The 121,365-nt window shown below is 37.8% G+C and overlaps 7 protein-coding genes across 7 annotated transcripts; 4 read left to right on the forward strand and 3 right to left on the reverse strand.

Annotated features, from left to right (window-relative positions):
• Window positions 1-22,919: 22,919 nt before the first annotated feature.
• On the forward strand, window positions 22,920-24,324 carry LOC147539055 (uncharacterized). Its single transcript, XM_086641654.1, has 3 exons — window positions 22,920-23,184; window positions 23,278-23,407; window positions 23,527-24,324. The coding sequence occupies exons 1-3, from the start codon at window positions 23,034-23,036 to the stop codon at window positions 24,050-24,052; spliced, it is 807 nt and encodes a 268-aa protein (XP_086497780.1). The 5' UTR covers window positions 22,920-23,033; the 3' UTR covers window positions 24,053-24,324.
• Window positions 24,325-34,848: 10,524 nt separating this feature from the next.
• LOC147539056 (transcription factor WER-like) lies at window positions 34,849-36,340 on the reverse strand. Its single transcript, XM_086643235.1, has 3 exons — window positions 36,031-36,340; window positions 35,795-35,924; window positions 34,849-35,630 (listed from the first exon to the last, which is right to left on the reverse strand). The coding sequence occupies exons 1-3, from the start codon at window positions 36,182-36,184 to the stop codon at window positions 35,090-35,092; spliced, it is 825 nt and encodes a 274-aa protein (XP_086499361.1). The 5' UTR covers window positions 36,185-36,340; the 3' UTR covers window positions 34,849-35,089.
• Window positions 36,341-38,634: 2,294 nt separating this feature from the next.
• Window positions 38,635-40,693, forward strand: LOC147539057 (seed dormancy control protein). Its single transcript, XM_086644512.1, has 4 exons — window positions 38,635-38,754; window positions 38,850-38,962; window positions 39,078-39,642; window positions 40,353-40,693. The coding sequence occupies exons 1-4, from the start codon at window positions 38,726-38,728 to the stop codon at window positions 40,516-40,518; spliced, it is 873 nt and encodes a 290-aa protein (XP_086500638.1). The 5' UTR covers window positions 38,635-38,725; the 3' UTR covers window positions 40,519-40,693.
• On the reverse strand, window positions 40,629-57,321 carry LOC147539058 (beta-glucosidase 12-like). The gene is made up of 13 exons (XM_086644508.1): window positions 56,936-57,321; window positions 53,825-53,894; window positions 52,040-52,098; window positions 51,688-51,763; window positions 48,178-48,255; window positions 46,163-46,250; window positions 43,344-43,596; window positions 42,619-42,737; window positions 42,303-42,523; window positions 41,848-41,879; window positions 41,655-41,757; window positions 41,291-41,399; window positions 40,629-41,013 (listed from the first exon to the last, which is right to left on the reverse strand). Exons 1-13 carry the CDS (start codon window positions 57,134-57,136, stop codon window positions 40,845-40,847), a joined length of 1,578 nt encoding a protein of 525 aa, XP_086500634.1. The 5' UTR covers window positions 57,137-57,321; the 3' UTR covers window positions 40,629-40,844.
• A 1,648-nt stretch (window positions 57,322-58,969) lies between these two features.
• LOC147539059 (uncharacterized) lies at window positions 58,970-70,341 on the forward strand. Its single transcript, XM_086644510.1, has 2 exons — window positions 58,970-60,166; window positions 68,006-70,341. The coding sequence occupies exons 1-2, from the start codon at window positions 59,488-59,490 to the stop codon at window positions 68,509-68,511; spliced, it is 1,185 nt and encodes a 394-aa protein (XP_086500636.1). The 5' UTR covers window positions 58,970-59,487; the 3' UTR covers window positions 68,512-70,341.
• Window positions 70,342-81,727: 11,386 nt separating this feature from the next.
• On the forward strand, window positions 81,728-83,459 carry LOC147539060 (bet1-like SNARE 1-1). The gene is made up of 5 exons (XM_086644513.1): window positions 81,728-81,898; window positions 82,534-82,681; window positions 82,880-82,936; window positions 83,032-83,091; window positions 83,186-83,459. The coding sequence occupies exons 1-5, from the start codon at window positions 81,888-81,890 to the stop codon at window positions 83,273-83,275; spliced, it is 366 nt and encodes a 121-aa protein (XP_086500639.1). The 5' UTR covers window positions 81,728-81,887; the 3' UTR covers window positions 83,276-83,459.
• Window positions 83,460-84,026: 567 nt separating this feature from the next.
• LOC147539061 (beta-glucosidase 12-like) lies at window positions 84,027-100,137 on the reverse strand. Its single transcript, XM_086644509.1, has 13 exons — window positions 99,938-100,137; window positions 96,849-96,918; window positions 96,628-96,686; window positions 96,460-96,535; window positions 88,775-88,852; window positions 88,596-88,683; window positions 86,326-86,572; window positions 85,864-85,979; window positions 85,300-85,520; window positions 85,087-85,118; window positions 84,801-84,903; window positions 84,538-84,646; window positions 84,027-84,358 (listed from the first exon to the last, which is right to left on the reverse strand). The coding sequence occupies exons 1-13, from the start codon at window positions 100,043-100,045 to the stop codon at window positions 84,190-84,192; spliced, it is 1,476 nt and encodes a 491-aa protein (XP_086500635.1). The 5' UTR covers window positions 100,046-100,137; the 3' UTR covers window positions 84,027-84,189.
• Between the last annotated feature and the right edge of the window lie 21,228 nt (window positions 100,138-121,365).

Consider the following 121,365-nt stretch of genomic DNA (forward strand, 5'->3'; position numbering starts at 1 on the left):
TAAATTAGTTTAAGGAGAATGTTATACCGTTCATTTAATAAATAACTTTGAAATATAAGGACTTGAGAAAAAGTCAAAAGAAATTTAATTCATTATTAATTCTTGTAGTTTTATCTAACATAAACAACTCAACTCTAATATCGATCACTACTACCAACATCACCATTAACATAACAAACACTGCGATATACATATGTTTACTATCATTACCTGTCTTAGTCACAAGTTCTGAATAATGACAAGATCTTTTGTTGAAGAACCACCACTAATGAAGAATGAGGCAACCAACACTTAGAAAGAAGAGTCTTTCGACTTAAATGATGACATCGACTTAAACGAAGATATCGACTAAAATGAAGACATCAATTAAAACGGAGACATATATAATGAAGATGATATGTCACAGGTAAAGAACATTTTTGCGTTTGTCTTTCGTTGTGGTTGAACAAATATTTTTAGCGTTTAGGTCGTTTTTTGTTCTAACCTGTAAATGAGTTTTGAATGGGAAGAAGGAAAAATATAAAAAATTTCCACCGAAGCGGATGAAATTGATTTATTTTTTCAACCAAAGCGGATGAGATTAATTTTTTTTCAACCACAATTGATTAAGAAGATGAAGAATTGTAATGAAGAATTATAACAAAAAGAAATAGATAAAACGAAATTGTGATTTTGGATTGCAGAGATTTTTCGGTCTAATAAACATTATTACAAAGATTTAATAAAGGTTGCAACCGAAATTTACCAAAAAAAGATCTGAGGAATGAAACTCTTACTCTTCTTTGCTCATACTCTTCATTGCAAAATTGACAATTGTCAATAGAGTTGCAATTTTCAAATTACTCTTACTTGAGTTAATTCTCTTGAAACCTATGGATTTTAGTTCAGAAAAAGATAAGGAAATCGATGAAAATATCAAGAGGTATGAAACCCTTCTATCTTTAACGGTGATGGTGATACTGTTAATTAATATAGGGTTTAGAGTTTTCCATCTTCTTTTTAGTTGAGTATAGCTTTAGGATTTAGGAGGGAATATATTTTTTATCGTAATAAATTTTAATGCTATTCCTATTATAAAGACCTATAATTAAGATGAAAGGACGCTTTTGCTCAAGATGACCTTACAGAAAGAAGTTCTTTACTGGCGAAATGATTTCGGGCCCGAAGAGGTCGATGACCTTGAACATTGGTAGACAATGACTTCTCTCTTGGCTTCTTGAGCTTGAAACACTATTAAACCAGAAACACGCCAATAAGTCGGCGGTAGACCGACGGATCCTTTAAAGGAATACCGTCGGTGGGACTGAGACGAAGCTTTTGATCCATGGGAAATTCAGAGGGACGTTCCGCGGTTAGGCCAGAATCTTTTAGAATGTCAAGAGCATATTTCCGTTGACATAAGAAAATGCCTTGCGATGAGCGAGATACTTCGATATCGAGGAAGTACTGTAGACGGCCTAAGTCTTATAGTGAAAAAGACTTGTTAAGAAATAATTTTAACTTGGAAATAGCATTATCATTATTTCCCGTAATGATTATGTCGTCTACGTAGACGAGAACAAATATCTGAGTGGAGTGCGAACGGAAAGTGAAAAGAGAATAGTCGCTTTTTGATTGCGAAAAACCTCGTTCAATAAGGACGGAGGAGAATTTTGAAAGCCATTGACGGGAGACCTGTTTAAGACCGTATAAAGATTTATGAAGACGACATACTTTAGACTCCCCCTGAGATGAGAATCCGGGTGGAAGTTTCATGTAGACTTCTTCATGGAGATCGCCTTGGAGAAAGGCGTTATTAACATCCAACTGGTGGAGAGACCAGCCTTTAACGGCGGCAATAGATAGGAGAACACGGACAGTAACAAGTTTGGCGACTTGAACAAAAGTGTCGTTATAGTCGAGTCCTTCGATTTGGGTGTAACCTTTAGCTACTAAACGAGCTTTATAGCGCTCGATGGAACCATCGGAATTAAATTTAATTTTGTATACCCATTTGCAACCAATAGGTCGCTTGCCGGGTGGAAGAGTAGTGATGGACCACGTCTTGTTTTCTTCCAAAGCGGAGATTTCTTTAGCCATAGCTTCCTTCCAATGAGAAGATTTCATTGCTTGAGTGAAGGAGCTAGGCTCAGTAGTATTTAACACCGAAGATAGGAATTGTTGATGAGATGTGGAGAATGAATTGATGGAGAAGTAGTTTTCAAGTGGGTACTTGACGGAATTGGTGTTAGAACACACATAATCATCCAAGTGGGGCGGTGGTCGGCGAGACCGTGTTGGACGGCCGGAAACTTCAACCATCTGGTCGGAAATTGCCTCGGCAGTTGGTGAGTCCGACGTAGAGTTATCGGGGACATGTCTGTCCGCAGCTGCTGGAGACGCTCTTGAATGGGGAGTGTCATCAGCAACTGCTGAAGGCACCTCGAGTAGTGGTGATGTGGGTAACGGACCGGGATCAGAACCCGGTCCAGCAGGGGTGTCTGGAGGCACCCCTGAATCGGTGATATGCCGGGAAGCGTCAGGAACAACAGCTCCATCGGTGATGGTGCTGTTGTTCGGGGCCGAGACGGTGGGATGTTTGCTGGTCGCCGGAAAGACGAAAGAATCATCGTCTTCGATGGAGAGGAATGGTTCCGGATCGGAGCGAATCGGTGTAGCCGAAGAGTAGGAAGGGGACATGGGAAACTTGTTTTCAACGAATGTGACGTCTCTTGAGACAAAAATTCGTCGTGTGGAGATATCGTAAATATGATAACCCTTTTGTCCATTGGGATATCCAAGGAATATACCGGCGGAAGAGCGGGCATCCATCTTGGTTTTCACCAAAGGAATTCGAGCATAACAAAGACATCCGAAGACACGTAGATGTGAAAGATTGGGAGCAACACCCATGAGGATTTCATGGGGAGCTTTACCATTAAGAATGGGTGTCGGTAATTTATTGATTAAATAAACCGCGGTGAGAACACACTCTCCCCAAAAAGAGAGAGGAAGGTGAGCTTGGAGTCGTAAGGAACGTGCCACTTCAAGAATGTGGCGATGTTTACGTTCAACTATCCCGTTTTGTTGAGGTGTATAAGTACAACTACGTTGGTGGGTAACCCCTTTTTCAATAAACCAACATTGTAGGGATGAATTGATAAATTCAGTTCCATTGTCCGATCGAAAAGTCTTTATTTTACAATTAAATTGTGTTGAGACATAGGTAAAGAAATTCATAATTATTCTATTTGATTCGGACTTGGAATCCATAAGAAATATCCAAGTACAAGGTGAATAGTCGTCGACAAGGGTGAGAAAATATCGACACCCGGAGGTGGAAGGAACTGGAAAAGGTCCCCATAAATCCGCATGTATCAACTCAAATATGTGAGAAGAAGAAGTGGTACTCGTTGGAAAAGGTAAACGACATTGCTTGGAAAGTGGACAAACATCGCACGGTACTTTATTTGATAAAAATTTAAAATTCAAACATGGAAGTTTGGAATGAAAATATTGAAAACGACTAAAAGATGGATGGCCTAAACGCCAATGCCATAAAATAAAAGACTCATTACTAGAACTATCTTTATCTAGACTAGAAATCAAAAGGATGGGACGCTCCGTGCGAAGGAAATAAAGGTCGCCATGAAGACTACCATGCCCAATCTTCGTCCTCGTTGTTCGGTCCTGAAAAAGACACAAATTCCGGTCAAATAAGACGGTACAACGAAGTGATTTTGAAATTTGAGAAATAGAGATGAGATTAAATTGAAAAGATGGAATATGAAAAACATCTTCAAGATAGAATCTATTGGAAAAATAGACGGTACCAATATGTTCAACCTTTACCCGTGAACCGTCCGGTAAACGGACGTATAAATCCGGTGGTGCAAGGGAATAAGAGGAGAATCGAGATATATTTGAACAAATATGCTTGGCGGCTCCCGAGTCAATGACCCAAGGAGGATGAAAAGAAGAGTAGTACTTACCGGTAAGGTTGATTAGAGGATCCTTGTTGGTGTTGCCGTGGGAATTGGTTGCGGTCGGTTGCATATTGCGGCCAAGGAGTGCCAATATACCTTGATATTGCTCGTTAGTGAAAGAAGTTGCTAGAGGCACCCCCTGACCGGTTTGGTCTGAAACCGAGAGGTTGATGGGTTCCTGTCGGGTACAGTTTCGTCCTCTTTGACCATAGTTGGGTGGATACCCATGTATCTTGTAGCAAGAGGTAACATCGTGACCATGAATCTTGCAATTGTCACAAAAAGGACGAGGGCATTTTGTACGTTGTCTCTCGGATCCGTAAGAACGAGTTTGATTATACTCGTTGTTTCCAACGGCAAGTGCCGCATTGTTGGAGTCAATACTCATAGGAGTGACTAAGTTTTGTTGAACCTCTTCTTGTTTAATAAGTGAATGGATTCGAAGAATCGAAGGAAAGGGTTCAATAGTGGGCCGTTTGATGTCCACCATTCGGATTCCCCCACTACTATTCTTATCACACTGCTCCTAACCGGTGATAACTATCCCTCATGGTCACGAGGAATGACTAAAGCCTTAAGAGCTAAAGCTAAGTTAGGATTCGTTGATGGAAGCATCGAAAAACCAACCGATCCTAATGAACTAGAACAATGGGGACGATGTAATGATCTCGTTTCTAGTTGGCTCATCAATTCCGTTGATCCACCTCTTCGATCCTCCATCTTATATGATGAAACGGCCTCCGACATATGGCACAATCTCTATGATCGTTTTCATTAACGTAATGCTCCTAAAATTTTCCAATTAAAGAGAGCGATTTCTTGTCTTAGACAAGACAACTCCGATGTTTCTACGTATTTCACCAACCTCAAGGCTCTTCAAGACGAACTCAATTCCTTGATTATCACCGAGCCTTGTACATGTGGACATGGTCGTTCCTTACTTGAAAGAACAAATCAAGATAGGGCCATGGAATTTCTTCAAGGACTTAACGATAGATTTTCATCTATTCGGAGTCAAATTTTATTGATTGAACCCTTTCCTTCGATTCTTCGAATCCATTCACTTATTAAACAAGAAGAGGTTCAACAAAACTTAGTCACTCCTATGAGTATTGACTCCAACAATGCGGCATTTGCCGTTGGAAACAATGAGTATAATCAAACTCGTTTTAATGGAATCGAGAGACAACGTACAAAACGCCCTCGTCCTTTTTGTGAAAATTGCAAGATCCATGGTCACGATGTTTCCTCTTGCTACAAGATACATGGGTATCCACCCAACTATGGTCAAAGAGGACGAAACCGTACCCGACAAGAGCCCATCAACCTCTCGGTTTCAGATCAAACCGGTCAGGGGGTGCCTCCAGCAACCTCCTTCACTAATGAGCAATACCAAGGTATATTGGCACTCCTTGACCGCAATAGGCAACCGACCACAACCAATTCTCACGGCAACACCAACAAGGATCCTCTAATCAACCTTACCGGTAAGTACTACTCTTCTTTTCATCCTCCTTGGGTCATTGACTCGGGAGCCGCCAAGCATATTTGTTCAAATATATCTCAATTCTCCTCTTATTCCCTTGCACCACCGGATTTATACGTCCGTTTACCGGACGGTTCACGGGTAAAGGTTGAAAATATTGGTACCGTCTATTTTTCCAATAGATTCTATCTTGAAGATGTTTTTCATATTCCATCTTTTCAATTTAATCTCATCTCTATTTCTCAAATTTCTAAATCACTTCGTTGTACCGTCTTATTTGACCGGAATTTGTGTCTTTTTCAGGACCGAACAACGAGGACGAAGATTGCGCATGGTAGTCTTCATGACGACCTTTATTTCCTTCGCACGGAGCATCTCATCCTTTCGATTTCTAGTCTAGATAAAGATAGTTCTAGTAATGAGTCTTTTATTTTATGGCATTGGCGTTTAGGCCATCCATCTTTTAGTCGTTTTCAATATTTTCATTCCAAACTTCCATGTTTGAATTTTAATTTTTTATCAAATAAAGTACCGTACGATGTTTGTCCACTTTCTAAACAATGTCGTTTACCTTTTCCAACTAGTACCACTTCTTCCTCTCACATATTTGAGTTGGTACATGCGGATTTATGGGGACCTTTTCCGGTCCCTTCCACCTCCGGGTGTCGATATTTTCTCACCCTTGTCGACGATTATTCACGTTGTACTTGGATATTTCTTTTGGATTCTAAGTCCGAATCAAATAGAACAATTATGAATTTTTTTACCTATGTCTCAACACAATTTAATTGTGAAATAAAGACCTTTCGATCGGACAATGGAACCGAATTTATCAATTCCTCTCTACAAAGTTGGTTTATCGAAAAAGGGGTTACCCACCAACGTAGTTGTACTTATACACCTCAACAAAACAAGGTAGTTGAACGTAAACATCGCCACATCCTTGAAGTGGCACGTTCCTTACGACTCCAAGCTCACCTTCCTCTCTCCTTTTGGGGAGAGTGTGTTCTCACCGCGGTTTATTTAATCAATAAATTACCGACACCCATTCTCGATGGAAAATCTCCCCATGAAATCCTCATGGGTGTTGCTCCCAATCTTTCACATCTACGTGTCTTCGGATGTCTTTGTTATGCTCGAATTTCTTTGGTTAAAACCAAGATGGACGCCCGCTCTTCCGCCGGTATATTCCTTGGATATCCCAATGGACAAAAAGGTTATCGTGTTTACGATATCTCCACACGACGAATTTTTGTCTCAAGAGACGTCACATTCGTTGAAAACAAGTTTTCCATGTCTCCCTCCTACTCTTCGGCTACACCGAACCACTCCGATCCGGAACCGTTCCTCTCCATCGAAGACGATGACACTTTCATATTTCCATCGACCGCCACAAACCCCACTGTTTCGGCACCAAACAGCAGCACCATCACCGATGGAGCTGCTGTTCCTGACGCCTTTCAGCAGGTCACCGATTCAGGGGTGCCTTCAGACACCCCTGCTGGACCGGGTTCTGTTCCCGGTCCGTTACCAACAGCACCATCACTCGAGGTGCCGTCAGCAGCTGCTAACGACACTCCCCAATCAGGAGCGTCTCCAGCAGCCGTGGACAGTCATATACCCGACGACTCCCCGTCGGCCTCACCACCGTCCAAGGCTAGTTCCGACCAGTTGGTTGAAATTTTCGGTTCTCCAACGCGGTCTCGCCGACCACCGTCCCACTTGGATGATTATGTGTGTTCTAACACAAGTTCCGTCAAGTACCCACTTGAAAACTACTTCTCCATCAATTCATTCTCCACATCTCATCAACAATTTCTCTCTTCCGTATTGACTACTACCGAGCCTAGCTCCTTCACTCAAGCAATGAAATCGTCTCATTGGAAGGAAGCTATGGCCAAAGAATCTCCGCTTTGGAAGAAAACAAGACATGGTCCATCACTGATCTTCCACCCGGCAAACGACCTATTGGTTGCAAATGGGTATACAAAATTAAGTTTAATTCTGATGGTTCCATCGAACGCTATAAAGCTCGTTTAGTAGCTAAAGGTTACACCCAAATCGAGGGATTCGACTATAACGACACTTTTGCCCCAGTCGCAAAACTCGTTACTGTCCGTGTTCTCCTATCTATTGCCGCCGTTAAAGGCTGGTCCCTCCACCAATTGGATGTCAATAACGCCTTTCTCCAGGGCGATCTCCATGAAGAAGTCTACATGAAACTTCCTCCCGGGTTTTCATCTCACGGGGAGTCTAAAGTATGTCGTCTTCATAAATCCTTATACGGTCTTAAACAAGCCTCCCGTCAATGGTTTTCAAAATTCTTCTCCGTTCTTATTGAACGAGGTTTTTCGCAGTCTAAAAGTGACTATTCTCTCTTCACTTTCCGTTCGCACTCCACTCAAATATTTGTTCTCGTCTACGTAAATGACATAATCATCACAGGAAATAATGATAATGCTATTTCCAAGTTAAAGTTATTTCTTAACAAATCTTTTTCACTAAAAGATTTAGGCCGTCTACAGTACTTCCTCGGTATCGAAGTATCTCGCTCATCGCAAGGCATTTTCCTATGTCAACGGAAATATGCTCTTGACATTCTAAAAGATTCTGGCCTAACTGCGGCACGTCCCTCTGAATTTCCCATGGATCAAAAGCTCCGTCTCAGTCCTACCGACGGTATTCCTTTAAAGGATCCGTCGGTCTACCGCCGACTCATTGGCCGATTACTATATGTAACGGTCACACGACCAGACATCACCTTCGCAGTAAATAATCTTAGTCAATTCATGCAAACACCTTGTCAAGTACACTTAGACGCTGCTCATCGCGTTCTACGATACTTGAAAGGAACCCTTGATAAAGGAGTCTTCTTATCAGCAAAAAGCTCTCTTCATATCACAGGATACTGTGACTCAGATTGGGCAGGTTGCCCTTCAACCCGTAGATCAACTACTGGATATTTTACAATGATGGGTGATAGTCCACTCTCTTGGAAATCAAAGAAACAACCAACGGTTGCAAAATCATCTGCAGAAGCAGAATATCGAGCTTTGGCCATTCTCACTTGTGAACTACAATGGCTCAAGTATTTACTACTTGATTTTGGAATTGATCACACAGACCCGATGACAGTTTAATGTGACAATCGGGCTGCACTCCACATTGCTGATAACCCCGTATTCCACGAACGTACGAAACATATTGAAATAGATTGCCACATCGTTCATGAGAAGATTAAAGACAACGTCATTGCCACTCTCTTCATCACTTCAGACAACCAGTTAGCGGATATCTTCACCAAGCCACTTGGAGCAGAACCGTTCAAGAACATTATTGGCAAGTTAGGCGTTACTTCCATTCCCGCTCTAACTTGAGGGGGAGTGTTAGAAGGTCCACTCCACTCGGCTAAACCGAATGGATTAGGTCCAATTAATTATAGGAAACCTAGTAGGATTAGGATTCCTATTACAACCAAGATTGATGTATTTTAGATAAACACATACTTAGATATAGTTTTATATTTCTTAAACACCTTCTTGTAAACCTATATAAAGGAATTAACCCATAATGTAAAATCATGTTATTGTGAATAAACAAGGGTATTTACCTATCTCTCTCTCTCTCACGATTAACTCTTCACCATCACCATCTCTTGGTTCCAACCGAGAAGTCTCACGATCAACTCTCGGCTTCAACCGAGTTCTCTAACTATCCCTCTCGGTCTCACCCGAGAACCTCCATTATCACACTCTCGGTTTCACCCGAGAGGTCCTACTGTCCCTCTCGGTTCAACCGAGACCAATCTCTCTTCATCTTCCTCGGCTTCATCCGAGTCGATCATCAAGAGGTTATTACCTCTTCACAACTATTAATTACGCTCTACAATCTTCTTTGGAACGATAAAGGAAAAGAATTTTCCATTTCCAAAGTGTACACTACAAAAATCGAGCATATTGTTAGGAAAAATAACCTAATTAACTTGTTCAGGAATATGAAGATAAACGATGTGAAAGTAAAAGTAGAGACACCAAGATTATTTAACGTGGCAAAAACCCCTCCAAGATAGAAGGTAAAAACCACGGGACCTAGTCCAGAAATCTTCCACTATAATTAAATAATGGATTACACAATTCTTCAAGATGTGTAGAAACACTCTTGGACAACTCTTCACCAAACTTATGGTGGATAAACTGAACAAAGAAACAAAGAAATAAAAATCTCTTACTCCTTAGGATTTGTTCAAATCCTAGATTCCTAAAGGTTGAAGAAGATAACCACAAACTAAATTGCTTCACAAGATTAATAATCTTCTTTTCTTCAAACTAATATTCTGATCTTTCAATCTCTCTTGAAAGAACCACTTCAGAAATCTCTCTTTCTCTGACTTCTCTTTGTTCTGGAAGTTGTTGTGTATAATCTCTTCCCTTTCATTCCCTTTTATAATGATAAATAGGGAGGTTTACCAAAAGAAATAGGAATTCCTTTTTAGGCTTGAAAAAATAGAAACTTCTATTTTTTCCCCCAAACAAGGAATAAGGGAAATCCTATTCCAACTAGGAGTCCTTTTATTATAAGGAGGGACCCCAACAAACTCCCCCTCCCGACTTATGAAGAGGGACCTACCATCCCCAAACCTACAACACTGCTACATAGCTCATGCTTGCCTTTGGGTAATGGTTTTGTCATCATATTTGAACCATTGTCGTCGGTATGGATTTTCTCGATCTTCAACACCTTTTCTTCAAGAACATCTTGGATCCATTGGTATCTCACATTTATATGCTTGGACTTGGAATGGAAACTAGAATTCTTACTGAGGTGGATGGCACTTTGACTGTCGCAATGAATAACATAATTATCTTGTTTCATACCAAGTTCTTCTAACAACCTCTTCATCCATAACATCTCCTTGCAACATTCTGTAATGGCAATATATTCTGCCTCTGTAGTAGATAAAGCTACACACTTTTGTAATTTAGATTGCCATGACACTGCTCCCCCTGAAAATGTAAATAAGTAGCCTGATGTGGACCTTTTAGAGTCTACATCTCCTGCCATGTCTGCATCTGTGTAACCGACTAATACTGGCTTATCATTACCAAAACATATACGAGCTTTAGACGTACCTCTAAGATACTTCAGAATCCACTTCACTGCTAACCAATGCTCTTTGCCTGGATTAGCAAGAAATCTGCTTACTACTCCAACTGCAAATGCAATGTCCGGTCTTGTACACACCATTGCATACATCAAGCTTCCTACAGCTGAAGCATAAGGAATTTTCTCCATTTCTTCTTTCTCACTTCTAGTTAATGGACACTGATCACGAGTCAACTTGAAGTGACTGGCTAATGGACAACTCACTGGTTTTGTCTTGTCCATATTGAACCTTTCTAGAACCTTCTCAATGTATCTTTCTTGTGATAGCCAAAGTTTTCCAGCTTTCCTATCACGAGAGATATGCATGCCAAGAATTTGTTTTGCTAGACCCAAGTCTTTCATATCGAAATACTTGTTTAGTTCCTTCTTTAACCTGCTAATTTTATTAGCATCCTGACCAACAATCAACATATCATCAACATAAAGCAGAAGTATAATCAAATCTCCATCAGGAAATTTATGAACGAAAACACAATGATCTGAAGCCGTCATGTGATACCCTTGATCCTTCATGAATGATTCAAACTTTTTGTACCACTGTCTTGGTGCTTGTTTCAGCCCATATAAACTCTTCTCTAACTTACAAACCAAGTGTTCCTTACCTTTAACTTCAAACCCTGTTGGTTGTTCCATATACACATCTTCCTCCAAGTCACCATGAAGGAAAGCGGTCTTGACATCTAGTTGTTCAATTTCTAGGTTCATACTTGCAGCCAATCCCAATACTAACCGTATCGAGGACATCTTCACCACCGGAGAGAAAATCTCATCAAAATCAATACCCTTCTTCTGCCCAAATCCTTTCACCACTAGGCGTGCCTTATACCGTGGTTGTGAATTTCTTTCTTCGGTTTTGATTTTGAAAACCCACTTATTTTTAAGAATTTTCTTATTCTTAGGTTTTTCAACCAACTTAAAAGTATTGTTCTTATGCAATGATATTCAATCTCATCTTGCATAGCTTTCAACCACTCCTTTTTGTGTTCATCATCTATGGCTTCTTCATAACACTGTGGTTCTCCACTATCTGTTACCATCACATACTCGTGTGGAGGATACTTGGTAGATGGTGCTCTATCTCTAGTCGATCTTCTCAATTCAGCTGGTGGTTCATGTTGAACTTCCATTCCTTGCTCAACATCATCACCCATAGGAACATCTTTATGAGCTTCATCTTCATGATTTTGTTCTTCACCTGCATTATCATGCATAACCTTAGAAGAGATATGTGGATCTAGATCAATGAGATCATTACTATAATTCTCATGCTTCTCAACTTTCCCGAAGTCCTCAATAGTTTGATTTTCAAGAAAGACCACATCTCTACTTCTAATAATCTTCTTATCGACTGATCCCATAACCTGTATCCGAATTTCTCATCTGCATACCCTAAAAAGATGCATTGCTTGGCTTTATCATCAAGCTTTGCTCTTTGATCTTTAGGTATATGCACAAAAGCCCTGCAACCAAACACCCTTAAGTGTTCATAACTGACTTCTTTCCCAGCCCACACTCTCTCAGCTACATCTCCATCTAATGGTGTTGAAGGTGATAAATTGATCAGATAACATGCAGTACGCATTGCTTCACCCCAGAAGCTTTTAGGCAACTTAGCTTCTGAGAGCATACATCTGATCCTCTACACAATAGTGCGATTCATGCGTTCTGCTACACCATTTTGTTGTGGAGTTTTGGGAACTGTCTGTTCATGTCGAATACCATGGGTTTTGCAATACTCTTCAAATGACCCGATGTATTCTCCTCCATTGTCAGTGCGAATGCAATTCAATGATTTTCCTGTCTCCCGTTCTACCATGTTGTGGAAATTCTTGGAAACTGCAAGTACCTGATCTTTGGTCTTTATGGCATATGCCCAAACTTTCCTGGAAGCATCATCTATAAAAGTAACGAAATACAAAGCACCACCAAGTGTTTTGACCTTTAAGGGTCCACAAACGTCAGAATAAACGAGTTCCAAAACAATGGATTTTCTTTCAGATGCATTCCTTTGAAAGGATACTCTATGTTGCTTTCCTACTAAACAATGAGAACAAGTGTTTAAATTTATACCTTTTACGTTCGGTAAGTCTTGTCGTTTAGCAAGGATTTGAAGTCCTTTCTCGCTCATGTGCCCGAGTCTTCTATGCCAAAGATCAGTGGAAGAATTTTTTTTTTCAACTGCATTCAATTCTCCTTTACACAGTTTTACTTGAGTCCTGTATAAAGTACAACACTTCTTCCCTCTTGCTATCACCATTGACCCTTTTGTGAGCTTCCACTTTCCATCACCAAAGTGACTGTGGTACCCTTCATCATCTAATACTCCTGTAGAGATTAGGTTATATCGAAGATCTGGTATATGTCTCACATTCTTCAGAATCAATGTACTCCCTGTGCTCGTCTCAATTTTCACTTCTCCAATTCCTACGATTTTTTAGAAACCTAAGTTTCCCATCCTGACTTTGCCAAGGTCACCAGTTCTGTAAGATCTAAAGAAATCCTTACATGGAGTAGCATGATACGAAGCACCTGAGTCAACCAACCATGTTGTTTCTGGTTCTCACTTAGCCATACTTAAGCAAGTGTCTCCACAACCTGAGAGTAAGATAATGTCATCACCTGATGCAACTGCCGCAACATTATCTTGTTTTTCATCATCCTTTTTATTTTCCTTCTTTGGTTTCCTGCAATCACTCTTGTAATGACCCATTTTTCCACAACCAAAACATCTAACTTCTTTCTTTGGTTTTGATCTCCCCCTTGACTTATCACGGTTATGAGGTTTTCTACTTTTACCTCTCCCCCGTCTTTCTGTAACAAGTGCCTCTGAATGAGACTCGTCTGACGATGATTTCCTTCTTGTTTCTTCATTCAACAAACTACCTGTTACGTGATTCATACGCATTATGCCATCAGGAGCAGAATTGCTAAGAGACACCACCAATGTCTCCCAACTATCTAGTAAAGAATTTAGAAGAAGTAAGGCCTGCAACTCATCATCCAAAACTAACTTCATTGCAGAAAGCTGATTTACTAGACTTTTCATCTCATTCAAGTGTTGAGCAATTGAGGTTCCTTCTTTATATTGTAATTTTCCTAGCTTTCTGAACAAGTAAGCCTTTTTGGCAGCTGTCTTCTGATCATACAATTCTTCTAATTTCCTCCATAGACTAAAAGCGGAAGTCTCCGTCGATACATGATGAAAAACACTGGGTTCTACCCATTGTCGAATAAATCCAACAACCTTACGATCTAATACCTTCCAGTCTTCTTCATCTATCTTCATCGGTTTTGTACTGTGATTTTCAATGGGTGCAGCTAGGTCTTTGCAGTATAACAAATCTTCCATTTTTGCTTTCCACATCAAGTAGTTTTCTCCATCTAAACTAATCATTCGATTAGTATTCACTTCCATATTTCTGAACAATAAATCCAACCTTAGCTCTGGTACCACTTGTTAGGAAAAATAACCTAATTAACTTGTTCAGGAATATGAAGATAAACGATGTGAAAGTAAAAGTAGAGACACCAAGATTATTTAACGTGGCAAAAAACCCCTCCAAGATAGAAGGTAAAAACCACGGGACCTAGTCCAGAAATCTTCCACTATAATTAAATAATGGATTACACAATTCTTCAAGATGTGTAGAAACACTCTTGGACAACTCTTCACCAAACCTATGGTGGATAAACTGAACAAAGAAATAAAAATCTCTTACTCCTTAGAATTTGTTCAAATCCTAGATTCCTAAAGGTTGAAGAAGATAACCACAAACTAAATTGCTTCACAAGATTAATAATCTTCTTTTCTTCAAACCAATATTCTGCTCTTTCAATCTCTCTTGAAAGAACCACTTCAGAAATCTCTCTTTCTCTGACTTCTCTTTGTTCTGGAAGTTGTTGTGTATAATCTCTTCCCTTTCATTCCCTTTTATAATGATAAATAGGGAGGTTTACCAAAAGAAATAGGAATTCCTTTTTAGGCTTGAAAAAATAGAAACTTCTATTTTTTTCCCCAAACAAGGAATAAGGGAAATCCTATTCCAACTAGGAGTCCTTTTATTATAAGGAGGGACCCCAACACATATTGCCGACGCCTCTTGCCGACAGTGTTCTGAAAATCGTCGGGGAAATCAAAAGCCACAATCTGTGAGGAAAGATGAAGAAGTTCAGGGGAAATCAAAAGCCACAATCAACACCATCAAGATCTTAAAGAACTCATTTAGCGCCACAATCAACACGATCAAGAGCTCAAAGAACTCATTTAGCTCCATAATATTTTACTCTGCAAGTCCCACTTGTAATTGTGAAGAGGTGCGTACCTTTTGATAATCGACTCGGATGAAGCCGAGGATGACGAAGTAACAACTCGGTTGAATCCGAGTAATGGAAGAAGATGCTCTCGGTGTGAACCGAGAGGAAGGACAGCAGCTCTCGGTTGAACCCGAGAGGTATGAGAGTGATTCTCGGGTGAAACCGAGAGTGGAAGAATAACTAAACTCGGTTGAATCCGAGAGGAGGCAGCAGCAGCTCCGGTGAGACCGAGAGATGAAGTGAGATAGTTTCGGAGAGAACCGAGAAGAAGAAGATGATATGTTAATTGTGTGAGAGAGAGATTAAGGTAAAACCTTTTGTTTATTCACAATAACATGTTTATTACATTATGTATCGATCTCTTTATATAGGTTTACATTGAAGAAGTTTTAGAAATAGAAAATAGAAATAGAAAAACTAATTAATACAACATTCCTAATAGCACTAGGATTAGGATTCCTAATTATAGTAGGAAATCCTTGCCCTAACAATGGACTAATCCACTCGGTTTAGCCGAGTGGAGTAGACTCTCTAACACTCCCCCTCAAGTTAGAGCGTGAATGGAAGTAACGCCTAACTTGCCAATAATGTTCTTGAACGGTTCTGCCCCGAGTGGTTTGGTGAAGATATCTGCAAGCTGAGAATCTGAACTTGTAAAGCGCGTGGCAATGACGTTATCTTTGATCTTCTCACGAACGATGTGGCAATCTATCTCAATGTGTTTGGTACGTTCGTGAAAGACTGGATTATCAGCAATGTGGAGAGCGGCTTTATTGTCGCAATAAACTGTCATCGGATCCGAGTGATCAATTCCAAAATCAAGTAATAAATACTTGAGCCATTGTAATTCGCATGTGAGGATGGCTAAAGCTCGATATTCTGCTTCTGCCGAAGACTTGGCAACGGTGGGTTGCTTCTTTGATTTCCATGAAAGTGGGCTAGATCCCAATATTGTAAAATATCCTGTAGTCGATCTACGGGTCGAAGGACAACCAGCCCAATCTGAATCACAGTAACCTGTGATATGGAGAGAGCTGTTTGCGGATAAAAATACTCCTTTATCAAGGGTACCTTTCAAGTATCGTAGTACGCGATGGGCGGCGTCTAGGTGTACCTGACTAGGTGTTTGCATGAATTGACTAAGGTTATTCACAGCAAAAGCGATATCTGGCCGTGTAACTGTTAAGTAGAGAAGCCGGCCAATTAGGCGACGGTAAACTGACGGATCCGTCAATGGTGTACCGTCAGTGGGACTAAGGCGAAGTTTCTGTTCCATAGGGAACTCAGAGGGACGTGCAGCGGTTAGTCCAGAATCTTTTAAAATATCAAGTGCATATTTTCTTTGACATAGAAAAATGCCTTGTGACGAACGAGAAACTTCAATACCAAGGAAGTACTGGAGACGTCCTAAATCTTTTAGGGAGAAAGCATTATTTAAGAATGATTTTAACTTGGAAATAGCATGATCATTATTTCCTGTGATAATGATATCATCCACATAGACTAGAACATAAATCTGAGTGGAGGGGGAACGAAAAGTAAAAAGTGAATAATCACTCTTAGATTGAGAGAAGCCACGTTCAAGTAGAACGGAGGAAAATTTGGAAAACCACTGACGGGAAGCCTGTTTGAGACCATAAATAGATTTGTGAAGGCGGCATACTTTAGACTCCCCCTGAGATGAAAATCCGGGGGGAAGTTTCATGTAAACCTCCTCATGAAGGTCGCCTTGGAGAAAGGCATTATTAACGTCCAATTGATGGAGAGACCAGCCTTTAATGGCGGCGAGAGAGAGAAGGACACGAACGGTTACTAGTTTAGCAACCGGAGCAAAAGTATCATTGTAGTCCAAGCCCTCTATTTGAGTATAGCCTTTAGCCACTAAGCGAGCTTTATAACGTTCTATGGAGCCATCGGGCTTGAACTTTATTTTATACACCCACTTACAACCAATAGGTTTCTTGCCGGGTGGTAAGTTGGTGAGTGTCCATGTTTTGTTTTCTTCCAAGGCCGAAATTTCCTTAGCCATGGCTTCTTTCCAATGAGAAGATTTCATTGCTTGTGAGAAAGAAGTTGGTTCGGTGGAAGATAAGACCGAGGAAAGAAATTGTTGATGAGATGTCGAAAAGGAATTGATAGAGAAATAGTTTTCAAGTGGGTACTTGACAGTAGTGGTGTTGGAGCAAACGTAGTCTTTGAGGTGACTAGGGGGTTGACGAGACCGAACCGGTCTGCCGGTGTCAACGGCGGGAGCGCCGGAAGGGAGATCGCCGGTCGGTGGAAGAGAGACGACCGGGCCGGGATTGTGAATGGGGGTTGCTCTCGGTACCCCTGAAGTGGGTTGGCCGTCAGAATGTTCTGACGGCACCCCTGAACCGGGGAGCCCGTCAGAGAGATCTGTGGGCACCTCCGTAGGAGAAGCCGGAACCTCTGTCGGCACCCCCGAAGGGATAGCAGCAGGGGTGTCTGCAGGCACCCCTGAGGCTGAATCCACAACCGGGACGACAGGGACAGTAGGTTCTTCGGTGAACCTGCTGCTGTCGGCCGGTGAATTGGTGGAAGACTCGGCTGTCACCGGAAACTCAAAGGTTCCGTCATCATCTAAAGAGAGAGATGGAGACGGGTCGGCGTGAGGAGCTTGTGCCGGAGATGGAGAAGCCATCGGAAAACGGTTTTCGAAGAATGTGACGTCTCTTGAGATGAAAATACGTTTAGTAGATAAGTCGTAGATACGATAACCCTTTTGTCCACTTGGGTAGCCAAGAAAGATGCCGGCGGATGACCGGGCATCCATCTTGGTTTTGACCAAAGGTATACGGGCATAACAAAGGCATCCGAAGACGCGTAAGTGTGAAAGATTCGGAGGAGTACCCATGAGAATTTCATGAGGGGATTTCCCATCAAGGATTGGTGTGGGTAGTTTATTAATGAGATAGACGGCGGTTAGAACGCATTCTCCCCAAAAAGAAAGAGGGAGATGAGCTTGAAGTCGTAAAGATCTAGCGACCTCAAGAATATGTCGATGTTTTCGCTCTACAACACCGTTTTGTTGGGGGGTATAAGTACAACTTCGTTGATGGATAATCCCCTTCTCAAGAAACCAACTTTGAAGAGAATGATTTATGAATTCGGAACCATTGTCCGATCGAATTGTTTTTATTACACACTCAAATTGTGTTTGAACATAATTAGAGAAATTCCTAATTTGGACGGTAGAATCCGATTTAGAATTTAGGAGAAATATCCAAGTACAACGAGAAAAATCGTCAACAAGGGTCAAGAAATAACGACACCCGGAGGTGGAGGGAACCGGAAAAGGACCCCATATATCGGCATGAACCAACTCAAATATATGAGTGGAAGAAGTGGTGCTAGTAGGAAAAGGCAATCGACATTGCTTAGAAAGTGGACAAACATCGCACGGCACTTTATTAGATAAAAATTTAAAATTCATACATGGAAGTCTTGAATTAAAAAATTGAAAACGAGAAAAGGAAGGATGGCCTAAACGGCAATGCCATAAGGAAAAAGACTCATGACTAGATTTATCTTGGACTAAATTTGAAACGGAAAAAAATTTGACGCTCCGTGCGAAGGAAGTAAAGGTCGTCATGAAGACTACCATGCCCAATCTCCATCTTCGTTGATCGGTCCTGGAAAAGACATAAGTCATTGTCAAATAAGACGGTACAACGAAGAGATTTAGAAATTTGAGATATAGATATGAGATTAAATTGAAAAGATGGAATATGAAGCACATCTTGTAAATAAAAATTATTGGAAAAATAAACCGAACCAATATGGTGGACTTTAACTCTTGATCCATCGGGTAATCTAACAAATAGATCCGGAGGAGCAAGGGAATAGGAAGAAAAACGGGATAAAACCGAACATATATGCTTAGCGGCACCGGAATCAATAACCCAAGGAGGGTGAGAAGAACACAATATTTAACGAGGTTCGGTCGGAGGATCACGACCTACATCCTCGGAGAAAGCCAGAACGGCTACATACTTTATTATCCACAATGGTGGTGATTCGTTACAATGATTGATTAGTAATCGAATACTTAAACTCTTAGAACCCATCTCTTATTTATAGGGTTTAGGGTTTCCTAGTTTCTCCTAACGAAACTAGGAAACAATATAATCTCTACTCAATATTACTATTAAATAGTTACAAGAGATATCCTAAATATATCTTCGACATCTTTCATATCTTCAATATCTTGGACTCATCTTGGTCGTCGGATCTCTTGATGTCGATCCTCCTCATCTTCATATATTTTGGACGGTTGATCTTGGTCCATATATCCTAACACTCCCCCTCAAGTTGGACTGCGGAACATGTGAAGTATCCAACTTGAAGATAGAACTTGGAAAAGATGAACTTTGCTCGTGTACAATTGGATTTTGCTTCCATACGGTCGGATTCAAAGCTTGAACTTGGAACTTGAAGACTTGGCAGCTTAGTAATATGAATAGGCATGAATGAAGACTTGAAATTCTTCACCAGATGGAATTTTGGCACATCGTTGAGAAAGATGTTTGGAAATTGTGAAAATTTGAATGGAGATAAAAATCCAACCAAATAGAGAACTCAACTGACATTGAGATAGAGAAAAAAAACGAAATTCGTTAATCTTGATCTTGATATTGATAATCACAAGATCGCTTGGAAAAGGAATAAAAATCTACAAAGCGATTTGATTAATGATTAAATCATAACGATTTAAGAGACCTGGAGAAAAAATAATGGAGTTTGTCGGAAAAATAGGAAAGCTTGATTTAGGATTTTGAACCTGCTCACAATATTGGCCTAAATAAAAAGAACAAGAGTCGTCGATGTCAACCAAGAGGATTGGAATCGTTGGAGCGGCTCGGACTCGAATCCACTCAAAAAAGTGTCAGCTCCAATAGCTAGAATCTGACTAGAGTTGGATAAAAAAATAGCTTTAAGTGGGGTCATTAGCTTGGCACTGAGATGTCGTAGTTATTGTGAATAATATAGAATTGCGGGGAATATGAATCCTGATTAAAGTGGAATATGAATCCTGGTGGGAAACAAAAACGTCACAACTTCAGTTCTTGTTGGATGAAAGTGGTCTTGGACTAATGATATATTGGTTCTTAACATCCTGTGATGATCGTGAAAGAAACAATCTGTAATATTGTTGAAGAAAGACATTGACAAGATATAAACCAACTAGGACTTAATGTACGAAGATCGTTAAGAGGCGAGAGGGATGACCGATTAAGGTTTACTCATGCCGAGAGGGATGACCGATTAAGGTTTACTCATGCAGCCGACAGAGAACTCTAGAGAGAGAACGAGATCGATGGTGACTGGCTCTACCAGCGATTGCGATATGAAGAAGATGATGAAGACGAACTAGAGGATGAGTGAATGTTGAATGGAGTCGTTTTCATGATGGGAGGTTGTGGGATTGAACAATCCAGAAATTTGGATTTTGATTTGGCATTGAAAGCATGATGACCATAAACAAAATTGATAGATTGATTAAAGCAGTTACCCTTTAGTTTCAAGGAGACACCTTGTATTTGAAAACAAATTTGAAATGGAGAAGGCAATTGCCAAGATAGAAGTGATTGAACGAGTTGAAGCGGACATGATTTGAAGAGGTGCGTACCTTTTGATAATCGACTCGGATGAAGCCGAGGATGACGAAGTAACAACTCGGTTGAATCCGAGTAATGGAAGAAGATGCTCTCGGTGTGAACCGAGAGGAAGGACAGCAGCTCTCGGTTGAACCCGAGAGGTATGAGAGTGATTCTCGGGTGAAACCGAGAGTGGAAGAATAACTAAACTCGGTTGAATCCGAGAGGAGGCAGCAGCAGCTCCGGTGAGACCGAGAGATGAAGTGAGATAGTTTCGGAGAGAACCGAGAAGAAGAAGATGATATGTTAATTGTGTGAGAGAGAGATTAAGGTAAAACCTTTTGTTTATTCACAATAACATGTTTATTACATTATGTATCGATCTCTTTATATAGGTTTACATTGAAGAAGTTTTAGAAATAGAAAATAGAAATAGAAAAACTAATTAATACAACATTCCTAATAGCACTAGGATTAGGATTCCTAATTATAGTAGGAAATCCTTGCCCTAACAATGGACTAATCCACTCGGTTTAGCCGAGTGGAGTAGACTCTCTAACAGTAATAACCATGCAGATATTTTAGTCAAGTACTCTAGCCAAAACCATGGAGAGCGGTTGTGGACGATGAAACCACCTCTCCTAATGCATTCATACTGCATTCAAAAGAAGTTGTTGTAGTTCATTATAGTTTATATTTCAACAAAAAAAATAGTTACATATTTCTTAATTAGTCAATTAATAACCTCAGTTATATCAATTTTTAAAGAATGGCAAAGTAGATTCATTGGAAAAAGTAAAAAAAAAAAAAAAAAAGAGGGTGGAGATGGTCTATTATCCCCAATAAATGCTCTCTTTGTAACTTTGAATGGTAAAACCTCTTCCCACTTTTTTATGCTTTGTCCAATCACAACTAAAGTATGGGGATCTCTCCTAATAAGCTCCTATCCAATTATGTTTATACCACTACTCAAACTGAAGAAGATAATTGATAGAAAAGCTTTTATTCATTTATGTATCCTTTTAATCTGTCATATGGACAATCAGGCTAAAGAGAAATGGAAGAGCTAGAATCACAAAAAGATTTAACAAAAGAAGTTATCCAGCTGATGTGGCGGTTGTGATATTTATTTCTCAACGATTCAGATTTAGTCAAACTATCATAAGAAAAAGATGATAATGAACTCAACGGAGAATACAGTAGTCAAGCTGCAGAGCTTGATTCATTTTGGGTCTCAAATCATAAATGAATAAACAATAGACATTTTAGTAGAGATTGGTATGTCACAAGCCTTATATAATTTTCTTCATTTTCTCTCTCTGGTTTAGTTTTGCTACACCATGTTTATATTTGAAATTGCATGGACATTTTCTTTTTGTTGAAAGTAGTTTTGGTAATGAAGTATCTTGGTATTTCATGAGATCTTTACTAAAATGTTTCATTGTCCTATTTCAACATCACCTTTTTTAGACAAAAACTAATGAATTTAAAGGGAAATTTGGTCACAAATTTTTTGTTATGGTGAAAAAAAAATCACTCTATTTTTTTAAGTCTTCCGCTCCTAACTCTCTAAATATTTTCGTAATATGCAACAGCTTGCAAGAGGTATACAAAAACTTCCAAGAAGGTTGCAAAATTTACTAAACAAATTACAAATATGTAAATTTGTAACCAAACAAAATATAAACATTAGGTTTTTAATTTTAACTTCAACAAAAAATTAAATTAAATTTTCTGTCTAATTTCCTGAATTTTAAAAGCTACACAAAGTTACAATTTTTGTTTGTAGAAAGTAAAGTTAATATAATTTTTGTTTTTTTTTTGGTGAAAATAGGTATTTTCCTAGCTTTATTAAGAATCAAGTTCATGAGCACTACTAGCTCTTTTAATGCCTTACCATTTTTTTTTTCTTAAAAGTAAAGTTAATACAATTTAGTAATTCAAAAGAAATGCCTATAAATCATTATGATGGAGAGTCCAGTTTTAATCGAGTGGCTACAAATCAATAATTTTATAACCCTGTCCACTAGAAGTACAATCTTATATTTTATTTCTAAATATCTGTATTTCATTATTTCCACTCAAAAATACAAATTAATTCTTTTTTTTTTTTGTTGAAAGAAAATACAAATTAGTTATTAAGTAGAAACTAATCATTTGGTCCATAAGTACAAATATGTAATTTATGTTTCTTTTTGTTGCAAAATATGTATTTTATGTTGGTGGGGTAAACAAGAGAAAGAAAGTGAAACAAGATTGAAAAAAGGACCTAAAAAGAAATTAGAAAAAAAAAAAGCATATGTAAAACCCTACAACAAGGGGCTCACATACTTTCATGCATAAAGGACTATATATATTTTTGATGGGAAGAACACCCATGATCACATTGATACTACTTCTCTCCACTCATTTCCCTCTCTGGATTCTTTCCTCATCATCTAACTAATAATTCTTCACTGATTTCTTTCAAGTGAGAGAAAGTTAGTTATGGAGAGAAATGAAGAAACCAATGAAAATATGAAGAAAGAAAGTTTGATGGTTAAGAGAGGTGCTTGGAAACCAGAGGAGGATTTAATTCTTAAAAGATACATAGAAACCCATGGAGAAGGAAAATGGACTACTGTTTCCAAGAGATCTGGTATTACATATAAACCTAATTTCTAGGTTATAGTTTGCTTAACTTGGGTCATGCATCTTTTGTTATCTTCACTTTTTCTCACCTATTTTCTAGGGTTGATGAGGGGTGCAAAGAGTTGCAGGATGAGATGGAAAAACCATCTTAGACCTAATATTAAACGCGGGCAGATCTCTGAAGATGAAGAAGATCTCATCATCCGTATGCATAAACTGCTCGGAAATCGGTTAGTATATATACTTTCTCCATTCTTTAATTTCTCAATTTGACTAGTATATCAATAACATATGAAAATTGTCAAGGTGACCTAATTTTTTTTACTTTGGTTTCATATGTTGAGTGAAGGTGGTCCTTAATTGCAGGAAGATTACCCGGTCGGACCGACAATGAAATAAAGAACTACTGGAATACTCATATAACTAAAAGAAAGATTCAGCATCAAAGCCCTAGCAGTAACAAAATGAAGAAGCTATCACATAAGATCCATTTACTTTCGACATTAGTAAAAAGTAAAGATTGCGAAGTACCTTCCAGTTCCACAACTCAAAGTGAAATTATAATGAACCGATCTGTTCAAAAAGGTTACGCAAGTCTTGATGCCAAAGGCACATCTTGTACTAGGACTCGCAGTGACAAACCAATACTCAATGGAACAGATGAAGGGTGTTCTGGCCTTTGCACAGTTCTACCATATAATCCTTCATTGGAGAATACTTTTAGCAGTACAGAGGAGTACAATCCGTGGTGGCTATCGGACGAAACCACACTTTATGAGCCGTGCTTACCTTCTTTAGACTATTCCTTTCTTTCATTCGAGTCTTTTGGGGAAAACGCGGATGAGCGATGGAACAAGTACCTCAACTGTCTTTAACGGGTACCATCTGTTCATATATTGTGCTACTGTCTTTTCTTTCTTTCTCTTCTCCGAGAGATGCATTCCACTGACAGGGCTTAGAATTCTCTGCATCTTAGGTTAGATTCTTTCGATCTCTCAACCTAGTAGTCCTCTATGATGGTTGTATTTAGTAATTGTTCGTTTTAGCTTCCCCCACTACTTAAGTTTGCAATAATTCATTGAAGAATTTCCATCATGTTCAGTTGTAAAATTTCATAAGACTAAATGACAAGATCTTCTATGATATACAATTCACCTTTAATTTTACAGCGCGTCTCGGCCGCCGTCTAGTGGAGCCCGTCGTTTGAACCGTCTTGTCCATGTGGGCAAGATGACAAATGGCTGGATCCAGCTGTCTAGCTTCTCGTTCACGTAAAGGAGAAATCACATAAAACTTGACGGATTTCTACCCTTGGAGAGATTCTCGATTATGTTTTATGAATTTAGAAGAGATAAGATTTCCATGGATGAATTAAGAAATAGAGTTAGAGAGAAAATCTTCTTTTAGTAATTAATGTTGTAAAGTGATTCAAAATAGTATTTAGTGGTTAAGGTCAAATAAGTAACTCACTTTGTGAATTGTGAGTTCAAGAAGCTAGTCTTATTCTGTTTTAGTCTAGTCCTATTTTTTTAGTCAAGAATTCTTAGTCTGTAAGCCTATAAAGGCGGTAGTTCTTCATTGAAAGAAGTATCTAGATTTACAACATTGTGGTATCAGAGCAGTTTCTTTCATTTGGGTTTGAAGTAGAAAGTGAAAAAAAAAACTAAAAAGAGAGAAAGTATTAAGCTATGGCATTTGCACAATTAATCTGGATCTTGGTCGTCATCATCTCCACTTATTCCTATCTTCAATGGGAAACTCTGTTCGAGATTTATGGGTTTTGGTTGAATTTGGGTTTCTCGATAAGGAAGATCTAGATCAAGAACAAGACGTGTGATTAAGACAAAATAAATAAAAAAAAGGACGATAAAGCAGTGTTTTTATTCAACAGTCAGTGAATGACATGACCGTTTCTCGCATTGCCTCAGCAAACACTTTTGTCCTATTAGGATCCACCGGCCCAACTCCACTCGGCCAAACCGAGTGGACCCGGTCCATAAGATTTGTTGTATTACTTAGATAAGTATGGTTTGGATATTGTTTATCTTACTAAACCTAACCATGATTCACCTAATGTATCCCTTTATGTAGAAACCCATGTACTTTACATAATACATAATAGAGAGAATTAATTAATACCTCTCTCTCTCTCAGTCGTGCTCGATTTCTCTCTCTCTCTCTCTCTCTCTCGGTCGTGCTCGATCTCTCTCTCTCTCTCTCTCTCTCTCTCGGTACAGCTCGATCTCTCTTAATCACATCAAGAGGTTCATACCTCTTCACAGGGTATAAGAGCCAATTTGTTTTTCTTTTACAATGACTTCTACTGATGTTTCTTCTGAAACTGTTAACACCGCTATTCCTAATTTTGGTGGACCTTTCGATGTTCATCATTCGAATTCCCCCACCACTATTTTAAACACCTCTTCTCACAGGCGACAATTACTTCTCATGGTCTCGGGGAATGATCAAAGCTCTTCGAGCTAAGGATAAACTAGGTTTTGTTGATGGGACGATCTCTTAACCCACCAATACAAATGAGTTACATCTATGGACACGATGTAACGATTTGGTTTCAAGTTGACTTATCAACTCTGTTGATCCTTCTTTACGTTCTTCCGTCCTTTATGATGATAATGCTTCTGACGTATGGAAGAATCTCTATGACCGTTGTCATCAAACCAATGCTCCTAAGGGTTTTCAACTAAACAAGGTTATTTCATGTCTTAAGCAAGAAGGTTCTGACGTTTCAACCTATTTAACTAATCTCAAAGCTCTTACGGATGAGTTGAACACCTTAATTACTACCAAACCATGTATTTGTGGACATGCCCGACCATTGATTGATCGTACTATTCAAGATAGAGCAATGAAGTTCCTTCGAGGTCTTCATGACCGGTTTTCGGCTATTTGAAGCCAGATTTTATTAATGGACCTGTTTCCATCTATTCTCCGTATTCACTCACTTGTTAAGCAAGAAGAGTTTCAACAAAGTCTTCTAAACCCCATTGTTATCACCACTAAAGCTGCTGGCCTAACCGTTGGCTCCAACAATAGTGGTTCCAATCAGTTTGATCGTTCCGATCGTCCACTTTCGAAATGTCCCCGACCTTTTTGCGACAATTGTAAGACACATGGACACCATATTATAACTTGTTACCAACTTCATCGGTATCCATCTCAGTTCGGACAATGAAACCGCAACCGTTATCGGTTTGAACCGATCATAGCTTCGGTCGTTGATCCCAACACTGGGGGAGTGCCTTCAGCAACCTCCCGCACAGTAGAACAATACCAATCTATTTTGGCACTTTTGGAGCAAACTAAACAGCCCACTGATTCAACTTCTATCGGCGCCTCTAATCCTCACATCAACCTAATGGGCAAGTCCTCTTCCTCTTTTCATCCTCCTTGGGTTATTGATTCGGGAGCCGCCAGACATATTTGTTCGCCCCTTTCTCGATTCTCTAACTACTCGATTGCACCACCTAATTTCTTCATTCGCTTACCCGATGATTCTCGGGTTCGTGTTTTTCATATAGGTTCCGTCTATTTATCAAATACTTTCTATTTACAAGATGTTCTTCACATTCCATCTTTTAAATTTAATCTTATTTCTATTTCTCAAATCTCTAAGTCACTTCGTTGTACCATTTTATTTGCTGACCTTGACTTGTGTCTTTTTCAGGAACGAGGAACTAGGAAAATGATTGGGCATGGTAGTTTTCATGATGACCTCTATTTCCTTCGCATGGAGCGTCTCATTCTTTAGGTCTCAAGTTTAGTTAGAGATGGTCCTAGTAATGTTTCTTACGATATATGGCATTGGCGTCTAAGCCATCCATCTTTGTCTCGTTTTAAGTATTTTAATTCTAAGCTTCCTTGTATAAATTTTAATTTTTCATCTAATAAAGTACCGTGCGATGTTTGTCCTCTTTCTAAGCAATGTCGTTTACCTTTTCCTTCCTCTTATTCTTCTCACTTATTTGAATTAGTTCATGCGGATTTATGGGGTCCTTTTCCCGTCCATTCAAATTCCGGTTGTCTTTACTCTCTCACCCTTGTAGACGATTTCTTCTCGTTCTTTTTCCCGTCCCATATCTTACCATGACCCGTCCGGATACTCGGTTAATGTTGTTTGCCAATTTATGTTTACTTCTACTGATCATTTTCAAGCAGTAAAGCGCATTCTCGATATCTCTAAGGAAGCATGCTGTCACGGACCAAAATTTGACGCACCAACTCGCAGCTCAGGAGGCCCGGGACAGCACCAAAGTACAGCCCGAACAGCCCACATTGGAGTGCACCAAACAGCAGCCATATGTTGGGCCGGACAGCAGCTTGAGAGCTCAAGACAGCAGCCCAGAAGCAGCTATAAATGATGGGACAGACCACATGAGAGCTGGGCTGCCTTGTGCACATGTGGGAGCTTCATCCTTGGCCCAGCCCAAGGGACTTCTCTAGAGAATGGAGGAGATATTTTGGTTGGAAGCTTCTAGAGTTGCTTGGAGCCCAAGTTTTCTAGAGAATTCCTAGGAAGCTTCCTAGCCATTAGATGCATTCCAAGTGGATAAATCCTAGCCATCCATTGTATAGGCAAAGTAGTATAAATAGGGGTGAGACCCTCATTTGTAAATGAACAAGTTAAGGAACAAGTTGAGAGCAACCAAGTTGGTATCCAAGAGAGTGAGTGACTTGGGAAGTGTGCCCACTTGTAAAGAGTTTTTCATAAGCAATAAAGCTTGGAGTTTTCTCTTAGAGTGTTCTTGTGCATACTTAGAAGCTTTCCTTGTTCAAGCATACTAGTGTGGAGCAGCCTATTAGTCTTAGTTACATAGGCATCCAAGTTCAAAAGGCTTAGACTTGTGCAGGAAGAGAAGCTACACAAGTGCCGCACGGAGTAAACAGCATAGTCGAAATTTTACCCCGTGACAAGTGGTATCAGAGCTACGTCGGAACCATGTCGAGCGAGATCGAGAATGTGCCACAAGATGCTGCCAGGAAGGAGGGACGGCCCAAGACAAAGGGAGGTAAGGCTGCACGAGAGAAGTCGGCAGACCGAGAGGCTTCTTCCATGGAGGCAAGATTTGTAGCTATCGAAGAAAGGCTGGACATGATGGCGTTACGTATCGAGAAGTCGGAAGAGTTCTGTGGGGACGTGACAAACATCCTAGATCGTCAACAAGATGCTATCGATGGGATCGAGAAGTCAGTGGAGACGGTGGTGGATGTCTTGAAGCGGGACATGGACAGTATGCGCCAATCCACGGGGAGGATGCGTGCTGAGTTCGAAGACTTCAAATCAAGATACCTAGTGATGGAAAAGGTGGTGGCCAACATGGAGAGCAGGCCAAGCCTAGCAGCACCTAAGGTAAGGATACCTGACCCTAAGTGCTTTAATGGTGCCAGGGATGCCAAAGAAGTGGAGAATTTCCTATGGCACATAGAGAGATACTTCAAGGCTATGGGACTTGAAGTAGAGGAGGACATGGTGGAGACGGCAGCAATGTACTTGGCCGAGGACGCCTTGCTATGGTGGCGAAGGAAGACGGACGAGATGGCCAAGGGACGTTGCAGGATCGACACTTGGGAGGAGTTCAAAAGAGAATTCAAGGCGCAATTCTTTCCCGAGAATGTCGAGTTTCGAGCACGAGACAAGCTGATGGTGCTCAAGCATACGGGAACAATCACTGCATATATTAAGGAGTTCAACACCCTTATGCTTGACATCCCAAACATGTCGGACACGGATCGGTTATACTTCTTCCTACATGGGTTGCAGAATTGGGCAAGGACCGAGCTAAGACGCAGAGATGTGGGAGACTTGTCCGCTGCCCTGGTCATGGCGGAGAAACTTGAAGATTTCAGGGTGGACTATGCAAAGAAACCCAAAGAAGGTGGCCAGGAACATGGTGGGGGAGATGGTGATCGAGACAGAAATGCACGAGAAGGTCGGAACCATGACAGGGACCCGAGGAGATGGGAGGCACCCAAGGACCAAAAGTCCAAGGAGCATGCCAACCCTCCTAGGAAGTGCTGGAAATGTGGAGGCGACCATAGATCGTGGGAATGCTCGAAGAAGGGTACACTCAATGCCTTGCAAGCCAAAGAAGATAAAGGCAAAGATAGGGACAGGGGCAAGAACAAGGCTGAAGAGGAAGAGGAGGAATGCCCACAGGTTGGTGCCATTCACCTCAGTGCTCTTAAGGTAGAAGGCCGGGACACCATGCCAAAGAAGAAGGTAAGGAAGGGTCTCATGTATGTGGACCTGAGCTTGAATGGACAGTCGGCCCGTGCAATGGTCGATTGTGGAGCCAATCAAAACTTCATCACGCCAAAGGAAGCCGCAAGGTTGGGGATGAGGGTCGAGAGAGATCATAACTCAACGATAAAAGCGGTGAACTCAGAGGCAAAGGCCGTGCATGGAGTGGCAAGGCACGTTCCACTCAAGATAGGAGCTTGGAGTGGAAGGGTAGACTTCTACGTCGGGGACATAGATGATCACAAGGTTATCTTGGGGATGGAGTTCCTTGAGGTATCTAAGGCATCTGTGATACCACACTTGAATGTTTTGCAGGTGTTAGATGAGAAGTCCCCATGTGTGGTGCCAGTGGAGCGCACCAAAGAGAGCAAGGTTGGGACGGTATCCGCACTCCAACTAGGTGATGGGTAAAGGAGGCAGCCAAAGCCAACTTCAGGTACCACCAAGGTTGGAAGGGACCAACCAAGCACTAGTGCAGCAGATGGCACTAGTAAGGAGCCGGCACGGGACGAGAAGGAGCCAAAGTGTCGAGAAGCTCGAGAGGCGGGACCTGTGCATAGCAAAAATGCACGGAGGCGCCAAAGGCAAAGGCAAAGGAGAGCCTTGGAGGAGCACCAGAATATCTTGGAGCAGGCCAAAGGAGGAGTTACATGTTGCTGCAAAGGATGCGGCCAAGTACGCAACGAGGACGTTTGCGGATTAGGTGGGGGAGAATGTCACGGACCAAAATTTGACGCACCAACTCGCAGCTCAGGAGGCCCGGGACAGCACCACACTAGCACCAAAGTACAGCCCGAACAGCCCACATTGGAGTGCACCAAACAGCAGCCATATGTTGGGCAGGACAGCAGCTTGAGAGCTCAAGACAGCAGCCCAGAAGCAGCTATAAATGATGGGACAGACCACATGAGAGCTGGGCTGCCTTGTGCACATGTGGGAGCTTCATCCTTGGCCCAGCCCAAGGGACTTCTCTAGAGAATGGAGGAGATATTTTGGTTGGAAGCTTCTAGAGTTGCTTGGAGCCCAAGTTTTCTAGAGAATTCCTAGGAAGCTTCCTAGCCATTAGATGCATTCCAAGTGGATAAATCCTAGCCATCCATTGTATAGGCAAAGTAGTATAAATAGGGGTGAGACCCTCATTTGTAAATGAACAAGTTAAGGAACAAGTTGAGAGCAACCAAGTTGGTATCCAAGAGAGTGAGTGACTTGGGAAGTGTGCCCACTTGTAAAGAGTTTTTCATAAGCAATAAAGCTTGGAGTTTTCTCTTAGAGTGTTCTTGTGCATACTTAGAAGCTTTCCTTGTTCAAGCATACTAGTGTGGAGCAGCCTATTAGTCTTAGTTACATAGGCATCCAAGTTCAAAAGGCTTAGACTTGTGCAGGAAGAGAAGCTACACAAGTGCCGCACGGAGTAAACAGCATAGTCGAAATTTTACCCCGTGACAATGCGCTAGCGCCTATATAAAGACTCACTTCTACTTCTCTTAGTATACTTCAATGCAGATTCGGCTAGTAGTTCGGGTATCATTCATCGACTATCGGGTTCCTCTATAATTTTAGGTCCAGTGTAGTGCATGCTTTGAGTGTTACAAAATAACCAACGGCCTCTCGCTCTAACACTGAAGCTGAATATGGTATGACGAAAGCAAGTAATCCAAGAAAAGAAATAGGAAATAAATCAAACAAAACACGAGAGGTTTACGTGGTTCGGTTGGTGAGACCCACTCCACAACGACAACGGCGCGATGATTTCCACTATGATTAGCAAACAAGTTACACAAGAGATTCGTGAGAATTCGACAATGTTATCTCCTAGGGTTTTAGTTTATATATAGTCAGTAAAACTCTAATCCCACCGACACCGCCTCACCGACTCTCTCTTTCTAATCCAAAATACACATCGATACACTAACACTAATAACCGACATAGGCCCTGCTCTGCATTCCAGCTTTGTCTCGGAGCCCTGCTTCTCATACCAGCTCTGCGTCGGAGCCCTGCTTCACATACCAGCTCTGCCTCTGTGATCAGACGTGCTAACGTGTCCAAAACTAAGCAGGTTGGCGGGTCTGGGCCGTAAACCGGGTTAGATATCAACCCATATTCAATACACTTTCAATAGAATATCGTGTTATTTTTATGAGTTTCGTGGATGTTACTCGGATAACTTTTTTTTCCAGGAGTTAGGCATTACTCTGACCACCCCTGGTCGCATTCTTTATAATAATAGAAGTGCAAAGATTGATGACTGCAAAACCCAATTTCGCAGAGCATATCAAATCATAATGAATTGGTTTACCATTTCGTAAAAGACAAGCTGGCGGTTGGAACGTTGAAGATTCTCTTTGTCCCGTCTCATATCCAGTTAGTCAGACTTAGACATCCTCACGAAAACCTCACCCAGATTAGATTTATGAGCTTCATCCCAAATTGAACCTTCAATTAAAACACGGCTATTTCATGTCTTAAACAAGAAGGTTCTGACGTTTCAACCTATTTTACTAATCTCAAAGCTCTTACGGATGAGTTGAACACCTTAATGACTACCGAACCATGTATTTGTGGGCATGCCTGACCATTGATTGATCGTACTATTCAAGATAGAGCAATGAAGTTCCTTCAAGGTCTTCATGACCGGTTTTCGGCTATTTGAAGCCAGATGTTATTAATGGACCTGTTTCCGTCTATTCTCCGTATTCACTCACTTGTTAAACAAGAAGAAGTTCAACAAAGTCTTCTAAACCCCATTGTTATCACCACTGAAGCTACTGGCCTAACCGTTGGCTCCAACAACAGTGGTTCCAATCAGTTTGATTGTTCCGATCGTCCACGTTCGAAACGTCCCCGACCTTTTTGCGACAATTGTAAAACCCATGGACACCATATTATAACTTGTTACCAACTTCATCGGTATCCACCTTAGTCCGGTCAATGAAACCGCAACCGTTATCGGTTTGAACCGATCATAGCTTCGGTCGTTGATCCCAACACTAGGGGGTGCCTTCAGCAACCTCCCGCACAGTAGAACAGTACCAATCTATTTTGGCACTTTTGGAGCAAACTAAACAGCCCACTGATTCAACTTCTATCGGCGCCTCTAATCCTCACATCAACCTAATGGGCAAGTCCTCTTCCTCTTTTCATCCTCCTTGGGTTATTGATTCGGGAGCCACCAGACATATTTGTTCGGCCCTTTCCCGATTTTCTAACTACTCGATTGCACCACCTAATTTCTTCATTCGCTTAGCCGATGGTTCTCGGGTTCGTGTTTTTCATATAGGTTCCGTCTATTTATCAAATACTTTCTATGTACAAGATGTTCTTCACATTCCATCTTTTAAATGCAATCTTATTTCTATTTCTCAAATCTCTAAGTCACTTCGTTGTACCATTTTATTTGCTAACCTTGAGTTGTGTCTTTTTCAGGAACGAGGAACTAGGGAGATGATTGGGCATGGTAGTTTTCATGATGACCTCTATTTACTTCGCATGTAGCGTCTCATTCTTTAGGTCTCAAGTTTAGTTAGAGATGATCCTAGTAATGTTTCTTATGATATATGGCATTGGTGTCTAGGCCATCCATTTTTGTCTCGTTTTAAGTATTTTAATTCTAAGCTTCCTTGTATAAATTTTAATTCTTCATCTAATAAAGTACCGTGCGATGTTTGTCCTCTTTCTAAGCAATGTCGTTTACCTTTTCCTTCTCCTTCCTCTTCTTCTTCTCACTTATTTGAATTAGTTCATGCGGATTTATGGGGTCTTTTTCCCGTCCATTCAAATTCCGGTTGTCGTTACTCTCTCACCCTTGTAGACGATTTCTTCTCGTTCATTTTCCCGTCCCATATCTTACCATGACCCGTCCTGATACTCGGTTAATGTTGTTTGCCAATTTATGTTTACTTCTACTGATCATTTTCAAGCAGTAAAGCGCATTCTCGATATCTCTAAGGAAGCATGCGCTAGCACCTATATAAAGACTCACTTCTACTTCTCTTAGTATACTTCAATGCAGATTCGGCTAGTAGTCCGGGTATCATTCATCGACTATCGGGTTCCTCTATAATTTTAGGTCCAGTGTAGTGCATGCTTTGAGTGTTACAAAATAACCAACGGCCTCTCGCTCTAACACTGAAGCTGTATATGGTATGACAAAAGCAAGTAATCCAGGAAAAGAAATAGGAAATAAATCAAACAAAACACGAGAGATTTACGTGGTTCGGTTGGTGAGACCCACTCCACAACGACAACGGCGCGATGATTTCCACTATGATTAGCAAACAAGTTACACAAGAGATTCATGAGAATTCGACAATGTTATCTCCTAGGGTTTTAGTTTATATATAGTCAGTAAAACTCTAATCCCACCGACACCGCCTCACCGACTCTCTCTTTCTAATCCAAAATACACATGGATACGCTAACACTCATAACCGACATAGGCCCTGCTCTGCATTCCAGCTTTGTCTCGGGTCCCTGCTTCTCATACCAGCTCTGCGTCGGAGCCCTGCTTCACATACCAGCTTTGCCTCTGTGATCAGACGTGCTAACGTGTCCAAAATTAAGCAGGTTGGCGGGTCGTAAACCGGGTTAGATATCAACCCATATTTAAGACACTTTCAATAGAATATCGTGTTATTTTTATGAGTTTCGTGGATATTACTCGGATAACTTTTTTTCCAGGAGTTAGGTGTTACTCTGACCACCCCTGGTCGCATTCTTTGTAATAATAGAAGTGCAAAGATTGATGACTGCAAAACCCAATTTCGCAGAGCATATCAAAGCATATCAAATCATAATGAATTGGTTTACCATTTCGTAAAAGACAAGGTGGCGGTTGGAACGTTGAAGACTCTCTTTGTCCCGTCTCATATCCAGTTAGTCAGACTTAGACATCCTCACGAAAACCTCACCCAGATTAGATTTATGAGCTTCATCCCAAATTGAACCTTCAATTAACCGATATTCTAGTGAATGAATCCCACCCGAGTTAAACACCAAATTAGCGTGAATCGTGAACCATCTGGTTAGTTCCTAAGATCTCAAGATATCTTTTCCATAATTACAACTGCCTCCATCTTATTCTTCTTCTCTTAAATACTACCTCTTGATCAGTTCGGAGTAGATTGTAAACGCATAAATTACATCCTTTGTCAATTGTACATTGCTTATCCTAAGTCTGGAAACTGAGAACTCTACATATGAATGCCCTTACCGAGCAGAGCTCCCGTTGATGTTGCATAATGTATATGCCTAACATGCATCTCATTTCAAGACTGGCTGCTAGCATCCTGCAATGGCAAATACAAAAGTTTTCTTGCAATGTTGTTCTTTTGTTCAGTACCCCAAGTTAGATGTCTCTCTTTTTAAATTCTTTTGTGTTCTTCCCAGGGCACCTAACAAGAAAAGGATTCCTATTAATGCAAGGATCATCAAGTTCATAAGATGAACTTATTCATTTAAGCTACAGAAATTTTACATATTTGATGGTTCAGGCAAATTACCTTTCCAAATCCAACAAGAAAAAGAAACTAATGTCTCTCTCATATTATTGCAAACTTGAATAGAAGGACAACAACTAGTTAAACACATAATAACATGCAGACAACTTATCTCAGATGGAGATAACTAGGTTATGTATCATCCCAACTTCACTAATTATGATGTAAACCCGGTAGACTGAACGCTGGAGTATTCTTCAAGAGATGGCAAGAAAGGCTCATAGAACTCGATGTTCTCCCAAACCGGCCACCATGAAAATGTATCAATATCTTCCCAGTAGTTCATGCTCTTGCACTCCACTGAATGTGCAGGCATCAGACTAGTTTGTGTAACATAGCTTTCATTTATTTCATTTATCGTGATATCGTCGTGAATCTCTCGGGAGTATTTTGGTTTTATATCATCTTGCCTTACCTTATCCTGTTCAATATCTTGTCTATATATTACATTTGTATCAACAGTGGCTTTTACAGCAACCCTTTCACCAAGAGATATAGTGCTTCCAGTTGAGGTAGGATTAGGGTTATTGTTGATTTTTGTTGACCTAGGGTTCCTCTTCTTGGACTTAAGGCAGGTGGGTTTCATCGATTGACTGCGATGATGCTGGCCTAGTTTCTGTTTGCTGAGGTGAGTGTTCCAGTAGTTCTTTATTTCATTATCAGTTCGACCGGGGAGTCGGCCTGCAATCAACGACCACCTTCACTCCGTAGACAAAGAAATAGTTAATAACTAATTCCAACTTACTAGTTCCAACTTCGAAACCCTAGCTAGACAGACGATTAATAACTAATAATTGCATGAGAAGATTAATATATCAGAGAAGTAAATAGACTAATAGATCGAAAAAAGGGTAATACGAACCGATTTCCGAGTAGTTTATGCATTCGAATGATGAGATCTTCTTCATCTTGAGAGATCTGCCCATGTTTGATATTAGGTCTAAGATGGTTTTTCCATCTCATCCTGCAACTCTTTGCACCCCTCATCAACCCTAGAAAACATAAAAAGGGACTAATTAACATATCACAAAACAGTATATAGTTGAGTAAACCTAAACCTATATTAGCTATATGGTATTGTTAATTATTATGTAATACCAGATCTTTTTGAAACAGTAGTCCATTTCCCTTCTCCATGAGTTTCAATGTAATTTTTGAGGAGCAAATCCTCTTCTTGTTTCCATGACCCTCTTTTGATCATAGTCATACAATCTTTTCTTTTATTGGTTTTATCTCCTGATGCTGACTCCATAACTAACTTTTTCTCTCACTCGAATGAAGAGTAGTTAGATCATATGATAAAAGAAGGAAAGACAGATCAATGCTATAATTAAGAAGAGAATTGAAGTACTGATGTGGTTATGGTGTTCTTCCCATCAATGATATTTATATTATTTTATTCATGAATGTATATTCAAGTTCCCTAGCTATCTTATTTTATTAATTTTTTTTTTAAGTTTTCACTTTATCTCCACTTTATACCTTTTGGATTAACATATCTTTACTTGTGGACCTTACCATGATTTGTTTAGGGGTGCGAATTGGGCCCGTATGAGTGCGAACGGGTAGACCACCTCTGAGCGCGGACAGGTTCCGTAGAAATCCAAAATGGCTATTAGGGCAGCCAAAATTGGACGGGCGCAATGTAAACTTCACTGACCTGAACCCCCGTACCCAAAATTAAGACAGTTAGGTCGTGTATCGTGTCATCTGGGTGGTAGATGCAAGATAAATATTGAAGTACTTTTTTTTTGTTCAAACAATATTAAAATACTTAATAGTATATAAAATAATAAATAAAATATGTTTAATAGATTTAAACTCTAACTTAATTAATTTCATCGGTGGATTCATTCCTATACAATTCATTTAAGAATTCTTTATAAACAATCAAAACATTTTGAGATGTGATGATTTAACGAAATTCACAATAACTATACATCTTCATACTGATTCAGATTTTGAAGCTGACTCAGCACGGCGAGAAAATGGTAAACCTGGGACGGTGGAAGGAGGTCTGCAAGTCCAGCTCCGCACCTTGAGCCCACTCTGCCTCGAGGCCGGAGGGAAGGTCTATTTGAGCCCGTTTTGTAACCTGAGCCCTACACTGGTTAGGAACACGAAGAAGAGAGATAGAGCCAAGTAATTCCCGAGGCGAAGGCCAGATACAGCCAAAAATCCGATTTGTTGGAGGCTTTGTCAGTGTCAAAAGATACATTCTCATCAAATATGACCATCTACGAAATGACCATCGACCTGTGGCTATCATCCAGACGGATGCCTTACCACCGCATCATCTCGACCAAGCATTGCTGCAACTCACCATACCTATATAAGGATAATAGGTTTGCCCTACATGGAATCGAAAGTCATCTTCTAAACTCAAACTTTAGTCTTGCAATTTGGTCTGATTATTGAAACAATCTTCATTTCTACCCGGTTGTCAAAAGCCCCAGGAATCTAGATACTTTGTAGGTTTAATCCCTATTTTGACCTGACAACATTACCAACTAGTTCCTCAGTTAACTCAAACTTATTGCATACCTTTTAGCCAAAAGCTCAGGATGTTACAGTTGCAACTCTAACAAAAAACAATTAAGTGTTGCAAAAAGTGTTATATTAGTTCTGAATTTAAACATTTTTCGAGAAAAATCGAGAAGGCAATTTTGTTGCAGATAATACTACCGATTTTCTTCCTAGTATGATTGTTGCTATCTGCGACATAATTTAGTATCAGTTATTGCAAGTACTAAATTATTGCGGCTTCATATTTTAATCCCAAAAGAAAATTTCCTCTAAAAGCCAATTTATCATAGTGGTAGCAACATTATCTTAAAATTGTAATACCACTTCAGCAATTGAGAGAAGGGAAAGCAGTTGTAACATGTATTATGTTGGAATCTATACCTCCATCTGCAGCATTTATTGCAATTTTGATAAGGTTTCGATTGTCCAAACTATTTGAGGAACGCACCGTGCGTTTTTCTCGTCGAGCTCTTGAATTTCAAACTATGGTCTGCTCAAAGCCGAATCCATATGAATAAGATATTAACTTTTGAAATTTGGACATAAATATGGGAAGATGTGAACTAGCTAAAGAGAGTCCCACATCACATAATTAAAAGGAATGTAAAGGATTTATAAATAACGTTCTCTCGACTAGAGTATGAACGAAGTAATGATTCAATGTTTTAGTGGCGTGGGTGCAATAGGGCGCTTTAGTGGTGCACTTTGCACTTACACGTTGAAGATGACCTCCTAGAAATCTCAATTCTAGGACTCATTGTTACTCTTCCTTTGTTTTTCATGGTGGGGCTAATAATATTTGGGAATGAAAAAGGCGAGCCATCAGTATTAAGAAGCTATCATATCTGAAAATCTGAATACGAGACATAGAAGATTTTTTAAATCACGGAGGCACAAGCATCATTTCACACATTTCAGAAATTGGGTCTTTGTGAAGTCTGAAATAAGTGGTGTCTTTTTCAAGCGTGCAGAAAAACACTCAAATCAACTAAATTTTCAGATTTTCTTAAAATAAACATTCTGAAACCCCGTTCAGATTAAAATCTCAAAAAAAAAAAAAAAATTGAAATAAGTGGCTCCACAAAAGATCTCCTAAAATTTTCCTATGTGGTATTGTGGTGTGATTTGGTAATTGACTAACTGCCCTATAAGTATTTCCACATCTTAGTTTGTCATGGATAATTAGTTCACTCGTTTTCTGCAAAATTAGGGAAGCTAAGAGAAAGCAGAGAGAGAGAGAGAGAGAGAGAGAGAGAAAAAGAGAGCAATGGCATGGTTTTGGTCCCAACCTAATCTGTAAGACTTTCTTATTTCTCTCTCTCTCCTCTCCATAAACATAAAGATTTCGATTTCTTGAACTGAAACAAACCTTTTCATTATTAATTTTACAGGAAAATCTTGGAAGACAAAGAATCAAATAATCAAAAAGAAGAACAGAAGAATCATGAAGAACAAGATCAAATCACAGAGCATTCAATAAATTGCATTAACCTCTATAAACGAGGTAAAAAATTCAATCTTTTCATAAATTCAATACCCAAATCTGTTGAAAAAAATTAACAAAACCCATTTTTAATTCATACCCAAATCTTAATTTCTTATTCTTAATCAATTATCAGGAGGAGGAGGAGGAAGAGGAGAAACAGGGCAATGGAAGCAAGAACAGAGATTAAGGGCATCAAGAATGGAGCTTCATCTTGCTGAAGAAATATTACTTGAAGATTTAATTCAAGAACAATTAAGTCGATTCGATGCTTATTATAGTAGATCAATCGGTTCAAATCGACAACTCAAAGACATTTCTCAAATCTTAATGCCTAAATTCAGACACCCACTTGAAATGTCTAGTCTTGCTTGGTTTGGAAATTGGCGTCCTTCAGCCATTCTCTCTCTCCTTCATTCTTTGATATTTTTTCGATCTTCATCGCCATCATCTTCTTCTTCGTCGATTAAAGGAGAAAGGGTAATGTCCCAATTGATTCGAGAAACTCGGGTCGAAGAGGCTGTTCTTGATGAAGAAATGGCTGAGATTCAATCTAATTGTATTCTTCATCTTCCATTCTTTTCATCAACTACTCTGTTACAAACACAGTCGACCGATTCAACTCGGTTTTCTGATTTGGCTTCTGTTAGTTCTGAGTTTGCAAAAATCGACCGAGTCCTCACTCGTGCACAAAAACTCAGGTATTAATTTCTATCTTTAGTCGTTACTCGTTAAGTTAGTTACACGCAAATTACGATAAGAACCAGAATACCTAGAACCGGAAATGGCAAGGAACCAGAGATGTTGGAACCCGATTAGTCGAAAGGCATGAAATAATGCAATTGGGAATGTGAAATTGGCAGAATCCATTCTGGTTCTGATTGGGTGTCTGAGTATTTGGGTTCTTATTTCTTTTATGAGCTTAATGTGGGATAATGCTAATCTATCTTCATGTTAGGTTACTAGGAGTCATTCGGGTAGTGATCCTCGACCTGAGTGTGCAAGAGTTTTGGAGTAAGGATCGAATAAAAAAGCAGTAGCTATATTATCGGGTTAATTAGGGCATACTATAGCCTATAGGCCTAACTCTCTTTGAAACTGACTTAGCATGTAAAGAGTTGTCCGACAAATATATACTTTACAAACCGTAATGTACATGAGATGTGCCGAGGTCAGATGGACACTGACACTCCTCTACCTGGATCTAGAATTATAAAGTCGGGCCTTATCGTGAAACGCAAGCTCGGAGATTAGAGCCCGTTAGGTCAACTCTTGGTTTACAAGGAAAGGATTGCCCTTTGTCCATGTAGTGTACAACTCTAACTTGTTGTACGAGGGCTAATATAATGTTGTGTAATTTTCAAGCTCTGTTTGAGAAGAACTTAAAGTAGGTTGATGAATATGATTGTAGTTACAAGACATTAGAGCTAGTGGTGAAGAAGCTGTTGACTAGAGCACAAGCAGCAGCATTTTTGGTAGCATTCACCGGAATCCAAGATATGGTTCATGAGGTTGCAATATGTCGAAACCGACAAAAACGTCACATCTCAGTGACTGTGAAACCTTTCGGAATGTAAAAGAAACATTCATTAAATGCTTAATCAGCCTGCCGCAGGTACATAGACAATGTACAAGAAACAACTTCTGAATGAACGAAAATTTCGGTTAGTGTTAATTCAACATCTTGTTTGATACTGAATTTCAATATATATAGAAGAAGCAATAAGAATTCAGATGTGTCATTCGAAGAAAGAACACCTTGTGATGAATCATTGAGGTCAATCAAACTAAACCACAAGCAACATACCTTAGTTTACCACAAAATGATTTTGAACTTATAATTGTTACGAAATGTTTATGTATTATAATCATATAGCTCCCAATGATCCATATATATGTGAATTTATTGGGAGAGAAATTTAGTAAACCATTTCATAGAAGCTTTTGGGTATCGTTTGAGGGAGTCTTTATAGTCAATGTAGCAAAGTCCAAATCTAACAGTATACCCATTACTCCATTCGAAATTGTCCATTAATGACCACGCAAAATATCCTCTTACATCCGCTCCAAGCCTATAAATACATCCAAAAGACAGAAAAATAAAGATTAAAAACACCAATGATTGGATTTCGGAGTTTAATTTTATTTTGCAATAAACCCTCGGTCCACTTTTATTTTGACGCGGGGACATCATTGGACCATTTATAAGCCGATTGACCTTTCACATATACATATTTTGCCCATCGGAAAAATGTGAATATCATGCATCAAATTCTTGGTATAAAACAGAATAACATTACTTAAATATTCAAACACAAACTACTCGAAGACATATGGAAATGGACTGACCTGATTGCATTTCGAACTTGAGTAATATGCTCTGAGTAGTATCTAACCCTGGCTTCATCATTGAGAGCTTTTTCCATAGGAAGCTCATTATTATCTAGCTCACAAGTTCCTAATGAAAGCCATATACAAAATAAGCATCTTGACATCTCAAAAATATTGACATAAACAAGTTATTCTTCTCTCTTTCTTTTGCTTTTCTCGTATTTCAATAAGGGTACGAGATATTCTCCTCGACATATAAGAAAATTACCAGTACTATTCATCAGATTCGACCGATATTAAAACTTTATGAAGTGTTAAGAGAAAAATTAGCCCTTAGATCATGGCATGTATAAGAATAATTATAAGCAATTTGATTGCTTACCGTTCTCGAGAATGTATATTTTGGGATTCTTATATTGTTTCTTTGCGTATAAAAGAAGTTCTTTTAATCCTTCTGGATATTCATACAACCACTTTACACCAGTCTGCAAAAATCGAAAGATATATATAGTTATACCATATCTTCGTATTTAACTGTATGAACTCAATCTCATTAAATTGTGATGATCACTTACGGTTGGTCCAATAGGAACTCCATCTTTCTCCACTAGTGTTGCCACAAATAAGATGAGAATTGTGTTAATAACATAATAGGTTATCCGAACTAGGCCCATACGAGACAGGTTAGAAAATTGCACTTGTTCCACATGGTCCAAACACACGTTTTAGACTCAAAAGTATGCCACACATGAGAGGGCATGTGAAAAAAGTCCCACATGAGAAAAAAAATTAATACTCCGTATTTTGTTTTTAATGAGTGTGATGAACACACACTTATAACAAGTCAAAACCTATAAAAACTGCAAACGTACGCGCTTAAGTGAATGCAGAGAAGGACTAGATCGTGAGCGAAAGTGGTGGTTTTACGACAAGATAACCTTCCTTCTAATCAAATACTCCAATTCCTTAAGAAAAAGTAACTAGTTCATGAAAGCTTAAGTGCATGGCTAAAAGGGGTGAAAAGACAAACCTGTTAAGTTAACATAAGAATCAAGAGAACATTTGATAGGCATGTCCTCATTGGATATAGGAAAACTTGAAGCATATCTAGCTGTGTAGTAGTTGATCCCAACAAAGTCAAAAGAACCTTTCACCATTTTCTTCTCTTCTTCGGTGAAAGTGGGTAACCTTTCTCTTACCAATGCCTTCATTATAAATGGATAATCTCCATATACTAATGGCTCCATATACCTAATTTAGGTTTTTCATAAATGTTAGGGAAAAAGTTTTAGTCTATCTATGAAGAGAGTTTCAGAAGAAAATAAAAATATAAGTTGGAAACGAACCATCCGATCGTGAAATCCAACATTCTATTGCAGGCTTGTTCACAATGATAAGAGTTTTGATCATATGGTACTGGCCAGTGGCATAGTAATGTCATTCCAATTTCTCCTTTTTGATTTTCCTGAAAAGTAGCTATTAGGTGAAGCATTCCCACAAAAACAAAAAGACAAGGTGACCGAATTTCGAAAATCAACAATACTATGATTAAGCCTCACTAAGTTTTGTTCTAGGTCATGTATAGGAAATAAACTAGTGTTATATTGAGGTTATGTGACTTTTAACCACTAACGTTCAAGTCGGATAGAGAGTATGGTTCTTAGTGAAGCCTCCTCGAGGTAGTTTAAAAAGTCTTGATAATTTCTTAGCTTGATCGTATTAAATTTTCTACCCAATTATTTAAATGGAAAAAAGAAGATGCCACTTGGGCGAGATTTTTGACCGAGCGTGGCTTGAGTGATGATATGGCATTGTCCGGAGTACAAAATGGGCATGCCACGTCTCCACTATGGCCGTGATCGGGCAAGAATTTCAGGCCAAACAGCACCGTTAAATGGAAGAAATTATGAACCTTGAACATCCAATGACTGGTCTTTGATTGCGGAGGGTATATCACAATGTACGTTTTTGAACGACAGATTGGGTGTTTGACCTTATGCATGAGAATAGTATACATATACATATATATATATAGGTTGTGTTATAAATTAATAATGGTCAAAGAAATCACCTGAAATTTTTGCTTGTAAAGAGCAACAGCAGCAGCATGAGAAAGGATGAGGTTATGGCTTACAATATAGGGTTCAGTTGCAGAATTACCAACATTACATTGATAATCTGATGTTGAACTTCTTCCTGGAGCTGAAATACCTTTTTCGTAACCTTGGTTAATGAATGTCCATGGTTCGTTTATGCTTATCCAGTGTTTTACTTTATCTCCAAATTCTTCGAAACAAACCTCTGCGTAATCTCTGAAATCATTCCTATCAACATGAAAATATAATACGAAATTATCAAGTAGCTAGTCATAATTCTAATTACTAATCGAAGATTAACTTAGAAAAAACTACACAAATAAAATATTCAAATTCTAAGACTGAAAAGCATGAAAGCATCGAGTTTGTTGTTTCGTTGGAACTAAGAAAAACCAAACCTATTGGAAGTGTGACAACCGTCGGCCCAACGGTCATAGAAACAGGTGTAATTGGAGTGTATTTCTTATGTCTTTTTTGTTTATCTAGAGTGTCACTCAAACCTCCACCTAGTTTCTCCGTCGGTACCTTCTCTATTCTGTAGAAATGTCTCCACCTTCTTTGTTAAGAAGCTGCTCACCCATGTACTATAAGGGAGTCGACCTTGTCGAGGCATATTCCATTCTTTATTCTTGTCGGATTTTGCAAATAAATTGGATCTTAAGTCATTGTCAAAACACACTGAAGTTAATACAAGTTTTTCATGGTATTTGAGCTCTAGAAAGCTTTTTTTTCTAACCTTCATCAGTGGTTGAATTAGCTACTAGGACTCCCACGTCTCCCTCTCAACCCACCCGAAACTAACTAGCTTCCTTACCCATCTTCAACATAACCAACTCTGTTTCTCACAAACTACAACACCTATTACTTCGTTTGAAAAGAAGTTTTTGAACTATTTCCACTGACCCAGTCTTCTATGTTGATGTGATACTCCTACATCACTCACGAGAGTGTCCGGAGCCTGAGAGATAGGTGAGCGCTCAAGTTTAGTAAGTGTCTAGGACTTTTGGTGGGCTCGTGGAACCTTCGCCAAGAACAAGAACCCGTACCTGTGGACTTGGGCCTGAGCTGTTTAAAGTGGGGACAATATGAATTCTAGATTTCACAATAGGAAGAAGAGAATAAACGGAATTCACTCAGATGCTTCTTTCTTCAGAATTCTAGATATACTAAAATATTTATGAAATCGGAATTGTGAACCAGACACACTTTTTTTTTTGTTGCAAGATATTCCAGACACATTTGGAATACTGATTTCAGAAGAGAATAAGAGAATGAGTAGTATAAAGAACGAAATGGCTTTGGGTTTGTTTATATATTAATCGAATAGGTACATGTGTCTTTTGGGGTTGAAGAGACACATCTTATCATTATGAGGACTTAAAACGGAATCTGATGGGCAGCTGCTTTATAGATCGTCGGATCTGGCTGAAATTCTCGGAGGAAACGCCCACCGTTAGATGGCTCTTCGTTGAGGTGGGTGACATCACTCACGAGAGTATCCGGAGTCTAAGTTATAGGCGTACGCTCAAGCTTGGTAAGTGTCGAGGCCTTTTGAGGGGGCTCGTGGATCCAGAAAAAAACTTTGTACCTGTGTGAGGTGTCTAAAGTGGCGATAATATCGACAACTTTTAGGGCTTGAGGTGTCACAAGTGTTTCAGAGCCGAGGACGACTCTTCGTTGAGGGTGGGGGAATTGTGCTAGTCCCACATCGCTCACGAGAGTATCCGAAGCCTGTGCTATAGGTGTATGCATAAACTTGATAAGTGTCGAGGCCTTTTGGGGGGCTCGTGGAGCATTCACGAAAAACAAAGCTCGATACCTATCTGAGGCGGGGACAATATCGACAACTGCTAGGGATTGGGTGTCACACTTGTCTAAGTGGTGGGAACAGATTTATTTTTGTTACCTTTGATTCAACTGAGTCAGATTCAAACATATCAACGACGCAGATGCAGACAATAACAAGAAATTAAACACTACCTTTGACCAAGGTAGGGTTTGTTTTTCTCTTGTAACCTGAACCTGACTCGTCTAATTCATCTAAAGCAAATGGATCTAAAATCAGCCCCAACTGGTCTCCACCGCGAGCAAGACATTATGAGACGAACAAAAATAAAAGGTCTAGAATCTAACTCAAGTCAATTCAAATTTGGATTCAGATCTCAAGTTTTACTTACGATAAAGACACAAACAGTATTCTAATCAAAGTCAAAATGTTCAAGAAATTTTAACTAATCTGTAGTCACTTAATATGTTCCTCCTCTCCGTCTCAACTTAAATCAGGTTTGTTTACTCTTCTCCCTCTAAATCTAGGAATACCAGTTTCTTTTTTTAAGTGAACTCAAGAGTCATTACATCATTACGTGGCATGGATATATTATGAATATATATTACAATAAGAAATATGAATTGGATAAGCTCAATGATTATCATCTAAAAGACATTTTGGGCCCCAAGAACCATATAAAAACCCTTAAGCAATCCTACGAGGCATGAGAGACCATTTATTCCTACTACCTTATTTATACTATGTTTAATAAAACATTGATTAGCACTTCCTTTAGAATTAATGGGACCTCCAGTATGCAGAATGGGTGTCCAACTACTAGACCAAATGATTTTAGACAGAAATACCAGTTATGATGTAATAATTTAGATGAAATTTAAATGAGGATTTTGAGCATCTTGTTAAACCATAACCATTGACCGTTTCACTATATGGTAACCCTAATGAGGTTAAGTAAAGATAAGACAATATGGCAATACAAAATGAAAGCGAAGGTTAAATTCTTACACAATCTTCCGACTTAGGAAACCTCCATACTCATCTTCTAGAGATTGCGGGACGTCCCAATGAAATAAGGTCACAAAAGGTTGTATTCCTACTTGACCAAAAGCGGAAAACTAAGTTATGATTAATCTTCATTTTGTCGATAAATCTTTGGAGCATGATATAGATCTTGAGGTACATTTAATAGGGTTCGACCCCCATCGCACCTTTGTCAAAAAAATATGATAGTATTTTGTTTCCACGTACTTAGATAAAAGGAAAAATTAATTTGGTCAATAAAGAACACCTAAGAGTTACGGGTTGTTTTAGAGTTTTCCTAGTAATGATAATATTCTGAACATGTGCAGAGGCAGAATCAGACTTTAATGTCAGAGTTGGCTAACGTAAAATAAAAACTTCATAACATAAAATTAAAGCTTGAGAACAGGCGACTACAAGAAATAATCCGAACAATTTTTTTCTATTAAATACATTCATGATGTGTTTGGTTGGAGGATTGCTAAGTAGGATTCCTATCAAAAGTGGGATTTGGTAGGAATCGTGAATCTTTGGTTTGTTCGGCTACCAAGAATCCTAGGACTCTTGAATCCTAAGGATTCCTGATTCCAAAATTTGTATTGGACCAAAATCCCACCCTACCCCCTAGGATTTGATAGGATTTTGGATTAATAAATCTAAATTTCAAACTTCAAATCAACGAAAAAATATTTCCTTCTACAAAATAATTATTTTAAATTTCAAAAATATTTTTCAAAAATCATTTTTTTCCGAAAATTATTTTTTCCCCCAAAAATCATTTTTTTCTTCAAAAAATCGTTTTTTCCCCAAAATCTGATTTTTTTTTCCCCCGAAAATCAATTCCTCCCCAAATAAGTCTTTTTCTAGAATGTCAAATTTTTTTTTCCAGAAAACAGATTTTCCCTTAAAAATTGTTTTTCTTCCAAATCCGTTTTTTTTTTACCGAAAATTTGTTTTTTTTTTCTCGAAAAATATTTTCCTGAAAAGTGAAATTTTATAAAAAAAAAAAAATTTGCTTGATAGAGACCGTGTTTTTCCAAGAAGAAAAAATGGTGCTCGAAAAAAAAAATTTTGTGAAAAAATATTTAAATAATAATAAATCATAGGATTCTTATTAGTTGCCAAACAAACCAAAAACTATTCCGTGGATTCATGATTCCGTCATCCAAACACACCATCATTTCATTAAGGAATCACCTAACACATTTAACAGTTCACTTTCGCAAATTTTTCCAAAATTTCAATGGTATATTTTTTGTTGTAATAAAAGAACCCATTAAAGATGCAATGGAGTTGCAATTTTCCACTCAAATGCCAATATAACTACATGAATATTAGTCGCATAAGTCCAAATTCTACTTAATATTGAAAACTAAAATCTTCGTACTAAGTGTATCAGTAAAAATGTGAATCCTAATACTCTCTTACAGGAAAAGAAAATATTAACACCTACCGAAGATGCATAATGAACAATTTTTATCGCTCAAAATAAATGCAACGCCAACTATCGGGCTAAGTGATGGTCTAAGTTAGGTAGTATCAGCTAAGTGAATATGAGGAAATAGTATCTTAGGATAATACAAAACGTTAGGTAAATAGGTAATGTATCATGGTAAATCGCATAACTAAGTGGTGGAACTTGACCAAAAATGTCAAATAAAACTCAAAAAGTAATTGAAATGAGTTCAACAAAAAAAAAAAAAAAAAGTAATTGAAATGGGTGAAGGGAATTGAACACATCCAAAACCAACTAGTTACTATTTTTTTTTTTTTTGAACTACCGACTAGCTTACTAGGCTGATCAAACTTCCCCATGGATTTTAGCATTTTCTCTTTATCAAAATAGTTCGGGACCTACGATTTTAGCATTTTCTCATTATCAGAAAAAAAAAAAAAAAAACATAGTTCGTGACCTACGATTTTGCTGAAAAGGAACATGACTCAAACATATTATAATGCACATATTCTCACCTATCAAATAAATAAATGTATACACTTACCATTTACGAGCAACTCACTAATGAAATTGTTGTAGTGTTCAATTCCATCTTTGTTTATTCCTCCTTTGCGTGATCCATCTGTTATATTTCTAGGGTTATCACAAGGACTTAATTACAAGATGCATTTCACTTTTTTTTGACAAATAAAACCTAGAGTTATATTCACTATATGATGTTTATTTCCCAAATGGCCCCCAATTTTGTGACCAGTTTCCTGCCTGGCCCCCTACTTTAGCAATAGTTTCCGTACGACCCCCTTTTTCCATTATCTTTAACATTCCGTTACTCTCTCTCCTCCATCTCATTTTCTCTCTCTGCCACATCATTTCAGCAAGCCACATCATCATCTTCACCAGCAATTTTTTTTTCTCTTTCTTCTCACTCTCTTTAAATTTTTTTTTTTTTTTAAATCCTCTCCTCTCTCTCTCTCTAAACTCCGGCGAAGGGGGTTTCCCTTCGCCGGAGGGTTGTTCATCACGAACAGACCCAGATCAGGGTTTGTTCGTGATGAACAGACCAGATCATGGTCTGTTCGTGATGTCTGTTCATCAGGAACAGACCCAGATTTGGGTATGTTCATCAGGAACAGACCCTGATCTGGGTATGTTCATCACGAACAGACCCTGATCTGGGTATGTTCATCACGAACAGACCCTGATATGGGTCTGTTCGTGATGAACAGCCCTCTGGCGAAGGGAATCCCCCTTCACTGAAGTTTAGAAAGAGAGAGGAGAGGATTTAAAAAAAAAAATTAGAGAAAAAAAAAATTGTAGGTCGTCGGTCGGCGACCTTGCTGGTGAAGGTGATGATGTGGCTTGCTGAAATAATGTGGCAGAGAGAGAAAATGAGATGGAGGAGAGAGAGAGTAACAGAATGTTAAAGATAACGGAAAAATGAGGCTATACGGAAATTATTGCTAAAGTAGGGGGTCAGGCAGTAAGCTGGTCACAAAGTTGTGGGCCATTTGCAGGGCCGGCCCTGACTTTTCGGTGGCCTGAAGCGAGGTCTGAAAATGTAGCCCCTTTTATCAAATTGTAAAACTTATAAATGTATTACATGAAAACCGTAAGTACCGCAAAATAGTTTCATCATATTTATATAACAAAATAGTTTTTTTGATAATTACAATCACTGAAATTTTGTCCTTCTTAAATTTTTCGATGCAAAGTCACTAATCAAGACTGTCAGCCATATCATTCTCAATAGATAATATAGCTAACTCGTTTAACCTTTCCTGTGACATAGTAGATCGAATATAAGACTTGATCAACTTCAACTTAGAAAAACTTCTTTTTGCGGAGGCAACAGTAAGTCAGTAACTAGTACTGTTAACATAATTCTATAAGAAACCATGTGTTCGGATAATGACCTTTCATATCTTTCAAAAAATGTAGCACTTCAATTGGTCTTTTGATCCCATTTGGTAAAAGACGTTTCAACACTTTAAGTTCAGAAAATAAGTTTAGTCCGACTATGTCATATGGCTCATTATGCTTGAAAAAGGTTTCAAGGCGACCACATGAATCTCTGAAATCACCATCAACTTGGGAGTTTAACTTTTTTAACTCAAACAGAAAACAAAATATTTCTTTGGACTACTGAAATTTAACAACTTACAACAGAAAATAATAGACTTTGTTTCTAGAAATGAAATAAACAGTCTGGTTTGACACTTTGGCTTGAAGAAAAGAAAAGATATTGTGATTTCATGATTTGGATATTTAAAAAACATTTTTGTTTCATAAGTCAAACAAATTGTTGGGCCCACCAGTCATTTAAAGATCGTCAAATTTGGTGGCCCTTTTTACTTAACATTTGTTAAATGGGGCACTTATAATTTTCTTAGAGAGTTGGACTTCTTTTATATTTCTTAAAGAAATTAATGTTTTGGTGGCCCCTAAATACCGGTGGCCCGAAGCGACGCTTTGTTCGCTTTGGTCCAGAGCCACCCCTGACGATTTGGAAAATAACCCTTAATACAACTTAAAGTACAACATAAGAATTAGATGAGCGTGCATCGGGTCCTGGGCCGGGAAACTAGCAAATGTGTCGTGGGGTGGATAATTTACCTTTGGCCCCATGTCATCCGGGTCTTTTTTTTTTCTTTTTCGTTAAAAGGGGTAATTTAGTCAAGTCTTCTACAAAAAGGAGAGAGCTCTCCTGATTTATGACTTTTTCCCTTTCTTTCCCACATTTAACTTTTCTATCTTTAAATCTCAACCCAAAATCTCATATTTTCCTTATTAAACTTCTCGCTATGTACCCACTAAAAAAAAGTTAATTAACCATTACTTTTACATTCGATAAATTTCATACTCCCCTCAATAACTTAATGTGTCCCATTATATATATACATTATAATGCTAATCTCATAACTATTTTGAATTTGGTTTTAGGCTCAATCATTTTCATTATTTTTTTAGGCCACCGTTTTGGGGAAAGCAAAACAGTTTCCGAGGTGTGAAGACTTGGTCAAAAATTGGTCAACTTTGTTTAACAATTTTATTTTGTAAGTTGTTAGAGGGAAATAAAAACCTCCACCTCACTTCCCTCCACCTCACCTCTCTCTCTCTCTCCACCTCACCTCTCTCTCTCTCCACCTCACCTTTCTCTCACCACCTCACTCTCTCTGCCACCTCACCTTCTCGCCACCTCATTGTCTTCTCCGGCAAAATTCGCCGGTCGGAAAATTCTGGCCGGCAACCTTCAAATATAAAAATAAAATAAAAAAATCTCTCTCCTCTCTCACTCAAAAACTTTTTTTTCTTCCTCTCTCTCTCTAGAGAGAGAGAGATGAAGTCTGTTCAAGGTCCGTTCATCTCTCTCTCTAGATCTAGAGAGAGGAGAAAAAAAAAAGAAAAAAGAGTTTTAGAGAGAAAGAAGAGAGAGCAAAAATTTTTTTTTTTTTTTTTTGGTTTAAAAGTCGACGGCCGGAAAAAATTTCTGCCCGGCGACCTTGTCGGAGAAGAGAGAGAGGTGAGGTGGTGAGAGAGAGGTGAGGTGGAAAATTTCCCCATAAAATATATTTCTCCGGAAAATTTTCAAAATTTTACATATTCTCTTTAAAATTTACACCCTAGAAACTATTTAGCTTTCCCCAAAGCGCTGGCCTTTTTTTATGGTTAAAAAATTGTATTGTAGATAGTGTTATCTACGAAGGAGGTGACTGGTATCGTTTATGTAATCCTCTCGTCCCTGATTATGTCTATATAGTTTGATGGATGTTCCTTCCATTTTTATTTAATTCTAGTTTTAGCGAATTCGATATCACTAATATTTTAACAATCAAAACAAAGCTCTGGTAAGAAAGAAAGTACAAGATATTTTAGTAAAAATAAAGTATAACATAGTACGATGTTTTAGTACGTTATCTATTACTAAAGTATACCACGTAGGTAATCAACTTGCCACAAATCAAATTTTCTAAAATTCAACCGTTGAGTTTAAATTAGCTAATGAACTATCTATTAGTAGAATCGTAATATTAATGAATTGATGAGAAAAACTTACAAGGCAATATCCTAGGCCACGAAATAGAAAATCTGTATGCATCAACTCCGATTTGCTTCATTATTTTCACATCTTCCTATTAGTACAAAAAAAAAAAAATTCTAAGCTTCAGCAGAAGGGAAATTTGATCTAAACTCGCTATAACTTTTTTTTGGTGAAAAAAGATCATCTAATTTCTTTTAGTCTTCAGCTCCTTAAATATTTCCGTAATTTGCAACAATGTGCAAAATATTTGCAACAACTTGTAAAAGATTTTCAACAATTTGCGACAAGTTTGAATCAATGGTTTACTTTGTAGCGGTGATAATATGATCGGGAAAACAAAACTAATAGGAATCCATAAATGACTTACTTTATAACGGTGATAGGAATCAATGGCTATATCTCCGTTGCTTTGATCATCAATTCTCTCTTTGTACGATAAAATTACATTATTAGTTAGTTAATGAAATATAGAGTAACAACTAATAATGATATATTTAGGGATGTACGCGCTACTTTTAACGAGAAAAGAAAAAAAAGCATAATTTAAGCAAAAGAATTTTTATAGAACTATAGGAGCCAGGGAATCGTGATGGTCAAGAGCATCTCCAATGCAACACACTCAACTTGAAAAACTCATTTTGACACATAATTACTTGAGTTTTTAACAAAAAAACATTCTCCAATGCAACACTCTAACTAGAATCTCAATATGATGCAGCAACAATAAATATTGAGATACTCAAAAGAAAATAAGAAACAAGAGTAAATGTAAAGTGAATGTTGAGTTTTTTTGAGTGATGCATTGGAGAAGTATTTTGAATTGGGAATCTCAATAGCGTCAACTATGAAAGAGAATCTCAATTCATACTTGACACATTGGATCAGTTGAGTTTTTGTTGAGTGTTGCATGCTCTAACATAAGAGTCGACTTCGTACAGCCAAGTTCGCACAACAGAAATGATTAGGTATTAGTGAGACACTTTTTATCAACTGAATTCCGTTTGAGTTAACAGTTTGTTGGATAAATTTTAATCAAGTCCAGTCCATATCCCAAGACCCCGATGAATTAGAGGTATTTTTTGTTGTAAAAACCAATTTTACTTTTCTCTTTTCATAACATAATATGAAGCGTCATAATATCATATGAAAGTTCATGAAGTATTAGTCTTTTTGATATGGAGTACGATGGTCATTACGAGATAATGACTTAAAGACCAACATAAGAGGCTTAAAAGCCCAACTAACATATTTTATTTAAAATCTAACTTCAATAAATTTTATATTTGCACTTTCAGAAGTCGAACCTGGAACCTTTAAGTTACTGGGTGAGCATCCATCCACTACATCAAAAGATGGTGGGCGTCATAATGTATTATGAAAATGTTTGTAAAGAACTGTTTGTAAGAATTATGACTTTCATAGTTTCATATGCTACTCTTGTCTAGCATCCATTATATTTTCGAAGTTTTCATATTGGTAGAGTTGATTTATAATGTTTTATGTTCATAACGTATAAAGAACTGTCGTACAATTATATTTTTTTCATGATTAACAAAAATAAAATCAAATATAGAAGTTATAATTCGATCATATTACAATATGAAAATACATATCACAGTATGTAAAATCATATTAGAATGTGTAAAATCATATTACAAAGTCTTATTACAATATGTAAATATGTAAAAGCAATTATTACAATATGTTATGTTCTTCTGCGTGTCTTTTTCCTCATTTTGTTCTCTTTTGATGTCATTTTGTTCTCCTTTCGTCTTTTAATTTGTTCTCTTTTCATATGTTTGCTTTTTGTAATGTCAAATCGATCTACATGAATTTGATTTCATCAGTCCAATCAAATATGTGAAAGAAATGAATCTTCTTCATGCATTATTATTAAGTGGTGAAATACTGTAGTTATTAAGTGGTTTCATGAGTCTGAAATGTATAAATCATTTTGGTCTTGCAATCATGATGGTTATATACTGCATTACTGCTCTAAAATTGTCAAAATTTGATGTGGTTTCTATTGCCGTTTAAATACTTCATTTATTTATTTAAGTAGGGAATATTGACAAATAAATCCACATTTTTCTTTGTTGTCCACCAAAATTAGATGAGAGAAAAAATAAATTAGTGTAGGGTAGTGGGTTACCAGGATATTTATGTGTAAAAGTGTCCCAAATGCTTTTTCCTTTCCCTACCTCTGTAGTTCCTCCTTCTACCTACATTCAGTTAAAAAGAATATACTTATGAGTTTAAAAATGGTCGGGGCTTTGGGGAATAAAGAAAATTCTCCGGGGAATAAATTCTCAAGGGAATCCAGAGTTTTTTGAAAGTTCTCCGGGAAATAAATTTTGGTGGCCAATACGTGGACAACTATTTTTTTTATATAGACAACTATTTTCGGGCCCGGTGCGAGTCAATTATGTTTGACTTAGTTGACTTTGATTTAATAAAGGGACAACTCCATAAAGTCTTATATACTAACAGTTACTAACTTGTAGACCATTAACAAAATAATAGTTCAAAATTGAAAACCTAAGTTGTCTTCTTGTTCATCATCTTCTTCATCATCTTCTTCTTCTTCCTTCTTCTTAGTCTTATTCTTATTCTTGTACTGCTACTAAAAGTAAACTATAGTTTCTACCACTTCCTTTTGTTTTTTATCAAACCCTAGATGAATGAAGAAGATAAAACTCATCAATCTCTACTTCTTTATTTTTTAGTAAACTATAGTTTCTACCACTTCTCTTTGTTTTTTAGTAAACTATAGTTTCTACTACTTCCCTTTGTTTTTTATCAAACCCTGGATGGGTTTTAATCAAACCCTACATTGATGAGGTAAAACTCTAACTTTTCTATTTTTTTTTGTATTTTTGTTTGGGTAGTTTGAAAGAATACAAAATGATTTCAAGGCAAAAAATCGAAGTGAAGAAGAAATTCCCAGAATTTCGTGGTAAATCTACGAAAATATGCTAGATTTTCGTGGCAAGTTTCCTTCTGTCTTGCCAAATTTTCTTAGGAAATCTACGAAATTGGCAAGTCAGGTTTTTTTTTAACAAAAACTCGGAAATTAAGATCTCTCGTGTTTTGTCGATTTTCTACGAAGCACGATCAACTCTACTTGTTTGTAAAAAAATCTAGGATTTTGAAAATTTTGATTTCTAGATTTTAGATCTGATCTTTGTGGTTAGGAATATCCTTCAACAATTCCCTTCCCTTTGTTTGATGTCATAATCTTCTCCAAAAAAACTCTCTCCAGAATTTTGGGTTGATGATGAAGATGAAGTAGTAGAAGAAGACCAAACTTACTAGGGTTTATGGGAAAAGAGGGAGGTGTTAAAATAATACATCTAATTCTAGGAGGACTTGAGTGAAAATAATAGAGAGTTGTCCCCTTAGAAACTGGTGTCCATATAAAAAAAAATTAATTATTTTAGTTGTCCACATAAGATAGTTGTCCATATAAGAAAAACAGTTGTTCACGTATTGGCCACCTAAATTTTTATGGGAAATACAGAATACATTTTTTTTAAAGTTCTCCTCCATCTCATCTGTTCTCTCTGCCACTTCATCTTCTCGCCACCTCATCTTCTCGCCACCTCATCATCTTCTCCTGCGAAAGTCGCCGGTCGGAACCAATTTTCCGGCCGGCGACCTTTAAACATAAAAAAAAAATTTCTCTCTCCAATTTTTTTTCCTTTCCTCTCTCTCTCTCTCTAGATCTGTTCTAGAGAGAGAGATACAAGGAAAAAAAAAAATTGGAAAGAGAGAGGAGAGAGAAAAAAAGTTAATTTAAATTAATTAATTTATTTTTTTATATTTGAAGGTTGCCGGCTGGCGACCTTCGCCGGAGAAGATGATGAGATGGTGTGAAGATGAGATGGTGGTAGAGAGAGGTGATGAGATGGAGAAGAACTCCCAAAAATTAGAAGTCCCTTAGCAATAAAAAGAAACATAAAAGTCAATCTTATTTGACTAATTTTAAGAAAAGTTTTTATTCCCCAGAGAATTTTCTTTATTCCCCAAAGTCGCGGCCTTAAAAATTTAGGGAGATGCTAGAGTGCCCAGTTTTTAGCCCATTAAATTGCCCAGCTGATGTGGAATCACTAAAAGACATGGGTTTTTCAAAGTTTGACTACGGTGGGGACCGCTTTTATTTCTAAATAAGGAAAGTTGGGCATTTTAATGGGCAAAATTGCTGGGCACTCTATCATTTCCCAAAAATTTATTTACTAGTTTCATGTGGAACTCATGTCAGTCACAGTACAATGATTTTGCTTTCCACTCATTTCTTCTTCTTTTTCTCCTAACATATCAAACAATGTTTTTTAATTATTGAAATGTTATACTGACATTTGTTTAGAGTGTGTTGTTTGTTTTATTTAAGTCCACAACATCCCACTTTTTATTTTTAACTTAGACTTGCTATTTTTTTATTGAATCTTGTAAACCTTTTTTTCCGTAGGTAAATACATATTTCTTGAGGTGCTAAGTTAGCTTCAGCTGACCTCCCTACTTTGTCTCTCTGGTTGAAGCAGGCTTGGGAGTGAAACTATTGTGGATCCACCCATGCATCTGCTTTCTTCGAAGCAAAAACAGAACACAACTCAAGTTGCCAAGATCGTTTCCTCAAACGTCTCTACTGTTAGGTTATTGTGTCTCCTGGTGTTCTAAGCGGAATCTCAGACATCTAATGTCTAACACTAGTATCCTCATGATCTCATGCATAAACCAATAATGTAACTAAATTAGTTAAGAGCTTACTTTAATCGCTATTTTTCTCATGCATAAACTAATAATGTAACACAACAAACCACATAAAAAGCACTCTAATTTTTTTATTCCGAAACATTGTTCTTAGTTATTATTGAAACGCCTTTAGGTTGGACTACTTCAATGAAAAAAAAGCATTGAATTTCAATAGGAATATTTTGGTAGGTAGGAAATACATTTGCTCAATTACTTTATTTTTTTATTTTACTCTTTAGGTTGACATCTTAGTTTTAGTAACCATTTGTATTTAGTCATGTTAACAAACAAAATGAGTGAAAACCTTGCGGTAAGAATATGATCTTTCTCCTAAGACTCCTAGTGATCAATCAACCCTCTGCTTAAGAGGCATATGATGGCAAGAATCAAAGAAATAAATGGAAATTCTCAAGAATGTATGAAAATCATTTTCTTACACATTTTTCAAACGAAATATATATAGTGAGAGAGGGAGGGAGAGAGAGAGAGAGAGAGAGAGAGAGAGAGGAACCTGATAAGCAGAAGAGGCAACACCAAAAATAAAATCAGGAGGAAAGCTTTGCCTCCCCAATACTTCTTCTTCTTCTTCTTCTTTAAGTTCTATATGTTGATGATTTTTGGATTTAGGTTTATCCTTTGTGGATCTGCTAGAGAGAGCAACTTCAGTGAAGAAGTCCAGAGCAGTTGAACCAATTGAGACTACTGCTCCCATTAGAAATCAAGAGTGGGTTTCTCTCTCCCTCTCTCTATTTCTCTCTTCTCTCTATCTAAATTAATATAGAGAGTTTAGGCTGTGGGAATCTTATAGGTTGGAATTATTAGTTGGATTAAGGGTAGGCTTACAAAAAAGAAAATTTTAAAGAATTTTATGTTTAAATGACTTGGCAAGTTCCCTTTAGAAGTTTGAACAAAGATAGAAAACCCATAAAAGTACCGGTCCATATTCAGTCAAACTTTTATAAAGAACCTCCCACATCGTTTCGTCAAAAAATTCTCAATATCATCTGTAAACATAACATTTCCTTAGTTAATTAAAAGGTCTTAAATTTATCCAACTTAACATTAAAGTACTAAATTGTTGGTTGACTTACTTTTACTAGCTATTGGTAAAGTTTTTGACTAGATTATATTGTGTTCTTCAATCATAAAACTCACGACGAGTTTATATATTGTGCTATTTATACCGTGAACTAAGCTAAATGTGAGCAATTACAATTGACTGCCTCTTAACAACCAAACAAAAAAAAGAATATATGTTTCTTTTATCACACCTTGTTAACACTCCGCCGTATACTCAGAAAACACCGATCCTTTGGTAACTCAAAAGCCCCATCACTTTCAAATGACTTTATCTTGAGATCCAGAAGGTTTTCATTAGTGGTCTTGAAATGTTTGAGACAACAAACACTATCAGCCGTTTGTCTTAATCGCTAAATCCAATGGAAAAGGTTATAATCGTCTACAAAAATGGTGTAATATTTGATTCCATCAGTGGAGTGAACAGATGATGGACCCCAAATGTCCCAATGGTATGTTGTGGATATTGGTTTGTAAAGCTAGAGGAAGGGGTAAATGCAAATGCTTACTTTTCTGTAGTGGGCATGAGTGGCATAAGGAATCAAATTCAGAGGTAGCTAACTAAATTTATATTCTAAATTTAGAGAAATATAAATTGTTAAACTCACAAAGCTTCAACCCAAACCTCATCATTGTGAAGATGCTTACTGGATAACTCAAGGAGGAATTAAATGGAACGCAAATCATTTGAATCTGGATTACTGATAATTGTTGTATTATTGGTAATATGCCTTAGAATGTTAAGTTTGTCTTCAACCAAATTAAATTAATTGACAACGAGTGGAGATGACATGTTCACCCTTCTCCCATGTGAGAGTGTTCTCTCACATGCCCCTTTGTGTGTAACGTTCTTTAGGCACGTGTTGTTTTTATAGTGATTACGTGTGGGCCTACCTCTAATACTATGTTAAGTTTGTGGTCAACTAACTCAAACTTAATTCACTATAAGTGGAGGGGACCTAAACATTATATTTTTAATTATTAGATCACTCTCTTTTCATTATGGACTGCCAAAAAAGTGATGATGCCTGTGAATTTGGTGTAGACCAGAAATCATTTGATTGGAAGTATTTTGTGTTTAGAAGTTTTGTCTAAACTGCATTCGGATTGGTTATTAATCTCCATGTCATTTTTGCGATTAATGGTTCATTTACTTCTTCTAGAGATTTTATACCTTTTTTGATGAAATTAGAGATCTTATACCTAATTCTCCATTTTCCTTTGGCCTACAAAGTATGTCCCAATTGACAAAATGTATCTTTCTGTCTTTTGTTGCATGGGCCCACGAAAAGTTCTTGTCCATTTGCTTTAATTGGTGGATTACTAGCTTTGGAAGTAACTAGAAAGTAAATGGGTGGATAAGGTTTTTTGAGGAGAGAGAAGCTCTCGGGTGACGTCAGCCCTTCTCTCCTTTCCACCTCTTTCCTGTCGAAACCAAACAGCAAACCCTAATAGCAATCTCTTGCAATCCCTCTTGAGTGTCTCGGTAATCAGCTGCCGATCTTCTCCTCTCTTGGTAATCAACGACAGATCATCCACTCACTTAAGACAGAATAGCATCATTATCGCCTATTTGCTTTGATTAGCTCTCACCCCAATCACCAACAGTTCACCTTCCCGATACGTTGTCAAGCTTGCATGCAGTCATAACAACTCTAAGAAGGCAACGAACTTATTGGGGGAATTTCAGATCAAGGTACATTCAACGCAGGTGCGCGCTTTACCCGAGATCTTCTCTTTTCACGCTTTGGATTGCATTAATGGTAAGATCCCTATTCTAACGCCCCCCTTGCGTCATTAAGATTTTTCCCCCCTGTTTCTTCGACTTCTCCTTTGTCTTTTGCTTTAGTCTTTTCGGTTTTCTAGTCTGTCTTTCTCTTTCTCTCTCTCTGGTTTTGATTTTGCTGTCTCCATCTTGAATGTCGTCTGATTTGGCCGTCGAGTAGACTAGACGGGTGGTTGGCACCACCCAATCCCTGAGCGTGCATGGCACTTATAGTTTGGTGCTTCATCTTTCCATCCCTCCCTGTTTTTGCCTTTTTAAGTCATCGGAATCTCTCACAACCCTATCCCATTCTCTCTCCTTCGTCTGCTTCTGTCCACTTTCTCCTTCTTTCTTTTCCTTCCTATCTGCTTCTCTGTTCTTTCATGGCGACCCATTTTGCTGTTTCACCCCGAGGCCATCTTTCTTTGAAATACCAAAAACCATCCACCAAGCAGGAACTTCAATCCATCTCCCAAGGATTTGTTGCTAGATGGTGTTGTCCCGAGGAGGCCACATTAGCACAAATCAAGCGTATGCTCTACCCTCTCACTGTCTTTTTCCGAGACTGTTACTACTCTCCGGTTCAAGGACCAGTCAATACGTTTCTCATCAAACCCAAAAGTTTGTTCATCCTCAACGCCCTAAATTTTGGTCGCCCTTGGATTATGAGAGGGATGCTGCTTGTCCTGAAACAAGTGGATTTTCCACTCACAGAGAGGGTTGATGATCTGTTTTACGAGCCCATGTGGTGTACGCTCTACAAACTGCCCTTAGCCATCCAAAACAAAGAAGATCTTGATACTATCTTCGAGCGTAAGGGCAAGATAATTGAGATCAAGCCAAGAAGTTTGGGCTTCATTAATAACAAAGTTATCAAAATTCACTTCCTCTATGATGTTCGTGAAGGATATGATGCCTAAAGTCTGAAGGAATGGTATCCTTCCGAAGGAGTGTCCTTCGACCAAGGATGCAATGCGTGCAATTTGGCTATTAGGATCTTAATGAGCTTATTCGGAAGATCATTAGTCCGGTCCAATTAGGGGTCGTAATGCTTAGCTAGAAGCCAACTACGATCGTCGAATCAAGAGTTGATTCGCGGCTAACATAGACCGGATCCTACAAGGGTTACACAACAGATTTGAACGGAGAGAATTGACTAGATGGATAATGGCAAATAAGTGGATTGGATCCGTTATTGGTAAGTCCTGAAAGATTCGGAGAAGTCCGAAGAGATAAACATGTCCGGGCCCAAAAGGGAGGCCCGGAATGGCTTTAGGAAGGCCGACCATGTGATGGCCGGCCCAGGCAATAGGGCCGGCCATGTGATGGCCGACTAGGCCCTAAGTGGGCCGGCCAAGGAAGCCCATAAAGGGCTATGTTGGCCGGCCACACTAAAGAGACCCAATGGAGGGTATTTTGGGTGTTGCCTAATAATTAGGTTTATGGAATCCTAGTTTGAGTCTAATACCTCTTCTAGGGATTTCTATATATACCTAATTATACAACCTAAAGAGAGACACAACTGAGAGGCAATTCAGAGATAGAATTGTGTGTGTCTGAAAGAGTTTCAGAATATACATCTCAGAGAGAGAGAGAGAACAGGAGTTTTCTCAAGTATCTAGTCAAGAAGAAGGAGTTCTTCATCTCAACCTTCAAGAAGGTCCTAGCTGACTGAAAGGAGGGAGTTCAAGTTATTATTCGGTGTCTCAAGTAGAGGAGCTACACTTGGAGCTCTTATCTTCCGAATACTGATCGGAATTTAGTTCGTGGGAAAGCGATTAAGAGGTAATCATCTTTCCAATCTAGTTCATTGGTATGTTCATGTATAGATCCTGGAAATAGTGTTAAACATATGATGTTTGACATTCCGCTACCAACGCTATTCAATTAGGTGTATGAGATACACTAGGTTATTCCCCTTCAGTGGCATCACGAGCCGTTTGCATGAACTATCTTTGACTAGATGAATTAGATTCTTACTTGAACAACTAGATATTAGTGTTTTAATGTTTGAATAGAGATTTAAACATAAGTTTGATGAGATCAAATTAGGGTTTTGGATGAGATTCATGACCTAGAAACACTAGAAACATAGTTTTATGAAAAGAGTTTTCATAAACAAGTGTTAGGGTATTAGAATTTTGATAAAAATCATCAAAACCATGAAGATTGGTTGATGAATTGATCAAAAACAGTACCTAACAGCAGCTGGAACAAAGAAAAAGAAAAGAAAAATCAGTTGGAACGGTAGGATTTCCAAAAAGTTTGGAAACCCTACTGGCCGGACCGGCCAGGACGCGTCCAGGACGCGTCTGGGCCGGACCAGCACGTCTCGGACAGACAGTCCGAGACAGACAGGGACACGGACTGGAAATCCCAGTCCGTGAAGGACCGGGAATCTTAGTCCAAGCTGGACTAGGAGTCCGAGACTCTCGGGTCTCGGACATCCCAGAGCGTCTAGGACGCGTCTGGGATATCCCAGTCCAACACGGACTAGGAGTCCGAGACTCTCGGGTCTCGGACGTCCCAGCGCGTGGGACGCGTCTGGGACATCCCAGTCCGAGACGGAATAGGATTCCGAGACAGGAGCGTCTCGGATATCCCTGACGCGTCTGGGACGCGCTCGAGGGAACCTATTTAGAGTCTCGGTCTAGGACCGAGACACTGGACGAGTGTCCGGATGCATCCAGGATGCGTCTGGAGCAACCAGAAGCATCTCGGATGCGACTGGAAGCTTCCGGACGCAACTCGGATGCGACCGGAGCATCCAGAAGCGTCTGGACGCGTCCAGGAGGCATCCCAGATGGGATGGCCTTGCCGTTTGTGCACAGAAGCGTCTGGGTCGCGACTGTGGAGCACGGGTGCATCTCGGACCGAACATCCGAGATGGCACATGTGCTGTCCCGAGACCAGACACGTCTGGGACGCGTCTAGGAGTTCCAACAGCTCTCGGACTGAGCATCCGAGAGGCATATAAGGCGACCGGATGGTCTGGACGCGTCTGGGACGCGACCAGGACGCATCCTAGACATCTCACCCGAGATGTCTATGGTCTGTCCTAGGACAGAAGCGTCTAGCTGGGCTAGGACGCGTCTGCCCGAGAGACAAAGCACGGCAGAAAGGTGCTGTCTCTAGGACCGGACCTTGACCAGGCTGAGTCAAGAGTTGACCAGAGACCAGCCAAGGGACTTTGACCATGGTTGACTCAGATCTTTTTGAGTGAGACTCAAGGGCTTTTTGGGCCATGATCTGAAAGGGAGTTTTTCAGACTTTTCTCCCGGTTCCGAGCATAATTTTTTCCGACATAGACCCGGGTTAGAAGAGAACCCGAACGGAGTTTTTCCTTATATTGATTTTGGAAACAATTAAGGAAGAAACACAATGCTTCTAGTTTGAGTATTGAGAATACGAAACTTTAGAAACATTAGACATAGAGATGTCACAAATTCCCACGAATAGCTATACGATAGCAAAACCTAGAAACAAATCTAGGATACATACTTTATTTATTATGATTGTCATATTTTTGTATGTATGGATGTATGTGATTGCGTAGAATAGTATACCTTTAGATAGGATTATCGTTTCTTGTTCTAAGCGCAAGGAGTTGTGCCCGAATAATACTTAGAGTATAGGGTCTTAGAATCTATTGACGAACTGAATGATGAGATCATGGTTCAAGTGGGAGTAGTCAATAGAGGTTCTTGGATATGAATCCAATCGAACCATAGGCGAACAAGAAATAAACTTAAAAGATGGGATCTTTTAAGGGGTAATACTAAGATTTAACAAATCATTACGCAAACCCACATAAACTTTTACGTAATAAATCATGAATGGTTATGCAAGAGTTCACAGTAACGCAACTTGATAAATTACGTAATAAGTCCCAAAAAGAATTTTGAGTAAAGCCTACCCAGATTAAGACACCTGTTGAGCCCTTGTTCATCGATGGTGGGTCATGCCAAAGCAGGGTGCCATCTTCTACCTCGGGACAATACGGGTAGATCTATGAAGAGGTCTACATGTCTAAATGGTTATTCTCAAACGAGTCAGCAAAAGGGTTTTGGACTTCGAGGCTAAAGGACGATTTAATGTTTAAATCGTCAACCAAGAGTCATATGAGATATGATCAGTAAGAAGTTACTCACCCAGGACGACGAATTAAGGGTTGTGCCAAAGTACGCTTAATTTCGAAGGAATGGGATCTTGGAATTATATTATTCTAAGGGGACATCAAAAGTAGAATAATATAGGCAAATTAAGAAAATTGCCAGGATAACAAGTTTAATCACTTTCGCATTTCTTACATGTAGTTTAATTATGACAACAAACATCTTCAACCTCTACACCATACTTGAGAAATTGAACGATACCAACTTCGTTCAATGGGAGAGGAACCTGAGAAAGGTTCTAGGAGAAAGCGCAGAAATATTGGACATTCCGATCCCCGTGCTTTCAGAAACTTCTTCTGATGAAGAACGTAAGCAAGTAGACGATATTCGAAGGAAGTCAGCGCCAGTAACCGGTTTAATGCTAATGGCCATGGAAAGAAAATATATAGATATGTTCATTGAAATGGAGGCATACACCATTATTCGACGGCTAAGAGAAGTGTTTGGAACACAATGTCGAATGGAAAGATTTAGAATCACAATGGTGACACTGGGAATGCGACTGGAGAAAGGGAAACCCGTCCGTTATCATGTTTTGGAGATGATTGATCACTTCAAAGACATGGAATGGATGGGGTCTCCTATGCCAGTCGTAATGGCAGTTGACATCATCCTGAATTCATTGGATGAAAGGTTTCAGGATGTAGTAGCAAACTTTGAAGATAAGTTTGGACGGGTATCCTTCGAAAGTCTACTGGCGATTCTGGAAGTAGCTGAAAGTAGATTCAGCACCCCTGAAACTCTAGAAGAGATTCTAGGAATTCAGGAGACTGTAAATACGGGAACGGAAGACGTTAGGAGAAGGAAGCAGTCTGGCAGGAGAATGGGCAGGAAAGCACCAAGACCCAGAACTATCCTTCCTAACAAGAGATGTCTTGTGTGCGGTAGTACATCTCATATTCGATTAAGAGATTGCCCGCGATTCTTGGAAGATCTAAACGACGGAGCTGGGAGTTCCGGTCAAGGTAAAAATTATTAAAAGTTATTCAATTAAATACACATTCCTCGAGGTATGTGATACCTAAAAGACTCTTATCATTATGAATGACAGGAGCAAGAGGGAGCTGAGTATTTATTGAAGAGGAGATGAACCTGTCGAAAGCTGAGAAGGCAAGAGTTGCTGGAAAAGCTCGAGAAGGATCATAGACTCGATAGGCAATACTTTAAAGTAGTTTTAGTATTTCTTTTTCTTTTTAGAACAATGACTCTGTAATGAGATTATGGGAGTGAATAAAATATGAGATATTTTATGATGTTCTTAAAAGAGCCTATCTAACTTTTAAGTAATTTTAACGGATGATCCGACTTAGTCATTCTAAATCTTGTAAGAGTACAAGAGTTCAGTTAATCGTAGAAAATAATGTTAGACATGAAAGTCTGCGATTAGTGTGATTAGAATGGACGTAAGACTTGATTGTGGAGAAGTTTTAGAAACAAATCCAAAATCAAGAAGTGGGTCTGGATGACTAAAGAATATGATGAGATCATAAGTTCGATAGTCATCGGTCTTCCAAAACACAAAGTCTAATACGTATCTGCCAAACCACTAAAAACCTAAAAAGCTATAGTGAATAATTGAGTCCATCTGAATATGGATATTATTTTAGAAGGAGTTCTAAAACTGTCAATTATTCCAATGTCTAAAGCGTGTTAGACATAAGTTCTTCAAGAAGAAGAACGGGGTTTTCTCGCCAATCATCGGAACACAATGAGATTGTTGCTCTCGATGGTGTCTTCATTAAAAGGAGGGTCCTTCTAAGAAGACAAGTGGGAGGAAAAATCGAATGGGATTCGATAAAGAGCAACAAGAGGAAGTAAGGAGTTACTTGCCTTGAAACAAAAGAGAGTAAGAGTTACTCGGCTTAAAACGAAAGAGAGTAAGAGTTACTCGGCTTACGTGACAAGGGATCTCGACTTGAATGGTTCAAAGAGACGATCGCCTGGAAACTTCTTAAGGAGTTAAGAAGGTTGCTCAAAAACCCCAAGGAATCTTTAGAAGATTCAAAAGAACTATAGCAGAAACCACTCTGAAATTGGATCGGAAATCCAAAGAGATAAGAGTAAGAATGGTTAAATCTTGTGAGACAAGAAGGTAAGTGGGAGTGAAACAAGAGTTGTTTCAGGTCCTGTATGTAGGAGACATACAAGAAAGGACAAGAAGACGAGGGTAAATTAACCATGGGCATCAAAAGTCTATGGAGATAGATCGGAGGATGATAAAGACTCGTTCAAAAGGAGTTTTGAAGAAGTCTGAATAAGAAATTCTCTTGGAGAGAAATTCTACCCAACTCCCGTGATAAACACAGGAGAGACACTTATGTTAGAAAACATAAGAACGATCATGAGATGATCGTTGTTTACCCGAACATCTATAAGTACTTGGAGTACGAAAAGATGACGTCGCCCATACAAGTCAGAAGATTGAAGAAAGTCATAAAAGTAATCTTCCAAAAATAAAGATAGGAATCTTTTAGGAAGGGCTAACAGATGGGAAAGAGTTTTCCATGCTGGGAGTCGTTGCTTAACTCTACTAGATAAGAAAGTAAAATTAGAACTTGGGAAGTGCTAATTTCAGTGGGAGAAAACTGATATTATCATAACAGCTTACGAAGAGTTCGAAAGCAAGATAATAACAAAGCGAAGTGAAAAGTAAACTAAACTGTCACCTTAGAACGATCATGAGATGCTCGGGTCTAAGGAATTAGGATCCAGGAGGAGAATCCTAAAAAGACTTGTAAAATTGAGAACGTGAAGGAGTTCACGCGGGTGCTCAAATTTTACAGACTCTTGTTATCCGAAATAAACTGGGTTTATTTCGTCATCTAAATTGTGGTTTAGAATTTAGACGACAGTCCAAAAGGATGAAGTGTTCCAGGTAGGTTTATTAGATACGTGATCTAATGAAAGAAACCCTACTAAGTGAACATGGAAGCACATCATCCTACTATCCCTAGTCCAGGTCATTAGTTGGACAATAATGACTTAGGAAGACTAGCATGAGTGATTGACAAGATAGCGTTGTTTCTTGGGCTATGGGAATAGGAGTATTCAAAGGTCAACTTCATGGGTGTATAGTTGATACACTGGAAACCCGCCGAATGAGAGTACTTCAAGAGTTGAAGTTATAAGATGTCATAACTCTCATTTAAGCAAATTGGAGAGATTCCTCAAAACATGAGTACTCACTCAGTTTATGGAAGGAATGTCGAACTTTGGTACCGTCAAACGCCATCCGTAAAAAGTGGTTATAAAAGCGGCATACTGGGGGAGACAGGATAGACATGAAATTGAGTGGGAGTACAAGAATGGATTATGTTTTCCTGAGTAAAATCAGGATAAAGTATCTCCGGGCCACTTGATGAGAAACAACTGAAAAATGCATGGCCGTGCTCAAACGGATTAAGAGTTAATCGTTTGGATTGGAAGTTGTTCTCGGGATCAAGAGAGTCTGATAAATATGACATATCAGATGAGATACGAAAAAAAAAACATGGGAATCGAGCATTGCACTTGTTCTAAGTACAAGTGGGAGACTGAAGGATATGATGCCTAAAGTCTGAAGGAATGGTATCCTTCTGAAGGAGTGTCCTTCGACCAAGGATGCAATGCGTGCAATTTGGCTATTAGGATCTTAATGAGCTTATTCGGAAGATCATTAGTCCGGTTCAATTAGGGGTCGTAATGCTTAGCTAGAAGCCAACTACGATCGTCGAATCAAGAGTTGATTCGCGGCTAACATAGACCGGATCCTACAAGGGTTACACAACAGAATAATGATTTGAACGGAGAGAATTGACTAGATGGATAATGACAAATAAGTGGATTGGATCCCTTATTGGTAAGTCCTGAAAGATTCGGAGAAGTCCGAAGAGATAAACATGTCCGGGCCCAAAAGGGAGGCCCGGAATGGCTTTAGGAAGGCCGGCCATGTGATGGCCGGCCCAGGCAATAGGGCCGGCCATGTGATGGCCGGCTAGGCCCTAAGTGGGCCGGCCAAGGAAGCCCATAAAGGGCTATGTTGGCCGGCCACACTAAAGAGACCCAATGGAGGGTATTTTGGGTGTTGCCTAATAATTAGGTTTATGGAATCCTAGTTTGAGTCTAATACCTCTTCTAAGGATTTCTATATATACCTAATTATACAACCTAAAGAGAGACACAACTGAGAGGCAATTCAGAGATAGAATTGTGTGTGTCTGAAAGAGTTTCAGAATATACATCTCAGAGAGAGAGAGAGAACAGGAGTTTTCTCAAGTATCTAGTCAAGAAGAAGGAGTTCTTCATCTCAACCTTCAAGAAGGTCTTAGCTGACTGAAAGGAGGGAGTTCAAGTTATTATTCGGTGTCTCAAGTAGAGGAGCTACACTTGGAGCTCTTATCTTCCGAATACTGATCGGAATTTAGTTCGTGGGAAAGCGATTAAGAGGTAATCATCTTTCCAATCTAGTTCATTGGTATGTTCATGTATAGATCCTGGAAATAGTGTTAAACATATGATGTTTGAGATTCCGCTACCAACGCTATTCAATTAGGTGTATGAGATACACTAGGTTATTCCCCTTCAGTTCGAACCCCTCTTTTGGCTGTTATCAACCTTCTCTTCGTGGATGTTGAATGTAATATCAACATTAGCTATCAAAAGTTTTCCGGAGCTATCTGTCAATCATGTCGCATCATAGAGCACCTGATTGGTCACTGTCCTTCACTGAATCCTTTAGCTCCCTCAGATGATGAGGATGATTCGAGCTACGAACCCATGGAAGACATTGAAGAAGTTCCCACCAACCCACTGCTTGAAGAACCACTGTTGAGAGCCCCACCACCATCTCCTGTCAACCACCTTAACCATCCTTCTCGTCCTATCACCACTACTGGCAAGAGGGTCAGGCCAAGCTCGTCTCATCAGTCCATTAGCTCATCCGATGATTCCATTGAAAACCATCATTTCAGGTCTAGGTTGATGGATAATTTTGAAGCTCAACAACTTTTGGAGGAGTCCAGTCTGCTTTCCCGTAGCCTAGACATCCTCGGATCTCAGGGAGAGGGGGGTGCCTCCATACCACCTGCCTAGTCTCGTGTTTAGTTGGGTCGTTTTTAGTTCTTAGTTTTTTCTTTTCTGTATTTTGTTTCTGTGTGTGCTTTTTGTCTCTGGCTGGCTAGGTCAGTTTAGTTTTTTGTAGGCACCCTGGTACACTTGCAAGATTGGCTGCGGCTGTGGGCTGCTTCTGTGGCGCCTGTAGTGATCTCCTAGTGGGTTAGTTACAGGCGCGCCCAGAGGGGTGCCTTTAAGTACTCTCTTTTTGTTTGTCTGGCTCGGTGTACCAGGGTTGGTCCTGGGGTTGATGCCTTGACCCGTTAGGTTTGGTTGTCAGGGTTGGTTTTGTTTGTTTTAGGTTGTCTGTTGTTATCTTCTTGTTAGTGTTTCATTGTTGTTTCCGTTTTTCGGTTTCAGCGTTTTTATTTGTTTTTTGCTCTAGTTGTTGCTCCCCGGCCCCTTGATGGCCCTATTGGCTTGTAACCCTCCTGGGGTTTTGACCGGGCCTTCCTGGGCCCCCAGACCTAGTAATTCTAGAGACACCCCTACCCTTCAAAATCTTTCGATCCTAGCTTGGAATGTGAGGGGTTGTGGTAATTTCCTCAATCGCAAACATTTGTGGTCGCTGATTAGGGAGCATAAACCGGATCTTATTTTCCTGTCCGAAACTAAATGTATGAACACTAACATAGACAGACTTCTTAATCTCCATTCGAGCTATAAAAAATTCACGGTCGAGCCTGTCAACAAGGGAGGGGGGTTGGCTCTGTTCTGGGACTCGGACCTTGAGATCACCGTTAGTCACGCTGACCATAACATGATTCACATCCATATCAATTTTGAGGGATCTCAGGAACCTTTAACTGTCACTTGCTTTTATGGGTGCCCTCATAATAAAGATCGTATCAAACCTTGGGAAACCCTTAGCTCGATAATCCCGCCTCCGGAGTGTCCGTGGCTTCTCATTGGTGACCTTAATACGATTATGCATCCCGTTGAGAAAAACGGATCTCCCAAACCTCTGCCCAACTATGCTAGAAAGATTATGTCTTATACCAACACTTTTGGCCTTCTTGACTTAGGTTTTAGTGGTCCTACGTATACCTGGTCTAACCGTCAATTTAAGGGTAATCTGATCCAAGAGCGCCTCGATCGAGCATTATCTAATATGGCTTGGATGTCGTTTTTCCCTCACTCTAGAGTTGAACATCTCCATGGAGTTGGCTCGGATCATCTTCCTATTCTCCTATCCACCAACCCTCCTACTTTTCAAGGTCGCAAACCTTTTAAATTCATCAGAACGTGGATGTCCCACCCAGATTGCAGCTCCTTTATTCTTGATAACTGGTCCAGCTTTCCCTTCCTTATTCAACAGAAACTTAATTTGCTGGCTATCAAACTTTCCAAGTGGAATAAAATGGTGTTTGGCCACATCGAGCATCGCATCAAATCTCTTACCGCGGCCATCCAGTCTACTCATAACTCTGACTCTCTCCTCAGTCTTACGCAACAGCTTGAAGAGGCCTATAATCAACAGGAGAGTATCTGGAAGAAAAAATCCAGGGTGACCAATATTCAATTGGGAGATCGTAACACGAAATTCTTCCACGCCAAGGCTATCGCTCGGAATCGGAAAAACCAAATCACCATGATTAAGAAAGAGGATGGCACCTGGTGTGATGACCTTACTGAAATCTCCCAACTTTTCTCCACCAATCTGAAAACCATTTCTAGTTCTAATATGTCGGGGGATCTTAGCAGCATTCTCAGTCTCTTCCAATCCCAAATCACGGAATTCCAAAACCTGATCCTCATCACTACTCCGAATGAAGATGAGATTCGTACTGCTACTTTCTCCCTCAAACCTGAAGCTGCCCCGGGCCCAGATGGTTACCCCCCTCTCTTCTATCAATCGAACTGGGACACGGTCAAAAATGATATTATTCAGATGGTCTCTACCTTCTTCCTTTCTGCTTCTCTCCCTCCAGGCACCAATCATACTCATATCTGCCTCCTGCCTAAGTCTAAATCCCCTCAATTTACTTCTGATTTTAGCCCCATTAGCCTTCTTAACACCACCTATAAAATCATAACCAAAATCCTGGCTAACAGATTCAAAACGACGTTGTCTGGTATCATCTCGCCTTTCCAAGCCGCCTATGTTCCGGACAGGCAGATTACAGAGAACATTATCATCAGCCAAGAAGTGGCACATTCTTTCAAAATAAAACGTGGGTCTAAAAGTTTCTTTGCCCTCAAATTGGATATGTCGAAGGCCTTTGACAGGGTGGAATGGTCTTACCTCGAAAATATAATGTCCAAGCTGGGCTACCATCAGCATTGGGTCAAAATGATTCACTCGTGCATCTCCTCTTCCTCGATGGCGGTCTTAATTAATGGTCGCCCGGGCAATTCTTTCAATGTCTCTCGTGGTTTAAGACAAGGAGATCCGCTCTCTCCTTTTCTTTTTTACTCTGGCCATGGAAGGTCTCAGTAGGCTTCTTGAATCTCCGGACAGTCCCTTCAACTTTCTCGGGTTCTCCATACCTAGATCCTCCTTTACCATCAAACATCTTCTCTTTGCTGATGACTGTATTATTTTTGGTCGTAACACTCTTGACAATATTTCGACCCTTCTCAATATCCTCCAATCTTTTGGTCAGGAATCCGGACAAATAATCAATTACAACAAATCCACCATTTTCTTCACCAAAAACACCCACCCTAAGTTCAAACGTATTATCACCAAGTCCCTAAAAGTCCATCAAGCTTCATCTCTCGATAAATATTTGGGCACCAAGCTCTTTATTGATGCCAAAAAGAAACTTGCTTTCTCCTCGTTGGTTGACCAGATTCAAACTAAACTTTCTAAATGGCAGTCTAATCTCCTCTCTCAAGCTGGTCGCGCCGTTGTGATTTCCTCAGTGGCGGCGGCCGTACCCCGATACCAAATGCAATGCTCACTACAAAAATACGGACTAGTTGTAACGGCTTTAAGCCGTTACAACAAGGGAAAAACCGTTACAACAAGTGCCGTGGCAATAAAAAATGTAACGAGCAGAAGCCGTTACAACTAGTTTTATTGTAACGGCTGTGTTCTTTTAAGCCGTTATAACTGAGTGCGCGGGAATTGTTAGCGGGAGTCAATTTGTAACGGCCGTGAGGGAGGACCAGCCGTTACAAATAAATAGTTGTAACGGCTTTGAGCCGTTGCAAATGTTTGTTTTTCAGAAAAAAAAAAAAAGCTGCAGCAAAATTTGAAAACCAGCAGCACTATTTTGCTGCTTTTACTTGCTGTATTTCCCTGTTCCAAAACCATAAACATTCAACCCAATCACCAATAATTTTAAACATTCAACCTGACCACACAAAACCTTTAAACATTCAACCCAAACAAAATATAGAACTTAAGCAAAACAAGATAAAAATATATAGACAAGATGACTAAAACCAAATTGAATTAACTAGTAAACTTCTTTATAATGTCAATATGTTTCACAAGATGTCGATAGTTGTTTATCTGAGTACATTATCATAAACTAAACTAATGGTTCAGCTCCCTAAATGCATTTCAACTACTTACGAAATAGAGATAACAAGTAGGCCGTTACAATAAGTCGTTACGAAAACTCCGGATTTTTGTAGTGGCTTCGCCATTCCCAAAGGCGTTAGCAATTACATTGAGACTTTGCAAAGGTCTTTTTGGTGGGGTAAAAGCAAATCAATTCACACTATTCACTGGTCGAAAATCTGCTGCCAGCGCAGGTTTGGGGGGTTAGGCCTGCGGCTCCCTCACCTTGACAATGAAGCTTTCCTTGGCAAACTGTGTTGGCGTCTCCTCAAATTTCCAAATTCTCCCTGGGCCCAGCTTCTCAAAGCTAAATATTTCCCTAAAGTCAGTAAACCATCTACACCCAAGCAGCAACACTCCTGGGTGTGGAAGTCTTTGGCGGGTCCTTTGAATGAGATAACTAAGTTCATCTTTTGGGATGTAAATAAGGGTACGAATGTTAACATCTGGAACGACTATTGGATTCCCAACCATAGACCTCCGTTAATGAATCACAATAACTGTCCCTTTGATTTGGTTCAAAACTTGATCTGTAATCATAATTGGAATATAGAACTGATAGACACTTATTTTACTGAGGACATTAGACGTGCTATCCTCAGCATTAATATTCATCCTTATGCGGATGACAACATGATATGGTCTTTAACTAAATCAGGTACGTTTACTTTGAAATCGCTGTATTTTCAATTAAGAATGAGAGATACTAATGCTGATCTCACGAATTGGAATTTCATTTGGAATATTCAAACCATTCCTCGGATAAAACTATTCCTTTGGAAATGTTGCACCAACAGTCTCCCGGTTCGGGAAAAAATCGGTAAATACATTGGCAATAACTATGTGTGCTCCTTCTGCACGGAAAGAGAAACTATTTCACATATTCTGCTGCACTGTAACTATGCTCGAGCTATTTGGCACTACTTTAATATCAGAACGAGTAATTTTCCTACAGTGATAGATTGGATTGTGTTTTGGCAAACGATGGATGATGAAGGTATGGCGAGGATGGCAAAAATAATGTGGTTTATATGGAAAGCACGATGTGAGAAAAGCTTCGGCAAGATGGACGGTACACCTTTACAGACCATTCACAAAATTCAATGCTTCGAGACAACCTTGCGGGGGCACAAACCTCAGAAAACGAAAGCTAATAAACCAAGGTGGCAACCTCCGGAACCTCCGTTCCTCAAGATTAATGTGGATGCTTCATTCACCAATTATGCAGAACCGGCGGGTATAGGGAGTATCATTCATGATGACCGGGGAGACTTCATAATCGCAAGGGCGGGCTCCATCAGAGGTCAAACAGCAGAGGAGTGTGAAAGTATAGCGCTACTGGAGGCAATCAAATGGGCGGCTGAACTCAACATTACCCATCTCCAAATTGAAAGTGATAACTGCAACATCATCAACTATCTAAATAATCAGCAAGACAATATAAATTGGCAATCGAAGAACTAAATAGATCAAATCAAATCTTTCAAGGGGAATTTCGTGCAACTCAAATTCCACTACGGCCCGCGAACGATCAATACACAAGCAGATTACTTGGCCAAACGGGGATGGAAAGCTACTGAAAGGCGAACCTGGAACTCCAAAGAGGCGATGATGACGGATCTGAATTTGTGTTTAGTTTGAGTTTTGGTTTTTTGTTCTGTCAGCAAAAAAATAAAAAAATAAACTTAAGACTGATTTAATCCATAAAGTTCTTCCTGGTTGAATTATTAAACTCTATTTCCATCCAACAAGTGATTTTTGGAATTTCTCCGATAGTCACTAATGACTTGTATTCTATTGCCTCGTTTCGGGATTAGGGCCCCCAAACACTTTGGTCGATCCGTCATACAAGGTGCTCTTAATGTTGTTCTGAACTGATCCTGTGTTTGTTTAGGTACTTCTGAGCTAAAGTATAAACAAGATTTATAGTATTACCAAAAAGGATTAAGTTGCCGGCAAAGAGTTAGAGTGTTATACTAGGGCTGACTCTATTAATCATGTACCCAACCTATTGGTTGGTTCATAATAAGAGATAAAGAGAGAGAGAGAGAGAGAGAGAGAGAGAGAGCGAGCGCATGAAAGGTAAGAATAAAAAAGTAAGGTGAGAGTAGGCACCCTTGCCTTAGGCCAGGGCCGTAGACAGACGGCAGGTTCAAAATTCCTTCTTGGAAATTTGTTTTTTAAGAGCGCAGTGTTTATTCCTTGGTTTTTATTGTTTAATTTTAATTCCTATAGTATTTGCACATGAAATAAGAAATAAGGATTGCAAATCATAAACCCATCTTCACTCTTTAGCATATATCTCTCTCATAATTGTCTTGTTTTCTTGCTCTTGGATGTCCGCATCTTTCAAATCCGTTTATGACAAAAACATAATTTTGGAGAATCACACATTGAGAAGATGATAGTTCAATCTCTCTAGAATATTACAGGAGGGCAGGTTCAAGATTCCTTCTTGGAAATTTGTTTTTTTAAGAGCGCAGTGTTTATTCCTTCGTAGCTAATTGTGTCATATTAAATTTTATTGTTTAATTTTAATTCCTATAATATTTGCACATGAAATAAGAATTAAGGATTGCAAATCATAAACCCATCTTCACTCTTTAGCGTATATCTCTCTCATAATTTGTCTTGTTTTCTTGCTCTTGGATGTCCGCATCTTTCAAATCCGTTTATGACAAAAACATAATTTTAGAGAATCACACATTGAGAAGATGATAGTTCAATCTCTCTAGAATATTACAGGACACTAACATTTGATTATCTCAAATAAAAATATTTCGTCATCATGAAAAAAAAAGAGCAAACAAGCTTAAATGTTGATTCCTTATCTCATTATTTAATTTTCATTTCTTAAATTCCAAGATAATATTTGGTTGAAATAAAAGACTCATCAAACCAAAGAAGTTTTACATGAGAAATGTGAGGCCAATCATATATTACATCATTCTTTGAGTTTAGATTTATCGATGATTTAACCCTTCTTCCATAGTTACATCATTTTCAAAAAAAATCACGTAAAAGGTCTCTTTCAACTTTCGTATTTTTCATACAAAAGGGCCCTGCTCGGACTTTTGCACTGGGTCCTTAAATTCTCAGCCAGCGCCCTGCCTTAGGCCCCTGGTGGCCTCAAACTCCTCACTCAAATGACCATTGACCTTGACTCTGAAGGTTGGAGTTTATACATGACATGATTAAACTAATGATGTGGCCTCTCAAACCAGAAGCCTTTAAAACGGACTACAGAAATCTCCAATTGACTCTATTGTAAGCTTTGGCTATGTCCATCTTCAAACAAATTATGCCCCTTTTTTGGCCTTTGATTCATGCATCAAACGTATTAGTTTCCGAGCTATCACTATATTGTCAAGAATTTGTGGACTAGGGACAAAAGTGTTTTGTGTCTACATTATACAATCCTCCAAATCGGGTTGAATCCTATATGCCACAGTTTTCGTGATGAATTGACAAATTGAGTTGCAAAGGGAAATTGGGCGGAATTCTGAGGCGGAACTCAGATATCTTACCTTTGGAATTAAGGCGATAGTTGTAATGTTTAGAGACGGATCGGTGGTACCTAATCTGAATACGTGAATATAGCGAGTTAAAGCAGGCCCAATCAATTTCCAGTTGTGTTAGAATAAAAGCACAGGTGCCCGTTTGGGCTTGGGATCTTGGTCGATCCCATCATCATAACGACAACCTGAACCGGTTTAATCATTGAGATGTCGTCTAGAGCATGATCCGAGATTATCTTAAAGGCATTTGCAATTTCAATGGGCGGCTGGGAAACTGGCTCATCTATGAACAAATTCACAAAAAATGAGAGTAAATCTTTAGTGATTGATGCTTGTCCATGGCAATGTTGCCCCGATTGTAATTTGAGTTAATAGATGTTATTTTTCTTTCTACGTTTTGACATGGAATGCCCTTGTGTTTATATCCCCGTTTCGAGTATCAATTTGATTTTTCCCTTTATTCCGCTTTTAATCGTTGAACTTTCTCTAAGTAGATGATTTATTCCTGTATTTTACTTTCCACGTTTTAGTATGACCTCCGTGTAGGGGTGGGAAACGGGCCGGGCTCGGGCGCCCACGGGCACCAATGTTCCGGGCTCGGGCGTTTCGGGCTACTCTATTGCATGTCCATTTGACTAAACGAGCGGGCTCGGGCCGGGCAAAAACCTAAATCTCATGCACAAAGCCCGCCGTGTGCACTAGCCCGTAGCTAGTATTCGGGGTACGGGCCGGTCGGGTTTCGGGCTTACTCCTGACAAAAAAAAAATCAGCTAAATAATAATAGAGATTCTGGAAATTTTTCTCCAACATAAGAAAATAACTCCATCCTAATTTATTTCAAACTTCATATGTATTTTGAAATTGCCATTAACACATCAGTGAAGATTAAGTTTCTAAAAAAACACACAACTCACCAAAAAGAGAAAAAACTTAAAAAGGCAGAAAGAGAGTTTCATTCCGTTTGTGAAGTTTGATTATAATCTCTTCGTTTAGTCTTGAACACCTCAAATTTTGAAATTAAATCTAAAACTTGACCTTGAACTTGAAGTTTCGGTTGGATGGGTGCTTTGTCGATACTGTAACGAGGTAGATGAAAAAGACCTGCATCTCGGAATTCTGAAAGCCAAGTGGTTGAGCATAAAACCCTATCAAGTCTTTCATTCGTAAGATGATGAAGTGTCTTATAGTTAGTCCACGTACAGGTTGACCCATTAAAGTAGATTTAACAAACATGTTGCCTGTATGAAAGTCTAAAATTTAGATAGAAAATGAATAAAATCAGTACCACCCCATTTTTCCTCTCGAGAACACAATGCATAAGGTTTCCAATGCAACATTTAGGGATTGTGGACAAACTGAAGACGATCTAGTAGACCTCTCCAAAAGGATGGTGTATCTTGGACCCTTGGAGGATCATAAACGCAAAATAGATCCAATTCTAGATGATTTAAATTCGTGGATATAGTAGTGTGAATTAGATTAGGAGAATTGTAATTAATAGAGAGCTTTATGTTATTTGTGTTGGAGATTTTCAAACTATGAGTTGAAATGTGAATGGATATAACCCCTCACCACCAGTAGCCATGCCTTTTTATTTTAATGGGCATATACCATGGTATGGATGAACCCATTTGTATAGCACCTATTGGTGGGTTATAAATAAGCAACCCCTGAAGGAGTTGAAGGAGATGTCCTTCGACCAAGGTGACAATGCGAACAATTTTTCGGATAGGACAATTGATGTGGAAGATCATCAAGTCCGATTGATTTAGAGATCGTAGAGTTGTAGCTAGAGACCAACTACGATCATCGAATTACAAAGTAATTCGCGGCTAACTTCGATCGGATCCTACAACGGGTTACACATAAGAGTGTCAAATTGATCTAGGATATGACTAGTGGGAGTGAGATATAATCATGGGAGTGTCCCATAAGCATATCTCATAGGCCTAAAAAGGAATTAGGCAAAGATAGTACAAAAAGACCAAAAATAGGGTTTTTGGGCCTTAGCCGATTCGGGCACTTCTAGGGCTCGGATTGGGCTGATTTTTGGAGGGACGTTTCCTTATGTTATGAACATTAAATCTGCCAATTTTGGCTGGGTTTGGACGTCATCTCCTTAGGGAATTGAGAAAATACCAATAGTTGCTATTTTCGACTATTTCCCTAAATCTTATTCTAAAGGGTGTTTTAGGAAACCTAAAAGGAGGTGGATTCTTATTAGGGTTCTATATAAACACTCTTAGGGCAGAGAATAAGGTGTGGAATTTCTCTCTAAGCTTTCTTACTCTACCACATCAAGTAGAGAGGAGAAAGTGAGCTAATTCCCATTAACTATCTATCTAGTCAAAGAAGAAGGTGTTCTTCTTTCCAACCACCATTGGTGTGCTAGCTATACAACAAGGTGGGAGATCAAGTTGATTGCTCGTGTCCCAAGTAGAGGAGCTACACTTGAAGCTCTTGGTCTTCTTCAATCAATTCAACTAGTTCGAGGGAAAAGCGATTAAGGTAATCTACTATCTCCGTTAGTTTAATTACTAGTTTTGCATGTGATCCTGGGAATACTAGTGTAGACATTAGATGTCTTATTTCCGCTATAAACACTAGTATAAGGGTTTAAAACCCTACAACCCCCTCCCATTTGAGATACATATCAAAAAACGAATATCTCTCTCTCTCTCTGATTTTATATGTTGGTTTCATCATGTTGAATTAGCCAGAGATTAAAATCCCGATTCCTTCTCTCTCTCTCTCTCTCTATTTTCCTTTTGATTCATAAACAAAGAAGTGTTCTTGGGTATTTTGTATTAGACCTATTTGACGAAGTCAGTGTCATTTTTCTCTTTGGCATTATCAATTATATATTTCAGAGCGTTCTTGGTCTTGGTCAAAGCGTACATACTTTGAACCAAGCAGTTGTTGAAGGGCTTCATCGTATCCTGAAGGCATAATTCCTGACCCGTTGTGTACTCGTGGTTTCATACCAGAAGGGGGCGAATTACTGTCTAAAAGATCGATTTATCGAGCTTTGAAGTCTAGTGATCAACTGTAGCGCCCCAAATCCCAAATCTCAAGCTAACCGCCTTGAAATCCAAGATTTGAGACCTTCAAACTGGATCCACGAGCAACACCTACCATGAGTGCACAATAATTACCTGAAAAATAAAATAGCTGGGTTAAAACCCAACTGTAGTAGATTTCCTCAAACCTAAGTCTCGGGTAGGCAAGCTCAATCCCCAATCAAGGAGGCATTGCATTCATATTCATTATTGGCATTATCTGAATTTTAACGGTGAATACTAACATAATATATCAGATTTATCCAATCCCTCTCGAAACTAATAATTTATGTCATTTGATTAATTATTAGGTTTTCCGGTTCTCGTATTATTTTAATCTAATACTAACCCTGATAATACAACGATCTTTTTTTTTTCAGCAGATAAAAAATATCATGCCTTTAACTAAGGTAAACCTTTATGGCCACAAACTTGACATGTACGTCGACAACCACATTATGTCGAAAGACACAATCATCAAACTCTTGTTCAGGTATCTCAGACCAATACACAACAAACATTGACTCTTATCAAGACTTACAAACAAACTCACCAAACAATTCAAGTCAACAACACATGACAAGTCAGAAGGGATGATGCTTATAGTAGATCCTCACGTGGATCGCAATCTCAAACAAGCAAATAAAAATATTAATTAACAAACATAGGTTCACCACTAAAAGGTATCTACCTAGGAGATACATTGCCTAAAGAACAGAAACCATGTGAATTATCTCAATAAATTCGTCCATCGGAGACTGTTCTGACACCTTGTACGAAAACAATCATAACTTCTCACTCGAAAATCGGATGAATGAACCGTTTGAACTACTAAAAAGTAGACGAACAGACCTTTCCAAAAATATAAGAATCAAACTTAGATTAATTATATATCTACACCATATTTAATTTTAATATAAATTGACGTGCAGTAGACATTGTTCTGACACCTTGTACGAAAACTATCGTAACTCTTCACTCGGAACTCGGATTAACAAACCGTTTGAATTAATAGAAAGTAGACAAACATACCTTTCCAAAAATATAAGAATCACACTTAGATTCATTATATATCTATACCATATTTAATTTTAATATAAACCGACTGCAGTAGACACTGTTCTGACACCTTGTACGAAAACTATCGTAACTCTTCACTCGGAACTCGGATTAACAAACCGTTTGAACTACTAGAAAGTAGACAAACAGACCTTTCCAAAAATATAAGAATCACACCGAGATTCTTCATATATCAATACCAGATGTAAATTGAATTTAGACTAAAATACTGTCCTCTCTATATGTTTTATGAAATTCTAGATAAAACTAGTCTGTAAGCCATTTAATCGTTCTTTCATGTGATTAACAATACTATACCTATCATGGAATAAATTGAAAGAGCCTACAAAAAAATTAGGAGATAGGAAATCTACCTCTTTTCGCGTTAGATGACTTTAAGACCACAACCATGGCTTGTTCTCTCACTAGAGAACTCTATTTCCATCACTTTTCTTCTTTATTCCTCCTCCCATCACTAAGGAGCGGCTGCACCCTCTTTCTTTTCTATAGGGTTTCCTCAAAAGTGAAGAGAAATAGGGTTTTTAAACCCACCAGTATTTCATCTAAACAAAACTGCCCTAGACTTTTATTATTTCCACCCAATTTGGTATATCAAGAAAATAGGGGTGTTACATCAACGTAATTTTATTCATCGATTAATTTCCACCTTCCATTTCAACTTAAACGCCAATTTTTCCAACAATTTGTCCATGTTAAAAGTAGTCCTCCACTTCGTCTCCGAGGCGGGACTTGGAAGGACCTAACAAAAGCAAAATTATTAAAAGAAAACATTGAAAACAAGGAATTACGCTAGTTTTCGATAAGTTTGTAGCCCCTAATCCCCGACAATTTTAGGCGAAGAAGTTCATGACTTCGGCGGCAGTTGTTGAGTGAGAGGATCTGATGGGTTGATCGCTTATAATGTTTTCTTGTCCAGTCTGAAAGACGCTCGTAAGTCTTGTCGGCCTCTCCTTGCCTAACAGTTTTGTAGAGCCGCTTCCTTTACTCAAATGTCCCCAGTCAAGAGTGAGTGATTATGAAGAAACTTTGGCCACTATTCCTGAATCTGTGTATACTTTAATTTGTTTGATCTGTGCAAATGTGACAATAAATCACCAAATTTATTAGTCAAAAAAGTATTAGGGGGTACAAATTCTGCATTAGGGTGGAGAGTATTGAAATTAATTCCTCCAGTTAAGGTAAATTGCCGATCCACTTCGAAGGAGCCTGATTCCCTAAATTGTCCACGAGTGTTTAATGGGACTATAAATGTGTCTTTATATTTAGGTTCCATTGCTTGAAGTACTAAAGATTTTTGAGTTTATGTAAGATTGTGTTTGAGAAGATCCCCAAATGCAAGTAAAATTGGGCTAAATTTTAGAGTATGCCCAATAACGTTACAAGATTGACAGAATCGTGGTAATTTTTCGATTTGAAGTTCGATCGATATCAATTTTGTGTTAGACAAACGTAGATTTACTCTTTGTGGTAAAGGTTTATCCAAATCGTATTCCACTTCAATTGTACCAAAAGCACTCCATTTCAATGCTTCATCTGCATTTATGGGGAGATCATTCCTGATGGTTCCAGCTAGCCTATTCACTGTAGTACTGTGTAAGTGGCCTAGAAGAACTCTGGAGAACTGAGCCCAAAATCAAGTCGTTGAAAACATATGATCCGCTGGTGCGATGTCCCTTCTCAACATAGCCTGCCAGATCTCTACACGGTTTGTACTCTGAAACCAAATCAACCCATTTTTTATTATGTCGAAATCTGATGATTGTAAATCTTCACCATCCACTCTAGCCGAAATTGATCTCTTCTGTTGTTTTTCTTTTTTGAATATTGACAACATAGTCATTACAAAGGCATTGATACATCGATACAATGTGATGAGCACGATAACTGCCGAATTACTACAGGCCTAAAGCCCAACAAAATTAAATGGCCTATAGCCGACGAATGAAATTGCCTAAAGCCTACAGAAATTAGTGCCGTCATGACTCGATGACCGCATCAAAAACATCCCTCCCCTTCTTCAAAGTGCACCAGTTGGAAATTTGCACAAAGGAGGCGCCTTCTGAAAGAAAGAGGAGCGCTTCTAGAACTTCCTAAACACCATTTTTCGTGCAAGTACAGCAGCAGAAAAAATTTTGTTCGTTGGAACTCGGAAGTGGTGATTGAAAAGATATAACCTGAAGAAATATGATCAAACGGTATGTAACAAATTCATTAGGATTAGTTTCTTTCTACTAATTTTGATGGATCTGAAGTTTCTTTGATAACATTTTTTACTATTTGAATCAATTTCTTAGTAGAATTAGTAATTTAGGTTAAATAACTTTCTTTTATGATTTGATCACATGTTTTAGGCCTATGATTTGACAGGAACTAATTTTAGGTTTTCTAGTTTTCTTGAAGGAATTTTGTGAAAGAAAACCAAAACCCTTTAACCTAGGTATCAAACTCATTAAGAACTTGGAAGATCTGATCAAAACCCTTTAACCTATGTATCAAAGACATTATAGTCCTAAAAGAGAACAATTGTGTTAAGGTAGGTTAAAAAATTGGAGAGTCATATAGACTAGATGTTACATAGAATTATACCGCGAATGCCACATTTGTCTACTACTTTAGATTGGCAAATATGTGCTACTTTTGGTTTTTCAAATTAACGTTTCCTAGTTTGATATGCTTCGTTCTTCTCTATAACTTGAGCCCGTATCATGGTACAAATTTACTCGTGCTTTTTTAATGGTTAGGGTGCCTCAATTTACTTTTGTCGATTTCCTTGAACTTTTCGACAACAAAGTATTCTAAAGGAAGTTTACTGAATTGTTTCGTTTTACAGGGAGCTCAGAAACAATAGAGCAGCTCTTTTCGATGGATTGGAGGAGGGAAGACTCCGGGGTACATCATACTCTTCTCATGAAATTGATGAGCAAGATAATGACAGAGCAATGGATGGATTGCAAGATAGAGTCCTTATCCTTAAGAGAGTAAGTTTTAGTGTGTGTGTGTGTGTGTGTGTGTGTGTGTGTTACATCGGTGTTTTAGACCATAGATTGGGTATATACCGAGTGAACTTCAAATTCATAGTGCTCATCTCCATGGCTTTCTGTTGTGTTCGTTTCGATGACTTTTATCCTTTTTAAAAACATATCTTGATTCGTGAATACTTATATTTAAACGAACAGTTAACAGGCGACATACATGAGGAGGTAGAGACTCATAATCGTGTCCTCAACCGAATGGTACTCATGCCACAACCACTTCTCTTATTTTCTTTTCTTTTTTACTCTGAAAGTATTTCCTTGATTTCTCTACCCTATGAATTATATTTGATTAGGGAAACGAGATGGATGCATCCAGAGGAATCCTGTCAGGAACTATGGTACGGTTCAAAACGGTACGAAAATTAGGTCCCTTCTCTCCCATTTGTTCTTCCTTTCGTTTGCTTTTATGATACATTTTCTTATTTTTTATTTTTTTCCCAACTTTAGGTATTCGAGACCAAGTCAAGTCGGAGAATGTTTACACTCATCGTCTCTTTCGTGGTGATATTCCTCATTATTTATTACCTAACCAAGTAATCAATACAAGTCAAGTGATATGTTTTGTGTCCCAAATCGACTACTTATAGTCTATTTTGTGTTTATAAATAATACGATATTGGTTACCATTTCGTTGCCATGTTGTCCATTATGATCGTTTGAAATATCTCTTAACATCTGCTCTAAGCTTATATTATAGTTAAAAACGAGAAACCATTGATTTTAGCTTGGTTTTGCGATATGTTAAAGGGAAGTTTCTAATACTAGAGTGTCCTCTTGAGATAGCTTTGTTTAACTACTACCACATCATGTTAGAGATCTAAATTGCGTTCTACTTTGAAGTAAATTTTATGGAAAATAATTCTAAAAATCATACGTGGCAATCAGAATTTCCAAGATTGAATGTTGCACTGGAGATGCTCTTAAGACTAGTAAGACTCTTTGACCTTGTTTTTACGAAGTTCTCCAATTTATAGGTAAGGTCCTAATATAACACATCATAGGAACTTAAAAGCCAAAAGACAAGAAAGAGCAATTAGCATACAAAAAGTTTCTATAGTATTATGCGATGAACTAGAGCACCATAGCACCATATTTATAGGTTTTGCCAGCCTTTATGGGTAGAAACCCTAACTCGGGGAATCGACCATGGATCAGCTTGGGTTCTCCACGAGCCCGAGCCAATTTTGAGTAACTCGGCCAATCCAATCGAGTTTAACTGCTTAGTTTCTAACCAACTGCAACACACCAGTAATAATCTAACTCTGGCTATTTTTTTGTTCCCGAGAAATAAGTGCAACATACATATTATTCAACCCAAACTGTGCATCAAGAATATACAATGATCATTGAATATATCAAATTCCCCAGCCGGCCAGCCCTATAAATAATTACTATATAATGGATATACAAAGACTATATATACACATAATTTTTCTAGACAAATGGATGGCTTAAGACGAAAGAAAATTGGTGAACCATTTCATGGAAGCTTTTGGGTATCGTTTGAGGGAGTTTTTATAGTCGATGTAGCAGAATCCAAATCTAACAGTGTATCCACTGCTCCACTCGAAATTGTCCATTAATGACCATGCAAAATATCCTCTTACATCCACTCCGGCCCTATATATTACAAGTACAAACAAGAAATCATCAAATTAATTTTGTGAAGCTTGATAAATCTTGGACAATTCTTACTAGTAATTCGGTTTTGAGGAAAAGTAGGCCTAGTAAACTCCAACCGGGAATATACTGATCTTCTTAATGTAATAAGAGTAACAAGATTGCATAATATGACTTACTTGATGGCACTTAGAACTTTTGAGAGATGAGATGAGCAGGATCTAATCCTCGGTTGATCATTGAGAGCATTCTCTAAAGATACATCTTCATCGTTTACCTCACAAGTTCCTGCCAAGCAAAAATTATTAAACCGCAATACTAATGAAATGTTTTATAAAATATAACAAATTTTATTTCGATTGACAGCAAAATTTAATGACATTTTCAACAAAAAAAAAAAAAGAAAAGCAAAATTTAATGACATGACTGTTTAACTACGAACCATTCTCAGTGATATAGACCTTAGGATTGTTGTATCGACGTTTGATGTACAATAACAACTCCTCTAGTCCTTCTGGATACTCGTACAACCACTTTGCACCACACTGCGTTTCCAAAAGCATACAATTTCCAAATTATATTTTGATTTTTGAATATAACATAACAACTATGTAATGAGAGATACGTTCTATCTATTCTAATATTATATAACATATGTCTCGATAAAAAAAAATCCCCCTTTACTAGCACGACTATAACATAATGATGATTAAAGACGTTTGACTTACCATTGGGCCAATCGGGACTCCGTTCCTCTCCGCTGATGTCCAACCACGAATAACAAAAAAGAGAAAAACAGAGGGACAAGTATTAATATTGTACTTGACGTTAGGGAATTTCGTGGTAAAGGTGGTACTTTTTTTTTCGGGGATTATGAAGTTTTATATCTTAATCAAATTATAAAACTAAGAAAAAGATAGAATTGCAATGGAAACACGTACCTGTCGTATCGACATAGGAGTCAAGAGTGGCGGAGATAGGTAAGCTAGTAGCTGAAAATGGATGACTATAACCATATTTTGAAGTGTAGTAATTGACACCAATAAAATCAAATGAACCTTTCACCATTTCCTTCTCTTCTTTTGTGAATGAGGGTAACCTCTCTCTTACCAATGCCTTCATAATAAATGGATAATCTCCACGAAATAGTGGATCCATGTACCTGTTTAATTAGGGTATTTAAAATTTTCATATTCCCATAAATGCAAAAAATTTCGTAGCATAGTAATATTCGAACCATCATACAGGGTCTGTGGAGGAACGTGCCCCAAAAGTCTAAGGTCGTATCCCTTCGGTCGCTCTTTACATAAATTGGTTCCACAAAATGTTGGTTATAATTCTATATTTACAACGTATTAGAAGATCAGTGTTTGCTAATGTGCCGTCACAAAGAGAAGTTTTCGCCTTGTCGGTTTGCCACTGGTTGCAATTATCAGTCAACTAGGGTGGACTTTAGAAGATAATATGTCAAATTAGTTCATAAAATAAATCAGTGAAGAACTTACCATCCAAATTGAAAATCAAAAGCTCTATGACAAGCTTGCTCACAGTGATAAGAATTTGTATATGGTTTTGTCCAGTGACATACTAATGTTATTCCAATTTCCCCTTTTTGTGTTGCCTGAAAAGTATCATAGTTAGATTTTGTCATTTATCTAGGCACACATTAATGAGAGAGGTCTAAAAGTTCAGTATGAGAGAGAGAAAGGGTTTGTGCACAACTACTCAACTACACTAAAGACTTCCGGAAGTGTTAGAATCACAAAGGATTTCGACAAAAGAAATAGTCCAGCTCATGTGGCGGTTGTGATATTCATCTCTCAACTGTTCAGATTTAGTCAAAATTTTAAACCACAACTGCCACATCAGCTGGACAACTTCTTTTGTCAAAATCTTTTGTGATTTTAGCATTTTCCAACGACCTTAGGCATCACAATTGATGTACAATACATTAAACTTTATATTACCTGAAATTTTTGCTTGTAAAGAGAAACCGCAGCCGCATGAGAAAGAATAAGGTTATGGCTAACAATGTATGGTTCAGTTGTAGAATCACCTTCACAAGTTTCTAAAGTTGAACTCCTTCCTGGAGCAGACAAACCTGAGCCATACCCTTTAATACTGAAATTCCATGGCTCATTCAAAGTAATCCAATGTTTAACTCTGTCTCCAAACTCCTTAAAACATATCTCCACATAATCTCTGAAATCATCCCTACAGAAAACACAACATCGAAATTTCATATTCATATGCGAAACTAGAACGAATCCTTGATAAGATCAACACCCAACTTCTGTTTGATATTGTGCTACCACACATTTAATAGTGATCGCTTTTTTTTTACTAAAAAAATAATAGTAATTGTTTTGGCGTGAAAAAACATACTAGGATTTCCGTTTAGGAAAGGGAGATCATATTTCAAAATATTTATTCTCGATTCTCTTGTTCTCTATTTTTCTATTGCCTTATTTTTTTTCTGCAACTACCACTTAGATGTATATAGTCGAGTTCTTTTCTTCGTGTAGAAAAAAATACAATATGAGGTCATAAATTTTTTTCACTTTATATACTAAATAAGTGGTAAAGAAATGGAACTTGCAATTTATGGGGTCTGCGACTGCGCCCCATAAAAATCCCAGAAGTTGGGGTTTGTTATTCTCGTAACGTATGTAGTCTGCAAGTTCAAGGAGGTAAAAATAAGAGTAATAATTGGGAACAAGAAAAATTAGACAGACTCTAGGCGTACATCCTATGTGGTTTGCTGTGATTCGTGGTTTTGATGATTCAAATCTACTAAATAACGAATCATGGAAAGCCACATAGGATGAATGTCCAGAATCTGTCTAGTTTTTCTTGTTCCCTATCATTTTTCTTCTCCTAACCTTTTAATTGATGAATATAAATATTGTATCCTATTAGTTTTGGAGAGAGCATTAGAGGCAGTTGAGTGTTAGGGTTTTGTGAGCTACAAATACTAAAATCTTTGAGAAATTTGTTATATATGACAAAGAACAACAATAAAGAAAAAAACAATCACACATAATATAAGAGTTTTACGTGGTTCGGTTTACTAGATCTACCTCGCGGCGAACAATGGTGCACTAATTTTCACTATGAAGGAAGAACAAGTCACAAAGATATCTCCACGTTTCAATTTATATAGCTCATTGTAAACCCTAATCTCACCGCTCATTGTCTCTCTTTTGAATTTCGGAAACATATCGACATCCCTTAGATTGATATCTGCCCCAATAAGACTAAGGCAAACATAAGCTAAACGGGTCGGGGCAAAAATTTTGTGGTGGGACTCCTAAAAGCAGTTTCGCGGGTCGCAAACCGGGTAGATATCGATCCATATTCAAGACACTTTCAACAAAATCTCTGTAATCTTGTTCTTTGTTCATAGTGAAAAAAAATCACCACACCATTGTTCGTCGTGGAGTAGGTGTGTCAACGGACCCGCGTAAATCTCTAGTGTTTGTGTAATTATTTACTTTCATAATTGCTTTACGTAGTTTGTTTGGTCTTCGCCATAACACAATTTGCTTCGATGCCTTTAGAGTTCTTAATCAACATTTAAGTAATGGCATGTGTTATTAAGAGTATGAATAATAACATGTAGGGTAGTATGTATAATTATGATGTGTATATGAGTGTGTATAAGACGGTTCTACGATAATTATGAGCATTTTCTATCATTACGATGTATCAAAGCATGTATAACTGTCGGTTGTGCTCATGTGTCATGTAGTCACGTTGTTTTAAAAAATTAGCATTTAAGTTTAAGGTTGTGAATACTTGGTTACATGTCCCAAGCTATGTATGCTTATTTCTTTCTTAAATTTGCTTGTGAATGTGATATTGGGTATAAATGTCATCTTAAACTCCAAAAGTCATTTCATTTGAATGATAATACATCATAAATATAATATGCAATACATCATTAATTCGAATGAGTACTATAACCGTCAATTAAGACATCTTAGACTTTAATGGTCATATAAAGACCCTTAAGCCATTGTAGAGGGTCTGAAAATTCATCTATTCCTAAATGTTACATGTGATAAATCTCGATAATAAACTATTTCTACCGAGATTTGATTCCACGACTTCATAGGCTTAAGAGGGAGTGTCCAACCATTGCACTAAAGGATGCTAGACTGTATAAATATCATCTTGTCGATAATGAATCGTTTAAGAATAAAAAGCTTAAAGAGTATATGTTAGATTGTCATACACAATATGTGGACTGAGGAAGCCTCCATATTCATCTTCTAGATATTGTGGCGAATCCCAATGGAATAATGTCACGAAAGGATCTATTCCTGCTCGAGTATAACAAAAAAAATACTTAATGAACCAATTAATACCTATACAAGGAACAAATTGATAAGTTTAGATGATAATTGAAATTACCACTTTCAATCAACTCATTTATAAGATTGTTGTAGTAATTGATTCCCTCTTGATTTATTCCTCCTTTAAGTGATCCTCCTGTTATCAAAATAAATAGATATTCAAGAAGTCAATATGAATATTAGATCATTGTAGGAAGATATTTTTATTAGATGTGAATGTTAGATTACAACAAAAGAGAGAACTATGCCTACACGTATGGATCTCTCCCATTATGACTTTGCCATTTGTTTCTGTTGTTCTCTGGTTATTAATCGATAAGTCGATTTCTCTCTATCTTGGCTTGATTCGGACAGAGTTTCCTTTCTCTAACTTTATAGAGAGATAAACTATTAAAGAATAAAGATAAGTCAATATTCCTTCTTTCGGGCTAACCGAGATAGGTGTTTAATGTAGTCGAGGCAAGAATAAATTCTCTTTCCTTAAGACATTTTACACCCCCGTAACAGTACCAAACGTTAGGGTGAATGCCTTCGGGATACAACGACTAACCTTTCAGAATTTTAAGATGGTACTTCTATATTCTGAAAGCGGGCGAACCTTTGTCAGTATTATGAGCTCTTTGACTGATGCGGATGATCTTCTAGATGCTTTGGAAATTCAGATTTCACTCGAGACTTCTTTCTTCCTTTTCCAGATATTCTAGTCTATCCAGAACCTCTAGAAAATACTTCTTTAATTAGATATTCTAGGCTAACCAGAACCTCTAATTGTTAGAAGGGAAGAGAAGAAGATAATGAATTGAATTGATGTTCTAGACGACCTATGAAGAACTTCTTTCTTCCTTTTCTAGATATTCTAGTCTATCCAGAACCTCTAGAAAATACTTCTTTAATTAGATATTCTAGGCTAACCAGAACCTCTAATTGTTAGAAGGGAAGAGAAGAAGAGAAGAGAATGAATTGATTGAAAATTGGAGTGGATTTGGTTGGTTTATATAGGAGTTGAATGGATGCATAGTGTCTGTTGGGTTAAAAGACATATCTGTTCGGAATTAGGGACCAAACAGGAAGTATAACTGATTGTTGAAGTCGGTTATAATCTGGGACGTCGGATCTGGGTGAAAATCTCGGGTGGAACGCCCACCGTCAGATCAATACCGAAATGTGCCCACAGATTTGGATGCGCGTGGTATTCGCTCAAACGACCCCTGATCTAACTTGTCCCGTTTGACGTTTCAGACCCTGACTTAACCGTTTTTTCACCCAAACTTCAAACTCGAATTTCTCATTCATCCGGAATCGGATTCGAGTAATTCTTTGCTCTAAATTTAAGAGCTCGGCGAGACGAATGCAATGGCGCGTTCGGTTTCTGAATTTGACGAGTCGGGTCGAGCCAAAATTGGCTCCGATTCCAACAATCCCCCACATGAATGAAAATTCGAGGTTTACTATATACAAACATACTATACTGACATACTGACACTAAAAGAGCTCATATGCGGAACTTCGCTGCATCAGAAGAAGGTAGTCTTTCGACTTTGAACCTTTCCTAGTGAATAACTACAAGGTCTACAAGGACGGCAGTGAACTTATCGTCTTGAACTGAGTCCTGGAAATTGTAAACCTGAATAGCTATCACACAGCTAATCCCTTACCGACTTAGGTTCTCGGTTGTGTTCATTTCGGCCCTGAACATTCCCGAATTCATGTGTGCTTTAGAGAAGTCGGCCTAGACGACCTTCCCACGGAACCGGCATCATCACACACATATAGGTTATCCGTAATAAGGTATCCTGCTATACCTCACGTTAGAATCAAGTTCTAAGTTTTCGGATTCATTAAAAGCTTAATGCTTAGCCTCTCAATGCAGGCAACACTGTTATCATCCTAGGAATGGGTAAGAGATAGAAATCTCTTACAGTGTTACTGTCGAGTCAGGATATAGCTTCAGTTGCCCTTTGAACCTAGATCGTGGGATCTCCAGTCATCTAGGTAGGGTTTCACCATGCCTTTACTCATTTACTTTAGGCGTTTTTGCCACATTCCCCTTGATGATGCAATTTCAACTCTCTTGTTCACCCTTGTTCTTTACGGATCCGCCAGGTAACGTAGGATTGAGCATAATTAATTTATGCATTCCTTGAGAGCAATTGCTTTACGGTGCTAGTCTATTTATTTTGAATTCTCTAGACTTACCGTATTAGTGCCTACGCAACAACTACTTAGGTTTATTGCGTGCACTGGCTTCAATCACAAACAAATATCCTCCAGGAAGTTCACCTACTTCCTTTGCTTTCTCCAAAACAATGTATCCATTAAGGCCTTTAGGATTACATTATTGATCCAGCTATGCACGTCTGCCTCTGAGGATTTTGTGATATCGTAGCCCTTAGTGGTTTGTCATATCCACTGTTTTGTATCTGAGATTCGAGTGTTGTCCACATATCTTCGTTTTCTTTTATGATATGTACAACCAATTAATACGAGTCTGCTCAGATACCTAAGAACTATTTGTTACTATGATAACTCTTTCTTGAATTTGTTCAAATTCAAGTATTTATGCTTATCGTGGTTTTTGAGTGATTATTCTACCATTCTCTGTCTAACCTTGCACTTTAGATTATCAATCATGAGTAATGATTCAATCTGGAAAAACATCGAATCATATCTTCTTAAACACTTTCTTATTCCTAACTAGTATTGTCTGTTCTTTTGAACAGATGATCCACGGTTGAATCTCGTTACTTAGTTTAGGATTAGGAAGAGAAGTTCTTTCCATTTGTGTTTTTCCCAGATTTGTTGAGTGAATTTGGACATTCACGTCATCACTTATATTCACACACTTGATTTCCGACTCTTGTCACAACTTAGTGAATATAACTATAGTTCTTAACTCAATTAAACCTTATTGACCAACATTCTTATTGGTTAAATCTGGTTTCCGAGGTACTCTATAATTTCCCTCTTTTCACGTCCATATGATGTTGTATCGTCAGGAGAATATAGAGACTTTTATGCCATTTATAATTGGCATTTTGGTTCCTTTTGGTTCCCCCCACATTTCAAGAGTATTTTCTCTTATTCGTCAATTTGGTTGGAATTTTATAGTATTCCATATAGGGTACTGTTCAGATATGTAACAATATCTGCCCCCACAGTTCTAGGGTAACCATTGGATTCTCCTCTTTAACAAAACTATTTTCGTACACAATTTCTTTAGTGTAGTGTCTTTAGTTTTGTTCTATAACATGATGATTTATGATCATTAAAACCTTGAGATATAATACAAGGCGAGTTTCTCGTTTAACTCTTTCTTAAGTTATATGTCTTAATCATATATACTCGTTTGATAGACTATGATCATCAAAGTTATCATTCATTATTTTGTCCTTTATCGTCTCTAGATTTCGTTCATACTCTTGAATTGAAAATCTTACCAAGACCCTTGAATTTACTATTCGAGTCACGTCTAGACCGAATGATGTAATATTCAACTTTACGTCTTATCAACCTTAATTCTCTTGTCTATCCAAGAAGATTAGGTTGCCATGAGGATTTATAAGGACTATTCTGTAATGATACAAAACTAGGGACCTCCTTACAAAGACTTTAAGGATTTATTTATAATAACTCCTGATCTTGAGATCTTTCAGCCAAGGTCCTTCCATTTAACATATCTGAGGATTCCTTGTAATTCTTAGACAGGCCTAAGGACCTTCTAGAGAATTATTTACCGCCTGAATATGTTATACGAAATAACTTACTTTCTCGAAGACAAGTTTAATTTCAGAATTTTGCATTCTTCGTCAAGTTTGTATTCGAGAGTGTTTCACGGAATTTTTCATTATCTCAGACCGATGATTTCTTTCGAACAGTTTATCGTCTCGTAGCTATTTGTATAACGAGAACATTCTGTCATCGACCTTGTCTAACCGTTTAGGTTTTGACATTTGTCTTGACATACTTTTCCGCTAACTTATGTTGTTGTCATCTTCGATTTGTCATCGAATTGAATCTTTAGGATCATGTATTCATCATTGATCGCTCTATGTATTCTCGATATACGGTTTCACACCCAGTATTTATGTCGATACTTGGTGGTCAAGGTGTCGCTTAGTTTTTCGATGTCTCTGTTATCGAGAAGATATTTTAAGAGTCATCAACTAAGTCAACATTTGTGGTCACCATGGGTTGAACCTTATTTCTGTTCTTGGCTAGTAGTAGAATTTTAGTGAAATACTTCACAAAATTCATCGAGATTAGATTGATCATCGATTTTTAATCTCCACTGATCGAGTTTTATCCCTTCTAATGTTCTGTGCTTCCATTATACCAAAAGAGTCGCCGTTTGATGAACTATGCCATTCTTGGCGTATATCTCGGCGAAGGGAGATTTATACTCTCCATCTCAGTCGTTTCTCAAAGCCTCAATCTTTTTACAAAGTTGAGTTTCTACTTTGATTTTATAAAGCTCGATCTTTTCGATTGCTTTATCCTTACGTGTTAGTAAGTAACAGAACCAAGTGGAGTCATTGATAAAGGTAATGAATTGCCTTTTCCACCTTATGTTTGAACCGTTCTTAGGTTATAGGGTTCATTGTGAATTAAGTCTAAAGACTTTGAACAACGTTTTAGTCATTTTTGACTATACACATGTTTGACATGTACGTCTTGAGTAAATTTCGAGTTTCGGAATTTAACTCCAAGCTCATTAATGTCTTTAATGACTTATTATTCACATGTCCTAATCTTTCGTGACAAATATTGGAGGACTCAATAATATACGCATAATTATTAATTTTATTAATAATAGGTGCCTTCGGCATTACATGGGTAACATTTAATTGAAATAACCCCCCACATAAGTGGCCCTTTCCAATATACATCATTTTCTTAAATATGATAACGATATCTGACAGAAAGATTAGTCTGAACCCGTTCTCACTTAAAAGAGAACCAGAAATCAAGTTCTTTTGATTGTCTGGAGCATGGAGTACATCGGTCAAAGTCACCTCTATTTCGGAAGTGAATTTTAACACGATCTTTCCCCTTACTTTGACTTGGGTGGTCGAGCCGTTTACCTTGAATAAGGTTTCTCCTTCGGCTACCTCTGTATAGGAAGAGAATAGGCTTTTGTCACTACAAACGTGATGATTTGTCTTAGAATCGACCCACCATCTCTGGTTGTTAACCAGGTTATCTTCATGTGCCTCTGCACAGAGGTTCATTTTATGAAGTAGATCAAACGCCTTTTCGAACTCAGTAATCATTAGACGGTGATTCCGATTTTCGGTGTCTTTTGCTAATAAAGCTTGGTTATCGGCTTTTTCCCTTTGACTGTCATATGTGGAGTGACAATCTTTGGCTAGGTGGCCTCGCTTTCTACATTTGTAGCATTCGACAGGCCTTTGCCTTTTCCTCGACTTGCCTCGCTTCTGCTTCAGAGCGAAGTCAGTTCCCTTGAACATCTCTGGGTTTTCCACGTATGTGGTGTTAGGCTGAAGAACCCGTAGGGTGGTTCTTGTTCGTGCCATTTCCTTTTCTGAAACACACAGAAAGTAAGCCAAATTAATATCTTATAACCAGAGAAATAATCGCTATATAAAATGTCTTAAGATTGTTGTTCTCTGGTTATTAATCGATAAGTCGATTTCTCTCTATCTTGGCTTGATTCGGACAGAGTTTCCTTTCTCTAACTTTATAGAGAGATAAACTATTAAAGAATAAAGATAAGTCAATATTCCTTCTTTCGGGCTAACCGAGATAGGTGTTTAATGTAGTCGAGGCAAGAATAAATTCTCTTTCCTTAAGACATTTTACACCCCCGTAACAGTACCAAACGTTAGGGTGAATGCCTTCGGGATACAACGACTAACCTTTCAGAATTTTAAGATGGTACTTCTATATTCTGAAAGCGGGCGAACCTTTGTCAGTATTATGAGCTCTTTGACTGATGCGGATGATCTTCTAGATGCTTTGGAAATTCAGATTTCACTCGAGACTTCTTTCTTCCTTTTCCAGATATTCTAGTCTATCCAGAACCTCTAGAAAATACTTCTTTAATTAGATATTCTAGGCTAACCAGAACCTCTAATTGTTAGAAGGGAAGAGAAGAAGATAATGAATTGAATTGATGTTCTAGACGACCTATGAAGAACTTCTTTCTTCCTTTTCTAGATATTCTAGTCTATCCAGAACCTCTAGAAAATACTTCTTTAATTAGATATTCTAGGCTAACCAGAACCTCTAATTGTTAGAAGGGAAGAGAAGAAGAGAAGAGAATGAATTGATTGAAAATTGGTGTGGATTTGGTTGGTTTATATAGGAGTTGAATGGATGCATAGTGTCTGTTGGGTTAAAAGACATATCTGTTCGGAATTAGGGACCAAACAGGAAGTATAACTGATTGTTGAAGTCGGTTATAATCTGGGACGTCGGATCTGGGTGAAAATCTCGGGTGGAACGCCCACCGTCAGATCAATACCGAAATGTGCCCACAGATTTGGATGCGCGTGGTATTCGCTCAAACGACCCCTGATCTAACTTGTCCCGTTTGACGTTTCAGACCCTGACTTAACCGTTTTTTCACCCAAACTTCAAACTCGAATTTCTCATTCATCCGGAATCGGATTCGAGTAATTCTTTGCTCTAAATTTAAGAGCTCGGCGAGACGAATGCAATGGCGCGTTCGGTTTCTGAATTTGACGAGTCGGGTCGAGCCAAAATTGGCTCCGATTCCAACAGTTTCCTCTTACCCAAACTTCCTAGCTACTTATGACTGATGTGATATTAAAAGTAGGGATAGCGACTTAGGACCTTTGGGTGGTAGACTGGTAGTTAATTACTTAAAGCATAGATATTATTAGTGGATAAGCTTAATGGTGAGAATATTCAAAATAAGGTTAATTTCATTTTGGTCCTCAATTTGTAACCAACTCACTATTTTGGCCTATATAAGTGTTCCGCAGTTCGATTTGGTCTCCGGACTTCTTATTTGGCTCCCCAATGTTTTCTAACCTCTTAAATCTATCCTCATGGCATTTCTGTAATTTACTTTTTTTTTGTCCACATAACCTCAACAATTTCCACCTCTCCTTCCACATAAGGTCGGAAAGGTCACTAACCGACGATTTTTTCCGACGACTTTCATTTATTTATTTATTTATTATCTTCTTCTTCTCCAACCTCTGATCCACCTCCTTTCTCTCTCTACTTCTCCCCTTTGTCGAAACAGAGAATAGAAAAGGGAGGACAGGGGAAGGTGGAGAGAGAAGAGGAGGGAGGGAGAGAGAGACGGAAGACAAGAGAGAAAAAGAGGTGGATGAGAGGTTGGGAAAAAAGAAGAAGATAAAAAAAAAATGAAGGTCGCATTAAAAAGTCGCCAACCACTGACTTTCTCCGATGACCTTCTTATGTGGAAGAAGGTGAGGTGAAAATTGTTCAGGTGAGGTAGACAAAAAGAAAAAAAGAACTTAAATTACAGAAACGTCAAGATGGTAAAACTTGGAGGTTAGAAAAAATTTGGGGGTCAAATAAGGAGTCTAGAGGCAAATCGAACAGTCAGACACTTATAGGGACTAAAACGGTGATCATAAATTGAGGGCTAAAACAGAATCAACCTTTAAAATCAGTAGCCCATTTGAAGATGCTTTTATAAGTTTTATAACTTTTACTTCGAATCATAAATATAATCTTTTTTATTTTTATAATTTGTGATACAGGTCTAGTAAATGAAACACATACTAGGAAGTATTCTTGTCCAGGAGATGGAAAATCTATAGGCATCAACTCCTGTATACTTCATTATTTCCACATCTTCCTGCAACAACAGTAATTCAGATGTTCATAATTAATCTACCTGATTCAATACATAGAACCAAAATAGAAATAAAAAACGTTTTCCACACTTACTTTGTAACGGTGATACGAATCAATAGCTACATCTCCATTGCTTCTATCTTCGATTCTCTCTTCACCAACCAAATCAATTATTAATAAGATATTCTATATTTCTTTCACTTTTTTTATAGTCTCCTTACAATTCTTCAACAAAAAAAAAAAATAGTCTCCTTACAATTTATGTGCTTTTGATTATTTCAAAAGTATCTTAAAGTAATTTTATAAATTATTACCAGGATGACGATGAGTAAAACTGTCCCAAATGCTTGGTCCTCTACCGCCTTCATCTGTTGCTCCTTCAATCTACATTAATTTCAAAATATCTCAATTCATAAAATGCTTTTAGGTAACTGTAGCTTTAAAAGAAAAGAAAAAAAGAGCGACTACGCATTCTATTTCAATAATAGTATTAGACATATAAGTTTAGTAAGATATTTAGGTGTTCTGCCCTTTAGATAAAGTTCATTATAAATGAGGGGCTAATTCATTGTCGATACTAAAACGATTGTAAACTATCTCTTCGCTAACGTATTATGGTAAGTTTAAAAAAATTGCATTTAAGTTGATGAAACAATCAAGGCCATTGATTAACCATTTAGAATTTTAAGGAATAATTTATCAGAATATAATAAGGCTTATGCTACATTAGCATCTAAGTGAAACTCCAATCGCGATTTTAAGAGATTTCTAGAAATGGGAATTGGAATTGAAGGCCCGATATTCATCTTTGGGTCTATCAATACAAATAGATGAATTTTTTTATTGCATAAATAAAAATAAAAATATTAACTTTTTTTAGTTTTTTCTAGATAATTCATAGAACTTAATTACAACAGACATGCAACAAGATTATTTCTCTATGGATACGGTTAATCCACCTTATTTTTATTTATTGTTTTCACGATTCCCAAACTTGTTAAAAAAAATAGTGACCACAAAAATGGAATCTATTCTATATCAATTGTCTCAATAGAAACACTCAAAATAGCAGGCACGTAACAATAAATTGGGGTACATAACTCCCCAACATAAGGTCCCCCTATTGATATATAACTACTGTACAATGTCTTGCTCCTACTATGCATTTGATACTTTAAACGCACATCAAAGTACCTTCTCCTATCCATTACAATCTAGAGTGACGATAGGGGGACTCACTGGATACTCCCAAGTGTACTCCCCCTCACAGTGACAAGGTCATTTTGGTCTTTTCACAGTTTTTGTCAGAGTGAAAAGACCAAAGTGGCCTTGTCCTGTGAGGGGGAGTACACTTAGGAGTATCCAATTCATTTTCCTCAATTTAGGGGGTTGCTCATCAATGTTACATTGGTCAAAATTGAGTATCTCAAAGATTTATTCTTGCCACATCATATTCAGATTCAAGTTGAGTGTTGTATTGGAGAATGTTTTTTTTTTTTGCTAAAAACTCAAATAATCCTAAGTGTCAGTTTGAATTTTTCAAGTTGGATGGTGCATTGGAGATGCTCTTAGCATAAATGGTTATTAATTATTTTGTTAGTTTTTTATATTAATTTATGTTTATATCTGATTCTATAGGTCACCAAGTCACCAACATAGTTGTGGGGATAGGCCAATATTAAGATGATTCAGGAGAACTGTCAATACATCATGAGTCATAACAATGCGATAAGGAAACATTTGGGATCTCTTAAAGTCGGGATTGTGACACAAAGTAGCTCGGAGTCAAAATTGTGAGTGATAGTCACATCAAGGTACTAAAAGGATCTTGGAATCTTATTATAGTTTTCCTCTTTTTTTCTTATTGATCATTAGAATCTTACAATACTTTCAAATCATAGTAAATTTAAGATACGCAACCTAAGAGGCTAAAGACCAAATTATCTAACCTCCAATTAATCAATTACGAAACACCTAAATGGCATTTTTGTATGCATAATTCTTGTATATCTAATCCCAAAATTCGGAGATCAATGGATTGATTACTTAGCGGGGGTTGAAATCCATTGTTAAAAGAAGTGAGTAACTAAACCCAAGAGGGTTACAGACTTGACTGCTCAAAGAGAATTAAGCAAAGTCAAACTAAAAATCAGGCGCAAAAAACGAATATCAATTTTTTTTTACTTAAGTTAAGAATCATTATATGATATAGATACATCGTGATTGAATAAAAGTGACTTTTAGAACAAAAATTCTATTTATCCTTCCATTTTGGTCCCTCGCCCAACCCTCTGCCGATGTGACGACATATCAGTAGAGTATATTTTCTCACAATTCTCTCTCCAATTGCTCTACACTCAAGTGATATGTTACCACATCGGCGGAGAGCTGGGGGAGGGACCAAAATGGAGGGATGAATAAAATTCCTCCTTTTAGAATGACCCTTAGAGTATATCTACGTGTTTTCAATTTCGGATTTGTTTATTATGTAGAACTTTGAGTTTCAATTCCACTAATATCCATGTCAATATAATGACTATCGTAGATCATTGAAGTGACTATATAGGCACCCCACAGTTATTGCTTTTGGTGCCCTTCACACGGAAAATACAACCTTTATGTTTAAGTGAGGCGCCTAAAGCAAATGATACAAGGAACCTAAAGCAATCCTACATTGAATAAGCTTCATAACTTCATCACAAGCACCCTATAGGCCAAAACCTTTAAGGTCATCAGACTTGAAAGTCTATGTATTCTACTAACATCTATCTTATTTCAATGCTGACAGGGGACTCGCTCGTACATTTCCTAGTGTGTTCTCCTAATAGGAAAAGGGTCTTTTTAGACCAAAATAACTCTTGTCTTGTTAGCTAACTCAGCTATAGAGTGTGTCAGGGAGTACATCAAGGAGTCTCCAAATCATTTTTTTATTTCATTTATACCCTCGTTCAATAAACTATATAATTTTTTACTTTTTATAGAAATAGAATCTAAGATCCCCATAATATCGACTACACCGAATAGTAGTGGACAAAAAGATTTACAGAGAAAAGGTTCCTTGTTGGGTAGTTTGATAACCAAACATAAAGCTGATTTTTTTTTTTTTTTGTTGAAAGAAAATTGATTCTAAATAACACGAGAAAACTTTCTTTTTGCCTGTGTAAGATTCTATTTGAAATCGTTTAATTCAAGTTAATTCCATCTTCTCAATCAGCATAAAGATCTTTTATGTCCCTTGATAGATTGGTCATACAATTATCCAAGAAATTTAGTAAAATAAATTATTATATATTATATATATTCAGATCACATTTTATATGGATATATTGGTCTTAAAATCTAAATTTTATAAGAATTTTGCATGGAGGGTGGAGAGAGATAGAGAGAGTAGTAGAGAAGTAACCTGATAAGCAGAAGAAGAAAAACCAAAACTAAAACCAGGAGGAAAGCAAGTTCTTCCTAAAGCAACTTCTTCTTCCTCCTCTTGAGAGATTGATTCAATTAGGGTCATGCTTGTCACTTAACCAAAAGAAACTACTATGAGAAAATATTTTCTCTCCCCATATTTGTATCCATCTTTTTTCTTTACATAAATTACGTGTCAATTTGGAATTTGGCTCCAACTGGCTAATTTTGTAGGCCACGTGGAAACGGGCTAGGATTATTGGACGGGTTGTCTCACTCGTCACTATTTTTTTATCTGAGTTTGTGCGGGTTGAAGAACCCGACCCAGAAACTCTAAAAAAAAAATTGATAAACAAATAAACATAAATTAAAACACCAAAAAGATTGAGGAACCTGTAAAAAATAGTAACAATATTGAAAGTCAATTGTGTCTAATTCTTATAATACCATTTTTTATCTTCTCTTACTATCTTCTATAGGTCTGCAGGTAACAAATTTACTTATTTCCACGAATCCCGTCTAAAGTTACTAAAGTTACCGAGGTATTTCTTTCAACAAAAAAAAAATTACTAAAGTTGCTGAGTTATTTCTTTCAACAAAAAAAAAAGTTACTGAGGTATTTTACTTATATGGATACCATCTATGTAAAATTGTATGAATATGCATTTCAATCAGCTGATGATGGTTAAAGTCCCCTAATTACATCAAGACAAACAGGGGTTTACAATTTGAATTAGAACTAACAACTATGTGACTAGGACTAGTTAGTTATGTCTGACTTCTAATTTTTTTTTTTCCTTTTCTGATAAGAACAAAACAACCGAATTAGATGGCTCTCTTATCACTTAATCTAGCTGGCCAAGACTGATATGGTCCCTATCTACATCTGCACTTATCTTTCAAAAGTTTCACAATCTTAAAACTGCAAAAATCCAATTCAACTAGTTTTGTAAGGTTTGGTTTTACAAGGCAAAGAAAGTACCAAGAGAATCTCCAATACAAAAGTCCGAAGATCTTTATCAGTCCTATTTGTCAAGTTGCTATTGAGATTCTCATTCCTATGTAGTAGAAATAGAGATCCTTATGTCCCCAAATTTAAATTTTGATAAGTTGGACAATTAGAAATATCTCAAGAGAAATGGAGTGTCGTTTTGAAATATCTCTATTCCACCCTCCACACATCATTTTTGAGATTTTAGTTGATTTTTTTGTATTGGAGACGATTAAAAAAACTCCAAAATCATACGTGGCACTCCAAATTTATAAGATTGAGTTTTGCATTGGAGATGCTTTAAACTATCGTTTTCGGTTGAGGAGAATAACATTCTAAGGATCTTACTCCTTGTCTAAAAGTACACTTATACTTTAAATAATCAAATTTCATTACAATATGGTGCTCATCACCCTCACTTGTTGGAATTTTGGACAAGCTATTAAGTAATCTATTTTATAAAATCAGAAATTAATTTTTATAATATTTGAATTTGAAATTTATGTCTAATAGTTACATCTTTTGATAAATTATATGGAGAGATATCTCTTTTTGTGAAAAGATTTTCTACTTGAAAAGTGTCTTTTTGTCTTCTATAAATAAGATTTTCTCTACACAAACTATAAGTTGATGAACCAACATGTAGAAACAATGTCGGAAAACCTTTGCCATCTTCATCATGTTCTAATGCTCCTTTAGTGAAATCTCCACAAGTTACTTGGTGTAGTTTCACAAAGGCTTGTCATATCTTGGGAAGCAATTTGCCTTGTACCCTTCAAGTAATCTCGGGTGAGAGGGGGCAAATAATGCTTTAAGGAAAGTGTACCTAATACACATTTCAAGCCTCTAATCTCCATCCCTCTTCTTTTAATCATCATTATTTGTATTAAAAGACAACCTGTCTAACATTCTTAAAGTAATATTTTTCGGAGATAGGGACTTGAATAGATAGCATGGGCGTCAAGTTTCATGAGACGAGAATGATTTGTTTCATATCACTCGGATCAATACTTCTGATTAATGGAACAAAGGTGATTTCAAAAGTTGAGTTTTGAAAAAAAAAAACAAAAAAAAATTATTAGCCTGACCAATCCTTAACAATTAGGATGGACGACAACACCATGGAACTGAAGGAATGGAATATGTGATATTATAATAGTGGTTTAATTTTGATCGGTTTGAATGAAGTCATGTAGTTCTTTGTGCCCATTCCCATCAAGCGATTTTAAAGTGTGTCAAGGAATCAAACAAAGATTAATGGAAGAGAATGGATGGGTGTGAAATGCCATCTCGTCAATGGTCTTCCATTGAAATTGACTGGAACATTCCTGTGGGTTAATTGATTGTGTTGGAATCATACGTTATCTATTTAATTTCAAAGGGATCACGAAGATGCCACAAAGAGTCTTTCATTAAATCGGCAAGAAAAGGTATGTTTCTACAGTTCTACTATTCGTCAAATATTTCGCTTAACTGTTGTGTCTCTTGGTCCATTGGATGATGAAAAGACACTTATACTGGTACATTTTATTTGAAAAAGAAAATTTTGAACTTGTTTAAAGCATCTATATGCATAATGAGTAATTGAAAATGTAGCACTTAGGTTTTATAATTCTATGCTTGTATTTGATGTATTTGCGTTTGTTATTAGCGGCATATGTGTGTTAATTTTTGTCACTGAATGAATAACATCATCAACTAGCCAAGTGACACCTTTTGAACTACATGGGTGATTATTAATGAATTACAACTTTTAAATACGTCTTGTTCAGATGATTACTCGGAGTTTCCTAGTTTGAACACTGGAAACCTTTGGAATTGTAATTGTGATATTTTTTTTGGAATTGTAATTGTGATATGACGTTATAAGCATTTTCCGGTTTTTATCTCCTGGAAAATTCAAATCACTTATTTCTTCTAGAATTCAATTAAATAAGTGAAGTAGTTAATAGTGTTTATTTGTGTTGTTCCTTTATTATTCAACACGAAACTAAAAGGATGAAGGTGTCTACGTTTGGCACAAAACTTAAAATAGTGGGGGTTAATATATTTATAAAATAGATGAGGAATACCTAAAAATATACTAACTTACAAATACAAAAGTGGGGGTAATTTCATTTGAAAGATATAGTATATTTATATATTGAATTGATGATTCTTATGAGATTAAGAAAATCAATAACAACAAAGTGGTAAGAATCATGACATTAGAGTGGACAATCTAATATCAAGAGGATTGTTGTTAAATGTTAATAGAAGATCAACATTCTCTTTCGATCTAAATGAGATTTAGACAAACAAAAAATAAAAATTGTATATTCAAAATGTGTTGAATATAATTAGATTCTTTTATTTTAGAATCCAAATTTGAAAATATGTGAAAACTTTTGAGATTTTTTTTATAATAGTGATGATGTCACTTGGATATGTACATATGGTAAAGTACATAATAAATATGAAGACGTCTATGTGAAATACATAATTCAAGATGGAATTAGTAATGTTACATTTGCAAAATATAAATTGTTTATCAAATCTCTGACGAGAGATATGTTTAAACTTTTACATCTAGAGAGATGGGGTTGAAACTCTTTACATAAAAGTCACCATTGACGGCAACCCAACCTAACACTAGGAAATGACTAGTTTTAGGTTCAATGGGTAACAACAAGTCATTGATAAGTGACTAGTTTCAACACTTAAAATTTTACATCTAACCCTATCTAGGATGATAAGTGTTGGTTGCTACGGACTGAGGTTGAGTTTAAAACTCTTAATGAAGTTCAGTCAAAGACAAGTATCTCTAAAGTAGCAAAGATACTGGAAGAACTTCAACTATGTGAACTTAGAGGTGGTGCCGCTTCTCATTAGATTTAGAGTTTATCTAAGGAGAGTTCAAGAAACCAAGAAGCACATGGCCATATAAGTGCGAAGCGAGAAAAGTGTGGAGCAAAAGAACAAATGTATTGTGTGTGTGGTGTTACCGGTTTTATCACAAGGAATAACTGGTTCAAAGCTACAAGCTACCCGGGATTTCGATAAAACTTTGTGCACTTACACTAAGGTATGGTTCAAATCGAAAGATACCATACGCTATGCATAAATACTACTTACAATTATATTTGGCAAAGGTATTCTCTTAATAATTGTCCAAGCGGGGGATTGTTGGAATTTTGGACAAGTTATTAAGTAATCTATTTTATAAAATCAGAAATTAATTTTTATAATATTTGAATTTGAAATTTATGTCTAATAGTTACATCTTTTGATAAATTATATGGAGAGATATCTCTTTTTGTGAAAAGATTTTCTACTTGAAAAGTGTCTTTTTGTCTTCTATAAATAAGATTTTCTCTACACAAACTATAAATTGATGAACCAACATGTAGAAACAATGTCGGAAAACCTTTGCCATCTTCATCATGTTCTAATGCTCCTTTAGTGAAATCTCCACAAGTTACTTGGTGTAGTTTCACAAAGGCTTGTCATATCTTGGGAAGCAATTTGCCTTGTACCCTTCAAGTAATCTCGGGTGAGAGGGGGCAAATAATGCTTTAAGGAAAGTGTACCTAATACACGTTTCAAGCCTCTAATCTCCATCCCTCTTCTTTTAATCATCATTATTTGTATTAAAAGACAACCTGTCTAACATCACTTTGGATGCTAGCATCCATAAGAGGTGGGGATTCAAAACAATCCCTTAATAGAGAGGGAAATATAATCTGATCAATAGGTTAAAATCAATCAATCCTAATTATTCATGTGATATTAACGAAGTGCTCGTTGTAGATCATGGCAGGATCATGTGACGGATCTCGCTATTCGCTCAAGTGTGAACCATCAGACGCATATCAAATACTGGGATGGGGGGGTGGGGGGGGGGGGGGGGGGGGGGGCTGTAACCTCCCCCGATTTTGTGACTCACTAGAGAAAGGGAATTGCAACCTTGCCCTGAACCAAGAATTAGCCTTGTATGTTTTAGGTGCAGTGACGACATATGGACAATCATAGCTTAGGTAATACAACTAACTATACATAGTTTCTTACTTGAGGTAATTGATTAAACTCTTGCCTTAAAGGAACTTTCTTTTGATTTCATTTTTAACATGGGTTTTTTTAAGGCCACTAGTATTTACATATCAAGTGTCGGGGCATGGTCGAGATTTAGGGGGATCGGTGTGAAACGATCACTGGGGCCTATAGAATGATATTATCGAAACTCAGAAATAACAAGTAAATAAGAAGTAATTTTTTCAAGAATAAAATGATTGTTTTAAATATAAAGAATGTCACCACATAAATATATTAGTTGTCCAAAAAGTATCTATGCATGTGGGTATTATTTACATCTAATTTAATAAATAAAAAAAGTGTTCGAGATGTACATGACAACTAAGATAGTCTATCAACAAAAAATAACCTCATGAGGTGCCTGTAGATTACATAAAACCATGAAAATATATAGTAACACGTTCTTTAGTGTTCGGGCCCAAAGAAAGCTAGGCCCTAAACCGGTTCCACCCCCTCTTCCACGGCTGATCAAGTAGATGCAATTTATAGACTAGAGATATTTAGAAACATATTTTTTTTATTTACAAATATGTTGTACTTACTACCAAATTTCATAAGTATTTAGAAGTAAGGCCCTAGTTTAGAGATTGGTTCTTTTAGAAATCCAACTAAAACAGAATTAATCAAAGATGTTTTGCCCATCAAAGCACCAATAAAACAAGGCCACTTGACTTAAAGTTCTGTAATTTTCCATATTCTCACAATAGAAGATCTTGTCAACAGTTGGTAGCCCAAGTGGTTCCAAGGTGTTGACATAAACTCCAGAAATCCCTGGAGGTCCCAGGTTCGAATCCCAGAGAAGGTGGAATCTTTGGTTATTTGAATTTGGATTATTAGGGTGTAAATAATGTTGTTGGGCTTTAGGCCATGTCTTGTTGGGCTATAGGCCCGGTTCGGTTAGTGTTTGAGTGGGCGGTTATCGAGCTTATCACATCTATGATGTATCAAGTGCCAAATGTAACGACATACGTAGATCGTAGTCGACTTCCAAAAAAAAAAAAAAAAAAAAAAACAATAGAAGATCTCTACTCCCTAAGAGGTGTTTGTTATCCCTTCCTACCACAAGGAATAGATCGCAAATGTAAGAATCTTGTTCATTTTGCTCTATATGATTTTTGTTACAACTTCAAAGAAACAAAGATTTAGGGTCCTTATTCATGATTAGTTTCCCTTCAAGTGTTAACGATTTTTTCTTAATGTATTCCACCTATTGAATGATTTCGCATGTGGGTATTATAGTTGGTTTGATTACAGTATGACGTTTATTTTATCTCTCTAGAAATCTTGGATCATCAATACTCGTGGAACTAGGTTTCTCTTTGGGTAGGATTTTACTAGTTTTACTTAGAGTTTCATGGCTTCTTTTACTAAGTATTAGGTTTCATGGTAGCATTTTGAGGAAGATGAAAAATTTTGGTTGACATACACGGAAGAAGATGAGATTGTTCGGTCAATTCTGCCAAAAAGTTTGTCTTTTGTTGTTGCCGTGTTGATCAGACAACTTGTTTTGACCTCAGGCAAATTTTTTTTTTGGTTCTGACCTGAATATTTAAATGTTTATCCAGGCAAAAAATTATTTGACATTCATAATTTGTATTCATTTCTTTGTAATTCATCTTTTTTTCACTTTATTAATTTATTCACAGGGACGAAATCCCAAACTCGTCTTATTGATCAGACAGAAAAAAAAAACAAAGTAGTACGAGTTGAAAGAGAAAGGCCAGCACCGTTTAATCTAAGGAAGAGAGACGACAACGTTTCCAGGAGGAAACCGCAATGCAAATTTAGAGCTAGTCGTACCACCAACATTAGAGGAGGAAGTCATAACACCATTTTGGAGGATGAAGTCGTAACACAAACTTTCGGGAAGGAGGCATGTACACACCAATGAACCCAAGTTCGAAGATGATTTTTTGCTAAATTTCAAGACATGCGTGAGGGGTTGTACTAATTTTCGAGTCGTATACAGCTTCATCATTGTTAATTTCTTTAATTTATTCCTGGTGTTTGTTGTAGGTGATTGTGGGGTGTTTGCTGATGGTTCTGGTGGTGATTGTTGGGGTGGTGACGATGGGGTTTGTGAATAAAGGAAACAAACTATGTTTTTACTTTATAACAAATATATAATTTATTTTGAATGATCCTTACAAGATTTTTATTTTAATTTAGTTCCTACGTGATCTACAAATATCAATATCTTAGAGAGAAAATGCAAAAATTGAAACTATTTGGTTCTGTAATGAACAAAATCTGCTCCGTGAATACCAGCGGCCATTTTTTATTAAGATGTGCACCCTCAATGTAATTCTTGAAACAACCAATGGGTCAGTGTGTCTTCCGCGTTGCATGACATTGACATACTCCGTTATACCTTTGTGATCATGATTTGCAGGCTTGCAGCTCAAGGTCACAAAGGTAGACGTATCCACAAAACATATAACATATGAGGTCATTCAAGAGACACATTAATTCTCCATCGGTGTAGTTAAAAGTTTTGACTTGGTCAATATTAAGATCGTCATGATATAATATCTGGAATAATTTAGGTTCTTTGACCTTCAAGTGGATTGAGTCTACTTAACAAGGCGCCCTAATAGAGATAGACGTTCATTTGCAGTCACAAGATAGTATCTGAACTGATCACTGGTGTTTCAATTAGGTAAAAAATACTATCTAGAGTAGATAAATACATTTCTTCCAATTAGGATGGGGAAGGAATGACAACAAATGCACAAGGTGACGAAATATCTTACAACATCTCATGATATAGTCAAGACTTGGTTGTCAAAGTGGTCGATAAAATTGACATAAACTCCAAAGTCCAGGAGGTCCCATATTCAATTCCCAAAAAGAGTGAAATCTATGGTTTATTGAGTTTGGGTTATTAAAGGTATAAATAAATAGTTTAGTTGGCCATACGCCCGTAGTTTCCGTTGGCTTTAGCCTTTAGGTCGCTGCTTAATTTTGCTTTATGTCTGTTTATGTTAGAGTTTAAATTTGGCGGTATCGTGCTTGTGACATCTCTTTAATGTATCATAGGCATTGTAATGAATTTGGAAGTCACTTGAAAAAACATCTCCTTATATAGTAAAACTGTAATTAGTCAATTTGAATGTCTTCCCACATAAGTAAACAAATTACAGAAAAAGTAGCGGAACGTGAGTTTTTTGAGGAGAGAGAAGGAGCCGGTTGACGTAAGCAAGTCGACTTTCTTCTTCCTCCTTTTTACTGCCGAAACCTAATCCCATCCATGAAACCTCCTCAAAGCTGCCATTAAAGCCATTAAACTGTCCATGCAAGGAAAGACACAGATAGGATCAAGACAAATACTTACTTTTCTAGATCCATTATTGCACATAAAGTTAAGTTAGTGAAGTAGAGAGAGAAAGGGAAGATCCAAAACATTCATTCTCCTCGAGAAGAGAAGAAAGCCTGGAGAAAGATCTCGGGAAGGAACGAGTAGAAGATTATTCGGTTTCATCAAGAAGGTAACCCTAATTCTCTCCTCTTAAGTACATCTGGTGTATTTTAATTCGATTACGCAACATGTGGCATAACTAACTCATAAACCGAGACAGACTACTCTGTAAACCTCACGCATGCGCCGGGTTCACAGGATAATCTGACGTTAGGCCTTCCCCCATTACTTTCGTTTTAGGGTTCCTCCAAGTGGAGTTATTAAACTTTAATCTTCGAGAAGGCGCGATTAGAGACTGGTTAGTCGTACACGTGGAGTCGATCCTCTGTTTTCTCTTTATGGTGAAGAGAACAAGGAAGGAGGGGTTACTAGTTATCCATAACCCCTTCACCTTCCTTATATTTAAGAGAAGCAACTCTAGGGTTTTTAGTTCACACTGTCATCTTCTCTTTCTCCTAATCCTTCTAATGTCGATTACCTCTCCAGACAGTATCGAAGAACTTTCTCAACTTATGTCGATTCAACTAAGTATGTCTGACTATGGCAAGTTAACTATTAACTACCCTAAACCTTTTGAGAACAAAGAACTTCCCATCACCTCCTCTGGTTTCTTGGCCCGTCTTTGTTGTCAATATGATTATGGGATAGGTTTCATTCGCAAGCATCTCTCTGCCCAGTCAAGGTTTTTTAGAGAAAGTAAGATCATTCCCTCTTCTACAGGACCAAACCATTTTATGATCAAACCCAGGAACCTTATAGCCATGAATGAAATAAACCAAGGTCGTCCTTGGATCATTAGAGGGTACCTGGTTGTCATGCAAGAAGTGGACTTTCCTTTTCATGGAGAGGTTCCTGCTCTCATGCAGGAACCAATGTGGTGTAGCTTCTCAGGACTCCCATCTTCGATTCAGAACAGGCATGACTTGGAAATCATTTTTTCTTACATGGGTTTCATTTTACAAATCCAACCGAAAAATTTCAGTAAGGTCACTAACTCTAATATCCGTATCCAATTTCTATATGATGTTCGTACCCCTCTTCTTGCAACTCTCAACTCGATCTTTACTGATGGTGGGAAGCCAGTAAACTTTAGTTATTTCAAGTTTCCTAAAGCAATATGTCACAAATGTAGAATAGTGGAACACCCAGTTACTCCATGCATTCAGACTCGTGATCATTTGGACAGTGTACCAATGGAGGTCAATTTTGTTGCCCATGGTCCGGCGGATAACTGGGCTCTTACTATAGTCCCTCCCTCTCAAGCTCAACCCAATCCTATTACGCCCCATGAATTGTTCAATCAGAAAGGAAAACGAAAGGATTTGGAAAAGTTAGTCGAAGTAAAAATAGAAGATGTTAGGAGACAGCTTATGAGTAAGAGGTTGAAGGACTATAGGGAGGGTTTCACTTCTCCTTTCTCAGGTAGTCTTCATAGTTGGAATTCAGGAAACTCTTCAGGATCGTCTTCTTTCACAGGTTATGGTCCTTCTAGTTGGTATACTCCACCCCCAGAGTCTATAGATAGTGCAGAGGAAAGGCGTAGGCACATATTTGCAGATTCTCTTCTTGAATCCCATGGTTTTTCAATGGAGAAAAAAAGTGAAGGTGATAAAGAGTAGTCTGTTCTTGGTCCATTTGCATCTCAGTACAGTTGGTTTAAGTTATCGTTTTAATTAGTTTTTATATTTTAATTCTATTTTGGGTGGATTGCTACTGTTAAGTAGTATTAATCTTGTTTTTTGTGGAAACTAATATTAATCTTGTTATTTAGTGACTTCTATTCCTTCCTGTTGGATATAAGTCTATGATATCATCTTCTTGTGTTAGTATATGTGGTTATATGACAATGTTAATTTCTATCTTGTGTTTTAATGTTATTTAGATCATATTGATGAGCCCATGCAGATGTTAAGTCTTATAGTTCTATCTAGTTAATGGTGACGGTATAATAGCTTAGGTTTTTCCTCCATCTCCATTTTATGTTCTTCATCATAGTCTTAGTACTCTAATCTTCTTGGGACTGTTAGGTAGGAGGGCCTTTAGACATAATCCTGTTTAACTGTCGGTTGAAACTTGTCTAATTCCCTATCTTTTCTTAGTCTGAGAAGGCGTCTATAGACGGCTTAGTAGGCTTCCCTTTAGGGCCTTGAACCATACAGCTACCAGTAAGCATAGCAGGTGCCCCTAAAAATCGAGAATCGAGTGAGTGTCTTACTGTTGATAAGGGTCCTTAGAAGCCGACCCTCATTAGTCTTATCCCTTAATCACCCTCATTAACAGTAACAATAGAGGTTTATAGAGGAACAGACACTCAGGAGTGCCTGTAGCAGGTCCCTTTTGGTCTTCTGATTATTAGTGATAGTTTAGATTAGGAGTTAATTTTCTCTTTCTTAATGTCTTCTAGCTCCTACTACGATACTTCAATTCTTAGTTGGAATGTAAGAGGAATTTCGTCTTTCACTACTAGGAAATACTTGATGAATCTCATTCACAAGCACAATCCTGACATCATTTTCTTATCAGAAACGAAAACCAAATCGTTAAATATTAATAAATACGTAAAGCTTAATAAACACTATAAAAATCACTTCGTGGAACCTAATAATAAAGCTGGAGGCTTGGTTATGTACTGAAAACATAACTTAAACCTAAAAATCGAATTCTCAGACAATAACATTATTCACACAACAATAACGAATAACAGTAACAACTCTCACTACTCGATTACCGGTTTTTATGGTTGTCCCCACCATAAGAATAAATGTAGACCTTGGAAAACGTTAGAAAATCTGAATATAGATAAGAATTCGCCTTGGCTTATGATAGGAGACCTTAATACGATCCTAGATAACCAAGAAAAGCAGGGAGGATCTATAGCCTCTAATTCTCACATTCCCCGGATCTTAGAGTATATCAACAAACTCAATCTTCTAGATGTAGGATTTAAAGGGTACCCGTATACTTGGAACAATAAACAATTTGGGGAAAACTTCATCCAAGAACGCCTAGATAGAGCCATGGCGAACCTCTCTTGGTTTTCTAAGAACAGGCGCTTCAGTGTTAAACACTTAGAAGCAGTAGGTTCGGATCATCTCCCCATTCTATTAACAGAAGAGGAAGATTACCATAATACTCCAAAACCTTTCAAATTTATTCGTACCTGGATGTCTCATCCAGATTGCCACAATTTCATTTCTAAAAAATGGACGAATAATAAAAATATACAAGTTAATCTTAAAAATCTGAGTAGACACCTCACAAAATGGAATAAGGAAGTATTTGGTAATATTGAGAATAATATTAAAAACATTATTACTAAGTTAAACAATACTACCAATAGAAGTGAGTATAACAACTTAAGTCAAAAGCTAGAAGAGATGTATAGACTTCAAGAATCGTTATGGAAAGAGAAATCGAGAAATAATTTTTTAGAGTTAGGTGATAAAAACACTAAATTCTTCCACTCTCAAGCGATTCAAAATAATAGAAGTAATAAAATTAGAGCGATTAAGAATAATCAAGGGGAATGGTGTGAAAAGCTGATTGACATTCAAACAGTTTTCACTGAACACCTTCTTAACATTAATACCTCTACCGTGGATAACACCAACCCAAAAATTTTAGAACTCTTCCCCAACACAATCACCCAAGAACAGAGTAGAGAACTAGACAGAATCCCTGATCAAGAAGAAATTAATAGGGCCATTAATAGCTTAAAGAAAGAGGCAGCCCGGGGGTTGGACGGATATCCCCCCTTCTTCTTTCAGACGAATTGGGACACAGTTAGCGATAACATTCTGAGTTTAGTGCAAGAATTCTTCTCCTCAGCAGAGTTCCCTCTGGAAACTAATCATACGCATATTTGTCTCATCCCTAAAACCACGACGCCACAAAACCCAGCGGACTTTAGACCTATCAGTCTTCTTAATACTACGTATAAGATCATCACTAAAATTTTAGCTGATAGACTTAAGTTCTCCTTACAAAACATTATATCCCCCTACCAAGCAGCCTATATCCCAGGAAGGCAGATTACGGATAATGTGATTATTGGTCAGGAAATCATCCATTCTCTTAGAAATTTGAGAGGCGCTACTGGGTATTTTGGACTTAAATTAGATATGTCTAAAGCGTTCGACAGAATCGAATGGAAATTCTTGACGGATATAATGTCTAAACTGGGGTACTCTAGACATTGGATTCGCATGATCTCTCAATGTATTTCCACTTCTTCCATGGCAGTACTTGTTAATGGTCGCCCAGGTCCTATTTTCTACCCTTCGAGAGGCATTAGACAAGGCGATCCGCTTTCTCCCTTTCTGTTTACTATCGCCATGGAAGCTCTAACTAGACTTATTAATGCGAATCATAATGGAAACAAATTTATAGGTTTTCCCACTAATAACCCCAATCTAAACATATCTCATCTCCTTTTCGCTGATGATTACATCATCTTTGGTAGGAACTCCCTAGAGAATATTCACACTCTCAAATCCATTCTTAAGATGTTTTGCGACTCGTCGGGTCAAATGATTAACTATAGTAAGTCCAACATCTTTTATTCTAAAAACTCACACCCTAAATTCAAGAGATTAATTACGAGAACCCTAAAAGTCAAATACGCTTCCACATCGGAAAAATACCTAGGGGCTCAACTTTTCATAGGGGCACACAAAAAGAAGGTATTTAATGATATTATTGATAAAATTAAAAACAAATTAGATAAGTGGAATTATAATTTCCTCTCTCAGGCAGGTCGCACAATTGTCATTTCGACAATAGCGGCAGCTGTACCCCGATACCAAATGCAATGCTTTGCCTTTCCTAAAGGCACATGCAAAAGCATTTCGACTTTGCAAAAGTCGTTCTGGTGGGGTAGGTCTAAGAGCATTTGCACCAAAAGTTGGTCATCCATTTGTACCCCCAAAAAGATGGGTGGGCTAGGAATTCACAATACGGAATTGGATAACCAAGCGATGTTGAGTAAACTAGCTTGGAAGATCAAATCAGAGCCTAACGCTATATGGGTTCAATTCCTTAAATCTAAATATTGTAATAATAACGATCACCCGAGTTTAGCAAAGTCTCATCACTCGTGGCACTGGAAAAACATTAGTAAACATCTGCATAACATTGATAAACACTCGTTTTGGGAGGTACAAAATGGGAAGAACATAGAGATTTGGAAAGACAACAGGATTCCAACACTTAACAACCCCCCGGAAAATATCTACAACTCTCAGATTACTAAGGTTTCTCAACTCATAGAGTAGAACCAGTGGAATGTAAATCTTCTGAATAGTACATTCGAAGAAAAAATAAAAAATTTAATCTTGTCCATCCCTATTGACTGTACCAATGAGGACCAACTTAGGTGGTCCCTTACCAAATCAGGAAACTTCTCGGTCAAATCTATGTACCAAAATCTTTCCACCAGCATGAATTCACCTCTTCCTCTGGCACCCAACTGGAACTTTATTTGGTCACTCCAGGTGGTGCCTAGAATTAAATTATTTATTTGGAAAATATGCGTCAAAGCCCTCCCGGTCCGGGAAAGAATAGGAAAATACATTGATAATAATCTGAATTGCCCTAACTGCAATGTCGTAGAAACATTGGAGCATGCACTTCTACATTGTCCTTTGGCAAAAAACATTTGGTTTTACTTTAATATCATCTCAGAACGAATTCCTTCAATTCAAGATTGGATTTTCACATGGGAACAAACCCCTGAATCCAGTCAAATATACAATGGCATTCACTTGGCGACAATAATGTGGAATATATGGAAAATTAGATGCGATCATTGCTTTCAACATGAAATCAATTCCTTAGAACAGATAACATCAATGATAATGAATTTTCCTCAATATACGAAGAATACCCAAAACAAAACTAAGATGGCGCAAGAAAGATGGATACCGCCAATGCAAGACTAGGTAAAAATAAACGTAGATGCATCATTTATTAACATTAATGATATTGCAGGTTTTGGCCTCATTATACACAACAATGAATCAAAATATATAGAAGCTCACGCATCAACCACCAGAAGTAGAAATGTAGAGGAATGCGAATCCATAGCCATTTTAGAAGGAATGGAATGGGCGATAGTCCACAATTACAGAAAAATTATCATAGAAAGTGACAGTATCAATGTGATCCAATACTTACAGAAAAATAGAAATGAAATACAATGGAAAACCAAGAAGAACATACAAAGAATAAAGGAAATCATACCCAGGCTGGAATCTGTTAAGTTTTCTTATGTCAACAGGAAATTAAATCAAGCGGCAGACAGATTGGCAAAGTGGGCTAGGAAGAGGAATAAAACGCAGACATGGAAGAATATCCCTTATTTTATTTCAAATATGTACTGTAATAGAACTCTTGTTGTTTAATATAATTTTAGCTATTCAACAAAAAAAAAAAAGAGTAAACAAATTACATTTGTTGGATATAGTGGGTAAAGTAATCTCTATAATATGGCATTTGGAGAGAAAGAGTATTTGTCTTTTGGAATTATAAGGGTATTAAAGTTTGTTATATGATATGGCTGCCGAAAGTATAATGTTGGTTGCCCACACCACAAAAATGATGGATTTTAGCGACGGTTCTAAACCGTCGGGAATGTATTAAAATTGTCGCGAAAACTATTTAGTAACGGATTTATATCCGTCGCAGAACCTCCGTCGGCGATACTATCAGCGACAGTTCGGAGCGACGGTTAGAATATCCGCCGGCAATAGTGACTATTAGCGACGATTTTTGCTTTACAAAAAACGTCGCCATTGCATACAGGCGACGCCATAAAACCGTCGGTGATAGATCTTGTTTTTTTTTTTTAAATAAATATTTCAAAACAATAAATTGACCATTCGATTTGGAATTAATCGATCTAAAACATTTACAAATCATCTGTGAAAATGCTAAAATATCATTCAAGTATCGAGTTTGGAATCAACTAAACACTAAACAACTTCAAATTTTTGAAGACCGAACATCCTCCAACCTGAATCAGGGAAACAAAATCGAAAAAGACATTTTCTGGCTTCCTATAGATTGCTGCAACCGCAAAATCCACTTTATCCTCTTTAATCGTCACCCCTTCCCAGCACATCTTTATTAGTTTAGACATGGCTGCAATTAGGAACGAAAAGATCCCTTAAGAATTGGTAGATTTATCTTTTAATCAACACTATCAACAGACAAGATAACATCTTTAACTTTTTAGTTACTGAATGAAACAAATCAGAATTATAGAGTGAACACTAAAAATTACATTTAGAATATCAACATACCAGCATGAGTGTGATGGGCCTAGAAGGTTACCCTAAATAGGTCTATACCCGCAAGTGCACGGGTGTCAAGTTGTAATTTTTCCGGTAAGACCGGTTCGTTCCTCAGAGACTAGTTAAACCTATTCTAAGACTTGGAAGTATCACGGTTTTTCTTTTTAAATTGGGTTTGGTGATGAAATAAATATCAAAAGACTTAAACAAACATGAACTTAAGAAAAGTGGTTGAAGATATCAAAATGAGGAAAAACTACCCTAGAGATCAGAATCTACCTTGAATTTTCATAACTAGCTTCACCCCCTTCCTATCATGATTTTATAACTCAACATTTAGAATAACAAAATTATCTAAACATCGGAAAATTGAACCTTTCAAACAAACATATTTAAGATGAACAACACAAATACCGATTCCTAAATAAAAATATCCCAACTATCGTATATCAAATGTCAAGCATAAATCATCAAAGAAATTTATTCCTAAGCATGACCTATCAAGTCGTAAGCATACACGATGAAGTTACTATTGTTATTTGATGGAATCAAATAAAGTGTAGTTAAACAATAACGAACATCAATGAAAATCATGAAAAGAAAAGAAATAAAATAATTACTTATGCTCCAAGCTTCATCTTTACTCTAGGTAAAGAGTTAGCTACTCATACTTTGTATAATCATAAAAGATTTCTTCATTATAAATCAAAAGTAAGAGTTGAGATGATCACTGAATAAATGGCTTATTGATGAGATTGCTCCTTCATGATGAATGAGATGGATAATTGATGATGAGGTACTCTCTCACAAAGATGACTCAATATTACAAATATCCTCCCTCTTCTCTGTTTACTCTCTTTTCTCTCTCACAAAGAAAAGAAGGGATGAAGAATCTCTTATGATCTCTGAAAATTCAATGAACCCTCTCTTTCTCTCTACAAAGTTCTCTCTGTTAATACAAGAAAAGAAAGAAATCAATTCTCTTTTGCTCTCTCTCTCTCTCTCTCTCTCTCTCTCTCTCTTTACAATCCTCTTTTTATCTCTATCTCCTCATAAAATAACAACAAAAGAAACTCTCTGTCTTTGCAGACTCTCTCTTTTTAACTCTCTAAACAAAATCAGAAAGGAATTTAAAGAAGAGAAAACTGTTTAAATGCTCTGTTCTTCTCCACTCTCTCTCTGTAAAATATTCATGAAGCTCTTGAGAGAAGATGAAGAAGAACAGAAAAGAGAATTGTCCCTGTTTTGGTTAAAGCCCCCAAAGATGAGATTCCCATTCTAATCCCCTTGTTCTCTGTTTTATAGAAGTAGAACAGGGTGAAGGAATAAACAGAGATAGCAAGAAGAAGAAGAAAGAAATCCCAGATTTATCTTCTCTCTCTAGGAAATAAAATCTCAAATCATCTTCTTCAATAATTCCAGCCATATCTGTATTTCAAATACCTCCAGCTCTTAGTCATTCTCTGAAAATTGCTCACTCTTTCCATAAAATATCATATAAGATTTTATATCAATCTTCAAGTCTCTCCATTGTATCAAACAACCAAGATATCTTCTCTGATTAGAGATAATCCAATCTCTCTTATCTTGTTTCTTCATCCAGCCGAATCCCATCTTTCCTTCTTCAATCTTTGTAGAATATATCTTGGTCTGAATATATTCTTCTATTAATTGAAAACCTCCAGCTCATTCCTCCATTAACACAGCTGCTATGTAAGAAATGTTCCATTCACTCTCTCTCGGTAATGTCTCTCTTTCCATATCTTTCATTTTCTCTTCTAAATAAAATCACTTTCCTTTTTCTTCATCTCTCTAGATTTTCCATATATCCAGGTCTTAAGGAAAGAGATATAATAAAATGAGAAACAAAATAATATAGCCAATATTACCTAATCAGAAAACGTGGAGTATTGCCAATTCATGGCTGTCACGTGTCAAAAAATAGTTGGCTGTCAATGGTGCTGATTTTAATTGGTCAATGGCACAATTCCTTAGAGTCACGTGATTTAATAGCTGGCATCAAGGAGTTGAAACATGGTGTAGCATGACCTATTAAATCGGGAGCGGTCGGATCGGAAAACTACCGAATCATGTCTCAAATGAAATCCCGAGAGCCCTCTAAATACGCCCGAATATATCCCGTATAGCTTTGGAGTCATGCGATGCAGTCCCTTCTTGCGCGCCACTTGTCCTCCAGTTTACTTGGCGAACGAGTTTTGAACCAAACTTTTACCCGTTCTAATTTCCTCATCCGGACTCCAATTTGACCTCCGCTTTCGCCATTGGGTTCGTTTTGACATCTACTTTCCATCCAAGCAACATTGTTGACCAAAATTACTATAATTCAGAAATGACCAAAATACCCCTCAAGTATGTCTTTATCAAGATGTTTTCGCATCGAACTCCGTAAATGAGACCTGAGAAAGAAAATCAGACAAATCATCAGAGTAACCGCTCGAACTGGACTAACTAACCCGAGTTAAGAGATTCAATTGAGACATTTTCATGTCTCATCAAACATCCCCAAACTTAGATTTTGCTAGTCCTCGAGCAAAACAGAAAAATAAAACTAAGCCCAGTTCACCACTTTCGTAGGGACCCACGATTGCACTTAGCACGTGCAACAAGCCGTTAAACCTCTAGATTACCCTAGAGGACGAGTTTTGTCTCGTGAGGGTTTGCAGTGAATATACCCACAAAATTCAAAATTTTCGAAAATCCAGAAGGGTCTAAATATGACATGGACTAAAAATGTTAAGCCGATAGAAATTCTCGAAAGTTAATAGAAATGAAATCCAAGTCGACCAAACCATACAAATGCTAAAAATTCCTTCACTAGTAATCAAGACTCGAAGTGCACGTGACCAGCCAATATGAGTATCATTTCGGTTATGAAAAGACAAGACCTCGATTACCGTCTCAATACATTTCGCCTCGACTACTGCCTCACGGTCATACACTCAAAAATTTAAGTCTCTCATAAATGGTTCACTCAATGTGCGAGTATGAGTATGAAGGAAAACTCAACACATTACAAAAGACGGACTAAATTTTTCGATGACTGATCTCAAAGAAAGAAACAACCACTAATACGGAATGGGGAAGCTAACCAACTCTTCTCACCTGATCAACTATCTAACAATGCTTCCTAGAGGTCAATAGACTATAATGATGAACTAGAACTCCTGAGAACTCGACGTCTTCAAATCTTCAAGAACTACTTCAAGGGATAAATACTCAAACACTACTAAACAAACACTTTTCCTTTTTTTTTTTTTTTTTTTTTTTTTTTTTTTTTTTTTTTTTTTTTTTTTTTTTTTTTTTTTCTATTTCTTTTTCTTTTCTTTTCTTTTTTTTCATTTTTTTTTCTTTCTTTTTTCTATTTCTTTTTTTTTTTTTTTTTTTTTTTCTTTTTCAATACACTTCAACACATACTTTCTTCACATTATTCTTTCCTTGAGTAAAAATTCTTTCATTTTGCTTCATGCCTTATTTTCAGGGTTCTAAATGGTAAATGGATTTCTATCTTCCTCTAGTTGACATTGTTTTCAAGTTTCTCAGACTACAAGAGTAAAATTCGCTTCCTGATGACATCCCTAGTGGTTGGAGAATTTGAACTCAAGAGATCAAATGAGTTCTTCTTTCGAAATTGCGAGGCTGAGTAGCTCTTCACTCTACTCGGAATTAGCTCAGAAGAGATCACTCAAAACAACAAGAAAGGCTCAGAATCTCACATGGGTTAAGTCTCCACTAATGATCGATTAAGTTCTCTCAGAAAAGTCTACTCTTCACCTATCTAACACTCACAAGGCTAGTGCACAGACAACCTCAAGACTCGAAATTCGTGGAAAAACCTTTAGCAAAAGTGTAATACAACCAACTAGACTCTATGACCATTAACAAGCAAGAACAACTAGACTCACATTTTCAATCAAAAAATTTAAAATTTTGAAAAATTTTGAACCCTTTTGAATTTTTGAAATAAGGACTTAACAAAAAATTCATTCCCCTATCCCCGAACTTAAATCGAACATTGTCCTCAATGTTCTGAAGACTATGCAAAAAAATAACAGGGTGAAGGGAAAGATATTACCTGATTCCAATGTCCTAACCGTGGGTTGCCTCCCAGAAAGCGCTAAGTTTAACGTCTTCAGCCAGACGAAACAGATGACTTGAACAATAGAAAGAATTATACCTACTGGATTACAAATATGTGATTAACTGTAAACCAATAATCGATACATCTGTGGGTCCACCCAAAACACAAAGTTTTCAGTGAACGATAGTCTCACATTTTCGTAACTTGGTGATAGTGTAAGTGAGACTATCAAGATAGAAGGGCAATCCCCAAACTTAGACGACAATAAGGTCGTTAAGTTTGGTACTGCACCAGAGAGATCACAGACCGGATAGAATGGGTCTTCATATGGATGATCGACAGAGGGAGTGAGTGCTTCAAAATCTACACATGGTTTTGAGGGACAAAATACAAAGCAATCTAGAGGACTATCAATGACACCCGGACTTAAACTAGGGTTCTCTATAATAGGTACTTCGGGTTCCTTCAATGGAGAAACCCTACTATCAGACTCACAATCCCTAGAAGTCGAGTTAGATAGTCCTTCTATAATTTCTTTTATCATGTTATCATCGGTGTCCCTAAAGAATTCTAAATCTTCGCCTAAATCAGGCGAGTCAATCCTCTCATTTAGCAAATTGGTCAACCATGATTCATCATCCTCAGTTGAGTCAAACGACTTCAAATCATCTTCAACTCTAGTGAACTCTTCATTATGGTCTGAATGTATTTCAAGTTCGATACAATGAGAGGATATCTCAATATCGGGCTCCATCGTTTCTGAGATTTTAGTCTCAATAACGATGTTGTCAGGAGAACTATACTCCTCTAAAATAGTATCCTCGTCATCATAGTACACAGGACACTGTGGACCGTACTCTACATTCTCATGGTGATCTTCTTCTATAATACTAGTTGTTATTTCTTGTAGAGTTCTATAGGTATTGTCATTCTTTTCTTCTAAAGTCTGACAAAACTCGAAAGTACTCTTTTGAAGATCACTAACAGTTTGGGTCAATGAAGATGATCCTAAAGATGGAGAGTCAATAGTTTCACCGTTATCCCACTGAGGTTGAGACACGTGTGGAACATAAGACTCTCCATTAATCCTCCTTAGCGCACTCATAGACTCTTCTAACCTACTCATAGTTTCGGCCAACGAAGGTGATGCTAAAGATGAAGGATCAATAGTTTCACCGTTATCCCATTGAGGTTGAGACACGTGTGGAACATAAGACTCTCCATTAATCCTCCTTAGCGCACTCATAGACTCTTCTAACCTACTCATAGTTTCGGCCAACGAAGGTGATGCTAAAGATGAAGGATCAATAGTTTCACCGTTATCCCATTGAGGTTGGGACACATTTGGAGCATAAGACTCTCTACTATAATGCATGTAAGATGATCTGTCAGGATATCTATAATATGGCTCATAACCTTCTTGAGGTTGGTAATAATCCCTACGACCATCATTATGCACATTGTCTCTAGGATGACTACTACTATTCTGCCCATTTGCTAAATACCACCATGGTAGATTTGAAAAACTCTCGTCCCTTCTGCCATTATGTTGGGA

Source organism: Eschscholzia californica, unplaced genomic scaffold (assembly GCF_041429995.1).
Source record: "Eschscholzia californica isolate CP2 unplaced genomic scaffold, dmEscCali1.0.p SCAF_5, whole genome shotgun sequence".
Taxonomy (NCBI): Eukaryota; Viridiplantae; Streptophyta; class Magnoliopsida; order Ranunculales; family Papaveraceae; genus Eschscholzia; species Eschscholzia californica.

What these genes read in the sequence shown, in the direction of transcription:
- LOC147539055 (XM_086641654.1), top strand. Translation starts at nt 23,034, where the DNA reads ATGGAGAGAAATGAAGAAACCAATGAAAATATGAAGAAAGAAAGTTTG. An exon ending in TACTGTTTCCAAGAGATCTG is followed by an intron (nt 23,185 to 23,277) that starts GTATTACATATA and finishes CCTATTTTCTAG; the next exon opens with GGTTGATGAGGGGTGCAAAG. An exon ending in CATAAACTGCTCGGAAATCG is followed by an intron (nt 23,408 to 23,526) that starts GTTAGTATATAT and finishes TGTTGAGTGAAG; the next exon opens with GTGGTCCTTAATTGCAGGAA.
- LOC147539056 (XM_086643235.1), bottom strand. Translation starts at nt 36,184, where the DNA reads ATGGAGTCAGCATCAGGAGATAAAACCAATAAAAGAAAAGATTGTATG. An exon ending in TACTGTTTCAAAAAGATCTG is followed by an intron (nt 35,925 to 36,030) that starts GTATTACATAAT and finishes TATGTTTTCTAG; the next exon opens with GGTTGATGAGGGGTGCAAAG. An exon ending in CATAAACTACTCGGAAATCG is followed by an intron (nt 35,631 to 35,794) that starts GTTCGTATTACC and finishes TACGGAGTGAAG; the next exon opens with GTGGTCGTTGATTGCAGGCC.
- LOC147539057 (XM_086644512.1), top strand. Translation starts at nt 38,726, where the DNA reads ATGGCATGGTTTTGGTCCCAACCTAATCT. An exon ending in CATTAACCTCTATAAACGAG is followed by an intron (nt 38,963 to 39,077) that starts GTAAAAAATTCA and finishes ATCAATTATCAG; the next exon opens with GAGGAGGAGGAGGAAGAGGA. An exon ending in ACTCGTGCACAAAAACTCAG is followed by an intron (nt 39,643 to 40,352) that starts GTATTAATTTCT and finishes ATATGATTGTAG; the next exon opens with TTACAAGACATTAGAGCTAG.
- LOC147539058 (XM_086644508.1), bottom strand. Translation starts at nt 57,136, where the DNA reads ATGGGAGCAGTAGTCTCAATTGGTTCAACTGCTCTGGACTTCTTCACT. An exon ending in TAGTGAGTTGCTCGTAAATG is followed by an intron (nt 46,251 to 48,177) that starts GTAAGTGTATAC and finishes TTGGTCAAGTAG; the next exon opens with GAATACAACCTTTTGTGACC. An exon ending in TTTACAAGCAAAAATTTCAG is followed by an intron (nt 42,738 to 43,343) that starts GTGATTTCTTTG and finishes GCTACTTTTCAG; the next exon opens with GAAAATCAAAAAGGAGAAAT.
- LOC147539059 (XM_086644510.1), top strand. Translation starts at nt 59,488, where the DNA reads ATGGCACTTATAGTTTGGTGCTTCATCTTTCCATCCCTCCCTGTTTTT. An exon ending in TCACTTCCTCTATGATGTTC is followed by an intron (nt 60,167 to 68,005) that starts GTGAAGGATATG and finishes ATTCCCCTTCAG; the next exon opens with TTCGAACCCCTCTTTTGGCT.
- LOC147539060 (XM_086644513.1), top strand. An exon ending in GAGTCCTTATCCTTAAGAGA is followed by an intron (nt 82,682 to 82,879) that starts GTAAGTTTTAGT and finishes TTAAACGAACAG; the next exon opens with TTAACAGGCGACATACATGA. An exon ending in CTATGGTACGGTTCAAAACG is followed by an intron (nt 83,092 to 83,185) that starts GTACGAAAATTA and finishes TCCCAACTTTAG; the next exon opens with GTATTCGAGACCAAGTCAAG.
- LOC147539061 (XM_086644509.1), bottom strand. Translation starts at nt 100,045, where the DNA reads ATGACCCTAATTGAATCAATCTCTCAAGAGGAGGAAGAAGAAGTTGCT. An exon ending in AAATGAGTTGATTGAAAGTG is followed by an intron (nt 88,684 to 88,774) that starts GTAATTTCAATT and finishes ATACTCGAGCAG; the next exon opens with GAATAGATCCTTTCGTGACA. An exon ending in GAGTCCCGATTGGCCCAATG is followed by an intron (nt 84,904 to 85,086) that starts GTAAGTCAAACG and finishes TTGGAAACGCAG; the next exon opens with TGTGGTGCAAAGTGGTTGTA.